Consider the following 144,179-nt stretch of genomic DNA (forward strand, 5'->3'; position numbering starts at 1 on the left):
CATCTATATGCTAAGTTTTCAAAGTGCGAGTTTTGGTTGGACGCAATCGCTTTCTAGGGGCACGTCTTATCGGCAGAGGGCATTCAGGTATCCTAAGAAGATTAAGGCAGTTCAGAACTGGCCTAGACCCACTTCAGCCACAGAGATCCGGAGTTTCTTGGGTTTAGCCGGTTACTACCATCGGTTTGTAGAGAGGTTCTCATCTATAGCAGCCCCATTGACTAGGTTGACCCAAAAGGGTACCCATTCAGATGGTCAGACGAGTACAAGGCGAGCTTTCAGAAGCTCAAGACTGACTTGACTATGGTGTCGGTGTTGGTATTGCCCACAGTTTCAGGATTTTATACGGTGTATTATGATGCATCTCGTGTTGAGCTCAGAGCAGTATTGATGCAGGATGGCAGGGTGATCGCATATGTGTTGCGGCAGTTGAAGGTCCATGAGAAAAACTACCCTATTCACGATCTAGAGTTGGCAGCCATTATTCATACGCTGAAGATCTGGAGGCATTATCTTTACGGCGTGTCATGCGAGGTCTTCACGGATCATAGGATTCTTCAGTATTTGTTCAAACAAAAGGATCTCAATTTGAGGCAGAGGAGGTGGTTGGAGTTGTTGAAACATTATGATATCACCATCTTTCATCATCCCGCGAAGGCCAATGTGGTGGTTGATGCCTTGAGTAGAAAGTCAGCGAGTATTGCTAGCCTTGCGTACATTCCTGTCGGTGAGAGACCGCTTGCAACAGATGTTCAAGCTTTGGCCAATCAGTTCGTGGGGTTGGATTTTTCATAGCCCAGTCGTGTTCTAGCTTGTACAATCGCTCGGTCTTCTTTGTTTGAGTGCATCAAGGAGCAGCAGTATGATGACTCTCATTTGTTTGTCCTTAGAGACAAAGAACGACACGGTGGTGCCAAACAGATTACTGTTGGAGATGATGGGGTTTTGAGGATGTAGGGTCGTGTTTATGTGCCCAATATGGATGGACTTCGTGAGTTGATTCTTGGGGAGTTCCACAGTTCCTGGTATTCTACTTATCTGGGTGCCGCCAAGATGTATCAGGACTTGCGACACCATTACTGATGGAGAAGTATAAAGAAGGATATAGTTGCATATGTGGCTCGATGTCTAATTTGTTAACAAGTAAAGTGTGAGTATCAGAGACCTGGTGGTTTGCTTTAGAAGTTAGAGATTCCTGAGTGGAAGTGAGAGCGTATCACTATGGATTTTAATGTTAGACTCCCACAGACTCAGAGGAAGTTCGATGCGGTTTGGGTAATTGTGGACAGGCTGACCAAGTTAGTGCATTTCATTCCTGTGGGTGTTACCTATTATTCAGAGCGATTAGCTGAGATATACATCCGCGAGGTCATCCGTCTTCACGGTGTACTCGTGTATATCATTTTTGATCGAGCTACGCAGTTTACCTTGCACTTTTGGAGAGCAGTACAACGTGAGTTAGGCACGCAGGTTAAGTTGAGCACAACATTTCATCCTCAGACTAACGGTTAGTTCGAGCGTACGATTCAGATATTAGAGGATATGCTCTGTGCTTTTGTTATAGATTTCGGAGGTTCGTGGGATTTGTGAGCACGTGATTTTTGCTTCACGAAAACTACTCCTAAATAAATCGAAAAATAAAACAAATTGCCTTTGGGTACAATTTTGAGAATTTTGGCGTGACATTTTGGATAATTATTTTTGTCTGTGAATGTTTACCTTGTTTTAATTAATTGAAAAATACCAAAATACATGTTGCATGCATATTTAGAATTTAATTATGCATTTTGGAATTAACTAAACCATGTCCTATTTTAAAGAATGAAAATCACAAAATATGAATTTTGGTAGCTTTGTCATTTTTATTGTTTAATTGTGTGATTTTTATTTTAATCAATATTTGATCTTGTGTGTTAATTATTGTTAAGGGTTAATTAATATCTTTTTTAAATAATCTTGGTTTTACTATTTAATTTAGGAATTTTGGTTTTTAGGAATTAAAAAGAAAATAGAAGAAAAAGAAGAAAACAAGAGAAGAAAATCGGAATGGGCAAATTTTAAAAGAAAGTTTAGGCCCAGTCCAAATACCCTTTTACCCGGTCCAATCCAACCAGTCTTGGAGACAGGTGGAACGACGCCGTTCGTGCATGAAGAATCTGGGTCGTTGATACGACTTGATCCAACGGTCCAGATCACCCCATCCTTACCCATCCCCTGGCCCGACCCGTTACCCGGTTCAAACCGACCCCTACTTAAACCAAACGACGTCGTATGGGTTAATCTCTTTGATCCTGGCCGTTGATCGTAATTGATCTAACGGTCGGGATTAAATTCCCCACATGGTATATATTCCTAATCCTACCCCGCCCCCTAAACCAACCCCCCTCACCTCTTCGTCTCTGAGCTTCAGAGATCAAACAAACCCTCCGCCTTCAACCACCGTACTCCGCCCACCGGAAATCGCCTCACGGCGGTTCCGGTGGTCCAAACGACCCCATCTTTTCACCACTGATTGACCTCCCTATTTCGAATCCCTAACTCTTATCCCTCGAATCCCGGCTGTGTGCTTCGAATGTTAGATCGAAAATCAGGCCGGAACCCTATCTCGTCCAATAGCCTCCAAATTCACACCACAGCTTCACCAAGACTTCCTCGTTCCAGTCCCACGCTCAGTTTTCTTCGAATCACCCCCGAGCTCCTCGAATCTTAGATCAAAGGAATCGACCCAAACCCTAATCCGTTCAAATGCCACCAAACTCACACCATGTGATCTCCTGGACCCCCTCACCATGAATCCCCGATCGACTATTTTCAAATCATCGTGGGGTAGCTAGGATTCCAGATCGAAGTTAGGCAGGCCAGGTTCCATGAATTTTGAGCCAGAGACTGACTTTAGCCATGCTGTTTTCCTTCGAAAACACATGGTTAAAGTCCGTCTCGGCTTGAAAATGGGAAGAGCCTCGAGTTTTTTTATCGAGTTGTGATTCGGGTAAGTCTTTTACATCCAGTTTGATTGTTCACTCTTGTAGTTCCGTTTGTTTACTTTGTCCCTTCCCCTTCTATAAATTGGCATGAATTTCCCGTTTGAATTATGATCAGTAGTCTAAGGTCCAAACTTGGGCCAGTTTGCGAGTTTGTATCTGTTTAGTTTCATTAGTCTAAGGTCCAAACTGGTTGAATTTGTGTCTGTTTAGTTTGTTCAAGTTTAGGTTACCAATTATGTTGTCATGGTGATCCCTTAATCAACAATGTTAGCCTGTACAATAGACATAATGCTTAGGAAATGGTTCATGATTGTCTGAGCCTAGACTCGTGTTATTAATCAGGTTTCATTTCATGACACTTGCTTTGCCTCATCTCTAATTGCAGTCACATGTTGATAGTAGTTGGGTTTAGCCAAATTGTTGTGAATTAAAACTTATTCTATAGTGTGTGATTCCCTTTGCTTGCATTTCATGCTGTTGATTACTTGTCTAGTTGGTTATCAGGGAGTCTATTGGTTTTTCAAATCTGATGTTTTGTAATCTGTCCAGTTGAGTTAGGAGTCAGTTGTTAGGAATTTGATAGTTTGAATTGGTTATAGCTATTTGGGGTTGTTACCAATTGAAGGGATTGGGTAGGACAGTAATTTCAGGGGCTTTAGGAGGGTAATTTGGGAATTGAAAAGTTTAAAAATGGCTAGTTTAAGTGGGCTGTCAGTAAAACACTTAATTAACATTAAACTAATGCATTTGTTTAGTGCTAATGGGGAACAAAACATGATAGTGTGGAAGGTCTAAAGGAAATGGATTAAGAAATAAGTGCTCATACCTGTTTGAACAATTAAATAAGGAAAAGACAAGGGTAGTGGGGAACAAGTGAATTAAAAAGAGAACAAAACATGTAGTAGTGGTGGAGGAATATCATGGGCAGAAAATCTGATAAGGCAAAGGGGGCAGGTCTGTTTTGGTGATAAATAGGGTCACTTAAGACCAGAAAAGGTGTTGCGTTTTTTTTGGAGCAGAAAATCAGTTCTCTTTGGATTTTTTTTCGAGTCTGGGTTTGGATCTCTCTGGGTCTGGTCTGGCTTTTCTTTTAGGCAGACTTTAGAAGAGAAAGTAATCTGAAAAGGGAGAGAAAGGAGTTCAAAGTTTAAATAGGTTTTGAGATGGTTTAAGATGAGTTTGGGTGTAGTGTTGCAGTAGTGTGTTTTTTCTGATTTCCTTTCTGAGGTCGTTTGAGCTGTTGAAGTTTGAGTGTTCTGGTTTTTACTGGTTTCAAATCCACTTGGGTCTGCTGCATATGCCACTAGCTGTTGGTACCTGCTGTTTGGTATTTGCAGTGGTTGTTTGTTGTTCTGTTGTATTGTATTGGAACTGCTGCTGCTGATCCTCTTCTTCCTCTTCTTGTATTGTCAATACCATGTACACATTTGTATATCCTTGGCTATTGGAATGAAATGAAGCATGATCCGAGTCTCTGTGATGCCTAGTTACTGCCTAGTCGTTATTTCTGATGGTTTTGAGTTGTATTGGATAGGGATTTGTTTAGTTAGAATTATCTTCAGTTAATGTAAACTGTTGCCTGAAAATTGAACTGATAAACCCTACGCCTAGTTTGTTCATGTGCTTGTTAGTTGAGTGTTAGTGTATTTATATTCCTGTGCGTGATGGAAACGGTGAACTAGTAGTTGGATATAAAAGCTGGGCCATTATACGCATATAATTAATTATGACTTTTCTTTATCTTTAGAAAAAAAATAGAAAAATCATAGTCACCTTAGGATCATCCTTTTAAAATAAATGAGATGAGCCTCGCCAAATAAAATGCATAGATTGCGGGGCCCTCGATAATTGTATATATTAAAATGCTCGGATTTCGGGACGGGCCTTTTAGCGAATTGCACAGCCACTTCCCAAAATAACCCCGCGTTAGTCTCCTTAGGCGCGTACTTTAAATAACATTACCTCCTTAAACCCGGGTGCACATTTATGTGACCCAAATCCAAATCCCAACGGAGTCAAAATGTGTCGCTAATCACGGGTACATTGATTGTGACATGGTTCGAGATGCATTTCCATGATGTTGCAATTCTTTTTTTTTTTAAATAATGAATGAGACGAGCCTCGACAAACAAAAATACATAAGTTGCGGGGCCTTCTATAAGTGTTTTTAAAATCCCTTAGACTTCGGGATGGGCCGTTTAGCAAAAGTTCACGGCCCTCCCCAAAATGATAATACGCTAGTCGCTTTAATAATTTACTTTCTTAAACTCGGGTGCACATTTATGTGACCCAAATCCAAATCTCAACGGAGTCGAAATGTGTCGATAACCACGGGTACATTGGTGTGACGTGGTTCGAAATACGTTTTCACAACGTTGCAATTCTCTGTTAAAATAATAATGATAATAATAAAAGCGGTTAAAAGTTAAAATTTGCACATAGGTTCATAATTGTATAAAATCAGATAATTAAGCCGAATATGACAGTTGAGCGACCGTGCTAGAACCACGGAACTCGGGAATGCCTAACACCTTCTCACGGGTTAACAAAATTCCTTATCCGAATTTCTGGTTCGCAGACTGTAATACAGAGTCATTCTTTTCCTCGATTCGGGATTAAATCGGTAACTTGGGACACCACAAATCTCCCAAGTGGCGACTCTGATCCTTTAATAATAAATCCCGTTTCGATTGTCCTTTAATTGGAAAAACTCCTCTGCGCCCCTACGTGTGCAGATGAAAAAGGAGGTGTGACAGCTCGGGCGACTCTGCTGGGGAGATAACCCAGAATCTCTGGTTCAGGGTTCGAGAATTTGAGCTTGGAATAATTGTTATAATTGGCTTTGTTTATTATCTGATTTTTACATGTTTGGGCCTAATGTGCTAAATGCTGCTTTTACCGCTTTGATATTATCTTAACTGTATATAAACTATGCCGAAACCCTTCTCTTCTTACCTCCGGGAATGTGCTTGCTGGGAGAGACTCCCTATTCTGTTAGTGTCATACCTTGGAATAAGAAAGAGGTCGGACAACTTACAAAACCGGACGATCCCGCGGGTCCCCGGTATGTAGCCCCCTCCTCGACTCGAGTTGTCCGCTCGGGTACACAGTCTAGAAAAAATACCCAGGTTACGAACCTAGAATAACTCAGCTTCATGCCGGATCCCTAGTAGGAACGTTCGTTTTGCATCATGTGCATTTGACTTTGGAGGCTCAACACAGGGGTTGGGTCTGTCTAGGACAGATGTACCAAAACGACAAAAGACCATCCTGATGCATCCAACTTGCTACCTGTGCATTTGTTTGCTTCGGACTTGCATGCTGACCGGCTTTTGAATACTTTGAGGAAAGAGAGATAGAGGTAGTTAATCGCCTGTTTTGAAAAAAAACCAATGTCCAAATAGCATCGAAACTCTGTCAAATTTTTGAGAAAATGAAAAAAAAGGGTTTTGTTTATGAAAAATGGTTTTTATTTGCCATTAAAAAGAGTCTTGTTTTCAAAAGAAGTTCGTTTTATCTACCCGAACTACGCCGGTTTGATTCTCACAGGGTGCGGGATACGTAGGCAACCCTCATCGGGTCCAACCTCCCCTTTTACAAAAATAGCCAAAAAATGTCAAATTTTAATTGTCAACATAAATAAGTCGGGTGATGCCATTTTTGGCGCCGAATGTTACCGAAAGGGACGCCGGAAGGCTGACTTTGCATAAACGGCCACCTTTAGTCATTTTTGGATTTTTGACCTGTTGACTCACCCAGCTTTAAAATCTTCGTTCCCGAAGTGCTGAAAAGCCGTATGCAGAGCCGGATTTTTATTTTAGTCTGTGAAAAATTTAAAAATAGCCAATTGGTTGAGTCAAATAAATTTTATTTTTTGCTCAAATCACCTTAATAAATGTGCAGGATGAGCACGATGCAAAATGAACCTTTTTCAATAATGACTAAAATCCCTTTCAAGTTGCGACTATGGTGGGATGATTTAGGTGGTGAATGACAAGATGAGGTCAAGAAATATCTACAAGATCTTACGGGTGTATTGGAAATCCAGCCTCAGGGGGATATCATAAGAGCTTTGGTCACCTGCTGGGATCCGGCACACAATGTCTTCCACTTCTTCGATTTTGAACTCACCCCGACTTTGGAGGAAATAGCCGGGTACATCGGAAATGCTGAAGTTCCGTTGAGGCAAAAATACCAGGTTGCTCCAAGAGCTGTCACTGTGCATCAATTTTTAGATTCGTTAAAGATACCCAGGATGGTCCATAACCCAGATTTGGCCGCAGGGTTTTGTAATTCGCGCTTCATATACGACAGATACGGTCATGTCGGAGGATTCAATAACCTGGGTAACAAGTTATGCAGCAAAAGTAACCATCAGAAATGGGACAAGCATAGACGAGTGGATTTTATGATAACCTTTTTGGGCCTTTTGGTATTTCCAAGGAGAGACGGAAACATTGATCTGAAAATAGTTGGGGTCATCGGTACCTTGCTCATTCAAGATAAAAGCACTCGTGCGCCTATGATAGTATCTGATATCTTCCGAGCTCTCACAGCCTGCAAAGCCAGAGGGAACGTTTTCGAGGGGTGTAACTTGTTGTTACAAATATGGATAACTGAGCATCTCTTCCACCGTTCCCAGCTTTTGAGGTATGGTTCCTCGAAGAAAACTTGCATAGAAGAGTTCTACACAAGAATCAAGGGGGTCAGTCTACCCGAGGGAGTTACGGCGTGGACATCATTCTTTCGGACCCTCATCGCCAACCAAATACAGTGGACAGTAGGATGGTTGCCCGTTGACGAGGTCATCCATATGCCGGCAGCTAGGACCCACTTTCTATTGATGGGGCTCAAGAGCATTCAGCCTTACGCGCCATATCGGGTTTTGAGACAACTCGGAAGATGCCAAACAGTGCCATAGGAGGAAGATCTTATGCTCAAGTAATTGAGATTAGCCCTGACAGACAGTTCCTTGAAGCAAGAGTCCGTCAGATCTGGAGTGAATGCCAATATTTAAAAGCATATACTTGCGTGCAGGATCAGGCCAAAGGCGAAGTGGCGCCAAGATACCTTGCATGGTACTTGAGAGAACTTGAGAACGAAAGGCCGGCTAAAAGACCCCATCTCCAGGAATTCGTCAAGGCATCGTAAGAACAGTGGGATTGGTTAGCTAAAGAGCACGAGTACAGGGTTGCAATAGGCAAGTTGGAGAAGCAAGTTATAGATTTGAAATTTGAGAAAGATTTGCATATCGCTGCAGATGAGGGAGAAAAGAGAAAACTAGCTCAGGAAAACGAGGTCCTCAAAGCTCAAATCCAGGAAATGAAAATAGCTACCAGAAACCCAAAGAGAAGTCGGGCCGATGAAAGGCTCGTAAACGGTCTAAAGAGGAAAGTCCTCGAGTATCAAGAAGATCTAGAAAAATCCAAAGCTGGTCTAGCGGGAATCCAGGTAAAATGGATAAAGAAGGCAGAAGAGCGAGCACGGTCTATGCAACAAATGAAGTGGGACTACGAAAGGAACATCGCTACATTGAGAGAAACAATATCCACTCTCAAAGAGCGGATCTTCAGACAAGCCCGAGATGCCAGAGCAGATAGGAAGCGCTACTATGATCTAATGGCCCGAATGGAGAAACAGATGAATGAGTTTCAGGATCAACTCCTTTACTACGCGCAAATGCTGGGGACGCGGAATCAACAAATAGAGCGATTGCTTATGGAAAGGGACAGAATCAAGGGAAGAATCGACGATATCGGGCACTACATCACCATAAAGTGCCTAGCTTGTGAGGATATGTCCCGTACCACCTTCTTTGCTTCAATAATGATTTATGTCCACCAGATCATGGAAGATTTGAAAGATCTGCAAAGGGGCCTTGCACCAAAACCCGCGGCAAGGCCGAACGATACCCCGCGTGCGCCAAAATTCAAAACTCTGAAACATTCATAGTTTGAGTCTGTATTTTCCTTGTCTTCAGAGTCTGTTGTTCGTCGGAGTTTGTATTTCCCTTTTTGGCATAAAGTCTGTAGTCTGTATCAAGTCTGTCAATTTCCTTTCAAAAATGTTTTGCCTTGTAATAAAACGTTTTGCTAGTAAAGGTTGAAAACTCCAAAAATGGTGTCTTTATTTTCCGCACTTGTGGCAGAACTACGCCCGGTCTGATTCATGCGGGGACATGATACGTAGGCAATCCACATAAGATTCGACCACCACTAAAAAGAAAAAGAGAAAAGGCAAAGTGAATAAAAGAAAGGAAAAGAAAGAAAAAAAGAGAGATAAAGAAAGTTTCGGAAACACTTAAACAAGGCACAAAGAAAGTAAGCCGGAATGATGCATGCGGTCGAAGCAAAGACATGTTAGAAATGGTTAAACTGCCTAGGAACATTGCATCCCCCAACGTGAAATTGCAATATGTGTTAAACTCTAACGCTAACAAGTTTGTTGTTTATCCAGAGATTTCGAACCAGTTAGTTTGTTAGAACGTTCTGGCAGATTACCATTACCAAACAAGATCCAAAGGGCCCGTACTAAAAAGCATGACTAGTTCAGACCAAAGTGTCGAGGATGAAAGGACGGAGAATCAAATGCTGAAGGAGGAAATGGATAAGATGAGACAGGAGATGAAAGAAATGCAGTTGGCCTTAGCTAGGGTACAAAAAGTGCCTGGCCCTCCCGTTATTCCCACTCTCCCACCAGGACACACACCGGAATACCCTCCCCCTGGCCCTTCGACAAGCTTCCCCAGTCACCAATACTATCAGGGAAGAAATGCCTATGATCCCCAAGCTTCACAACCCAATCAGAACCCTCATCCACCAAATGTTCCTATTTTCGTGGCACCCCCACCAGCCACGCTGCAAAGATCATCTAGCGAGCCGTTGTTTCAGGCTCACGATAACCAATATTACCCCCTGAACCAACCTTCAAAGCACCCGAGCCTCATACTTATAATACTCACTTCGAGATCCCGGTAGAGACTGAAAAGCCGGCTAAGAGCCCAGAGCAAGACGAAGTGCTTCGAAAGTTTAAAAGCCTGGAGCAGTCCTTCAGGAATATCCATGGGTTAGGCAACCAAGTTAGTGTGGCCTACAAAGATCTGTGCCCATTCCCAGACATTCAATTGTCGGCAGGGTTCAAGATGCTAAAGTTTGATCTATATGAGGGGCACGGTGATCCAATAGCACATCTGCGAAGGTTTTGCAGTAAGATGAGAGGGGCCAGAGAAAAAGACGAGCTACTGATAGCTTACTTTGGTCAGAGTCTGTGCGGTTCTGCACTGGAATGGTACACAAGACAGGATCCGAGCAGGTGGTACACCTGGGACGATTTAGCACAAGCATTTGCAGGTCACTTTCAGTATAACCTTGAGATCGTCCCTGACCGTCTCACACTGCTGAAACTTGAGAAGAAGCCTGGGGAAAGCTTCCGAGAATTTGGGTTCCGCTGGAGAGAGCAGGCGGCAAGAGTTGATCCTCCGACGAGAGAGGGGGAGATGGTGGACTTCTTTCTACAGACTCTGGAGCCAACTTACTTCGGTCACCTGGTGACGTCAGTTGGCAAATCGTTCAACGAAGTAGTGAAAATGGGTGGTATGATTGAAGAGGGACTTAAGTCCAACAAAATCCTGAGCTATTCGGCGATTAAAGCAACCACTCAGGCCATCCAGAGCGGCACGGGAGGTGCGCTCGGAAAGAAGAAAAGGGAAGATGTCGCAACAGTCGAGACAGGTACTTGGTCCAGATCCGGAGGTCCCTTCCTCACTACCAACTTAGACCCTATCACTCAAATTACCCACACATTCCATACGGCCCTCCACAGCCCTACTACCCACCACAAGAGCCACATTTCTCTGTCCATCATGCCCAAACTTACACCCAGCCTCCGGCTCACCCGCAATGGCGTGCGCTGGCTCCCCAGAATACATATCCACCTCCACAAAATACATATCCACCTCCACAAAACATATATCCACCTCCACAAAACACATATCCACCATCAAGGGCCTACAGGAATCCTTCGGGACCAGGTTTCCGTGGGAATCAGACTTTCAGGAATGAAAGGGTGCAGAGGCAGAGAACATTCACTCCGTTGGGAGAAACCTATACTACTCTGTTCCACAAATTGAGGCAGTTAGGCCTATTGATTCCTGTGGGGCCCAAATTGCCAAATCCCCTTCTCAAAAATCTGGACCACTCGGTAAGCTGTGAATATTGTTCGGGGGCTCCCGGGCATGATACTGAGAAGTTTTGGAAGTTGAAGACTGTTGTACAAGATCTTATTGACACAAATAGGATCGAAGTTCAGGAGCCAGAGGCACCCAACATCAATCAGAACCCGTTGCCGGCACACCATGAAGCCCACATGATCGAACTAGTGCACAAAGGAGGGAAGCTCAAGAAGCCCTCACAAATGGTAATGATGATCCGTGCGAGTCCGAAAGAAAAGTCGATCAATGGAGAAGCGGTAGTACAGTCGGAAAGGGTAGAAGACAAGCCAGTGGTGGCGATGGGGAAGAGTTCGTCTGATGTTGCCAAGAATCAAGAGCCGGTCAAAGTAATGGTGCAAGGGATATCAAGCAAGCCAGTAGCCGTGAAGGGGGCATGCATAGGACCAGTTGTTATCAGGCCAGTAATGCAGTTGCCGATAATCAGCGAGAAAGCTGTGCCGTGGAGCTACAGTTAAGTAATGGTAATGCATAAGGGGAAGGAGGTTGTGGTAGAAATATGTGAGGCATATGGGTTAACTCGTTCCGGAAGATGTTTTGCTCCCGCAGAGTTAAGAAGGTCCAATCCAGTAGCAACAAAGAATCCAGTTACCGAGGAAGAGGCGGAAGAATTTTTAAAGAAAATGAAGGCGTAAGATTACTCCATTCTGGAGCAGTTGAGGAAGACCCGGCACAGATCTCATTGTTATCGTTGTTGATTCATTCAGATGAGCATCGCCAGGTATTGATGAAAATTTTGAACGAAGCCCATATTCCGGATAAGATCTCTGTGAACCATCTGGAGAAAATAGCAAACAAGATTTTCGAGGTCAACAGGGTCACTTTTTCAGACGACGAGTTGCCCGTGGAGGGTACAGAACATAATAGAGCCCTTTATTTGACCGTGAAGTGCGAAGACTCGGTAGTCACTCGAGTACTGATTGATAATGGGTCCATTGTCAATATCTGTCCTTTGGCCACATTGAACAAACTGAAGGTCGATGGTGATAGGATTCACAAGAATAGCATCTATGTTCGAGGGTTTGATGGTGGTGGTACAGACACGGTGGGTGATATCATACTGGGATTGACCATTGGTCCAGTCGAGTTCACCATGGAGTTTCAAGTGTTAGACGTGGCAGTGTCATATAATCTTCTGTTGGGGCGACCCTGGATCCACGCCGCCAAAGCAGTGACTTCTACATTACATCAGATGGTCAAATTCGAGTGGGATAGGCAAGAGATCGTAGTACATGGGGAAGACAATGCAAGCACAGTAAGTGATGCCATCGTACTCTTCATAGAGACTGATGATGATAAGGGACCGTGGGTTTACCAAGTTTTCGATACGGTTTCAGTGGACAAAGTTCCCAAAGGTGAAAGCATCCTACTTCCCAAAATAGCGACTGCAACTGTCATGGTAGCTTCGGAGATGTTGAAGAATGTGTTTGTGCCAGGCAAAGGTTTAGGGGCTGATCTTCAGGGTATTGTTCAGCCGGTTTCTTTGCCCAAAAATCTGGATACCTTTGGGTTGGGGTTCAAGCCTACAATGGCAGATGTAAGACGGGCCCGCAAGTTGAAAAAAAGAGTCTGGGTCTTTTCCAAGCCAATCTCGCGCCTATCCAGATCATTTGTCAGAGCAGGTATCAGAAAGTTGTCGGTCCCGAAAGTTCTCGGACCACTGATTGGGCCAGATGGAGATTTGAATGAGGTCTTTGAAAGGTTGTTCACCGATGTCAACATGATAGAAGCTGGAGAAGGGTCCAGAAGATTAGATGTACAGTTTGTGGGGCCTAGGGCAAATATCAACAATTGGATGGCTACTCCCCTTCCTACCCGGAGGGAGTCTTGGTAGTGGGCTCTGATTTTTCTTTCTTGTCTTTTTGGATTATTCCAGGGTTGTAATCCAGTTTTGTTTTGTATTCGGCAAAGTGTGAAGAGAAATCCAAGCCCAACTTAAATGACACAGAAGCCATCAACTTAGGGGATGTAGTTGATATCAGGGAAACTAAAATAAGCATCCACATTGCACCGAATATCAGGGAAGAACTAATCAAAGCACTTATTGAGTTCAAAGACGTTTTTGCATGGTCGTATGATGACATGCCGGGGTTAAGCACGGATTTAGTGGTTCACAAATTGCCCATTAACCCGGCATGCCCTCCCGTCAAGCAGAAATTGAGGAAGTTCAAAACAGACATGAGTGTGAAGATTAAAGAGGAAGTAACCAAGCAGCTGCAAGCAAAGGTTATTCGGGTCACTCGATATCCTGATTGGTTGGCTAATATGGTGCCAGTGCCGAAGAAATATGGGAAGATCAGGGTGTTTGTCGATTACCGCAAACTAAACAGGGCAAACCCAAAGGATAACTTTCCATTACCCAACATCCATATCTTGATCGATAATTGTACCGGACGTGAGATCGGGTCTTTTGTGGATTGCTATGCTGGGTATCATCAGATTCTGATGGATGAAGAAGATGCGGAAAAGACGGCTTTCATTACGCCGTGGGGGACTTATTGCTACCGGGTAATGCCATTTGGTTTGAAGAATGTTGGGGAAACGTACATGAGAGCAATGACTATTGTGTTTCATGACATGATACACAAATAGATTGAGGTATACGTGGACGATGTGATCATAAAATCCAAGCATTAGGAAGACCACGTAGCAGACCTAAGGAAGTTTTTCCAGAGACTTCGAAGGTACGATATTAAGCTCAACCCGGCCAAATGTGCATTTGGTGTTCCATCTGGAAAGCTGTTGGGATTCATCGTCAGTCGGTGAGGTATTGAGTTGGACTCGTCAAAGATCAAATCCATCCAAGATTTGCCACCGCCGAAGAACAAGACAGAAGTAATGAGTCTGTTAGGAAGGTTGAATTATATCAGCAAGTTTATTGCTCAATTCACAGCAACTTGTGAACCCATTTTTCGGCTACTGAAGAAAGATGTTGCGGTAGAATGGACGGCAGAATGTCAGGAAGAATTTGACCAAATCAAAGGATATTTATCAAATCCACCTTTGTTGGTTCCACCTGAGCCGGGAAGGCCATTAATTCTTTATCTAACGGTCATGGAGAATTCGTTTGGCTGCGTACTGGGGCAGCACGACATTACGGGAAGGAAGGAGCAAGCCATCTATTATCTCAGCAAGAAGTTTACAGGCTGTGAGGTTAAGTACACTCAACTCGAGAAGACATGTTGCGCCCTAACATGGGTGGCCCAGAAATTGAAGCATTATCTGTCATCATATACTACTTATCTCATTTCACGCTTGGATCCACTGAAGTATATTTTCCAGAAGCCTATGCCCACAGGGAGATTGGTGAAATGGCAGATATTACTCACAGTATTCGACATCGTCTATGTGACAAGGCCATGAAGGCCCAAGCATTGGCTGATCTCTTGGCCGAGAATCCTGTTGATGAAGAATACGAGCCCTTGAGGACGTATTTTCCTGATGAAGAAGTGATGCATATAGATGAGTTGGAAATGACCAAGGAACCAGGATGGAAGCTTTTTTCGATGGAGCCGCAAATGCGAAGGGAGTTGGAATAGGAGCGGTACTTATTTCTAATACAGGACATCATTATCCTGTTATGGCACAGCTACGTTTCTATTGTACCAATAACATGGCTGAATATAAGGCATGCATTTTGGGCTTACGGTTAGCTGCAGACATGGATGTCCAGGACGTCTTGGTATTGGGAGACTCGGACCTCCTGGTGCATCAGATTCAGGGTGAATGGGAAATGAGGGATTTGAAGCTCATACCATATAGACAATGTTTGCACGATCTGAGCAAGAGATTTCGATCAGTGGAGTTCAGACACATCCCAAGAGTTCATAATGAGATTGCCGATGCTTTGGCCACCTTAGCATCAATATTGCACCACCCAGATAAAATTCATGTTGACCCATTGCATATCTAGGTTCGTGATCAGCATGCTTATTGCAACATGATAGAGGAAGAAATGGATGGCGAGCCATGGTTTTATGATGTCAAGAAATACCTCAGAATGGGGATATACCCGGAGCAGGCCACCAAAGATCAAAAGAGAGCCATTCGGCGATGTCAAATGGATTTTTCCTCAGTGGAGGAGTGTTGTACAAAAGAACACCAGATTTGGGATTGTTGAGATGTATAGATGCTGGTCAAGCTGCGACAGTTATGACAGAGGTATATGCTGGAGTTTGTGGGCCACATATGAGTGGATATGTATTGGCAAAAAAGATTCTTCGAGTAAGGTACTATTGGCTCACTATGGAGCGTGATTGTATCAGTTTCGTGCGGAAATGTCATCAGTGTCAGATACACGGAGATCTGATTCATTCTCCACCGACAGAATTGCATACAATGTCAGCACCATGGCCATTTGTCGCCTGAGGCATGGATGTCATTGGACCTATTGAGCCGGCAGCCACCAACGGTCATAGGTTCATTCTGGTGACCATCGATTATTTCACTAAGTGGGTTGAAGCTAAAACTTTCAAGTCGGTAACCAAGAAGGCAGTGGTAGATTTTGTTCATTCCCATATCATCTGTAGATTTGGGATCCCAAAAGTGATCATCACAGACAATGGTGCTAATCTTAACAGCGGTTTGATGAAAGAAGTATGTCAACAGTTCAAGATTACACACCGCAATTCCACCCCATATCGTCCCAAGGCGAATGGAGCGGTTGAGGCAGCCAACAAGAACATAAAGAAGATATTGAGGAAGATGGTAGAAGGGTCCAGGCAATGGCACGAAAAGTTGCCATTTGCATTGTTGGGATATCGCACTACTGTCCGCACATCAGTAGGTGCAACTCCTTATTTATTGGTATACAGAACTGAAGTAGTAATACCGGCGGAAGTTGAAATTCCATCCCTTCGGATTGTCGCTGAAGCTGAGATTGATGATGACGAGTGGGTCAAAGCCCGATTGGAGCAGTTGAACTTGATTGATGAAAAGAGATTGACAGCAGTATGCCATGGCCAATTGTATCAAAGGAGAATGGCACGAGCCAATAAGAAGGTGCACCCCAGAAAGTTTGAAGTGGGGCAGCAGGTGTTGAAACGAATCCTGCCACATCAGGCCGAAGCAAAAGGCAAGTTCGCCCCAAATTGGCAAGGGTCATTCATTGTAACCAGAGTGTTGTCCAATAGCGCTCTGTGTTTAACAGATATCGAAGGGAAATGCGTCGACATGGCTATCAATTCTGACGCAGTTAAGAGATATTATGTATGATTTCTTTTGATTGTAATTGTTGTTTGTTTGCACTTGGCATGGTTTCAGAGAATGAAATGACGGAGGCGATTTGTTCTTCCATCCAAACACTTCAACCTTTGCTTCCCCTTTTGAGCCTTATTTATTTTTTCATACCCCTCTTTTAGGTTAGTAATGAAAATGAGAGGAAAAGAGAGGAGAAAAATAATGATAATAAAGACAAAAGAAAGTCACAAGAATAACAAAGAAATTGGGAACTACGTTTGACCTGATTCCTCAAAGAAGGATACGTAGGCGCCTCACGGCTCAGTCATAGTGTAACAAAAAATAAAAATCCCCAAGCAAGAAAAACTGGGGCAGAAGTTTGTGTTTGTAATATTGGGAAGAAAGTTCGATTCCAAGCGTTGTAATGTTTTACCCATCAAAATGATTTTGAACCCTTTTGATACACCTTTTCTTTTAGCCATACACAAAAACCCATATTGATGTCCAAAAAAGACCTCCCGATCAGTATTCAAACGGAAGTCGGGAATAACACTCTGATCCCCAGTAGAGAAGAGGATCATAAGCTGGAAATGAATTGATAGCCGAAAGAATCCCCAGCAGAGAGAGTCATATCGGTAACACTCCAATCCCCAGATGGAAAAAATAAAATAAAATGAGAGAGTCTTATCGGTGAAAACCTCCACAGGCACCACAAGGCGACATAAGTTGAGAGAAATAAAACGAGAGAGTCTTATCGGTGAAAACCTTCACAGGCACCATAAGGCAATGAGAGTTGAGAGAAATGAGAGAGTCTTATTAGTGAAAACCCCTCGGAGGGCACAAGGAGGTGACAAGACAAGATTGGCGGAAAGGATCCGCATTTGGCAAAAAGTGGAGTGCCTGTTTATCCCCGGCAGGATAAGGCCGCCCGAAAGATTGATTGATACAAATAGACTGTGTTGATTAATCCGGAATGCACGACATGATCGTTGGGATCGGTTATATCATTCAGATAAGATCTTTTCTTTCTTTTTCCCCAGCATTTGTTCAGAAAGACTTCTTCTTTTTCTATCTTTTAAAATCATCATTTTTTTTCATTTCTTGGTCTAAAGATTTTATCTCCCCAACAGTTTGTTTTTGAAAAGGATTTTCAAAGCTTATTACCAGTTGCCAAGATGGGGCAAAAACATAATATGGATAGGACGGGCCAAAGATAAGGCGACAAAGCTAAAAGAAGTTTGTCGCAAGACCAAATGATGAATGGGTCTAGATTCCAAGAGGACCGAATTTCCAGGGGAAGTTGGAGAAAAATAGAAAAAACAACAGTTGAAAAGTTATGGATCAAATTCCAAGAGGATCCCCAGCAGATTTGCGAGATGCAGGAACAACTCCAACAGATTATCGACCAAGTTCCGCGATGGTCGGACAACACAGAGCGGGGAAGGAAGAGAAAAGAAAACCATCCCCAGCAAGAATATCATCCCCAACAAATAATATCATCCCCTGCAAGTTTTGTAATAAAACGCAAAGCCGGGAAAGGAGAAAGAGAAAACCATCCCCAGCAGGAGTGGCACGACCATTCGCCACATTTTAAACTAACAAAATTTTTCTTTGATTTGAATCAGGGACAGGAAATGTTATAGATGATGAAAAGACATCATGATACAAGAAAGATTGTCAAACTGGGGCAGAAAATTTTCTTTCATTTAAATTTTCCGGAAGTCCGATAGCTACTTGGGGAAGAAGCAAGATAACACGAGTTTGGGGAAAAATGGTATCCCCAGTAGTGTTCGGAAGAAGGCCAAACAAGTTTTAAGGGAAGTAGTTCCAGTGGAAGGAAAGCACCAGCTTTAAGGGAAGTAGTCTTTGAAGGAGGAAAATAACATATTTTTGAATAAAACATCGGTGTTATCCCCAGCAGTTTTAAGAGGAATGAAACACCAGTTTTGAGGGAAGCATTTCTGAAAGAAGATAATTTCAAGTTAGAAGGAAAATGGTCCAGGAGGCAGGAAGGAGCAACAACAATAGAACGCATTTTTTTTAAGAAGTTGTTGAAGTCAGGAGCCCGCCTGGAGAATGGAGGTATTATCTTTGAGTTGTTTACTAAAGTCAGGAGCCCGCCCAGAAAAATGGAGGTGTTATATTATTGAGGAAGTTGAAGTCTGGAGCCCGCCTGGAGAATGGAAGTATTCTATTTTTAAGAAGAAGTCGAAGTTAGGATCCCGCCTGGCGAATGGAGGTACTATATTATTAAAGAAGTTGTTGAAGTCAGGAGCCCGCCTGGAGAACGGGGGTATTATATTTTTAAGAAATAGTTGAAATCAGGAGCCCGCCTGGAGAATGGAGGTATTACATTGTAAAAAGTAGTTGAAATCAGGATCCCCCTTGAAAAATAGAGGTATTATATTTTTAAGAAGTTGTTGAAGTCAGGAGCCCGCCTGGAGAATGGAGGTATTCTATTTTTAAGAAAAAGTCGAAGTCAGGAGCCCGCCTGGAGAATGGAGGTATTCTATTTTTAAGAAGTAGTTGAAGTCAGGAGCCCGCCTGGAGAATGGAGGTATTACATTATAAAAAGTTGTTGAAATCAGTAGCCCGCTTGAAAAATAGAGGTGTTATATGTTTAAGAAGCTGTTGAAGTCAGGATCCCGCCTGAAAAATAGAGGTGTTATATTTTAAGAAGTTATTGCAGTCAGGAGCCCGCCTGTAGAACGAAGTTTGTTATTTTAAGTTGAAGAAGTCAGGAGCCCGCCTGTAGAACGGAGTTTGTTATTTTAAGTTGAAGAAATCAGGAGCCCGCCTGTAGAACGGAGGTTGTTATATTTTAAGTTGAAGAAGTCAGGAGCCCGCCTGATAGAACGGAGGTTGTTATATTTGAAGTTGATGAAGTCAGGAGCCCGCCTGGAGAATGGAGGTGTTATATTCTAAGGTTTATTGAAGTCAGGAGTCCGCCTGGAGAATGGAGGTATTATATTTTACGAAATAGTTGAAGTCAGGAGCCCGCCTGGAGAATGGAGGTTGTTGTCATTTCACGTTGAAGTTGAAGTCAGGAACCCGCCTGGAGAATGGAGGTATTACATTTTGAGTTGTAGTTGAAGTCAGGAGCCCGCCTGGAGAATGAAGGTTGTTATATTTAAAGTTGATGAAGTCAGGAGCCCGCCTGCAGAACAGAGGAATACATTTCAAGATGAAGTCAGAAGTCAGTAATGCGGAGGGTCACAACAAAAATACCCCCCAGCATGAATCCTATCACAGAAATCAGAAGGAAGACTACAAGAGCAAGTTGAAAATAGATAAGATGTTGTAATCCCCAGTTTAGTCTAGCTTCTTGTTTTCTTTTGGCCCGGTGTAATAAGGAGGTCGGAAAGCAGTAGTAACAGCATGCAACAGCAGTAACAACAACATTGCAGTCTCATGGTAGTCCCAGCTACAAAAACTTTCCGAACTACATTAACATGATTCCCTTCTAGCCAGGGATATGTAGAAAACCTTTGAATCAAAGGTTCGGTTAAATCTTTTCAAAAATGCTTCACACGGAGTATTCCAACGGGCAAAAATCGCTCGTATCCACTCACTTTATCTTTGCACGAAAACTCTTTGTGTTTTCGGACAAAGAGGGGCAGCTGTGAGCACGTGATTTTTGCTTCACGAAAACTACTCTAAAAGAAATCGAAAAATAAAACAAATTGCCTTAGGGTACAATTTTGAGAATTTTGGCGTGACATTTTGGATAATTATTTTTGTCTGTGAATGTTTACCTTATTTTAATTAAGTGAAAAATACCAAAATACATGTTGCATGCATATTAAGAATTTAATTATGCATTTTGGAATTAATTAAACTATGTCCTATTTTAAAGAATGAAGATCACAAAATATGAATTTTGGTAGCTTTGTCATTTTTATTGTTTAATTGTGTGGTTTTTATTTTAATCAATATTTGATCTTGTGTGTTAATTATTGTTAAGGGTTAGTTAATATCTTTTTAAAATAATCTTGGTTTTACCATTTAATTTAGGAATTTTGGTTTTTAGGAATTAAAAAGAAAATAGAAGAAAAAGAAGAAAACAAGAGAAGAAAATCGGACTGGGCCAATTTTAAAAGAAAGTTCAGGCCCAGTCCAAATACCCTTTTACCCGATCCAATCCAACCAGTCTTAGAGACAGGTGGAACGACGCCATTCGGGCATGAAGAATCTGGGCCGTTGATACGACTTGATCCAACGGTCCAGATCACCCCATCCTTACCCATCCCCTGGCCCGACCCGTTACCCGGTTCAAACCGACCCCCTACTTAAACCAAACGATGTTGTATGGGTTAATCTCCTTGATCCTGGCCGTTAATCTTAATTGATCTAACGGCCGGGATTAAATTCCCCACATGGTATATATTCCTAAATCCTACCCCGCCCCCCTAAACCAAACCCCCCCTCACCTCTTCGTCTCTGAGCTTCAGAGATCAAACAAACCCTCCGCCTTCAACCACCATGCTCCGCCTACCGGAAATCGCCTCACGGCGGTTCCGGTGGTCCAAACGACCCCATCTTTTCACCACTGATTCCCCTCGACCTCCCTATTCCGAATCACTAACTCTTATCCCTCGAATTCCGGCTGTGTGCTTCGAATGTTAGATCGAAAATCAGGCCGGAACCCTATATCATCCAATAGCCTCCAAATTCACACCACAGCTTCGCCAAGACTTCCTCGTTCCAGTCCCACGCTCAGTTTTCTTCGAATCACCCCCGAGCTCCTTGAATCTTAGATCAAAGGAATCGACCCAAATCCTAATCCGTTCAAATGCCACCAAACTCACACCCTGTGATCTCCTGGACCCCCTCACCATGAATCCCTAATCGACTCTTTTCAAATCATCGTGGGTAGCTCGGATTCCAGATCGAAGTTAGGCAGGCCAGGTTCCATGAATTTTGAGCCAGAGACTGACTTTAGCCATGTTGTTTTCCTTCGAAAACACATGGTTAAAGTCCGTCTCGGCTTGAAAATGGGAAGAGCCTCGAGTTTTTTTTATCGAGTTGTGATTCGGGTAAGTCTTTTACATCCAGTTTGATTGTTCACTCTTGCAGTTCCGTTTGTTTACTTTGTCCCTTCCCCTTCTATAAATTGGCATGAATTTCCCGTTTGAATTATGATCAGTAGTCTGAGGTCCAAACTTGGGCCAGTTTGCGAGTTTGTGTCTGTTTAGTTTCATTAGTCTAAGGTCCAAACTGGTTGAATTTGTGTCTGTTTAGTTTGTTCAAGTTTAGGTTACCAATTATGTTGTCATGGTGATCCCTTAATCAACAATGTTAGCCTGTACAATAGACCTAATGCTTAGGAAATGGTTCATGATTGTCTGAGCCTAAACTCGTGTTATTAATCAGGTTTCATTTCATGACACTTGCTTTGCCTCATCTCTAATTGCAGTCACATGTTGATAGTAGTTGGGTTTAGCCAAATTGTTGTGAATTAAAACTTATTCTATAGTGTGTGATTACCTTTGCTTGCAATTCATGTTGTTGATTACTTGTCTAGTTGGTTATCAGGGAGTCTATTGGTTTTTCAAATCTGAAGTTTTGTAATCTGTCCAGTTGAGTTAGGAGTCATTTGTTAGGAATTTGATAGTTTGAATTGGTTATAGCTGTTTAGGGTTATTACTAATTGAAGGGATTGGGTAGGACAGTAATTTTAGGGGCTTTAGGAGGGTAATTTGGGAATTGAAAAGTTTAAAAATGGCAAGTTTAAGTGGGCTGTCAGTAAAACACTTAATTAACATTAAACTAATACGTTTGTTTAGTGCTAATGGGGAACAAAACATGATGGTGTGGAAGGTCTAAAGGAAATGGATTAAGAAATAGGTTCCCATACCTGTTTGAACAATTAAATAAGGAAAAGACAAGGGTAGTGGGGAACAAGTGAATTAAAAAGAAAACAAAACATGTAGTAGTGGTGGAGGAATATCATGGGCAGAAAATCTGATAAGGCAGAGGGGGCAGGTCTGTTTTGGTGATAAATAGGGTCACTCAAGACCAGAAAAGGGACTATTTTTTTTTGGAGCAGAAAATAAGTTCTCTTTGGATTTATTTTCGAGTCTGGGCTTGGATCTCTCTGGGTCTGGTCTGGCTTTTCTTTTAGGCAGACTTTAGAAGAGAAAGTAATCTGAAAAGGGAGAGAAAGGAGTTCAAAGTTTAAATAGGTTTTGAGATGGTTTAAGATGAGTTTGGGTGTAGTGTTGCAATAGTGTGTTTTTCTGATTTCCTTTCTGAGGTCATTTGAGCTGTTGAAGTTTGAGTGTTCTGGTTTTAACTGGTTTCAAATCCACTTGGGTCTGCTGCATATGACACTAGCTGTTGGTACCTGTTGTTTGGTATTTCCAGTGGCTGTTTGCTGTTCTGCTGTATTGTATTGCTACTGCTGCTGCTGATCCTCTTCTTCCTCTTCTTGTATTGTCAGTACCAGGTACATATTTGTATATCCTTGGCTATTGGAATGAAATGAAGCATGATCTGAGTCTCTGTGCTGCTTAGTTACTGCCTAGTCATTATTTCTGATGGTTTTGAGTTGTATTGGATAGGGATTTGTTTAGTTAGAATTATCTTCAGTTAATGTAAACTGTTGCCTGAAAATTGAATTGATAAACCTTATGCCTAGTTTGTTCATGTGCTTATTAGTTGGATATTTGCCCTTTAGCCAGGCTATAGTATAATCTCAATTGACATAGTTTATTTTTTGAAAAACAGAATTGAAGTAGAATATGGAAGTAGATTTAGAGTACTGGAAATATCTGATAAATGTTAGAGCCTGAGCTGTTAGTTGTCAACTTAATTTCTCATGTATATCAATCCGAATCAACTTCAATTTATTGCAGTTTACTTCAGTCTACCATACACGCCTAAGTTTGCATTTAGTAGAATTGAACAACTTGAATGGAATTCAATTGAACAGTATCTTCTCGTTTGGTATAGCCGCGGAAATTGCTAAGTTGTTGGAGCAAATAATAAAAGCTGGGCCGTTATACGCATATAATTAATTATGACTTTTCTTTATCTTTAGAAAAAAAAATAGAAAAATCTTAGTCACCTTAGGATCGTCCTTTTAAAATAAACGAGATGAGCCTCGCCAAATAAAACGCACAGATTACGGGGCCCTCGATAATTGTATATATTAAAATGCTCGGATTTCGGGACGGACCTTCTGGCGAATTGCACAGCCACTTTCCAAAATAACCCCGCGTTAGTCTCTTTAGGCGCGTACTTTAAATAACATTACCTCCTTAAACCCGGGTGCACATTTATGTGACCCAAATTCAAATCCCAACGGAGTCGAAATGTGTCGCTAATCACGGGTACATTGATTGTGACGTGGTTCGAGATGCATTTCCATGATGTAGCAATTCTTCTTTCTTTTTAAATAATGAATGAGACGAGCCTCGACAAACAAAAATACATAAGCTGTGGGGCCTTCTATAAGTGTTTGTAAAATCCCTTAGACTTCGGGATGGGCCGTTTAGCAAAAGTTCACGGCCTTCCCCAAAATGATAATATGCTAGTCGCTTTAGGCGCGTCATTAATAATTTACTTTGTTAAACTCGGGTGCACATTTATGTGACCCAAATCCAAATCTCAACGGAGTCGAAATGTGTCGATAACCACGGGTACATTGATATCACGTGATTCGAGATACGTTTTCACAACGTTGCAATTCTCTGTTAAAATAATAATGATAATAATAAAAGCGGTTAAAAGTTAAAATTTGCACATAGGTTCATAATTGAATAAAATTAGATAATTAAGCCGAATATGACAGTTGATCGACCGTGCTAGAACCACGGAACTCGGGAATGCCTAACACCTTCTCACGGGTTAACAAAATTCCTTATCCGGATTTCTGGTTCGCAGACTGTAATACAGAGTCATTCTTTTCCTCGATCGGGATTAAATCGGTGACTTGGGACACCACAAATCTCCCAAGTGGCGACTCTGATCCTTTAATAATAAATCCCGTTTCGATTGTCATTTAATTGGAAAAACTCCTCTGCGCCCCTACGTGTGCAGATGAAAAAGGAGGTGTGACAGCTCGGGCGACTCTGCTGGGGAGATAACCCAGAATCTCTGGTTCAGGGTTCGAGAATTTGAGCTTGGAATAATTGTTATAATTGGCTTTGTTTATTATCTGATTTTTACATGTTTGGGCCTAATGTGCTAAATGCTGCTTTTACCGCTTTGATATTATCTGAACTGTATATAAACTATGCCGAAACCCTTCTCTTCTTACCTCCGGGGATGTGCTTGCTGGGCGAGACTCCCTATTCTGTTAGTGTCATACCTTGGAATAAGAAAAAGGCCGGACAAGTTACAAAGCCGGATGATCCCGCGGGTCCCCGGTACGTAGCCCCCTCCTCGACTCGAGTTGTCCGCTCGGCTACACAGTCTAGAAAAAATACCCAGGTTACGAACCTAGAATAACTCAGCTTCATGCCGAATCCCTAGTAGGAACGTTTGTTTTGCATCATGTGCATTTGACTTTGGAGGCTCAACACAAGGGTTGGGTCTGTCTAGGACAGGTGTACTAAAATGACAAAAGAACATCCTGATGCATCCAACTTGCTACCTGTGCATTTGTTTGCTTCGGACTTGCATGCTGACCGACTTTTGAATACTTTGAGGAAAGAGAGATAGAGGTAGTTAATCGCCTGTTTTGAAAAAAAATCAATGTCCAAATAGTATCGAAACTCTGTCAAATTTTTGAGAAAATGAAAAAAAAGGGTTTTGTTTATGAAAAATGATTTTTATTTGCCATTGAAAAGAGTCTTGTTTTCAAAAGAAATTCGTTTTATCTACCTGAACTACGCCGGTTTGATTCTCACAGGGTGCGGGATACGTAGGCAACCCTCATCGGGTCCAACCTCCCCTTTTACAAAAATAGCCAAAAAATGTCAAATTTTAATTGACAACATAAATAAGTCAGGTGATGCCATTTTTGGCAAGAATAGCCGAATGTTTCCGAAAGGGATGCCGGAAGGCTGACTTTGCATAAACGACCACTTTTAATCATTTTTGGATTTTTGACCGGTTGACTCACCCAACTTTAAAATCTTCGTTCCCGAAGTGATGAAAAGTCGTGTGCAGAGCCGGATCTTTCTTTTAATCTGTGAAAAATTACAAAATAGGCAATTGGTTGAGTCAAATAAATTTTATTTTTTGCTCAAATCACCTTAATAAATGTGCAGGATGAGCACGATGCAAAATGAACCTTTTTCAATAATGACTAAAATCCCTTTCAAGTTGCGACTATGGTGGGATGATTTAGGTAGTGAATGGCAAGATGAGGTCAAGAAATATCTAAAAGATCTTACGAGTTTATTGGAAATCCAGCCTCGGGGGGATATCATAAGAGCTTTGGTCACCTGCTGGGACCCGACACACAATGTCTTCCACTTCTCTGATTTTGAACTCACCCCGACTTTGGAGGAAATAGCCGGGCACATCGGAAATGCTGAAGTTCCGTTGAGGCAAATAAACCTGGTTGCTCCAAGAGTTGTCACTGTGCATCGGTTTTTAGATTCGTTAAAGATACCCAGGACGGACCATAACCCATATCTGACCGCAGGGTTTTGTAATTCGCTCTTCATATACGATAGATACGGTCATTTTGGAGGATTCAATAACCCGGGTAACAAGTTATGCAACAAAAGTAACCGTCAGAAATGGGACGAGTATAGACGAGTGGATTTTATGATAACCTTTTTGGGCCTTTTGGTATTTCCAAGGAGAGACAGAAACATTGATCTGAAAAATAGTCGGGGTCGTCAGTACCTTGCTCATTCAAGATAAAAGCACTCTTGCACCTATGATAGTATCTGATATCTTCCGAGCTCTCACATCCTGCAAAGCCAGAGGGAACTTTTTCGAGGGGTGTAACTTGTTGTTACAAATATGGATGACTGAGCATCTCTGCCACCGTTCCCAGCTCTTGAGGTATGGTTCCTCGAAGAAAACTTGTATAGAAGAGTTCTACACAAGAATCAAGGGGGTCAGTCTACCCGATGGAGTTACGGTGTGGACATCATTCTTTCGGACCCTCACAGCCAGCCAAATACAATGGACCCTAGGATGGTTGCCCGTTGACGAAGTCATCCATATGCCGGCAGCTAGGACCCACTTTCTATTGATGGGGCTCAAGAGCATTCAGCCTTACGCGCCATATCGGGTTTTGAGACAACTCGGGAGATGCCAAACAGTGCCACATGAGGAAGATCTTAGTGCTCAAGTAATTGAGATTAGCCCTGACGGACAGTTCCCTGAAGCAAGAGTCCGTCAGATCTGGAGTGAATACCAATATTTAAAAGCAGATACTTGCGTGCAGGATCAGGCCAAAGGCGAAGTGGCGCCAAGATACCTTGCATGGTACATGAGAGAACTTGAACACGAAAGGCCGGCTAAAAGACCCCATCTCGAGGAATTCGTCAAGGCGTCGCAAGAACAGTGGGATTGGTTAGCTAAAGAGCACGAGTACAAGGTTGCAATAGGCAAGTTGGAGAAGCAAGTTATAGATTTGAAATTTGAGAAAGATTTGCATATCGCTGCAGATGAGGGAGAAAAGAGAAAACTAGCTCAGGAAAACGAGGTCCTCAAAGCTCAAATCCAAGAAATGAAAATAGCTACCAGAAACCCGAAGAGAAGTCGGGCCGATGAAAGGCTCGTAAACGGTCTAAAGAGGAAAGTCCTCGAGTATCAAGAAGATCTGGAAAAATCCAAAGCTGGTCTAGCGAGAATCCAGGTGAAATGGATAAAGAAGTCAGAAGAGCGAGCACGGTCTATGCAACAAATGAAGGGGGACTACGAAAGGAACATCGCTACATTGAGAGAAACAATATCCACTCTCAAAGAGCGGATCTTCAGACAAGCCCGAGATGCCAGAGCAGATAGGAAGCGCTACTATGATCTAATGGCTCGAATGGAGAAACAGATGAATGAGTTCCAGGATAAACTCCTTTACAACGCTCAAATGCTGGGGACGCGGAATCAACAAATAGAGCGATTGCTTATGGAAAGGGACAGAATCAAGGGAAGAATCGACGATATCGGGCACTACATCACCATAAAGTGCCTAGCTTGTGAGGATATGTCCCGTACCACCTTCTTTGCTTCAATAATGATTTATGTCCACCAGATCATGGAAGATTTGAAAGATCTGCAAAGGGGCCTTGCACCAAAACCTGCGACGAGGTCGAACAAACGACGCCCCGCGGGCGCCAAAATTCAAAACTCTGAAACATTCATAGTTTGAGTCTGTATTTTCATTGTCTTCAGAGTCTGTTGTCCGTCAGAGTTTGTATTTCCCTTTTTGGCATAAAGTCTGTAGTCTGTATCAAGTCTGGCAATTTCCTTTCAAAAATGTTTTGCCTTGTAATAAAACGTTTTGGTAGTAAAGGTTGAAAACTCCAAAAATGGTGTCTTTATTTTCCGCACTTGTGGCAGAACTACGCCCGGTCTGATTCATGTGGGGACATGATACGTAGGCAATCCACATAAGATTCGACCACCACTAAAAGAAAAAGAGAAAAGGCAAAGTGAATAAAAGAAAGGAAAAGAAAGAAAAAAAAATAGATAAAGAAAGTTTCGGAAATACTTAAACAAGGCACAAACAAAGTAAGCCGGAATGACGCATGCGGTCGAAGCAAAGACATGTTAGAAATGGTTAAACTGCCTAGGAACATTGCATCCCCCAACGTGAAATTGCAATATGTGTTAAACTCTAATGCTAACAAGTTTGTTGTATTACCAGAGATTTCGAACTAGTTAGTTTGTGAGAACGTTCTGGCAGATTACCATTACCAAACAAGATCCAAAGGGCCCGTACTAAAAAGCATGACTAGTTCAGACCAAAGTGTCGAGGATGAAAGGACGGAGAATCAAATGCTGAAGGAGGAAATGGATAAGATGAGACAGGAGATGAAAGAAATGCAGTTGGCCTTAGCTAGGGTACAAAAAGTGCCTGGCCCTCCCGTTATTCCCACTCTCCCACCAGGACACACACCGGAATACCCTCCCCCTGGCCCTTCGACAAGCTTCCCCAGTCACCAATACTATCAGGGAAGAAATGCCTATGATCCCCAAGCTTCACAACCCAATCAGAACCCTCCTCCACCAAATGTTCCTGTTTTCGTGGCACCCCCACCAGCCATGCTGCAAAGATCATCCAGCGAGATGTTGTTTCAGGCTCACGATAACCAATATTACCCCCTGAACCAACCTTCAAAGCACCCGAGCCTCATACTTATAATACTCACTTCGAGATCCCGGTAGAGACTGAAAAGCCGGCTAAGAGCCCAGAGCAAGACGAAGTGCTTTGAAAGTTTAAAAGCCTGGAGCAGTCCTTCAGGAATATCCATGGGTTAGGCAACCAAGTTAGTGTGGCCTACAAAGATCTGTGCCCATTCCCAGACATTTAATTGTCGGCAGGGTTCAAGATGATAAAGTTTGATCTATATGGGGGCACGGTGATCCAATGGCACATCTGCGAGGGTTTTGCAGTAAGATGAGAGGGGTCGGGGGAAAAGACGAGCTGCTGATAGCTTACTTTGGTCAGAGTCTGAGCGATTCTACACTGGAATGGTACACAAGACAGGATCCGATAGGTGGTACACCTGGGACGATTTAGCACAAGCATTTGCAGGTCACTTTCAGTACAACCTTGAGATCGTCCCTGACCGTCTCACATTGCTAAAACTTGAGAAGAAGCCTGGGGAAAGCTTCCGAGAATTTGGGTTCCGCTGGAGAGAACAGGCGGCAAAAGTTGATCCTCCGATGAGAGAGTAGGAGATAGTGGACTACTTTCTGCAGACTCTAGAGCCAACTTACTTTGGTCACCTGGTGACGTCAGTTGGCAAATCTTTCAACGAAGTAGTGAAAATGGGCGGTATGATTGAAGAGGGACTTAATTCCAACAAAATCCTGAGCTATTCGGCGATTCAGGCCATCTAGAGTGGCACGGGAGGTGCGCTCAGAAAGAAGAAAGGGGAAGATGTCGCAATAGTCGAGACAGGTACTTGGTCCAGATCTAGAGGTCCCCTACACTACCAACCTAGACCCCATCACTCAAATTACCCACACATTCCATACGACCCTCCACAGCCCTACTACCCACCACAAGAGCCACATTTATCTGTCCATCACACCCAAACTTACACCCAGCCTCCGGCTCACCCGCAATGGCGTGTGCTGGCTCCCCATAATACATATCCACCTCCACAAAATACATATCCACCTCCACAAAATACATATCCACCACCAAGGGCCTACAGGAATCCTTCGGGACCAGGTTTCCGTGGGAATCAAACTTTCAGGAATAAAAGGGTGCAGAGGCAGAGAACATTCACTCCGCTAGGAGAAACCTATACTACTCTGTTCCACAAATTGAGGCAGTTAGGCCTATTGAGTCCTGTGGAGCCCAAATTGCCAAATCCCCTTCCCAAAAATCTGGACCACTCGGTAAGCTGTGAATATTGTTCAGGGGCTCCCGGGCATGATACTGAGAAGTGTTGGAAGTTGAAGACTATCGTACAAGATCTTATTGACAAAAATAGGATCGAGGTCTAGGAGCCAGAGGCACCCAACATCAATCAGAACCCGTTGTCGGCACACCATGAAGCCCCATGATCGAACTAGTGCACGAAGGAGGGAAGCTTAAGAAGCCCTCACAAACGATAATGATGATCCGTGCCAGTCCGAAAGAAAAGTCGATTAGTGGAGAAGCGGTAATACAGTCGGAAAGGGTAGAAGACAAGCCAATGGTGGCGATGGGGAAGAGTTCGTCTGATGTTGCCAAGAATCCAGAGCCGGTCAAAGTAACGGTGCAAGGGATATCAAGCAAGCCAGTAGCCGTGAAGGGGGCATGCATAGGACCAGTTGTTATCAGGCCAGTAATGCAGTTGCCGATAATCAGCGAGAAAGTCGTGTCGTGGAGCTACAGTCAAGTAATGGTAATGCATAAGGGGAAGGAGGTTGTGGAAGAAATATGTGAGGCACAGGGGTTAACTCATTCCGGAAGGTGTTTTGCTCCCGCAGAGTTAAGAAGGGCCAATCCAGTAGCGACAAAGAATCCAGTTACCAAGGAAGAGGCGGAAGAATTTTTAAAGAAAATGAAGGCGCAAGATTACTCCATTATGGAGCAGCTGAGGAAGACCCCAACACAGATCTCATTGTTATCGTTGTTGATTCATTCAGATGATCATCGCCAGGTATTGATGAAAATTCTGAACGAAGCCCATGTTTCGGATAAGATCTCTGTGAACCATCTGGAGAAAATAGCAAACAAGATTTTCGAGGTCAATAGGGTCACTTTTTCAGACGACGAGTTGCCCATGGAGGGTACAGAACATAATAGAGCCCTTTATTTGACCGTGAAGTGCGAAGACTCGGTAGTCACTCGAGTACTGATTGATAATGGGTCCAGTGCCAATATCTGTCCTTTGACCACATTGAACAAACTGAAGGTTGATGGTGATAGGATTCACAAGAACAACATCTATGTTCGAGGGTTTGACGGCGGTGGTACAGACACGGTGGGTGATATCATACTGGGATTGACCATTGGTCCAGTCGAGTTCACCATGGAGTTTCAAGTGTTAGACGTGGCAGTGTCATATAATCTTCTGTTGGGGAGACCCTGGATCCACGCCGCCAAAGCAGTGCCTTCTACACTACATCAGATGGTCAAATTCAAGTGGGATAGGCAAGAGATCGTAGTACATGGGGAAGACAATGCAAGCGCCGTAAGTAATGCCATCATACCCTTCATAAAGACTGATGATGATAAGGGGCCGTGGGTTTACCAGGTTTTTGATACGGTTTCAGTGGACAAAGTTCCCGAAGGTGAAAGCATCCCACTTCTTAAAATAGCGACTGCAACTGTCATGGTAGCTTCGGAGATGTTGAAGAACGGGTTTGTGCCAGGCAAAGGTTTAGGGGCTGATCTTCAGGGTATTGTTCATCCGGTTTCTTTGCCCAAAAATCTGGATACCTTTGGGTTGGGTTTCAAGCCTACAACGGCGGATGTGAGACGGGCCCGCAAGTTGAAGAAAAGAGTCTGGGTCCTTCCCAAGCCAATCCCGCGCCTATCCATATCATTTGTCAGAGCAGGTATCAGAAAGTTGCCTGTCCCGAAAGTTCTCGGACCACTGATTGGGCCAGATGGAGATTTGAATGAGGGCTTTGAAAGGTTGTTCGCCGATGTCAACATGATAGAAGCTGGAGAGGGGTCCAGTAGATTAGATGTACAGTTTGTGGGTCCTAGGGCAAATATCAACAATTGAATGGCTACTCCCCTTCCTACCCGGAGGGGGTCTTGGTAGTGGGCTTTGATTTTTCTTTCTTGTCTTTTTGGATTATTCCAGGTTTGTAATCCGGTTTTGTTTTGATTTCGGCAAAGTGTGAAACTCTGTTATCCCGTATTTTAATAAAGTGAAAGCTTTTGTTCTTCTTATTTTGTTTTAACTTTGTTTTCTTCTTTTCTCTTTCTGAACAGTTCTCTTTATATTGGTTCTAATGACATGGCATGCACAACGGATCTTCAACCCGGTCTAAAAAATCAATCTGATTCCGAACTAATTATACAAGAGGTCGATTATGATGATGAATCAGAATACGATGAGGATGAAGCTTTAGAAAAGATAAACAGAGAGTTAAGCTAGTTTGAAGAGAAATCCAAGCCCAACTTAAATGACACAGAAGCCATCAACTTAGGGGATGTAGTTGATATCAGGGAAACTAAAATAAGCATCCACATTGCACCGAATATCAGGGAAGAACTAATCAAAGCATTTATTGAGTTCAAAGACGTTTTTGCATGGTCGTATGATGACATGCCGGGGTTAAGCACGGATTTAGTGGTTCACAAATTGCCCATTAACCCGGCATGCCCTCCCGTCAAGCAGAAATTGAGGAAGTTCAAAATAGACATGAGTGTGAAGATTAAAGAGGAAGTAACCAAGTAGCTGCAAGCAAAGGTTATTCGGGTCACTCGATATCCTGATTGGTTGGCTAATGTGGTGCCAGTGCCGAAGAAAGATGGGAAGATCAGGGTATGTGTCGATTACCGCAAACTAAACAGGGCAAACCCAAAGGATAACTTTCCATTACCCAACATCCATATCTTGATCGATAATTGTACCGGACGTGAGATCGGGTCTTTTGTGGATTGCTATGCTGGGTATCATCAGATTCTGATGGATGAAGAAGATGCGGAAAAGACGGCTTTCATTACGCCGTGGGGGACTTATTGCTACCGGGTAATGCCATTTGGTTTGAAGAATGCTGGGGCAACGTACATGAGAGCAATGACTACTGTGTTTCATGACATGATACACAAAGAGATTGAGGTATACGTGGACGATGTGATCATAAAATCCAAGCATTAGGAAGACCACGTAGCAGACCTAAGGAAGTTTTTCCAGAGACTTCGAAGGTACGATATTAAGCTCAACCCGGCCAAATGTGCATTTGGTGTTCCATCTGGAAAGCTGTTGGGATTCATCGTCAGTCGGTGAGGTATTGAGTTGGACTCGTCAAAGATCAAATCCATCCAAGATTTGCCACCGCCGAAGAACAAGACAGAAGTAATGAGTCTGTTAGGAAGGTTGAATTATATCAGCAAGTTTATTGCTCAATTCACAGCAACTTGTGAACCCATTTTTCGGCTACTGAAGAAAGATGTTGCGGTAGAATGGACGGCAGAATGTCAGGAAGAATTTGACCAAATCAAAGGATATTTATCAAATCCACCTTTGTTGGTTCCACCTGAGCCGGGAAGGCCATTAATTCTTTATCTAACGGTCATGGAGAATTCGTTTGGCTGCGTACTGGGGCAGCACGACATTACGGGAAGGAAGGAGCAAGCCATCTATTATCTCAGCAAGAAGTTTACAGGCTGTGAGGTTAAGTACACTCAACTCGAGAAGACATGTTGCGCCCTAACATGGGTGGCCCAGAAATTGAAGCATTATCTGTCATCATATACTACTTATCTCATTTCACGCTTGGATCCACTGAAGTATATTTTCCAGAAGCCTATGCCCACAGGGAGATTGGCGAGATGGCAGATATTACTCACAGTATTCGACATCGTCTATGTGACAAGGCCATAAAGGCCCAAGCATTGGCTGATCTCTTGGCCGAGAATCCTGTTGATGAAGAATACGAGCCCTTGAGGACGTATTTTCCTGATGAAGAAGTGATGCATATAGATGAGTTGGAAATGACCAAGGAACCAGGATGGAAGCTTTTTTTCGATAGAGCCGCAAATGCGAAGGGAGTTGGAATAGGAGCGGTACTTATTTCTGAAACAGGATATCATAATCCTGTTACGACACAGATACATTTCTATTGTACCAATAATATGGCTAAATATGAGGCATGCATTTTGGGCTTACGGTTAGCTGCAGACATGGATGTCCAGGACGTCTTGGTCTTGGGAGACTCGGACCTCCTGGTGCATCAGATTTAGGGTGAATGGGAAACGAGGGATTTGAAGCTCATACCATATCGACAATGTTTGCACGATCTGAGCAAGCGATTTCGATCAGTGGAGTTCAGACACATCCCAAGAGTTCATAATGAGATTGCCGATGCTTTGGCCACCTTAGCATCAATGTTGCACCACCTAGATAAAATTCATGTTGACCCATTGCATATCCAGGTTCGTGATCAGCATGCTTATTGCAACATGATAGAGGAAGAAATGGATGGTGAGCCATGGTTTTATGATGTCAAGGAATACCTCATAATAGGGATATACCCGGAGCAGGCCACCGGAGATCAAAAGAGAGCCATTCGACGATTGGCAAATGGATTTTTCCTCAGTGGAGGAGTGTTGTACAATCGAACACCAGATTTGGGATTGCTGAGATGTATAGATGATGGTCAAGCCGTGATAGTTATGACAGAGGTACATGCTGGAGTTTGTGGGCCACATATGAGCGGATATGTATTGGCGAAAAAGATTCTTCGAGCAGGGTACTATTGGCTCACTATGGAGCATGATTGTATCAGTTTCGTGCGGAAATGCCATCAGTGTCAGATACACGGAGATCTGATTCATTCTCCACCGACAGAATTGCATACAATATCAGCACCATGGCCATTTGTCGCCTGGGGCATGGATGTCATTGGACCTATTGAGCTGGCAGCTACCAAACACTTCAACCTTTACTTCCCCTTTTGAGCCTTATTTATTCTTTCATACCCCTCTTTTGGAATCGGTAATAAAAATGAAAGGAAAAAAGAGGAGAAAAATATTGATAATAAAGACAAAAGAAAGTCACAAGAAAAACAAAGAAATTGGGAACTACGTTTGACCTGATTCCTCAAAGAAGGATACGTAGGCGCCTCACGGCTCGGTCATAGTGTAACAAAAAATAAAAATCCCCAAGCAAGAAAAACTGGGGCAGAAGTTTGTGTTTGTAATATTGGAAAGAAAGTTCGATTCCAAGAGTTGTAATGTTTTACCCATCAAAATGATTTTGAACCCTTTTGATACCCCTTTTATTTTAGCCATACACAAAAACCCATATTGATGTCCAAAAAAGACCTCCCGATCAGTATCCAAACGGAAGTCGGGAATAACATTCTGATCCCCAACAGAGAAGAGAATCATAAGCTGGAAATGAATTGATAGCCGAAAGAATCCCCAGCAGAGAGAGTCATATCGGTAACACTCCAATCCCTAGCTGAAAAAAATAAAATAAAATGAGAGAGTCTTATCGGTGAAAACCTCCACAGGCACCATAAGGCGACGTAAGTTGAGAGAAATAAAACGAGAGAGTCTTATCGGTGAAAACCTTCACAGGCACCATAAGGCGATGGGAGTTGAAAGAAATGAGAGAGTCTTATTAGTGAAAACCCCTCGGAGGGCACTAGGAGGTGACAAGACAAGATTGGCGGAAAGGATCCGCATTTGGCAAAAAGTGGAGTGCTTGTTTATCCCCGGCAGAATGAGGCCGCCCGAAAGATTGATTGATACAAATAGACTGGGTTGATTAATCCGGAATGCACGACATGATCGTTGGGATCGGCTATATCATTCAGATAAGTTCTTTTCTTTCTTTTTCCCCAGCATTTGTTCAGAAAGACTTCTTCTTTTTCTATCTTTTGAAATCATCATTTTTTTCATTTCTTGGTCTAAAGACTTTATCTCCCCAGCAGTTTGTTTTTGAAAAGGATTTTCAGAGCTTATTACCAGTTGCCAAGATGGTGCAAAAAAGACAATGTGGATAGGACGGGCCAAAGATAAGGCGACAAAGCGAAAAGAAGTTTGTCGCAAGACCAAATGATGAATGGGTCTAGATTCCAAGAGGTCCGAATTTCCAGGGGAAGTTGGAGAAAAACAGAAAAAACAACAGTTGAAAAGTTATGGATCAAATTCCAAGAGGATCCCCAGCAGATTTGCGAGATGCAGGAATAACTCCAACAGATTATTGACCAAGTTCCGCGATGGTCGGACAACACAGAGCGGGGAAGGAAGAGAAAAGAAAACCATCCCCAGCAGGAATATCATCCCCAGCAAATAATATCATCCCCGACAAGTTTTGTAATAAAACGCAAAGCCGGGAAAAGAGAAAGAGAAAACCATCCCCAGTAGGAGTGGCACGACCATTCGCCACGTTTTAAACTAACAAAATGTTTCTTTGATTTGAATCAGGGACAGGAAATGTTATAGATGATGAAAAGACATCATGATACAAGAAAGATTGTCAAACTGGGGCAGAAAATTTTCTTTCATTTTGAAAATTTTCCAGAAGTCCAATACCTACTTGGGGATGAAGCAAGATAACACAAGTTTGGGGAAAAATGGTATCCCCAGCAGTGTTCGGAAGAAGTCCAAACAAGTCTTAAGGGAAGTAGTTCCAGTGGAAGGAAAGCACCAGCTTTAAGGGAAGTAGTCTTTGAAGGAGGAAAATAACATATTTTTGAATAAAACATCGATGTTATCCCTAGCAATTTTTAGAGGAATGAAACACCAGTAAAGAAGATAATTTCAAGTTAGAAGGAAAATGGTCCAAGAGGCAAGAAGGAGCAACAGCAATAAAACGCATTTTTTTAAGAAGTTGTTGAAGTCAGGAGCCCGCCTGGAGAATGGAGGTATTATCTTTGAGTTGTTTACTGAAGTCAGGATCCCGCCCGGAAAAATGGAGGTGTTATATTCTTGAGGAAGTTGAAGTCAGGAGCCCGCCTGGAGAATGGAGGTATTCTATTTTTAAGAAGAAGTCGAAGTTAAGAGCATGCCTAGAGAATGGAAGTACTATATTATTAAGAAGTTGTTGAAGTCAGGAGCCCGCGTGGAGAATGGGGGTATTCTATTTTTAAGAAGTAGTTAAAATCAGGAGCCCGCCTGGAGAATGGAGGTATTACATTGTAAAAAGTAGTTAAAATCAGGAGCCCGCCTGAAAAATAGAGGTATTATATTTTTAAGAAGTTGTTGAAGTCAGGAGCCCACCTGGAGAATGGAGGTATTCTATTTTTAAGAAGAAGTCGAAGTCAGGAGCCCGCCTGGAGAATGGAGGTACTATATTATTAAGAAGTTGTTGAAGTCAGGAGCCCGCCTAGAGAATGGAGGTATTCTATTTTTAAGAAGTAGTTGAAATCAGGAGCCCGCCTAGAGAATGGAGGTATTACATTGTAAAAAGTAGTTGAAATCAGGAGCCCGCCTGAAAAATAGAGGTGTTATATGTTTAAGAAGCTGTTGAAGTCTGGAGCCCGCCTGAAAAATAGAGGTGTTATATTTTAAGAAGTTATTGCAGTTAGGAGCCCTCCTGTAGAACGGAGTTTGTTATTTTAAGTTGAAGAAGTCAGGAGCCCGCCTGTAGAACGGAATTTGTTATATTTTAAGTTGAAGAAGTCAGGAGCCCGCCTGATCGAACGGAGGTTGTTATATTTGAAGTTGATGAAGTCAGGAGCCCGCCTAGAGAATGGAGGTGTTATATTCTAAGGCTTATTGAAGTCAGGAGCCCGCCTGGAGAATGGAGGTATTATATTTTACGAAATAGTTGAAGTCAGGAGCCTGCCTGGAGAATGGAGGTTGTTGTCATATCACGTTGAAGGTGAAGTCAGGAACCCGCCTGGAGAATGGAGGTATTACATTTTGAGTTGTAGTTGAAGTCAGGAGCCCGCCTGGAGAATGAAGGTTGTTATATTTGAAGTTGATGAAGTCAGGAACCCGCCTGCAGAACAAAGGAATACATTTCAAGATGAAGTCAGAAGTCAGTAATGCGGAGGGTCACAACAAAAATACCCCCAACATGAATCCCATCACAAAAATCAGAAGGAAGACTACAAGAGCAAGTTAAAAATAGATAAGATGTTGTAATCCCCAGTTTAGTCTAGCTTCTTGTTTTCTTTTGGCCCGGTGTAATAAGGAGGTCGGAAAGCAGTAGTAACAGCATGCAACAGCATTTACAGCAACATTGCAGTCTCATGGTAGTCCCAACTACCAAAACTTCCCGAACTACATTAACCTGATTCCCTTCTAGCCAAGGATATGTAGGAAACCTTTGAAGCAAAGGTTTGGTTAAATCTTTTCAAAAATGCTTCACACGGAGTATTCCAACGGGCAAAAATAGCTCGTATCCGCTCACTTTATCTTTGCACGAAAACTCTTTGTGTTTTCAGACAAAGAGGGGCAGCTGTGAGCACGTGATTTTTGCTTCACGAAAACTACTCCAAAAGAAATCGAAAAATAAAACAAATTGCCTTTGGGTACAATTTTGAGAATTTTGGCGTGACATTTTGGATAATTATTTTTGTCTGTGAATGTTTACCTTGTTTTAATTAATTGAAAAATACCAAAATACATGTTGCATGCATATTTAGAATTTAATTATGCATTTTGGAATTAATTAAACTATGTCCTATTTTAAAGAATGAAGATCACAAAATATGAATTTTGGTAGCTTTGTCATTTTTATTGTTTAATTGTGTGATTTTTATTTTAATCAATATTTGATCTTGTGTGTTAATTATTGTTAAGGGTTAATTAATATCTTTTTAAAATAATCTTGGTTTTACCATTTAATTTAGGAATTTTGGTTTTTAGGAATTAAAAAGAAAATAGAAGAAAAAGAAGAAAACAAGAGAAGAAAATCGGACTGGGCCAATTTTAAAAGAAAGTTCAGGCCCAGTCCAAATACCCTTTTACCCGGTCCAATCCAACCAGTCTTGGAGACGGGTGGAACGACGTCGTTCGGGTATGAAGAATATGGGCCGTTGATACGACTTGATCCAACGGTCCACCATCCTTACCCATCCCCTGTCCTGACCCGTTACCCGGTTCAAAACGACCCTCTACTTAAACCAAACGAAGCCGTATGGGTTAATCTCCTTGATCCTGGCCGTTGATCTTAATTGATCTAACGACCGGGATTAAATTCCCCACATGGTATATATTCCTAAATCCTACCCCGCCCCCCTAAACCAACCCCCCCCCTCACCTCTTCGTCTCTGAGCTTCAGAGATCAAACAAACCCTCCGCCTTCAACCACCGTGCTCCGCCCACCGGAAATCGCCTCACGGCGGTTTCGGTGGTCCAAACGACCCCATCTTTTCACCACTGATTCCCCTCGACCTCCCTATTCCGAATCCCTAACTCTTATCCCTCGAATCTCGGCTGTGTGCTTCGAATGTCAGATCGAAAATCAGGTCGGAACCCTATCTCGTCCAATAGCCTCCAAATTCACACCACAACTTCGCCAAGACTTCTTCGTTCCAGTCCCACGCTCAGTTTTCTTCGAATCACCCCCGAGCTCCTTGAATCTTAAATCAAAGGAATCGACCCAAACCCTAATCCGTTCAAATGCCACCAAACTCACACCCTATGATCTCCTGGACCCCCTCACCATAAATCCCTGATCGACTCTTTTCAAATCATCGTGGGGTAGCTCGGATTCCAGATCGAAGTTAGGCAGGCCAGGTTCCATGAATTTTGAGCCAGAGACTGACTTTAGCTATGTTGTTTTCCTTCGAAAACACATGGTTAAAGTCCGTCTCGGCTTGAAAATGGGAAGAGCCTCGAGTTTTTTTATCGAGTTGTGATTCGGGTAAGTCTTTTACATCCAGTTTGATTGTTCACTCTTGCAGTTCCGTTTGTTTACTTTGTCCCTTCCCCTTCTATAAATTGGCATGAATTTCCGGTTTGAATTATGATCAGTAGCCTAAGGTCCAAACTTGGGCCAGTTTGCGAGTTTGTGTCTGTTTAGTTTCATTAGTCTAAGGTCCAAACTGGTTGAATTTGTGTCTGTTTAGTTTGTTCAAGTTCAGGTTACCAATTATGTTGTCATGGTGATCCCTTAATCAGCAATGTTAGCCTGTACAATAGACCTAATGCTTAGGAAATGGTTCATGATTGTCTGAGCCTAGACTCGTGTTATTAATCAGGTTTCATTTCATGACACTTTCTTTGCCTCATCTCTAATTGCAGTCACATGTTGATAGTAGTTGGGTTTAGCCAAATTGTTGTGAATTAAAACTTATTCTATAGTGTGTGATTCCCTTTACTTGCAATTCATGTTGTTGACTACTTGTCTAGTTGGTTATCATGGAGTCTATTGGTTTTTCAAATCTGAAGTTTTGTAATCTATCCAGTTGAGTTAGGAGTCAGTTGTTAGGAATTTGATAGTTTGAATTGGTTATAGCTGTTTGGGGTTGTTACCAATTGAAGGGATTGGGTAGGACAGTAATTTCAGGGGCTTTAGGAGGGTAATTTCGGAATTGAAAAGTTTAAAAATGGCTAGTTTAAGTGGGCTGTCAGTAAAACACTTAATTAACATTAAACTAATGCATTTGTTTAGTGCTAATGGGGAACAAAACATGATGGTGTGGAAGGTGAAAGGAAATGGATTAAGAAATAGGTGTCCATACCTGTTTGAACAATTAAATAAGGAAAAGACAAGGGTAGTGGGGAACAAGTGAATTAAAAAGAGAACAAAACATGTAGTAGTAGTGGAGGAATATCATGGGCAGAAAATATGATAAGGCAGAGGGGGCAGGTCTGTTTTGGTGATAAATAGGGTCACTCAAGACCAGAAAAGGGGCTGGTTTTTTTTTTGGAGCAGAAAATCAATTCTCTTTGGATTTTTTTTCGAGTCTGGGTTTGGATCTCTCTGGGTCTGGTCTGGCTTTTCTTTTAGGCAGACTTTAGAAGAGAAAGTAATCTGAAAAGGGAGAGAAAGGAGTTCAAAGTTTAAATAGGTTTTGAGATGGTTTAAGATGAGTTTGGGTGTAGTGTTGCAGTAGTGTGTTTTTTCTGATTTCCTTTCTGAGGTCGTTTGAGCTGTTGAAGTTTGAGTGTTCTGGTTTTTACTGGTTTCAAATCCACTTGGGTCTGCTGCATATGCCACTAGCTGTTGGTACCTGCTGTTTGGTATTTGCAGTGGTTGTTTGTTGTTCTGTTGTATTGTATTGGAACTGCTGCTGCTGATCCTCTTCTTCCTCTTCTTGTATTGTCAATACCAGGTACACATTTGTATATCCTTGGCTATTGGAATGAAATGAAGCATGATCTGAGTCTCTGTGCTGCCTAGTTACTGCCTAGTCGTTATTTCTGATGGTTTTGAGTTGTATTGGATAGGGATTTGTTTAGTTAGAATTATCTTCAGTTAATGTAAATTGTTGCCTGAAAATTGAACTGATAAACCCTACGCCTAGTTTGTTCATGTGCTTGTTAGTTGAGTGTTGGTGTATTTATATTCCTGTGCGTGATGGAAACGGTAAACTATTAGTTGGATATTTGCCCTTTAGCCAGGCTATAGTATAATCTCAATTGACATAGTTTATTTTTTGAAAAATAGAATTGAAGTAGAATAGGAAAGTAGATTTAGAGTACTGGAAATGTCTGATAAATGTTAGAGCTTGAGTTGTTAGTTGTCAACTTAATTTCTCATGTATATCAATCCGAATCAACTTCAATTTACTGCAGTTTACTTCAGTCTACCATACACGCCTAAGTTTGCATTTAGTAGAATTGAACAACTTGAATGTAATTCAATTGAACAGTATCTTCTCATTTGGTATAACCGCGGAAATTGCTAAGTTGTTGGAGCAAATAATAAAAGCTGGGCCATTATACGCATATAATTAATTATGACTTTTCTTTATCTTTAGAAAAAAAATAGAAAAATCTTAGTCACCTTAGGATCGTCCTTTTAAAATAAACGAGATGAGCCTCGCCAAATAAAACGCACAGATTGCGGGGCCCTGGATAATTGTATATATTAAAATGCTCGGATTTCGGGACGGGCCTTTTAGCGAATTGCACAGCCACTTCCCAAAATAACCCCGCGTTAGTTTCTTTAGGCGCGTACTTTAAATAACATTACCTCCTTAAACCCGGGTGCACATTTATGTGACCCAAATCCAAATCCCAACGGAGTCGAAATGTGTCGCTAATCACGGGTACATTGATTGTGACGTGGCTCGAGATGCATTTCCATGATGTTACAATTTTTATTTTTTTTAAATAATGAATGAGACGAGCCTCGACAAACAAAAATACATAAGCTGCTGGGCCTTCTATAAGTGTTTGTAAAATCCCTTAGACTTCGGGATGGGCCGTTTAGCAAAAGTTCACGGCCTTCCCCAAAATGATAATACGCTAGTCGCTTTAGGCGCGCCATTAATAATTTACTTTCTTAAACTCGGGTGCACATTTATGTGACCCAAATCCAAATCTCAACGGAGTCGAAATGTGTCGATAACCACAGGTACATTGATGTCACGTGGTTCGAGATACGTCTTCACAACGTTGCAATTCTCTGTTAAAATAATAATGATAATAATAAAAGCGGTTAAAAGTTAAAATTTGCACATAGGTTCATAATTGTATAAAATCAGATAATTAAGCCGAATATGACAGTTGAGCGACCGTGCTAGAACCACGGAACTCGGGAATGCCTAACACCTTCTCCCGGGTTAACAGAATTCCTTATCCGGATTTCTGGTTCGCAGACTGTAATACAGAGTCATTCTTTTCCTCGATTCGGGATTAAATCGGTCACTTGGGACACCACAAATCTCCCAAGTGGCGACTCTGATCCTTTAATAATAAATCCTGTTTCGATTGTCCTTTAATTGGAAAAACTCCTCTGCGCCCCTGCGTGCGCGGATGAAAAAGGAGGTGCGGCGGGATCAATTCTTGCCACTTGCGGAGTTTGCCTATAATAACAACTACTAGTCGAGCATTCAGATGGCCACCTATGAGGCATTATACGAGAGGCAGCGTTGTTCGCCAGTTGGATGGTTCGAGTCGGGGGAGGCTCGGTTATTGGGTACAGATTTAGTACAAGATGCCTTGGATAAGGTCAAGATTATTCAGGACCGACTTCGCACAGCTCAGTCCATGCAGAAGAGTTATGCCGACCATAGAGTTCGTGATGTTGCATTCATGATCGTAGAGAGGGTGTTGCTCCGGGTTTCACCCATGAAGAGCGTGATGAGGTTCAGAAAGACGGGCAAGTTGAGTCCTAGGTACATCGAACCTTTTGAGATTCGTTAGAAAGTGGGTAAGGTGGCTTAGAAGTTCGCATTGCCACCTAGTTTATCAGCAGTTCATCCGGTGTTCCATGTTTCCATGCTCCGACAGTATCACGGTGATACGTCCCATGTGTTAGATTTCAACTCCATCCAATTACACAAGGATTTCTCTTATGATGAGGAGCTGGTGGCTATTTTAGCCCTGCAGGTTCGACAGTTAAGGTCTAAGATTTATCTTTCAACTCGAGTGGAGTGGAAAGGTCAGCCTGTCGAGGTAGCTACTTGGGAGTCCAAGTCGAACATGCGAAGTAGATATCCACACCTTTTCACCAGTCCAAGTACTTTTCTATGTTCGTTCAAGGACGAACGGTTGTTTTAGAGGTGGAGAATGTGATGAACCGATAGGTCATCTAGATTTTTAAACCCTAATTTTGTGTTTTGAAATCTCAAATACCTCATTTTAGCCTTCTTCAATTTGTGTGCGCAGTTGACTTCGTTCAACGTTTTGAGCAAACAGATCCGAATTCGTATTTTGACGGTCCCAGTGGATTCGTATCGTTATTTGGGACTTGGGCGTATGCCCGAAATCGACATCAGAGGTCCCTAGCTCGAGTTTTCGTATTTTGTTGAAAAATTGAAGTTTGAAGGCTTAATGAATCCAAAAGTTTAACCAATGTTTTACTTTATTGATATCGGATCCTTATTTTGATTCCAAAACCTGGTATAGGTCCATTACTATATTTATGACTTGTCTTTCAAATTTGGTGAGAAACGGAGTTGGTTTCACGTGATTCGGACGTTTAAAATAGCAATTTTATTTTCTTGAAAATTCATTTGATTTTGGTGTCCGATTCATAGTGTAGGTATTATTTTGGCAACTTGATCACTCGAGCAGCTTTGTATAACATTTTTAGACTTGTGTGCATATTTGGTTTAGAGCCCCGAGGGCTCAGGTGAGTTTCGGATTGGCTATGGAGTGGATTGGACTTAGAATTCATAATTGCTTCTGGTGTCTGTTGCAGATCTCGCATCGCATTTGTGTGTTTCGCATTTGTGAAGAAACCACCGCATTTGCGTGCATGGGCATGGCTGGGGATCCTCGCATTTGCGAGGTAAAAGTTCGTAATTGCGAACTTGGCATTTTGGCTTTTGCGAAGGTAGAGTCACATTTGCGACTCAACCCCTTTTGTGATGATCTTCGCATTTGCAAAGATGGGTCCGCATTTGCAAGGGAATCATGGTTCGCATTTGTGAATTGCGACATCCGCAACTGTGTAAAAGTTGAGTTAGACGGGATTTCTCTCATTTCTTCAAATTTTTAAACCTAGAGAACCCTAGAGGCGATTTTCCCAAGAGCACTTCTTTCTCATTGGTAAGTGATTCTAACCTATTTTCTTTCAATCTTTCATTATATTTCAACATATTTTAACCTAAAATTTAGGATTTTCATGGTGGAAATTTGGGGTTTGGGATAAATTAGAGATTTTTGTAAAATTGGAATTTAGACCTCAAATTGAGGTCAGATTTCGAAACAAATTACATAACCGGTCTCTAGGGTGAATGGGTAATCGGGTTTTGGCCAAATTTCGGGTTTGGACCAAGCGTACCTAGGAGTTTACTTTTGTTGACTTTCTCAATAATGACCTAAATTGAATCTTTTTCATTCGTGGGTAGTTCCTAAGGGTTATTTTGAATAGTTTGGTTGATAATTTGCTAGATTTGGTTGGTTCGGAGGCTTGTTCGAAAGGCAAAACCGTGGTTGAGCCTTGAATTGGTCTTTAGAGTGAGGTAAGTATCGGGGTTAACCTTAACTTAAGGGATTAGGACATATTTGTCTATTTGCTACATGTCTAGTTGTTGCGTACAACGTATATGTGAGGTGACGAGTACTTATGCGTTATTATTGGGTCAAAGCATGCGGGTGGAACTTGTTTCTTGTAGTTTATTTCTTTCTTTGATCATGATATCCATGCTTAGATTAGTTAATTACTAACTTGATCATTCTTTTCGCTTTATGAACTATCTGTGATAATTGATATTGTTTCTGAAGTTGAGGTTGGTATTGTGGAATAATTGTTTGCGTAGGGCCTATTCTTGCTTATTATATCTTCCTTTTTGTTATATGTTCATTGTTACATGGTAAGGAAGAGTGTTAATGCATGAAGGGTGATGTCGTGCCATATGTGATTGCTAATGCATGAAGGGTGATGATGTGCCATATGCGAGTGTTAATGCACGTTGGGTGATGTCGTGCCATATTTGTAAGTTAATGTACGAGGGGTGATGGCGTGTCATATCTATTGATTCGTGATGAAAGTGAGAGTAAAAACACGAAAGGTGATGTCGTGCCATTGTTATTGTTTCATATTAAGGTTGAAAGTAAAAGCATGAAGGATGATGCCGTGCAGTTTTGTTCATTATGATCTGTTCATCTTGTTGGTTAAAGGTTTATTGATTGTCTCTTATTATCATTTACTGATGTTGCTACCGTATCTTGCACCCCTTATCGCATGTCCCCTCCCAATAGTACTTGTTAATTCTTTATTTGTTGTTATGTTGCTCGTATATATACCTATTCGTACAAGTTTATTTACGTGGGTGTCCTGTCATAGCCTCGTCACCAGCTCGACGAGGTTAGTCTCGACGCTTACGGAGTACATTGGGTCGGTTGTACTCATACTACACTCTACACTTCTTGTGCAGTTTTTTGTACTATTCCCAGCTGTCTGTGAGGCGTATTACCTCGGATTAGCATTCGGAGACTCGAGGTAGATCTGCCGGCGTTCGCAAACCTTGAAGTCCCCTTCCATTTCCCCTATTTTACTGTTCTTTTCGTTCAAGACAGTTGTATTTATTTCAAACCATGTTTGTAGAGATTCTAGAAGCTCGTGAATAGTGACTCCGGATCCTGGTTGTACTTAGATATTACTGGTTTTTATGTTACTTCGCACTCAGTTTTAGTTTCATTTCAGCTTAATTGATTTTACTTATTGAAATTGATTAAAAATTGGCTTAAAGATCCTCTAACGTTGGTTTGTCTAGTAAATAAAATGTTAGGCGCTATCACGATTGTGAAGGTGAAAATTCCGGATCGTGACAATTTTTTGCATAAATACTACTCTTTAGTTTTGTAAATATTTTTCCTCTTATTTTTTTACAGGATCACTTCTTGTATTCTTCTTGTTTTCTGTCCAGTGTCCATTCAAATTTAGGCTAAGTTTACAAATGATATCGAACGGAGCTGATTTGAACTTTTGAGGAAAAAACATAACTAGGCAATAATTTAAAATTTTTTACACAGCCTTGGCAGATTATTTAATTTATAATTTTGGCTATCATGTATTTGCATTTCAGTCACTCTATCTATTAAACCGGCATCTCATCACCCCAATCCCCGCAAATATCATGTTGCCCTTAGCTAATTTCATGCTAGATAGACTTTTATCTTTTAGGAGTATTTCTCTTTATTTTATTAGTACTTGGTAATGATGATTTTAATATTTCTCTCAATTCCGATTATGGTGGCTGTAATTAATTATTTGCTATTATACGTGAGATCTTTTTTGCTCATGTTTCAAGTCGTGCTTCTTATGTTTTAGTCCATCATACTTCTCTCCTTTTTCTTTTTAATTATTCGGAGTAGAACTAATATTTTTTTAGAAATAATAAATTTGTGCAATGAGTTGAAAAATTCTTGTATTTTTTGGGTTTGTCAAAAGAATTGTAACTAGTAATAAGTAATAAACCGCTCAATTTTTGGTATTATATGTATATAAACCATATATTTTATATATGTAAAAAAATTATTTACGTGTATTTTTAAATATATACAAAAAATATTATACTTATATAAGCAGTATATTTAATATATATACAGAAAATGCATATGATATATCCTGTATATATTTTATTACATATATACACATCGTATATTTGAAAACTATACATCTCATATATGTTGTATATGCACCTTTTATGAATTAGTACCATTATATATCTTGTATATATTATATGCACAGTGGCAATAAATTATCAAAAAAATCACTAGGACTCCTACTTTCACCTCTAATAAGACGAGAGAGAGATTTGAATGCTAAATGAAATTTAGAAAAGAGGAGAAAGAGTATGAAAAAATAAAATAAGGATAAGATCCAATCCCATGATTTGTGCATTATGTTTACTCATTAATTGTGTGCTTAATCTATAAAAAAAATTGCTATTTATGGAATAAACAAAGAATGATGTCATTTTTTAAAATAATTCTGAAGAAATGCTTAACCGTGTAAAAATCTCTTGAACTTTTGCATTTGGGATAGTTTCCTTGATTACTGGGGAAAACTTCAAATTTAATAAGTTTTTACTCATGGCCAGAAATTGGTCAAACTTAAAGGTTTGCCTATTAATTAGATAACCTACTCCAAACGCCAAAAGCTAAAGATTACCCATTATGGTGTACTATTTCTGTCAAGTTCTATTTTAACCAAATTTAACAAGTACTATTTCTGTTCAAATTTCGGAGAACTACATATATAATCTGGCCCAATATATAATCTGTAAATCGGGCCAAGATAAAGGCAAGGGACACAAAAGCCCATGAGAAAGTTTTCATGTGGAAATAACATCAGGTAGCCACTTTTGATCATGTTGTTTACAAATATTCATACTTTACAATGTATTTAAAATTATTCAATTTACTCAAATTTTAGGACACAACGCCATAAAGTTTAAACCTAAAGTTTCAAACTTTTGGACATCATGTCCTAATGTTTGAAAATTGCGTCCAAATTCGAGTCTTAAGTCCTGAATTTTAAATTAGCATTTCAAAAATTCAAGACTAACATAGTTAGTCCTGAATTCAAATTAGCAGTTCAGAAGTTTAGGGTATCTATTCCTAAATTTTAAATTAACAGCTCAAAAATTAAGGATACTAACGAAATTCCAAATTAGCAGCTCAAAAATTTAGGATACAAAAGTTCATGATACTTAGTCTTGAAGTTTGGACAAATTGGTTAATCTTTAAATATATTATAAATTGTGAATATATTTAACTTATTGAAGCTTTAAAGGGAAAAATTCAAAAATAGCCAGATTTATAACTGGTCGTTTAAAAATAGCCCAGTTTCAAAAGTAATCGAAATTTAACCACTTTTTATGTAAAGATAAATCTGAGCGAAAACAATGTTCAAAACCCGAAAAATACGCCAGTATATTATGCTGGAGTTCCGCATAAGTATACTTGAACTCCAGCATATTATTCTGGAGTTCCAGGATAAGTATGCTGGAACTCCAGCATAATATGATGGAGTTCCAGCATAAGTACACTAGAACTCCAGCATAATATATTGGAGTTCCAGCAAGTATACCGGTCCAGCATAATATACTTGAGTTTGGAGCACCGGTGCTCCGGTGCACTGGAGCGAGCAAAGTATATCGGTCCAGCATAATATGCTGGAGTTCATACACAAGTGCACCGAACTCCAGTATATTATGCTGGATCGGTCTCTGTTGCAGCAAAATAGTGGCTATTTTTCATTGACTTGGTAAACGCTGGCTATTTTTGAATGACTAGTCCGAAAACTTGCTATAACGTGCTATTTTTACAACTTTAAAATGGCTACCTTTTCATTTTTTTAATCCTCTTTAAATAGGGCCCAAGCACAAAATGAAGATTGCCAGTGATGCGAATGGTACTTCACTTTTATATGTTAAACACTTAAAAGTATATAGAAAAGAAACGGCTACAATTAAACATTTATATCGCATGAATCAATTTAGTTTGAAGTATCATTTCATATAAATCATTAATGTAACACTAGTACAATAGATTCAACTTGTTAAAATGTAGATCTCACACCAAATAGCCACGTTTGTGGCATGTATTTCAAATTTACCACCTCTTTACACGGGTTGCAAACCTGCCAGTATGGTAGCCACACACTGCTTCTTCTCGCTTCTTCTTCTTCTACTCCGTTGCCGCCGCTACTTTCTTCTTCTTGCAAAGGCGTCATTAGCTTTGTTGTCTTCATTGTGTAATGTTAACTAATGTTTTAAAATGAGTGGGCATAAGACGATGCGTTTTACATATGCCTTAACGAGGCGTAAGTCCCGAAGTACAGGGCGTAAGCCCCATGAGTATTTAATTTTTAATATTTCATAAAATAATATAATTACATTAAATATTTATAAATAGGTAAACTTGCACAAAAATTTAGGAAAATAAATTTACGCCGAGAAAATAAAATCAAGACCGAAAGAATATTGCAACAATCGTAGTATTTTATTTCAAACAATATGAGTGTTACAATCTTTACGAATCCTCTGATTCTTCTTTCCAATAGTAAATAATAGAGCATTCGAGCTTAATCTTGAATTTTATTTCATTTTAATCCAAGTGCTTGAGGCCTGATCTTGATCTTGACGTATTTTTAATCCAATGGCTTGGTGCTTGTTCTTGAATCTTCATCTTGATCTTATAATCTTTAGAACACTTGAATGCTTGTAGCTTTTAGAGAAATCTTAGCGTTTGATTCACGAGCTCCCTCTTGATTCTTGTTATAACTTCTGGTGTCTTCTTTGAGTTATGCAGACCCCTATTATAGTTGTGGAAGGGAAGAGTTGTGATGAGAACAAATTCTTTCCGACAAATCAGATTAAAGCGTGACAAGGCCGCATTTGATTGGCCATGATATGTCACTTGTACATATGGCGTGATTTCACTGGCCTTTTAATTTGACTTGGCATGCCTTGTCATTTTGGCATGTGGCACGATCCTATTGGCTTTTCCGTTTGACTTGACGCGCCACGTCATTTGACACGTGGTGCCAAACTGGACCTCTAAGAAGATGTCATCTTGGGCTTAATGAAGTGGACTTATCACTTTAGCCCAATTAAATGGGCTAACCCAATGGATTAAAACTTATTTATTTAGTCTATATATATTGGACTTGTATAATTAATTCAATTATATTAGCCCACAATATTTATTTGGACAAATATATTTAACATATAGTCCAAATTATTTTATTGGATTTAATTCCGATAAAGTTTATATGCCTACAATTTGCTCTAAAACTTAAAGTGTGGCTATGTATTATAATTATTTTAAAGTATATTTATCATAATAAATATAGTGTATAAGTTAGTTATGGGAGTGTAAATTTCCCTTTAATTAATGATCCAGATAAGCTAATTTGGGTCCAGCTTGATTTGGAGTATTAAAGCAATTTATAATTATGTAAGATAGTGATTATTTACTCATTTATTACGATGATAACATTTTGGAGAAATACTTTATTATTAGTACTAATAATGATAATGATTTTGATTTTGTATATTGATTGACTAATCACTTATCACGCTTGAGTTAATTCAATTGAAAGTTTTGATTAAATAAGCCAGAAAGACATGCAAGTGGACATTAGACGGTAAACGGTGTATTAGTAATTGGCAACTGTTGCACTTTTGGTACAATAATAAAATAAATTAATTGGGATGTTGAAAATCATTTTAATAAAGTATAATTAATTTCGAGTAAGATAAAGTAGTGACAATTGAGGGATTAATTAATACCACTTCATTTACTCACTCATAAATGGTTAGCATATGAGCATGCTATTTCGTTTTTCACAAACTTATAAGAAGTAGTACTAGTATTTTCCTAACCATTTTAACTTAAATTTTAAAAAGAAAAAGAAATTTCTCAAGTTTCCTTTATCTTTTTTGGTGAGAGAAATTTCTCAAATTTCAACATCACGCTAAAAGTCAAAAGGTTAAGAAACCAAAGATGGATACTTTCTATACTTTCTGATAAACTTAAATTATATATATTAATAAATAATAACTTTTGTAATATTATTTGTATAATTTAACTTGCCATATTACGTTAGTTTTTAAATAATGTTAAATTTATTTTATTCAATTTTATTTTAAATGATTTTATTATATAAATAAATTTTTTACGTCGTCTCAATATATACATTTTTACAATTTTTTAACTTTTAATCGCTCAATCAAAATTATTTATAATCCCTATATATATTGTACATCTTCGGATTATATTTTGGATGAGTGACAATGTAAGTTAATTTCTCATTATGAAATAATATCAAACTAATGGGTTTTCTTAAAAGAAAAAAAAAAAGGAAAGAAAAATCATTACTACAGTAAATTACATAAAATATATTGTGAGATCGTGCAAAAGCCACCATTTCCTTGGTTCGAATTGTCAGACAGAGAAAGAGAGAGGTGACAGCGAAGACTATGAGAGCAGAGCCTTCAAACAACACAACAGCTGCGAAGAACCGATCGATTAGATTTTTTATCTTTTCAGGTTTTAGCCTTTTCTACTACTACTTATTTTCTCAAGTTATGAGTTAAAAGTTTGACAAAAATTGCTAAAGCTTTATTCGTTGAATTTTTGCATTTATATTTATTTTCCTAGAATTTTGGTAAATCAGACACCCTTTCGGAATCTAGTATCTGGGTCTATCTTAGTTTTTGATTTGGTTTTTGAAATTTTGGGTTGCAGCTGACTAAATTTGATTCATTTTTGAAGAGTTTGAAACAAATTTGCTGGCATTAGAATCTCAATAACACTGGCGATATGATGTGGGGTTGGGGACAATGAGTTGAAGACTTACTATAATGATGGTTTAGGATGGAGGATTACAAATTTTGGAGCAGACTGAGTTTATTTGTTTGACTGGAGCTCTTTTTGTTTGGTTAGAGATTGTATGAGAGAGTAGGGATAGTTGTGAGATTTAGTGAAGCCCTTGTTTTTATGTTTTGTTTTGATGATGGTAGAGATTGAGCCAGTCTGCGCGTACCTCGACTATTTCACTCGATACTTACTACCTCCCGCCAGAACACGTACGAATAACTTTGCCCGTCCAGGCTTAGGCAGATGTGAAGATGAATTTTGAACTTGAGACTTCAAGGTTCTCCTCCCACTTCATGAACACTAGGCCACACCCTTGGGTGTTGTGAAGCCCTTGTTTTAGAGAACCTCCTTGGACAAATTATTGAGTAGTGGGATGAAGCTGGTGAAATGCAATTGAATGGATATAGAGGATAAATATAGCCGATCCAAACTATTATGTGGTTAAGGTGTAATGAAGAATCTGAAACTGAGTTGCTGCTTTTGAATTCAATAGTAGTGGTTAGTTGATGTGAGGTTGGGGTCGATGAGATTAGGACTTGGAAGCTTGTTGCATATAACTATAATTAGATAGCCAATGAGGGGATTTCATTGGAAACTAGAAAGAGCAAGGAGAAGATGCAATGGTAGACTTGACTTATTGAAAACAGAAGAATAAGAAGCTTCGGCACACTTAATTGTTTAAGATTTACTGTTAGAATTGACGCTTTGAGGTTTTTGCGAGGTTAAATTAGAATTGATTTCTCTGATTAATATAACTGATTCGTAGTGAACATACTGCTGAAGTTTTCCAAAGGCTTATATCATATGTGTTAAAAAGCTTACCGAAGCTTCAAGTGGCTTTAGCTTATTTCCCTAGATCCAATTATAAAGCCACTATAGACGTACATGCTATCCTCTAAGATTGACTATCAGTCATCTCAAGTCCATTTTTCCTAAAACAATCTTTCAATAGGTATCAAAATCGAGGCCCCCAAGGGTTAGCTCAATTGGAGAAGCACAAATTCGAGCCACTAACTCTAGTATTTGAGGAGAAAGGTAGAGGGGCGGGCTCATCATCCCCAAGTTTCGGAGGCTGGTGTTGGCCAAAAGGTTGGCTCCAGACGGATTTCTCGGTCACAAAAAAAGTATCAAATTCCGATTGAAAAATAATGTGAAAATTGAAAACGAATGGGAAAGATATTAATAAACAACAACAACAATAACTATGACTCAATCCCAAACAAGTTGGGATCGGCCGTATGAATCCTCACTTTCCACGTTACTCTATTTAAGCTCATCTCATGCCAATTATGTAAATACAGATGAAAAGTATTAGAAGTTTTCTATATTTTCTAAATGTATGAATCTCTAGAAAGCATAAGACCTACAATAAAATTGCTTTGTAACTATTAGGTATTGCCCGTATAAATCTTTTTCTTCTATTGTGCCCTATCTTTGGCTGGAAATTTTAGGTCCTCCGAGACAACTTCCTTCCGTGTAATAGGTCTACCCCGTCCGCTTTAACATCTTCACTCTCCATGGTTTCACACCTACATACCGGTGTAAGGAAAGAACTTAATCATTGTCCAATAAATTTACAGAAAAGAAGATTGCTGCTTGGATATTAAACAAACTTATGAACCATGCAAGTACCTCTGCGACAATAAGAGCAATATTAGGAGACATGAACATATAGATAAATTTTTTCCTGATTGTTTAGTGGTTGCATTATTTACTCCAACTTCAAAGTAACAGTCTCTTAACAGATATGAAACTTTTTGTCTCCATTTACTGGTTGATGGACATATGATATTAGTTCCATACGCATCTTGACCACAGATTATCATAAACGATGAAATCAGGAAAGAAATGAAAAAATAAAAGAAGACTAAATAATTATACTGGAACTCCAGATATCTCTAAAAATATATTGCAGAATTGAAATACTTTAACACAATTAATATGACATTTCACATTCAAGCATTGGGCATCGGGCTCTTGGGGTTTGAATCAAACTCTATCAGTGTTATAAATGGCACTCGCTACAGCGCTAAAAGCGTGTAGCGACGCGAGGCGAGACAGTGTTGCCATTTCTGGGCTATTGCGTTGCGAAGAAGAAAAGCGAGCGCCTCTGCCTTTGTAGCGAGAGGCGCTGCGATGCGAGAAGCGATTTGAGGCGTCGCTATTTGATAATAACGAAAGAAAAGGCATCGGTTTATGCTAAAACAACAAAATTAGGGCTTGGGTGAAATCACTTCTTACGAGCAGCGACCCCTTCTTCTCCAGTTCTCCTTCAGCGCCAAAATTAGGGCTTGGGTTCACATCTTCTTCTTCTTCCATCGTCAGCCATCAGCGACCCCTTCTTCACCGGGTATGTTTCTTTCTTTTCTTCTTCTTCTCCTTTCTTCTTCTACTTTCTTCTTCTTCTGGTCGACCACCATTGCTGTTCTTCTTTTTTCTTTTTCTTCTTCTTTCTTCAGTGATCGCTGTTTTTCTTCTTCTTTCAGCTCTGTTTTTCTTTCTTCCATCATCTCTTTCAGCTCTGTTTTTCTTCTTCTTTCTTTGCTCTGTTTTTGGGTTCTTTGCTCTGTTTTTTCCATCATCTCTTTCAGCTCTGTTTTTTCAATTTGTTGCTCTGTTTTTCAAAATCGAGCAGAGGCAGTAGCTTTATTTTTTTTTTGTTGCTCTGTTTTTCAAAATCGAGCAGAGGCAGTAGTCTATGACTATCTATTGAGTCTTTAATTTTTGAATGATATATTTATTAATATATTATTGTTATTGAGTTTTTAGTTATATGTATATAATATTTTATGTTTTTGTATAAATTGTCGCTTCACATCAAAAAGGCGAGCGCTTCGCTGCGCGCCTCTCACCTCAGTGAAGCGGCCCTCGTCGCTATTTGTCCGCACGCTATCCAAAACACTGACTCTACCTGGCAATCCCTCTGAGAGCCCTCTTTATGGTGAAATCGTCTCAGTCCAGCTGGATTGATGAATGAGCATCTGTTGCAATAAACCTGTTCAGGTGAAACTTGCCTTTGTTGCCAATCCCAATGATAATGAATTTGTTTGTATATCTGCAGGCTATCTATGGTAATCATTTATTTGTCTGTCTTTCATACCTGGAAGTTTTATTTTCATATTGGGTGATGGTGCAAATTGCTTTGGTATTTATTGATTTCCTCATTTTCAATCAGTAAGCAGAAGATTTCATTACTATAACTTGCCAAGCACTAAGATAGTGCTAGGCATTAGGAAAAGCAACTGATTCCAAGATTATAATGCCTCATTGCCTGTAAGCTACTGATGAACTCTTATCATTTTCCCCACATCATAAATATTAGACAGATTACATCAGAATGTTATTAGTTTATATAAGCATCTATGTTAAGGCATGCATCGGTGATGCTTTCCCCTCAGACATCTGGTTCCACTCTTTTCAAATTGTCCAAATACACATGCTATAATTGTTCTCCACATTTTCTTCAAGAGTTCAAGATTGATTGTTTGATAATCCTGGATTCATTATTGCATTCATTCGAATAGAGAGACCTGTCAGTTCTTGATGCTGCTCCTAAATCATCACTTTTTACCCATGAACATGTGCGGAAACAGGTCTGCCTCAAGGTTATGAAAAAGTAGTGCCTTGGATTAGGCTTGAAGTTATTTGCAATTGGTGCCATGTTGATGTGTCACAGAAGGCTAGATGAGAATGCGGCGGCATAATGTTCATTATGGGGTGATCTAGGCTTTGTGCTCCTTAATCGCAATGCATGAGTTTGTATTGGGTAGTCGTGAACATTTCTCTGTGCTTATATTTTTTGATCAGTATACTCTTAGATCTCATTCCACATTCATGTCATAAAATAAGTCAGCATTAGATTAGGAAAAGATGGGGCTTTATTGGATTAAGCTTATTTGCAGTTATAGCCATTTTGTTGTGTCCATAAAGGATAGAAGAGAAAGTAGGAAGGGCGGTGTTCATTGTGGGTCTTTTGTACTTTGCGGTCGTTAAATGAAGCCACTGGACTTGCACTGTGATATTTGGTACTATTACCTTCCAATTTGAATTCCCATTAGGACCTTGTCTGTACTAACTGGTAAAGCATCTGGCATCTGCTATCATCTAATTAGTTCTAACTTTTATGGGCAATTTTTTTTGATATGTAATGTTATGTGTTATTGATATATGTCAATATAAAGAAAATGCTGAGGGTAGTACGCCCAAAACGGGATCATTACGGAATCTTCAGCCTCTAACAAATTTTCATGGGCACTTTTGAACATATTATCGTGTTCTTTCATGAATTCGTTGCTTCCAAGTCCCAATACTTCAATGGCTATCGTTTCTTTTTGGCATTTGCTTAATTTTTTTGTTATCCCTTAGGACTGGCATGGATTTTGCCAATGGTGGCGAAGATCCTGCAATACTGCAGCTGCAGAAATGGGGGTCCTCGCAAGTCCAAGTCAACCTGTCAGACTTCTGTGAAGGTTTTATTTCTCCAAGACGGGAGTTATTAGCTCTGCTTTCATATCATTGTGAAGCTTTACTGCTTCCATTGGGTAAAGGTGAATATTTTTAATTCACCTGTCAGTTCAGCAATAAATATTTTATATTTACCTCTAAAAGGTTCCTGTTTGCTGCAGGTAAAAGTATTAATGATCCACAAATCTCTAAGAATTTTCGGAATGCGGATACTTTGTCTTCCTGCTCAGTGGAGTGCATGGTACTCGGTAAAACAGAGTTAGGGAATGACTGTGAGAGCACTTCTCAGTCAATTGAGACGAAGCCGTGCAACATAAATACAACGACAGTGGATTTTGAAAGATCAAACTCTTTCCCTTCTATTTCTGATGTAAAAACTGTGGCTTGGGGTATATGCGAAGATTTATGTAGTCAGCATGACAGTGTTCCTTTCAAAGAACTGCTTTTCGTGTTAGGCCATGAGGGGGTAACTGTCCATGCCTTTTGTCATTCTTATATGACGAGTGAGTCAATAACACCCACAGAACAAGATGATGTAGGTCAAGGGCTATGGGTGGATTGGGGGCCGTCAACAGCCTCAGCTCAACCAGCTGGAGCTCTGTATGACTCTACCGCCCAGTCCAATGAGTCCCTGGAGGTCAGTGACATGAACGGGTCTAGTCCAACTGGGGAAAGAGCTAATAGCTGTTCTATGGAGGGTAAAAAGGAGGTGTCATCTGAGAGTGCTGGAGTAAAAAGATGGCTGCGTACTTTTTTGACTGAAGTTAAAACAATGAATTCTGATGGAAAAGTGTATACAAAGTTCCCAGATAAATCATCAGTTCCTTCATCTGCTTCAGTTGTCTCATTTAGTAATTTTCTCAGCTGTCCACAGCTTTTGGAATTTTTATTTGATGGTTGTCCTATATCACATGACAAACAGAATGGTAATATCTCAGCCGAAGATCCTACTGCGCCTCTAGGCATTTAGACTAAGTAGGACTGTTCCACCTGATCAGATGAGCACTTCTTACAAATGTTTCAGTGTGTTTTCTAATGATGCACAATGCGTGATTGGGTTTGCCTTAAATACAAATAAAGATGTTCAAATTAACACAACAAATATAGATGATGGAGCAGGCTGTAAAGTTTTAGTTGCAGTGGCCAGGTTAATTGATTGGGGAATGCAGTGGGTTTGCTCGGTGACAGTGGGCAAATGTCCCGAGGGAAGGTCAGCAATTGAGTGGCCAGAGTTTAGGTTTTCTCATGCTTTTCTTATTTGTCTTAATGTTACTGGCTTAGTCTCCTTTTACGTTGCATTAACCGGTGAACATATAGCATGTATAGATCTGTTAAATGTGTGTGGAGTTTCTCCTTCCTTAGTATCTCAAGAACAAAAGAATTCATCTCTGAAGATTAGAGAAAGTCGTATTGAAGAGAAGAAATGTGGTCAGTTCATCAATCAGGAGGGAGATTATGTTGGTAGAAGAAGGTTCAAAAGGATTTTTGTCATTTCCCATTCCTTGACTTTTTGTGTGATCGATGAATATGGTTTAACATATGTAATAAATGTGGATGACCATATCCCAAAGAAGTACTGTTCACTTGAGAAATTACACCCTCAGTATCAACAGTTGGGTAATGAAATGTTGGCTGCTTGGGAGGTAGGTTCCGCTGAAATTGGCTATCAAAGGGTCTTTTCTGATTTTTTCGGTGGGAAGGAACAAAGTAACTCATCCATTATTAGAGAGTCTTCTTTTACTGCTAATACACACGGGGAAAGGAAGTATGGCTCATATGGGAGTAGCCTATCTGATGCTACCGATGTAAATAAGAATAGGATTTTTGGTAGTAGATCACATTCATGCCATAGCAGAAAAGTTTTCATTGGTATAGATGGATCCAAAGAAGATGCTGTTGTTTGTTTTTCTCCTTTTGGGCTCACTCGGCTAGTGAAGAAAAAATATTCTGAGGGAAATGTCAAGTGTCAACTTGTTCATTCCAGTTTACATGTAAACTTGACTGTAAATGATGACAGCTGCTATAACATTCAAGTTTGGGATGCTATAGTTGACGAAGCTATAGGTTGTAGTTTTCATGGTTCTTTATATTTGGTCACAAAGGACGGTATTGCTGTAGTTCTGCCTCGTCTTTCACTTCCTTCGAATTTCTATCCTGTCGAAGCAATTGGATACCAACAATCTTGTTATAGTGCTGGCTCAAATTATGGGATGCATAAGCTTCATGAATTTGAAAGCACAAAAAGACGTTTTTCTCCATGGAAAGTGGAGGTCTTGGATAAGGCTCTCTTGTATGATGGGCCTGAAGTGGCAGATCAATTATGCTTGGAAAATGGTAATTTGTTGAGCTGAAATACACCCTTTTACCTTCACATTTTTCTCCCCATGAAGTTAAATAATTCCAGATTAAATTATAAATATGTTCTGTTAGAGTTTGTTTGGCCTAATTGTCTGTGTCCTACTTTGTTACTTTGTGCTGCACTGCTGCTTGAGTTTTACAGTTTTTGCACATGCTTTCGTTGTAAATATATGAAGATTATCTTGCTCTTGTTAGCATCTTTCTTTCAGGCACTGGGTTTTTTGTGCTTTGTGACTTCTTGACGGAAGTTTCTTGTTTAAAATTCCTCTAGGAGAAATAATTTAAATGATCTTACTCTTGTTAGATTATTCCTTTTAGTGATGGGCTTTAAAGTTGCTCTAGTAGAAATAATTAAAATTATTTTACTCTTGTTAGATTTTGACAGAAGTTTCTTGTCTAAAATTGCTCTTGTAGTCTAGCTTTCTGTCAGTGGTACTCTTTCTGAAACAACCTTTGGGAGTTGGCAGTTGAGTTATTGCAGAATATGAGATTGTGTTAGTATGATCTAAGCAGTGTTGTTAAAGGCTCACTTGAGTCGTACTTAAACCCTGAAGTTTGGTGCTGCGCGGACTGGCGTTTTGTCTTTGCTTAAACGGTGCTAAAACACAGGCATCAAAGAACTAAGGCATGTGCAACATCTCTCTTGGGCTCCATCATGAAAAGAGCAACACTAAACAACAAAGGCAGTTCATTTATATTGCTTAGCTGTTAAGAAAACCGGGTGAATAAATATTTTAGTGACTAGGCATAGGAAATTAAAAATTTAGTGTTAGAGAAGTCATAACTAAATTCTAATTTCTTTGGTTTAGTTATCTTACTCATCAATTTAATAACTACTGATGTTTCTTTTACTTTAGTTAGCTTTACTGTTTTTACTGTCATTACATTTCTGTTCTATGGTATTTTCATCATAGCTTTTTTACTCTTGTATTTTTCAAACCTGTTTTGAAAAAAACGTTTTTCTTGAGCGTGGGTCTATCGGAAACAAGCTCTCTACTCCACAAAGGTAGGGGTAACGTCTGCGTACACCCGCCCCTCCCCAGACTCCACCCGTGGGATCACACTGGGTGTGTTGTTGAAAATAGTTTTCTAGCACTGATATGTAATAACTTTTTCTCTAAAATGAATGTTGCCTAGTTTTATTGAATTTTAGAAGTTGTTAATCTTGGGAGAGCCTCTCTAAACCTGCCTCAAGACTTCAGGGTGCGGTAGCTGCATTAGAGAAAGCAGGCTTATTGCACTAATTTGTGTGACTTCTCTTGACTAAAAAATCTGAGATATTGAAAGAAAAGATCTAATTTTCAAGATTCCTTCTGGTGCTTCACCTGTGGAAACATTTCATTATTTCAAAAATCTAAGATAGTGAAATTTTTAGAGTACTTGTCTCTACTTCAAGGCAGTAATGCTTTGTGTCAAGGTTTTCTTTCCAGTTTTCGTATTCTTTTCCAAGTTGAAACTACTAGGATATTTTGTGGAGTGTGACTATCGTATTGCAATAATCACTGGATAGCATAGGTCTAGCTCTTTCATCTGCACTTTATGGTGCTAGTGTTTGTTGTCGAATCGAGTTCTTTAATTACCAGAGAATATATTTGTGCATAAGTATTCTAGGAACAATATGTTCTTGTACTGCACAGACTAACTCATGCCCCAACAAAAACCAGCTGATTTTGGCTAAGAACCTTTTTCTTTTCCTGGAAAAGAAGAAAAAGTTGATATGCAGGAAGTGTGATGTTCTTTCGCAAATTTTGCAGGATGGGACTTGAGTGTTACGCGGATTCGGCACTTGCAGCTGGCATTGGAATACCTAAAATTCGAGGAGATTGAAAAGTAAGTTTGAGTAGCTTATTGTGAACCTAATTATTACAATGGCTTTAAAAATGATAGACTTAAAAGGGGGTTTTCATTGGCTGGGAGGAATCAAATAATGTTAAAAAGAAAGGAAAAAAAAAATCAAAATTTGACATTTGTCATCTAAATAAGGATTGTAAACGCGCTTATACTTTTTGTTAAGCACGCGCTTGCCACGTTGCAAAAGAAGTGTGTCTTAGACACATTTTAGAAAGGTTGAGTGTGTAAAGTGATTTTCGTCCGCAAAAAGTGTGTAACAAGTATTTGGTTCATAGTTCAGGTGGTACCTAAGGAAAGAGATAAAAGAGATTCCTACAAACCTGCTATCTATATATGGATTATGTACACTATTAAGAAAGAGTCTACGTTCATTATGTAAAGCGTCTAGGTTCATTCAGTAACAGAGATCTTTGTGGAGGTTTTGTTGATGTAATATGTAGTTTGCATGACTTGATGGGAGTCAGAATTATAGTGAGTAAGGGAGAAGGTTTCCTGTTTCAATGGTAGTGAATGATGGGGATATGGAGTTTCATTAGTGGATGTTTCCAGAATTTCGCCGCCTGGAGAATGCTGGGGAAGGATGATCTTGGGGGGGGGGGGGAGGATAGAATTATTACAATGGCTTTAAAAATGATAGACTTAAAAGGGGGTTTTCATTGGCTGGGATTAATGGATGAATAGCCGCTAACGGCTAAAGTGGATATGGTCGACGGGGGCTCTGAATTGGTGAAGGGAAGAAGGTTTAAAGGGGGATGGGGTGGATGGACGTAAATACCCATGGATCTTGGTTTAGACTCGTACTCTGAAACATAGCTGTATCTCTCTTTTTTGGCATTTTGGTGTAGACTAGAAGATGTCAGCGATGTTGCGCGGACTCTCCAAAATGTTGCCGCACCCGTGTCGGATACTCCAAAAATACACTACTTTTGCAGTATCCGACACGCACCCGGCAATATTTTCGGAGAGTCCGAGCAACATAGGATGTCAGCACACTGGATAGAATGTTAGACTTCCACAGCTTCCCACAGTAATGTAAAGGAACTGAGTTTGTATATAATATTTGGCACTATCTTCCTAATTCTTGTTTAGAGGTTTGCTCTGCTGCCTTTTGGTTTGGCTTCCTCTTTATTTTAATTTTCTTCTGGTTAACTATGATGTGTTTTGCTAATCGGAGAAAACCAGTTACAAGTTGATTGAGTGACAAAGGGGCATCACAAAATTAATTTTACTAATCAATAGAATAGCACTTTAAGAAGGGGAGCCTTGACGTAACTGGTAAAGTTGTTGCGATGTGACCAGGAGGTCACGGGTTCGAGTCGTGGAAACAGCCTCTTGCAGAAATGCAGGATAAGACTGCGTACAATAGACCCTTTTTTGGTCCGGCCTGCACCTCGTACCCCGCGCATAGCGGGAGCTTGGTGCACCGGACTGCCCTAATAGAATAGTACTTTAAATATAAAAAACGTGGGTCTTCGACTATCCTGCTTTATATGCACCTGTTGCTTTACCTGACTTTTCTTTATGATATGTAAGCCAAGAAAAATGGTAATAACAAAAAGGACATATTACTGACTAGGGCACCAAGACCAATAGGTAACGAGAATATTAACTTGGGCACCACTCGTTTGGACCAGCTATACAAGAGAGACAGAGACTGAAAGACACTTAAAGAAAAGCTTAGCTATACTACCTCAAAGTCTAAAGTATTAAGGAACACCAATAATACTGCTTTGTCTCAGATTCGGCTCACAAAATTATTGGATAAACGAAACTGGATGTGAATTGGTTTTTGGTTTAGTAGTTTACTGTCATTTCATCTCTAAAACATCAGTTCCAGGTTTGTGCCTCCGGAGGATTTTTAGAGACATGGCATGTTATAACATCTTATGTTTGTCTATCAGGTCTTTAGAAATGCTTACTCATGTCAATTTGGCTGAAGAAGGCATCTTGAGGATGCTCCTTGCTGTTGTTTATCTGATGTCCTGCAAAGTTGGTAATGATAACGAGGTCTCCGCTGCATCAAGGTATGCAGTCTTCTAGGTGTGTTATTTTATGTAATGTTCTGAAATTCTTCTCCTTGAGTGTTTTTCTATGTTTACTTAATTTGTCATCTGTGATTCTTAAATTCGATAATTATCCTTTCTTTTAAGCTTTGCTAGATGGGCTCTCTGGCCATGTTGTCAAACAGGAAAGCGTTGAAAAGCGTCAAAGTTTGTTTGGGCTTTAAATTCAAATTGCAATTAAACCATGTGCTTTATGAAAAAAGGCTCAAATGGAAAAAATAAATACGTAAAATAACTATAACACAACAGCAATTTATAAACAAAATAATTAGAAAAAAACCTACAATAGACGAAAAGCAAAGAGGTATAAATTATGTCTATCAAAATTAAAGAAGACCTTTTATATTTCTAATTCAGCCCAACTAGCTAGGGGTTGAGGCCTAGTAGTAGTATATTTGCCGCAGTTTTTAATTTGTCATAAATTGTGTGCTTCACTTCAGGGGTGCACTTCTCTTCTCGCTTTTCGTTTCAAGTCCCATGGACCTATTCGCTTTTTTGCACTTTTCGCTTTTCAAACACTAGGCTACTCATGTCATAAATGCACTTTTTTGGTTTTGAAAGTTATTGATTAACTAACGGATACATACACCCATTAAGGAATCCCAAAGTTAGCAAGTGACGTACTATTGAATTTTACCATATCAATCTAGGATTGCATGGACGACCCCATATATGAATTTAAATTGTTCTATTAGTAAGAGGGGAAAAAGGACTAAACAGGCACGTGCTTGATCTCTGGCCAAGTACGCAGATATATTTCTGTTGACTGTTGCATTGTGATTGTTGCCAATACCTTTGCTTGCTCTGATATCAAGTTAAATTGTGTGAAAGGCTCATCTGGAACTAGCTTAAGCTGTTACTGAGGGAATACAACAGTCACTTCATCATTTCTAATGGTGGTATAGTCATTAGTTGTTATAAAGCTTGGTTGAACTATATTATGGTACTACTGAGATAATATTCTTAGTTATGTATATGTGGTTTGTTTATAATGGTTGAGTAAGATAACTCATTGCTTATTTTTGTGACATCTTTGTTATTTTCTGAGTTCACTTAGAGTTCTCTTTCTTATGCTTAGATCTTGATACAGGCTTCTTGCTTTAGGAACTGGCTTTGCCACCAAGATGATACGGGAATATGGTTTATTGCAGCAAAATTCTTTTCTTTCTTCAGAGTTGATAGATAGTAGACCTGATGAAACAGGAGATCTAGAAAGGCTTCAGAAGATGGCTCACTTTCTGGAGATCATACGGAATCTGCAGTGGCGACTCACGTACAAATGCAAAAGGCTAGGCCAAGAATTGGTATTTTGTCCGGTCCTCCAAAGTTCATTGTAATCAGCTGCTTGATATTGATACGTATTACATCTCCTTTTATTTCATGGTCTAGGTGGATCAAGGTGACGCCGTAGGTGAGACAGATTTGTTGCAGGACGAGTCCAGGATTCTAGATGTTTCTGCTGATGTCTTATCTCTGGAGGCATCAAACCAAAAAGGTCTGATTCCTGCTTCTGAGATGGAGAGAAACAATGGTGAAGCCCTTGCTTTGATGCCCGTGGATGCATTTGATTCCAAAAACATTTCTGCTTTGGGCACGTTTGAGGAACCATCTTTAATATCTGAAAGAAATTCTGTGAAGAGAGTTTTTTCCGTAGAAAATCCAAAGGATATGATTGCACGGTGGGAGATTGATAATTTGGATGTGAAAACAGTTGTCAAAGACGCTATACTTTCTGGTCGTCTTCCTCTGGCTGTTCTTAAGCTGCATCTTCATCGTTCAAGAGATTTAATGTCAGATCAGGAAAATCAGGATACATTCAACGAAGTTCGCGAAGTTGGAAGAGCTATTGCTTATGACTTGTTCCTGAAGGTAGGTCTTTTCCTAATGTTCATTTAAAAAAATATTGTATGTCTAATGAGTTAGCTACCGTTCATGATCAGGGTGAGACTGGACTTGCTGTAGCAACACTTCAAAGGCTGGGGGAAGACATTGAAACCAGCCTTAAACAGTTGGTTTTCGGTACTGTTCGGAGATCTCTACGGATGCGAATTGTTGAAGTCATGAAAGGACTCGGGTATCTTGGACCACATGAGTGGCAAATTTTAGAGAAGATCTCACTTATCGAGGTAGGGGGAATTATTGTTACTAAAGTTCCTGTAATTGTCTCTATGAGTCTAGATTGTAGTAGAATTTTGAGCTGACGGTTTGTTTTTGCACAAAGAGGGTTTATCCTTGCAGCAGTTTCTGGAGTACCTTCTCTTGCCGGCACAAAGAGTTCAAAGGAGTATCAAATGGAAATGCAACAAAAGAAATAAAACTGCACTTATTGGCTCCATTGGGTAGAGACCTAGTTATTGCCTGTGGTGAACTTGATGGAGTTGTGTTGGGTTCATGGATAAATGTCAACGAACAACCAAATGCTCCTGAAGCTGACGATGATAGTACTCATTCTAGCTACTGGAGTGCTGCTGCTGTGTGGTTTGATGCCTGGGATCAGAGAGTTGTTGATTGTGTAAGTAACTTTAATTGTTGCTTCCAGAAAATTGCTGTTTATTGAAAGGGGTGTCAAATGGGCGGGTTGGGTCAAAATTTGGACCACTGAAAGTGGGTTGAGTCATTCATCCTGTCCAAACTATGCTTGAGTGAAGATGGGTTGGGTCAACTTGGGCTAAATAATTGGTCATAACCTTAGCTGCCCAACTCAAAACCATCTTCTTTGCTTGTTTATTCGTCTTTTAATTTGTTTAATTACCAAATCAAACTAAAGCATCTTTTCTTTATTGACAGAAAAAGTGGATTAAATTGTAGAGACACTTCTTTTCTACTTTCTACTGAAGCTTTGTTTTGGGTAAATTTGGGCTACCAAGTTGCAAGTTGACCCAAATTTTTAAAGGGATTAATTTGGGTTGTCCCCGAATTGAGTTTCATGAATTCCTGACTCAACCCACCCATGTTTCAGTGGATTGGGCGGGTGTATATTATATAGGTCAAATTTAACACCCCTATTTATGGGACAATAAGTGGGCGTTTGGACATAAGAATTGTAAAATTCCAAAAAAGGGTGAATTTTTTTTTTCAAGTGAATATAATATTTGAAATTTAGAGTTGTGTTTGGACATGAATATAATTTTGGGTTGTTTTTGAAGTTTTGTGAGTGAAAATTTTGAAAAATAGGTTTTTTCCAAACGGGCTCTAATTTTAAATTATCTGCCATAACTCTTCCTCTCTGTGATTGTTATGTTATGATTCACCTCATGTGACAGTATAAATTTAAGCTGTTAAGAAAAGAATGGAAATATCTAATCTATTAGGTCCTAGAAACTGCCCTTAATGTTAAGGCTAGATTGTTTTGGATGTACCTTGTGCTTAGAATGTGGTAACAATTGGTAATGGTGGGACTTGTATTCAGCACCTTGGCTAGCCCTGTTATCTTGTTAAATTATGTGGCTACACTTTTATTTAAAACCTTAAGTTATTAGTTAATTAGGGAAGAGGGTTTTCATTAATTAGGTTTTCTACGAAATTCTTGAGTATGTGTATATTGCATGTTTTTGTGTGTGTGTGTATATTATATCTTCTTTTTTCTATTTTGAATTTTGGAGAGTGGAAAAAGTTGAGACTTGAGAGGACTTAGGCTACTGGACATGCAATTCTTAAGTTGGATGTTTCCCTTAACTGGTACTTGAATCCGAGCATTTATGCTGAGATTGAAGACCCTTAATTATAGACAATCACTTCTACAGGTTTTCTCGCTGTCCCTGGTGATACTACTCAAAAGTCAGAGCCACAAGCTTGTTTTTCATTGTTATTTATGATCTTTTAGCTATACTCCTTTTCCTCTAAGTCTCTCATTTGCACTTCTCTTTGACTTGATGACAGATCAATGATGTGGATGCCTTTCAATGCTCGCCTTTTACCAGATCATTGCTTGATATATAATCATTTAAGTGACTTGTTTTTACATTCCTCGAAATGTGCACTTGTTAGCAATTTAGTTCACTGGCCAATCTAGGTAGCAGTTCTCCACATTCCAAGTGCTTTCTGCACCTAGCAAAGTCTTGTAATTTAAGTTAATGTACTCCTACTTGTCAAACTAATTAATTAACATGATGATTCATTTATGAGAAAGAAGCTAGATTTGCTACACATAAATATGAAATAGAAAACTTTGGAACAAAGATTGTACTCATACCACGGTCATAGAATTTAAATATTCAGTTTAAGTTTTTGTATAGTTTTAAAAATCTAATACTGCTACCTTGAAACAGAACTCTAATTTGCTCTTTGTGTTTTCCATTTAGCATGTTATTTTCTTTGAAAACACATCTTGATTCAAATGAATTGTCATAATCACGAGTTAGCTACTCTTTACTGGCAGAATTTTGACATTTACTAATTGGATCCTTTCATTCGAAGGACACTGCACCTTTGTCTGTTCGATTAACAGTTTGTCAACTTCTTATTGTTATTTTTAAAGAACGACGAGCATTAAAAAGATGAATCAACTAATCTCAGTCATCCCAAGCACTCTTTGCTGGCCAGGAACCAGAGCCAAAGGGTCCCAACGCAGGAAGCTACTCCTCTTCCGCAGCTCTATCCTTAACGGCTCGGAAAATGAAGCTTGAATATTATAGAATCAGATTGTTTTTCTTTTATTTTGATCATTTCTTTGATCCTGTTGATTGTATCATATCCGTTTTCTATTTTCATTATTCCATCTTGAGTTTAGGTGATCTTAGTGTTCAGTAAAACCTCTTTGCTGGCAATAAACATAATCTTATTTGCTGACAGATAGTGCTGGATCAACCTTTCCTTATGGGGGTCAATGTTTTATGGGAGTCACAACTTGATTACCACATTCGCCATAGTGACTGGTTGGATGTTTCAAGACTTTTAGAGGTAATTCCATCATATGCATTAACCAGTGGAAGCCTCAGTGTCAGTTTGGATGGTGTACGCTCTTCACCAGTTGACGAATATCTTCAGAAACCTCATGACTGTGGCAGTTACATATATTCTCTTGAAGAGGTGGATGCTGTTTGCATGAATGTACCGAGTGTCCAAATTTTCAGGTTTTCTGCGTACAGCATGTGCTCCACGTGGTTGCTAATGTTTATGGAGCGAGAACTTGCTAAGAAATTTATTTTTCTGAAGGATTACTGGGGAGCTACTGCTGATATTGTAGCTCTTCTGGCACAGTCAGGTTTTATTCGTGATGTGCATAAGTCTTTACCGATGGATGAGCTGGCTGAGAGCTGGTCAGACTCTGTACTAGATATTAGTGATGCTAGAACTCATCCACATTCAATCGAAGCATTTCATAAGGTTATTGTTCACTACTGTTCACAGCACAACTTGCTGAATTTTCTGGATCTTTACCTTGAGCACCACAAATTGGCTTTAAATCATGAATCAGTTTCCTGGATGCAGGATGCAACAGTGAGTAAACTTATCATTGTGTAATAATATTTTGCTTTTGTTTCGGTATCATGTGTGAATTTTCTTTTATGTGAAAACCATGGAGTTTCGATCTTATTATTGGTTGTTACTTAGCCATAATGGAGACCCATGTTCATTGATGGTTTCTGCTTTTGAAAAGCTGAAGTGTCAAAACTGACTGTTGGAACCATGTAATAGGTGATGGTCGCTTCTGTATTTGTATATTTTTATGATAACTGTTGTTAATAGTATTTAGGTTTAGTGCAATTTTAGTTGGAATAATGTCAAAACATAATGTTAATCAAGGCTTTCCTTTATTCGTGGCTGTCAAAAGACTTAATTTTCATCAAGTTACAACAATTGATTAGCCTCCTCATTAATATGATCAAATTCAGGGACTTAGACAGTAAGATAACTGGGAACAAAAAGCTGCTTGTTTTTTATATAAATTGTCATTTCAAAATGTCCACCGAAAACCTGGAAGGGAAAATGCTACTGGTAGATTCTGTAGATTGCTACTGGTATAATTGTCTTCTTTTTGCAAGCAAAGCCAAAATTATTCTTTATTAATCTTGTTTCATTCATGATCATTTTGTCTGAGAAAATGTTTCTTGATACTCCTTCCTTTTAGGTACTTATAATTGATATACTAGCTTGTTAATAGCATGTGTACTTGCTTTCTTCATTTTTAAGATTACAGTCCTTATACAGGTTTTTCGGTGGACATATTGAAATGACAATTTATATATAAGTGTTTACTCCAACCAATTTATATAGTCTCTAAACACTTTATATAAATTGTCATTTCAAAATTGTTCTCTCCAAATCAATAGCTCAAGTGCAGCAGCCACAGTAGGGAAAACTTCAAGGGCACACCCTTAGTGAATTACTCCAGTAAGGGACTCCTGTGGGAGGTGCATGCATCAGAATGTGTCAAATGACAAGCCTTTCTCTTTTATTTTTCCTACCCTGGGAAGCTGGAAGTTTTTGAAAGAAATTTGGGCCTTCAACTTCCCAGCAATCCAGACGGCCTTAGATTCTTCTTTTGTGTAGATCTCATTTTTCATTTCATTAGAGCTCTCGTTTTTGTTTACTTTTTCCTTTGACCTGTTTGTGGATAAGGGAAATCTGCAGTGGTTAGCCTTTCTCTTTTCTTTTGTTTTTGGTTGACATCTAAGTCTTGATTTTGTCACACACAGTATATCTGAAAATCATTTTGTAGTTCTCCAGCTCTCACAGAAAAACTTGGTTCATTACTCCCAGGTGGCTTTTATTAGGTTAGCTGTATGCTAGTATAAGCCTCCATGGACCTTAGTACAGTCCTTCAGGGTGCAACTGATCAGAGAACTTCATTATTCCCCACTATGTTGTATATAAATTATGTCTATATGAAAATACTAGTGGGAGATCAAACAAGAAATTGGTCTGAAGTTCATTTGACTAGCAGACGCCTAGTTACGTTTCGATGCAACTTGCCTTTGCATCTTGCTCCCCTGAGGCCTTTTATGCCCTTTCATCCCGGAAAGCTTTTTATTATGCATCGTCTCTAGTTGCTGATTTCCTTTAAAAAGATCTATTGGTTTATAGTGCTATATATTTTCCTTGTGAACTATCTTTTTGTGCGTTTTGACAGCCCAATTCACTATCCTTTTGGTTTTCCTTCTATATGATCACCAGGGAGATAACCAATGGGCAAAATGGTTGCTCTTACAAAGGGTCAAGGGAAAAGAGTATGAAGCGTCATTCTCTAATGCCCGCGCTGTTGTATCCCATAATTTGGTTGCTGGTAACAGTTTCAGCACTATGGAGATAGAAGACATAATACATACTGTTGATGACATTGCGGAAGGAGCAGGAGAAATGACAGCTTTAGCCACATTGATGTATGCTCCAATTCCGATTCAAGATTGCTTGAGCAGTGGTAGTGTTAACAGGCTCTATAGTTCTGCACAGTGTACATTGGAGAATCTTAGGCCATTCCTCCAGCGCTTCCCTACTTTGTGGCGTGCTCTAACTGCGGCATGTTTTGGACAAGATCCAACTTGCAGCATTATAAGTCCTAAACCGAAATGTGAGTAGCTACTTCACTCCTAAATCTGCTGGCTGCCTGGAAGGACCTCAAACAGTTCTCCAATGATGGCAGTTTAAGTGTTATCACATAGGCCTAACCAAAGTTGCGCCTTTTTCTGATTATGACCTTTTCCTTGTTAACTATGTGTCTTCTGCAGTATTTGGGTATTCTGATTTATTAGACTATTTGAATTGGCGCGAGAGTGTGTTCTTCTCTTCGGCACATGATACTTCACTCTCACAGATGCTTCCGTGCTGGTTCCCTAAGACTGTCCGGAGATTAATTCAGCTTTATGTACAGGTTGCCTATGATCATTCAATCGTGGTTTAACTTAATTCCTTGCTCTTTCTTAAGATTTCATGGGATGGAAATTGCACTGTAGGATCTCCAACGACTTTACACTATGGAGATACTAGTCTATCTTTGGCAGTTACTAAGTTAACTATAACCAACTCTAACGATCAAATTCTTAATGTGTGTCCATTCATGCGTGGTTGTGATCATGTTCTTTCTGTATTGGCAGGGCCCACTTGGTTGGCAATCAATTGCAGATTTGCCGGTGGGTGATCCCTCTCTTCTGAGGGACATTGTTCCTTCGGACATCAGCCCCTTGTCCTGGGAAGTTGCCATCCAGAAACACATTGAGGAGGAGCTGTATGATTCTTCATTAAAGGTAAGCAATGATTCTGTGATCATTTACTAATGTCAAGCTTTGAGATACTGTCTTTTCACGTCTCGTTTCCTTATCTAAAATTGCGGTTGTTGAAGACATAATTAAGTAAATAAAAGTGTGCTTTCTCTAATAGCTTAAGCTTTTAGTTGAGATGATCCCATTCTTCAACATGATACTAGATCAGGTAGAATTCATGGATTTAAGTCTCGCAGCCACCTATATTCAAAAAGAATTTTCACGTGCTTGGTCCGTAAAAAAAAAGCAGGCCTGCATGCAAGGAGATGCGTGGAAGAGATAATTAAGTAAATATAAGTATGCTTGCTCTAACAGCTTAAGCTTTCAGATGAAATGGTCACACTCAAAGGCCTGTTTGAGGCATGCTTAATCCTTGATGCAACTCAAGCTAGTTGTTGTGTGTCGCTTAACTGGCCATTTAGTGCGGGCACTACGCTCACCTCAATGTCTACGGGCTCTATCTTAAAGGGAGACAACGCTAAACAATAAAGATAGAAAACAAATCGATTTATTAATTTATGAGGAAACTTTATGGATGAATTTAGTAGTAATTATGGTGTGAAATTTGAATTTTGTAAAAATTAATCACTAATCTGAGTTAGAAATTTAAAATAGTTTTTTCTTTATCAAGAAATTTAAAATGGGTTTTGAACTTGCCGATATGGTTATTATTTATGTTGTAATTAATTTCGATGTTTTAAAGCTTTGTCCATGTGAGAAACTCGGAAAATTATATTATTGATATTAATTGTAATACAATGAACCGTATTTATAAGTACACATAATATATAACCTACTCCTATTACATACGGGACTTGGTATATTCACAAAGCTATTCTAACACTCCCCTCAAGCTGGTGCATTCAAATCATATGTACCGAGCTTGTTACATATATAACTAATACGAGGACTGGTGAGGGATTTGGTGAAAATATCTGCAAGCTGATCATTCGACTTCACAAACTTTGTAGTAATATCTCCTGAGAGTATCTTTTCTCTGACGAAGTGATAGTCAATCTCAATATGTTTAGTTCTCTCATGTAACACCGGATTCAATGCAATATGAAGAGCAGCTTGATTATCACATACAAGTTTCATTTGGCTGATCTCACCAAATTTCAACTCTTTGAGCAACTGTTTGATCCAAACTAGCTCACATGTTGCTATAGCCATTGCTCGATATTCTGCTTCTGCACTAGACCGAGCAACGACATTCTGTTTCTTGCTCTTCCAAGGCACCAAGTTACCTTCTACTAAAACACAATATCCAGACGTAGAACGTCTATCAGAAGGTGATCCTGCCCAATCAACATCTGAGTATCCACGATCTGCTCATGGCCTCGATCCTCAAATAATAGTCCTTTGTCTGGAGCTGATTTTATATACCGAAGAATGCGAACAACTGTATCCCAATGACTATCACAGGGAGAATCCATAAACTGACTTACAACACTCACAGGAAAGGAAATGTAAGGTCTAGTCACTGTGAGGTAATTTTATTTACCAACCAGCTACCTATATCTTGCAGGATCGCTAAGCGGCTCCCCCTGCGCTGGCAGAAGTTCAGAATTCGGATCCATAGGAGTGTCAACAGGTCTACAGCCTATCATTCCTGTCTCTTCAAGAATGTCTAAGGCATACTTCCGTTGTGAGATCACAATACCTGAGCTAGGCTGAGCGACCTCAATACCTAAAAAATACTTTAATTTGCCCAGATCCTTAGTCTGAAAGTGCTGAAAGAGATGTTGCTTCAACTTAGTAATATCATCCTGATCATTGTCGGTGATAACAATATCATCAACATAAACCACCAGATAAATACAGAGATTTGAAGCAGAATGCAGATAAAACATAGAGTGATCAACTTCACTACGAGTCATGCTAACCTTCTGAATAACTGTGCTGAACTTACCAAAGCAAGCTCGAGGAGATTGCTTTAGACCATAGAGGGACTGGCACAACCAACACACAAGGCCACTGGACTCCCCCTGAGCAACAAAACCAGGTGGTTGCTCCATATAAACCTCTTCCTCAAGGTCACCGTAAAGAAAAGCATTCTTAATGTCCAACTGATAGAGAGGCCAATGGCGAACAACAGCCATAGATAGAAAAAGGCAGACTGATGCTATTTTAGCCACAGGAGAGAAAGTATCACTGTAATCAAGCCCAAATATCTGAGTATACCCTTTGGCAACAAGACGAGCCTTAAGTCGATCAACCTGGCCATTTGGACCAACTTTGACTGCATACACTCAGCGACAACTAACAGTCGATTTACCTGAAGGAAGAGGAACAAGCTCCCAAGTACCACTCGTATGTAAAGCAGACATCTCGTCAATCATAGCTTGTCGCCATCCTAGATGAGACAGTGCTTCACCTGTAGACTTAGGGATGGAAATAGAGGACAAAGATGATACAAATGCACAATGGGGTAATGATAGACGATGATATTTTAAACCGACATAATGGGGATTAGGATTAAGTGTAGACCGTATTCCTTTCCGTTGTGCAATCGGTTGACTAAGAGAAGACAAGTCCGCAGTATTAGCAGGGTCAGGTGCAGGACGTGAATCAGATAGGCCTGATGCTGGGCGTGAACGACGATGATAAGTCAGAAGTGGTGGAGCTGCAGAAGGTTGCACTGGGCTAGGTGGTGGAGCTGCAGAAGGTTGAACTGGACTAGGTGGTGGAACTGGAGCTATAGGTGGTGGAGCTGCAACTGGAGCTGTAGGTGGTGGAGCTGGAGTTGTAGAGGAAGATGAATGGGAGATAGTGACTGAATCTCCAAAAGATGGAATTGGTAGCACCTCAGAAACATCTAAGTGATTACCTGGACCTGTGAAGTATGATTGAGTTTCAAAGAAGGTAACATCAGCGGACATAAGGTACCGTTAGAGGTCAGGAGAATAGCATCGATACCCTTTTTGCGTTCTCGAGTAACCCCAGAAATACGCATTTAAGAGCACAAGGAGCTAACTTATCTTTTCCTGGAGTAAGGTTATGAACAAAACACGTGCTCCCAAAGACACGGGGTGGAAGAGAGAACAAAGGTAAGTGGGGAAACATGACAAAGAATGGAACTTGATTCTGGATAGCTGAAGATGGCATACGATTAATAAGATAGCAAGATGTAAGAACTGCATCCCCCCAAAAACGCAACGGAACATGAGACTATATGAGTATGGTACGAGCAGCTTCAATAAGATGTCTATTCTTTCTTTCAGCTACCCCATTTTATTGAGGTGTGTACGGACAAGATGTTTGATGAATAATTCCATGAGAGTTCATAAACTGCTGAAATGAAGAAGACAAATACTCTAGGGCATTATCACTACGAAATGTGCGGATAGAAACCCCAAATTGATTTTGAATCTCAGCGTGGAAGGTCTGGAAAATAGAAAACAACTCAGATCGATTTTTCATCAAAAATATCCAAGTGCACATGGAATAAGCATCAATGAAACTGACAAAGTAGCGGAATCCCAAAGTAGAACTGACCCGACTAGGACCCCAAACATCTGAATGGACAAGTGAGATAAACCAGGTACCATTTTCTGAAGTTTTGACGAACTGGGATGTCCCAACCGTTTATGTAATAAATTCGGTGAATCAGTAACAAGACAAGTTGTTGAAGGAAGACAAGATGTGAGTCCATGTGATTTTGCAAGGATAAGGTAATAAAGTTCATCTGATTCAAGCCTGGTACCAATAATCCGCCTTGTACTACGTTCCTGTATAAAAACAAGGTCATCAAGACATAAAACACAGCATTTAAGTGATTTAGCTAAGCGACTAACAACTATGAGATTAAAGGGACTACCGGGAACATAAAGAACCGAATCTAAAGGTAAGGAAGGTAGTGGACTTGCTTGACCTATTCCAGCTGCCCTGGTTTGAGACCCGTTGGAGAGATTGAGAACATGAAATAGTAGAAAGAGATTTGTTACCAGAAATATGATCAGATGCACTTGAATCAATGACCCAAGACTCAGAGGTGGAAGATTGGGAGACACAAGTCACGCTACTATCTGTTTGAACAACGGAAGCTATCCCTGAAGATGTCTGTTTACTTGCTTTGTATTGAAGGAGCTCAATATAATCCGGTAAAGAAACCATCTGGATTGCATTGGATCCAACAGATTGTGAGTCAAAGGCTTCTGATACGAATGCCATTATAATGTTTACGCCGGAAAAGCAATTTTTTTGGGAATTACTGATCACGCCGGAAAAATATAAAAGTGGTCGGAATTTGATTTGAATTAGATGGGTAGGCTCGAAATTGTGAGGAGAGCAGACTGTCCTGAAGAAGTTTTGCGAAAGTGGCCGGAATCTGCAAATAGTCGCTGGAAAATACAAAAAGTTGTCGGAATTTGGTGTAACTTGGACTAATAGGCGCGGAATCACCTCGCGAGCCAACTGTCCAAAAGGAGTTTCGCCAAAAACTGGCCGGAAAAGGGTTCATGCGCCGGCGCGTGTGACTGACGCGTCGCCGGCGCCGGAGGTTCTAGTCGCGCATGACGGCACGTTATAGGTCTTCTGCCGGTTTGGTTTCTTGGGCTTTGGTCGCCGGAGCCTTCCGAGTATGTTAGTGGTGTTGGTTTTAGCACAATACACACCAACGAGGAGGTGACACGATCAGATCTGGAAAAAAGTCGTCGGAAGTTGATGCACGACTACTGTCCGACCTTTCCGGAATTTTTCACGGGTGCTCTGATACCATGTGAGAATTAATAACTCGGAAAATTATATTATTGATATTAATTGTAATACAATGAACCCTATTTATAATTACACATTATATATAACCTAATCCTATTACATACAGAACTTGAACTAATTACATATATTCACAAGGCTATTCTAACAGTCCATATAATTATTGTTAGTTTTGGGAATATTATGTATGTATATTGTTTAGAATCAACAACGGAGATATTGTTGTATAAGAACAAAGATGATATCCAGAATTGTAACAACTATAGGAGTATCAAGTTGCTTAGCCATACTATGAAAGTGTGGGAGAGAGTGGTGGAAGTGAGGGTGTGGAAGTTAGTGTCTATATCTGAGAACTAATTCGGATTCATGCTAGGTCGTTATCCATCTTATTAGGAGGTTGGTGGAAGAGTACAAGGATATGAGGAAGGATTTGTACATGGTGTTTATTAACCTAGAGAAAGCGTATGACAAGGTCCCTAGGGAGATTTTTTTGGAGATGCTTGGAGGTAAAATGTGTTCTGGTAGTATACATTAGGGTGATTAAAGACATGTAAGATGGAGCTAAGACTCGGGTTAGGACAATGGGAGAAGACTCATAGCATTTTTCGGTGGTTCTGGGGTTACACCAAGGATCTGCGCCCAGCCTGTTCTTATTTGCATTGACCATAGACGCACTGACACACCATATTCAAGGGGAGGTATCGTGGTGTATGTTATTTGCTGATGATATAGTTCTGATTGATGAGATGTGAGGCGGTGTTGATGAGAGGTTGGAGGTTTGGAGACAGACCCTTGAGAAGATTTCAAGTTGAGTAGGACAAAGACATAATACTTAGGGTGCAAGTTCAGCGATGCAACGGGGGGAGTGGACATGGACGTAAGGCATGATTCACGAGTTATCCCCAACATAGGAAGTTTCAAGTATCTTGGTTCAGTTATCCAGAGGAATGGGGGGATCGACGAGGATGTCACACATCGTTTATGGCAGAGTGGATAAAGTGGAGGTTAGCATCTGGCGTCTTGTGTGACAAGAAGGTGTCACCGGAACTTAAAGGTAAGTTTTATAGAGTTATGGTTAGACCAGCCATGTTGTATGGGGCAGAGTGGTAGCCAGTCAAGAATCCCATATACAGAAGATGAAGTAGCAGAAATGAGGATGTTGAGATGGATGTGCGGGCACACTAGGTTGGATAAGATTAAGAATGAAGATATTTGGGCGAAGGTGGGCATAGCTCCCTTGAAAGACAAAATGCGGGAAGTGAGGCTTAAATGGTTCGGGCACGTGCAAAGAAGAAGCCTAGATGCCCCGGTTAGGAGGTGCGATCAGTTGGCCTTGGTGAGTATGAGGAGAGGTAGAGGGCGGCCTAAGAAGTATTGGAGAGAGGTGATCAGGCGGGACATGACGCGACTCCAACTACTAAGGACATGTCCCTTGATAGGACCCTGTGGAGGTCGAGCATTAGGGTTGTAGGTTAGGAGGTAGTTGAGCGTTTTTCTTCTCCGTACGGGGTATAAGACTAGTTTGTTAGTGTCTTGTTTTCGTATGCTAGTGATACGTGTTGTGTTCTTACTATTTTTTCGCTCCAGTTTTCTAGTACTTTTCCATTTATTTTTCTGATTCTATTGTCTCTTTTCATCTTCTTGTTCTGAGGGTCTATCAGAAACAACCTTTATACCCCACAGGGTAGGAGTAAGGTCTGCATGCACACTACCTTTCCCAGACCCCACTTATGGAATTATATTGGGTTGTTATTTGTTGTTTGTTGTTGTTGGTCTTTATTTACCCATGAGAAAAAAGAAAATTATGCAGTCTTGATTTCTTTACTAGTTTAGAATAGGTTTATGTACTATTTAAACAACCCATATATAGCTTAGGGAGAATCATTGTGAAACTTCTCATTTGTTTCTCTCGTGTATTTATTTCTCTCATGGTACCAGAGCATATCATGAGAAAATAGTCATTGTGTAGACCAGCGACATAACAGGAGAGAACTCCCGTTACCGAGCCCTTTCCAGCAACTACATATACTGCTCTGAGGTGTTGTTGCTTTCCGGAGGCACTACACATATAACAGTGCCACCGGTAAGGTCGAAACCTCGTGCGATCCTAGCGTAGAAATTTCTGCTGCCGTAGGGTCATCCACATACCTCCACTCGCTACCAGCAATTCTATTTTTCCAGCGTCACCCACTGATGCGTGCGGGCATTTTTAGCCATTTTTCGGCCATTGTTTTAGTTGCTTGCCTCTTGATTCCGATTTTACCCATCCATCAAGTTTTGCAAACTATACCCTTTTCCGACAAAGATTTGATAAGACTCCAGGAAAGGTGTCGCTGGCCAGGCCATTTTCCATCTCTGAAGGTCGACCAGCTTTCTGGCGAATTGACAATTCCAACATATCAAAGGACAACTTTATTCCTAGTTTAGTCTAGTGACTATCATATTATCTTCGCTATAAGATATTCTTGACACATTCTGAAATTATTATTTTTGAGAACATATGTTCATTTATGTTGACAAGAATTGAAAACCGTGGCCGCATAAGTATAAAGTCTCGTGATTTGAACTGTTAGAAGGTTCCTTCATCTTAATCAGGTAATATAGTGAGTTTTTTAAGTACAAGGAGGTACGTAAGTAGGCATTTTTACAAAAAGTATATGTTTTCCAAGTTGGTAATCGTGTATCTTAACTTTCCTTTCTTAGGCCTCATTTGTTTGCACTTAATAGAGGTCTGAATCTTAATCATTTAGATTTCAGATATTAATTCCGTTTGTTTTTTAAGTATGAATCTTAATTATTCAGATCTTAATCATTAAATGTATTTGTTTTTTTATTTCGCAACCACTTAACGGGTTTGAATAGGTCTGAGTGATTAAAATCTATAAGAAAGACATAATTTCATCAAGATGCTATCATTCATATTCACTACTAACCTCCGCCATCACCCACCATTATTACCTGCCACCGTGCACTACACCACCACCATCGACCACCACCATACTCATACGCCACCACCATCCTTAACCATAGCCGTCACCACTATCATTATTGACTACCATCACCCACCAACCCCACCATTATCGACTACCACCACCCGCCACCCCACTATTACCCACTACCCCCACCACTATCATCCTCAACCACAACCACCCATCCACCCACCTTAACACCATCATGACACATAGCCGCTAATGTCCACTATTATAAATTACCACCAACTTCCTCAACCACAACTACCACTACCAATCACCATGAGCTACTACCCAAAACCACCACTATTAACCAAAATCGCCACCAACCACCGCCTCCCGTTGGCATCCATAAGCGCCACCGTTAGCCATCACCACCACCACTAATTACCATGTTATTTTAAAAAAATATTTGTTAATAGAATATTAAATTAATTAGTATTTTATTGGAATTTTCTATTTATTAAATTTTAACTAAGAATTAATTTATTCATTCAGATGTTAAAAAAATACACAGTCTTAATCATTTAGTATTCAGATATTAATACACATCTTAAATATTCAAATCTGTATTCAGATTCAGACGTTTTAATTTTAATACACATCTTAATATCCAGATGTGCATACTGACTCAGACGTGTTAATCTTTTAAAAAAAACAAATGAGGCCTTAATCTTCCATTATTAGACCTTGGATCATTGACTCAGAAGCCTTATATCATATTTCTGGCAACTATTATTTTTCCTTTTTTAGTTCTTATTCTTAGTCTACTGTTTCATCAACCATTAATGAATCCGATACCATGGCAACCGATGTAGGTCAAGCTAGATTCCTTCTTTTGACTTTAAACTCAGATCTTTATGTTCTTGGTTTTACCTTTTAATCTAATATCCATTAGTCGTTTGTCGCAGTCTCTTAATTTTTCAATTATCTTTCTCAATAACTTTGTTGGAATACAATATCACACTACGACATGGATCATTGGTACTAAACGTGAGTCATATGGTCTTCACTGGTACTACCTTAATCTTCCAAGATCACTCCAGTTACAGACTCTCCTGACTTACTTCATAGACAATTCAGACATTCCAGTTTGTCTAAACTTAAAAAATGGTTCCTATTTGTCTCACGTATCTACCTTAAAATATGAGTTATGTTAATTTGGTATGCATACTCGTTCTTCCTCCCTTCGTCATTCTATTCTTTCTCGTGTCTCCGGGAGCACATGTTATGTTCATAACCTAATTATTGGTAAAGGTAAATTAGCCCCTCCTGCTTTCCAATGTGTGCTCCTTGGTAAATTCGAGTTCAGAAGAGATATCTGTGAACAAAATAGAAAGAATAACCTGTGTTTTCATTCCAAGAGGTGAGCAATATAAATACATGTACATCAGATGCTAACTAAGGAAAGAAATAAAAGACATTCCTACAAATCTGCTATTTATGTACAAGAAAGAATCTACATTCATTCTATAATAAGTGTCTAGATTCATTCTATAACACTCCCCCTCAAGATGGAGCATATATGTTGATCATGCCCAACTTGTTACAAAGGTAACCAATTCGAGTACCATTCAATGCTTTAGTGAACAAATCAGCTAGTTGCTCTCCTGTCTTCACGTAGGCAGTGGAAATCAAGTTCTCTTGAATTTTCTCACGAATAAAATGACAATCAACTTCAATATGCTTGGTTCTTTCATGATACACTGGATTTGAGGCAATATGGAGCGCAACTTGATTGTCACGCTAGAGCTTTGATGGAATAGGATGCTTCAACCCTATTTCAATTAAAAGATGGTGTATCCACATTATCTCACATGTTGATTGTGCCATAGCTCTATACTCTGATTGTGCACTGGATCGAGATACAATATTCTGTTTCTTACTTCTCCATGATATCAAGTTTCCACCAACAAATACACAGTAGCCAGTAGTAGATCTTCTGTCAATCTTGGATCCAGCCCAATCTGCATCTGCAAAACAATCAATGCAGGAATGCCCGTGGTTGCTATATAATATGCCAAGTCCAGGAGCTCTTTTTAAGTAACATAGGATCTGCTCCAAAGCCTCCCAATGTTTGATTGTGGGCGCGGACATGAATTGGCTAACCATACTTACTGCAAAAGCAATATCTGGACGAGTCACAGTGAGATAGTTTAATCTCCCAACTAACCTCCTGTATCTATCCGGATCATTAAATGGCTCGCCATCATCTTTCATAAGATGCAAATTAGGAACCACTGGAGTACTGCAAGGCTTGGCAGCCAACTTACCAGTTTCTGCCAGTAAGTCAAGAATATACTTTCGTTGAGATAGAAAAATTCCCTTCTTGCTTCTAGTTACTTCTACTCCCAAGAAATATTTCAATTGTCCCAAGTCTTTTGTATGAAACTTAGTGTGCAAGAAAGACTTGAGAGAAAAATTCATGCAGTCACTTCCTGTAATCACAATGTCATCAACATATACAACAAGGAAAATAGATCCAGCTGTTGATTGCCCGTAGAAGACTGAATGATCACATTTGCTCTTTTTTAGCCCAAATTCTTGAACTACCTCACTAAATTTACCAAACCAAGCCCGGGGACTCTGCTTCAAGCCATATAAGGACTTCTTTAAATGACAGACCTTTCCATACTCCCCCTGAGCAACAAAACCAGGTGGTTGCTCCATATACACCTCTTCATGAAGATCACCATGAAGAAATGTGTTCTTAATATCCAATTGATGCAAAGGCCAATTCTCAGAAGCTGCTAGAGAAATGAACAAGCGGACAGAAGTAAGTTTGGCAACCGGAGAGAATGTGTCTGAATAATCCACTCCATAAGTCTGAGCATACCCTTTGGCCACAAGTCTGGCCTTAAGTCTTGCCACAGAAGCCATCTGGATTAACTTTGACCGTGAAGACCCATTTGCATCCCACTGCTTTCTTTCCACTAGGTAAATTCGCTAAATCCCAAGTATGGTTTTCCTCTAAGGCATGTATTTCCTCAAGCATTGCTTCAGACCATCCAGGATGATTCAAAGCCTCTTTCACCGTTTTGGGTATAGATATAGAGTTCAGAGACGCAATCAAAGATCTAGACGCGGGGGATAAGTGGTTGTAGGAAACAAAATTAGCAATAGAATGTGTGGATTTGCAAGTACGTGTACCTTTGCGTAAAGCAATGGGAAGGTTAAGGTCTTCTGGAGGATCAGGCGGAAGAGGAACAGATGACAAAGGAACTGGTGCAGGTGACGTATCATTTGTCTCTCGCCTGCGCGAGTAAACTTGAACAATTGGTGGTCTTGCTAACACGATTGGAGCAGGTGTTGAAAGCACAATAGTCGGTTGGTGCTCGATAGAAGAGCTAGGAGATGAAGGAACATCATCTGATTGCTCTGTCAAAGTACGGGTAACCTGATATACTAGCCACTCATCTTCCCCCCGACTTGTAGAGATGGGAGGTGCATAGAAGAATGGTATAGTCTCTGAAAACACCACATCAATTGACACCATATATTTGCCAAGTTCAGTAGAATAACATCGATACCCCTTCTGAAGGCGAGAATAACCAAGAAAAACACACTTCAATGCCTTGGGATCCAACTTGGTAACAGATGGTCGAACATCTCGAACATAACATGTGCTTCCAAACACCTTAGGTTCCACAGGAAATGACTTATTTGGAAAAAGAATACTGTAAGGCATATTACCTCCAAGCACAATAGATGGCATGCGATTAATCAAAAAACAAGTCGTGGAGACCGCATCAGCCCAGAACTGTTTAGGAACTTTCATTTGGAACAGAAGTGCCCGAGCTGTCTCAAGTAGATGCCTATTCTTCCTTTCAGCAACTCCGTTTTGAGAGGGTGTATCAACACATGAAGACTGATGTAGTACACCATGTTGTCTCATGTAGGACTGAAATAACTCTGACATGTATTCTTTAGCATTATCACTCCTTAGAATACGGACCGAAGCATTGAATTGAGTTTTGACTTCAGCACAAAAGGCAGAAAAGTGAGTAAACACTTCAGAGCGACTCTTCATAAAGTAAATCCAAGTCATTCGGGAAAAATCATCTACAAAAGTGACAAAATACTTATGTTCAGTTTTAGAAACAACAGGACATGGTCCCCAAACATCAGAATGAACTAACTCAAAAGATGACTCAGCTCGCTTGTTAACCCTTGGACCTAACGAGATGCGATGATGTTTTGCAAATCGACATGACTCACAATCCAATGAAGAAATATTCTGAAACTGAAGACAGAGCTTCTTCAACAAAGGCAAAGAAGGATGCCCCAATCGACAATGTGCTTCAAAAGGAGACACGATACTAGAGCATGCAATAGACTGTGGCTCTCATTCATCAAGGATATAGAGATCACCAAATAAATACCCTTTACCAATAATTTGCTTCGTCGTAAGATCAAGAAACAAACAATGATTGGGAAAGAACGCTACACAGCAATTAAGGTCTCTGGTGATTTTACTAACAGAAATCAAATTAAAGGCCAAGTTTGGTAGACTTAATACAGATGGCAGGGTAATAGAGGAAGTCGGTTTAACAGTTCCAGATCCAACACTGCTACATGTTGTTCCATCAGCTACAGTATTTGAAGAGGGTGCTTTGTGTGATTGAAAGCTAGAAAAAATATTTGGATTACCTGTCATGTGTTTTGTGGCACCTGAATCAATCACCCATTTATTTGAAGAGGTGATAAGACATGTCTTATCTGGCCCGGCAAAAGCAGTAACTGGAGAAGATTCCTTAATTGATTTATGATATTGAAGGAACTCAAGAAACTCATTCGAAACTAGGATTGTTGGACTAGAAGTTGTATCACTATTTCCTCCTTGCTTAATATTTATGGTCATCTTTCCAAAAATCCCCAAAGTATCAATATAAATGTCAGAAAAGCCAATAAAGTTCAAAAGTTCTCCACTAGAATAACACTATCCAACGAAACAGCGAAGGAAAGACACCCAATGAAACAAAGAAACAGAACTCCAATAGAGCCAATCTAACCAATCAAAAGTCCGGCCAATAGTGCAAGAATCAGTAACCAAGAATCACTAACCAACAGATTAATCTCAAAGCTTTAAAAAAGAGGGCCAAAGTTTTGCACACAAAGTTGGTTCACTACTAAGGATCAGGCAATCACAGAAGGAAACAAAATTTGAACACAACAGAGAAAAGGTGACAAAACCTTGACACGATGAACCGAACCTGGGACGGTCAGAGATTTTCCCAGCCGAGGTTTCCTGGATAAACAAACACCATAAGCTGGACGAAAATGTAAAGTCGATGTCGGAGAGATGGTTAAACTTCAAATTCCAAACCCTTCAAAAGTATTCTGACCCTAACTGACAGTTCCGGTAAGTTCTCTATCTAACTCCGGTAAAGCCGGAGAACCCGCTCTGATACCATGTGAACAAAATAGAAAGAATAACTTGTGTTTTCATTCCAAGAGGTGAGCAATATAAATACATGTACATCAGATGCTAACTAAGGAAAGAAATACAAGAGATTCCTACAAATCTGCTATTTATGTACAAGAAAGAGTCTACATTCATTTTATAATAAGTGTCTAGATTCATTCTATAATAATATCGTTGTTACTCACCTGACCTAGGTCATTACTTTATGTCAGCTAATGTCACTTTCTTTGAAGGTCAACCTTCTTTTACATCTTCTCGTTCTGACTATCTTGACATTTTTTAAGCTTTACCAGAACCATCTCTTAGAGATTCTATCTAAATCTCTCATGCTCCCACTAATAGCCTTACCCATATCACCTTTTGGTTTTCTTATTAGTACCCCACCTTTGTTAGCAAACAGATGTTGTATTTTTCTTCGTACCAGAGTTGTATTCTTATTCTTAGTCGCTCATGACTTGTACTACCCGTCATTGGGATAGTTGTATTAATTTTCACATTCTTATATTGATATTTATTTGATGATTTCCGTTTAGATTGTGTATTTGTTAGTTGGCTTACTTAGTAGGTTAGGTTAGGTGTCATTACGACTTGGTGGGATTTGGGTCGTGACAAGTACCTTTGAGTACCTCTGTTTCATATCCTCTACCAGCTTCTCCACCTCAACTAGCTCTTCCAACCCCATCTCTCCTGACTTATCATCGTAGCAAGCCCTCTACATCAAATCTAGATGATACACAACTTGCATCAAATTCCTTGCCTATTGCGGACGTGTCTCTTCCTAGTTCTCCAATTGCTCTCTGAATAAGTATTTGTTCCTCTATCCTAATCCCAATTATGTATCTTTGAATTATCATCGTTTTTCGTCACTCCATTATGCCTTTATGTCATCCTTGTCCTTTATTAGTATTCATAAATGTATAGGTGAAACTCTCTCTTATTCAAGGTAGCGATAGGTTACGATTGATCATATGTCTGCTTTATACTTTAGTGGTACTGCCGTACTGGAGAACTTGTTCTCTACTCCAGGTAAACCTCTTGTTGGTTGCGGCGGATTGATGCAATCAAAGTTAGTTTGGAAGGTTAAAAAATTAATCTACTAAAGGCACGTCTCGTCACCAAAGACTGTGCTCAAATTTTTGGGCTTGATTATGGTAATACGTTTTCTTCCGTAGCTAAAATTACATGTGTCCGTCTTTTCCTATCTATGGTTATTATTCGTCATTAGCCTCTTTATCAATTAGATATCAAGAATGCTTCTCTCCATGGCGATATTGAAGATGAAAAATATATGGAGCAACCACTTGGTTTTGTTGCAGAGGGGGAGTTAAGGTCTTGTATGCCGGTTATATCCCTATATTATTAGTCTCGAGCAATTTCCTCTTCATCCTCCCCCAGATACCTCAACGCGCTACGCACCGCGTCTATTGCACAATGCCTAGCAAATGAAAGACTTCTACAGCGGCGACAAAGTCAAAGCGATATGCATTGGAAAAGTCAGATCCAGTTGTGGAAGTGGCTTCGTAGAAGATGGAGAGGTTGAGAAAACTGTTTGCAATAGCTCGAAGGAATTACATTCTGCTCAAAAGAAGGTGAGAAGAGCTGCATAGGTGAATGGCAAGAGTGTTTTCTAGTGATACTATTCCGGATGCGGAATCTGGATAACAGTGGCCTTAGCGTTATATTGGCAAGGAGCTAATGGTGGGCCTATGAGCTTAAATGGTCAAGGTGATTCCATCACTTAATCTAGGTTAAGTGCTTTTTTTACCCAGCCAGTGATTCACAAATAGATATATAATCTTAGGGATGATGATATGTAAAGGTTGGAGATGGTGAAGATCATTATATATACAAGATTGTTGAATTTTTTTAAGTTGTCGGTTGCATACAGTATTTTACTGCTCAATGTTTTACAATTCCAAGGATACTATACTTAAAGCTTATGACCAGCTTGTCGACAAAAAGCGTGTGTTCTTCTTGGAAATTGAAGATTACAATCTTCTTGATTGCCATGTAAAGAAAATCAAGATTGTTCTTATACCCGCACCACACTCGTTGTTGAAAGTAAGAGACGGGGATGATGACTATGACAATGATGGTGGAGATGAGAATGAGAGATCTAGTGATGACGAAGAAGGTGAAAATTTTGAGGTGGAAGAGCTATTAGAAGTTCGCTATGGAGACCGAAAGGAAATAAAGAAGCTTAGCCTTTACTTTAAGGTACGTTTGAAGGGTTATGGCCTAGATGAAAACACTTGGGAGCTTATAGATTGCTTAGAATGGATGCAAAAAGAAAATAAAGTACTTTGTGACCAAGGGCTTCAAAGCAAGTATTTTGCCATTTCTTGGGGATGTAGACGTTATTTGTGGGGCCTTCCTTGCCAAGGCATACTTGGATCTAATCGTTTTAAGAATAAAGAGAATCCATTACAAGATTTGAAAAATAAACAACTTGAAATATTCATAGATATCGTGGAGTTCTTAAAACCAAGGTTTGTGTTAATGGAGGTCAAGTTTGCACACAGTTTCCTAAGAAAATCTGCATTGAGCTGACTTGTTAGGATGAAAGACAAAGCACGAATGGGATTGATGGTGGCTGGGGCTTATGGACTTCCACAATTTTGTATGCGCGTGTCTTCATGTAGGGTGCTCTTCCTTCAGAGAAATTGTCACAATATCCATTGCCCACGCAGTTGTGAGGGGTGGTATTCCTACAAATTTGAGTTAAATGTAGTAGCATATGAGAGGGCCTGAAATCAAGTTAAAGAGAACTTTTTAAGGATGCATTTTCAAATCTTTCTCCCGAGGAAAATGATGAGCCAAGGGATGAAATGCTTTATACCGATGAGCGCAAATCTACTTTCCAATGCTTCATAACATTAAGGAGGGATGGGACATTGGGTACTGTTTTGTATGATCATCAGCCGCTTTAGATAAATGAAGATGACTATCGACTTGTATATCAAATTCCCAAACGAAAAGGTGCGAACTTCAGGAACTTGCTCGGCGTTCGTGCTCGTGCTGACAATACTGTTGAATCGTATCCAAATGCTAAAAACAATCTCAAATGTGATCAGTTTCGGTATGTAAATCAAATAATATAATACAAGCAAAATTTATGCTTTTGAAAAGCCTTTGGTCCATGAAAATGTGATGAGTTTTCTTCGTGGTACTTCCCCAAATCCATTTGATCGTGTATGGTGGGATGTAATTGTTCCAATAGTTGTTACAAGAGCAGAACCCACAATCAGGTCATATTATATCCGGAACAGGACATAATGCTTGCTATCCGTGACAATGCACAACTGTAAAGTTTCTCTAATTACTACAAATTGACAAGACCAATAAAAGAAAGGTACATATAAGTAGGAAATGCAGTTGCAGTACTAGTGGCTAGGGCTTTAGGGTGTTCTTTGGCGGTGGCATTGAAAAGATTGTCGAGAGAAAAACTCTTACTGTCATTGCCCCCTAATTTTTTATGTCTAGAGGAATTGGGTTCTGATGAGAATCTCTAAGTTAAAAGTAATCATCTGACCATCACACAAGCTATTCACTTCTTGGAGGAATTTGAGATTGATCATTCCAATTGCAATCTTTCATTAGTTTACTCAAGCAGTATTTGCAACGCAAGTTTTGTGTCAAATTATGTTTTTGTTACTTGTAAAATTAGGCTAATGGAGACGGTGGAAAAGACATCGAGTTTTTGTATGTTTCATTTAGTGTCATATTAAGATTGACAGCTTAGCTGCTTTGGCATGAATGAATATAAACTGTATGTAGCGGTTAATCATTTTGATTAATTTCTTATTAAAAGAAAAGGTCTCCTCGAGCATGGTTTGGTAAGTTCAACACGATATTTAGGAGTTTGATACGACTTGTAGTAATGCTAATCATTCTATATTCAGTCTACATGCTGCTCCAAATCTGTTTATTTGTTAGTAGTTTATACCAATGGTATATTCATAACGGCAACGATCAGGATGGTATTCTCGAGTTGAAGCCGCATCTCTTTCCGCACTTCTTGACTAAGGGTCTAGGCAGATTGTAGTATCTCCTAAGCACTGCAGTTGCTCAGCCAAATTAGGAATTGTCGCCACATAACATAAATACACTTTAGACATTCTTAAAGAGACAAAATGATATATTGTAGACCCATTAATACTCTCATGGATTCGAATGTTAAGCTTTTGTAAGGACACAGGAGCCCCTTAATAATCTTGGAAGGTATATGTGGTCGGTTGGTATGTTATCACTTTGACTTGACTGGACATCGCCTTTTGGGTATGTGTCGTGAGTACGCTCTCTATGTGATAATCACCGGGATGCAGTTGTTCGTTTCCTTAAATATATATAAATCAGCCTCGGGGGAAGGATTACTCTTCGAGGATTGAAGCCATGAGCAAATTTTTGTATACACTGATGCAGATTGGGCAAGGGCATCTTCTGATAGACTGCTTCTGAATATTGTATTCTCGTTGCAGGTAATTTAGTATCTTGGAAAAGTAAGAAACAAAGTGTGGCTTCTCGATCTAGTGTAGAAGCAGAATATCGTACAATGGTTGTGGCAACTTGCAAACTAGTTTGGACCAAAAAGTTGCTCAAAGAGATGAAGTTTAGACAAATTTCAGTGAGAATTTGTATGTGATAATCAAGCCGCTCTTAGGGTTTCATGTGAGAACTAAACACTTACATATCAACGATTACTTTGTCAAAGAGAAGATGCCCTTGGGTGATATTGTCACAAATTTCATGAAGTCAAATGATCAACTTACCCTTGAACTTGTTATATTTTTAACAAGCTTGGTACACGCGACTTGTATGCACCAGCCTGAGGGGGGAGGGGGGTAAGGGGGGTGTTGAGAATGGTGTATATTATGTGTAGAATCAGTTAGGGAGATGTTGTTTATTTGTAATTACGTAGTCTTGATTTTTTCCCTTGTTTATAATAGGTAGATATGCTATTTAAACACCCAATAGCTTAGGAGAATCATATGAGATACACTTCTCGCTCTTTCTCCCATGTTATTTTCATTTCTCACCGTTAGTAAACATAGTTATTTTTCTTAAATTACATGCTTGTTATTATTTTTTTCCTCATCTGGGCCTTTCTTCACTGAAACCCCCACTTTATTTCAGATTCGTGCTTAAAGCTCAACAGACATTTGGCTTTTTTTGAAGCCTTTCAGCTTTGGTGGAACTTTCTAATGTTCACTTTGGTAGTTTATTTTATAGTGACGAGTTTTATGACATGTTGCATGCTGACCACCTTGCACATTCATAGGACAAATGTCACATGCAATACAAATGAAATAGTCATCATACTATTCCTGATAGACATGGCAATGATATCTATGACCCAAATACTTGCTAATGTATGTTTGGATAATATTAATTAATCAGAGACAACATAGGTTCACTTGAGAAGATTCACACACAACTTTTATTATGGACATGTTTATTAGGTATTATTATTGATCATTAGTGGCATGCGAAAAGGGCCAGAACAAAATGTTTAAACTTCTCCTCATCTGAAGTTTTTCTATTCTTTAGAAATGTATATCAATATATTGTGTCATCTTCCAACATTTTTATTCATCTAAGTGTCCAGTCTTTATAATTGCTTTTTCTGTAAAAGCAAAGTGAGATTTCCAAAGGAAAGACATGGATCCTCCATCTAATTAGTATATGCGGATGCTCTTTGTTAGAAGCAAAAGTAAACTATGCATAGAAGATGAAGAAAAAAGATGTATTCAGAGAAAAGTTCAATCTTTTATCTACTAAATGATACATAGTAATTCTCATTGCATAGAACATGTATTTCCAAAGGAAAGACATGGATCCTCCATCTAATTAGTATATGCGGATGCTCTTTGTTAGAAGCAAAAGTAAACTATGCATAGAAGATGAAGAAAAAAGATGTATTCAGAGAAAAGTTCAATCTTTTATCTACTAAATGATACATAGTAATTCTCATTGCATAGAACATACTATATTCTGTGGTGAGAGCAAACTGAGAATTGTTTTCTCTTTTCCTGTGATGTCAAACTCAAAATAGGTTTATCATGCGATGTGTTTTTGTTTCTTGGTGACTCCGTATGTCATTCATTGTTGTTTCCTGAGTGGGGGCAAGTGGACAAACACTTGAAGAATCTGCATATAACTAGGTTTTATTGCTCTTGTATTTTAATGTCACCCAAATGGGTATATTCAGAATTCATTGGTTGGGAATATATTTGATGCAATTTGAAAGTTACTTAAGGTGCTCACAATTTGCCTTTCATGTAGCCTGGTTCCATTTTTAATTTTAACTGTTTTCGTCCCTAATCCATGTTACTTTCTGGCTCTAGGAATCTAGAGTTGGAATTGAGCACCATTTACATCGTGGACGTGCATTGGCAGCTTTTAATCAGCTGCTTTCAAATAGAGTTCAAAAGTTGAAGTCAGAAAGTTCACGTAGAGGGCAGCACGGTACTTCAGTGCAAGGACAAACAAACATCCAGTCAGACGTGCAGATGCTTCTTTCACCTATAACACAGAGCGAACAGTTGTTTCTTTCATCCGTAAGGATCACTTTCTTTTGAATCCATTACCAAACTGGCATTCATCTTTTTCTAATTTCAGTTGTATCAACCCTATATGTCATCTTTTGTCCCTTTATAGTCATCTATGTGGAAATATCAGTTTTTAAAAAGGCGGGGCATGAGACGAGGCATTTCGCTTAATGCAGAGAAAGACGTAAGCCCAGAGACATGGGGCGTAAGCCCCATGGATCTTTAAATTTTTTAGTTTATAAATTAAATAAAATAGCTTAATAACATTAAAAAATATGAAAAATAAATTAAATGTTCAAGAAAAAATTAAAAGGATTAGAGAAGCCCATTGAAAACAAAAAGTCTAGTACACGTATTTGAGTATAAATAATGCAGTGGTGTTAAAGTTATTATGAGACGAAAATAAACTACAATATCTTAACTTTCAAACAATTAAAAATCACAATTTCTTAAAAATGCTATAATACTACACATTTTACCTCCCTAAAGGTAAATAATCAATAAATTTTATCACTACTATAACTTAAATTAATACTCCTTCACGAATAAATACAAATTGATTTTAAATAGCATAGTAATACAAATTTGATCATTTTGAGAGACAAAGAATTAAGACATGAATACAGATGGCGAAGTAATAAACTCAGGCTGTCTATTTATAGGAAATGTTCAAATGATGTTCACCTTTACTATGTTCTCAATCATAGAATATTCAATACTATGACTCATTATTTGAGTTACTCTAAATTAATCCTCATATATCTTTAGGTTCATAGATCAGTCATATATGAAAGAATTTGATGGTCAACGATGTAGGTATTTGACAACGGTGTATGGATTTTTGAGACATGATTTGTGTTGGGATTGCTGGGCGAGCTCTGAGCCCTGAGCGTTAGGCGTGCTTAGGGCGTACAGTCGGGCGCTTGGGGCGTAAGCCTTACAGAACTAAGTTCCACTCGTGTGCCTCAAAGCGTTTTGCAAGTGCCCCGCCCAGGGGCGAGCCCCGGGAGTATGCCAAAAAGGCCTTTTAAAACACTGTTAGTATACAAGCAAAATTTCTCTTTTAACTACAGCTCTTGAAGTGTCCTTTTGCTCTTTCAGCATCACAACTGATTGTAAAGCTTTAAGGAACCAATTGTCAAATGGAACGAATTTTGAGAAAAGCTCATGCGAATGACATCAAGATGCTTTACCTACTGCACCTCTGTCACATAGCATGTTAGTCAAACTACCTGATATTAACAGTTGGTGGTTTTATTTGAATTAAATCACAGAGTCAAATAGTTCCAGTCTGTGTATCTTCTGTCTTAGGTCTTAATTTTATTAGAGCTTCTTATAAAGTGTTCTATTTATGCTTGAAGTTTGTAAAAAAGGAACAAAAATTTACTTTATGAGAGCTATCCTAAATATATCATCTGAGAGATAAATGTACGTTGAAAGAATATAAACATTTAAAAGATGCACCTTCTCTATACCATGCTCTTTGGTTGGAGTGCAGTTGAAGACCACTCTCTCTTGTGATGGAGTATGACTCACTGAAAGTAAAAGAGTGCTGTGATGAAATAGTCCATTTATGTGTCAGATACTTCTATAAAACAAGCTGAAGTGTACATGCACGAAATCTCAGAGCTTCACATTCTGATGATAGCATATTGATATATTGTCCTCTTAGCATTTGTTGTTTTTATATTTAGGTCGTGCCCCTTGCTATTGTGCATTTTGCTGATTCAGTGTTGGTGGCATCTTGTGCTTTTCTGTTGGAGTTGTGCGGTTTATCTCCCGGTACCCTCCAAATTGATGTTGCGGCTTTGAGAAGAATAGCATCCTTTAATAAATCCGGCCCTTGTTCCAATCACTTTAAGCAACCTTCCCCCAGGAGTTCTTCATTTCATTCAAATACTTATGACAATAATATTACTGAATCTTTAGCACGAGGATTGGCAGATGATTATTGCCAGAATGATTGGTTCAATCAAGCTAATCAAAAAAGTGATCAGTTCACAACCTGTGGTAGACAGCCATCTCGAGCTCTCATGCTTGTCCTGCAACACTTGGAAACAGCAAGTCTTCCGTCATCAGCTGATGGAGTTACGTGTGGCTCTTGGTTGTTAACTGGTAATGGTGATGGAGTTGAATTGAGGTCTCAGCAAAAAGCTGCAAGCGAACACTGGAATTTGGTGACAACATTTTGTCAGGCGCATCAAATTCCTGTGAGCACGAGATATCTTGCTATATTAGCAAGAGACAATGACTGGGTATGAGCTAATTAAACATCATTGCTGAACTTAATGGTTTTCTTGGTATGAAAATTGTGTTCTTTTTTTTTTTGCCAGGTTGGCTTTCTCTCAGAAGCTCAAATTGGAGGCTACCCCTTGGAGACAGTGATGCAAGTTGTAAGCTATCTATTCTCATCACATCTTCCCTTGATGAATCTTTGCTGCTACATATATCTCCTTTTAGTTTTATCATAGAAAAAGGAGAAGACTTGCTAACTCATGATTTTGTCTCACTTGCTTTATCTGCTATGTGTCAGGCATCAAAGGAGTTTGGTGATGCACGTCTGAAAACCCACATACTAACACTTCTGAAGAGTATGCAATCAAGGAAGAAATTTAGCTCTTCTTCAAGTTCAGATACAGGAGAAAAGAAGAATGGGACATCATTTCCAGATGAAAATATGTATACACCGGCCGAACTATTTGGAATAATCGCTGAGTGCGAGAGGCAACCAAGGCCTGGACAAGCTCTTCTCCTGCAAGCAAAGAATTTATGCTGGTCACTTTTGGCTGCAATTGCGTCCTGTTTTCCAGATGTCTCTCCGTTATCTTGCCTGACAGTTTGGCTAGAAATAACTGCAGCAAGGTTGCCATCATAATCCCTGTTTTTTCCCCCATTAATTAATAAAATTCTACCTTCTTCCAGTTACATGGACTGTTTTTCAAAGTAATTTCCTATTTTATCCTTTTCAGGGAAACATCAGCCATCAAAGTTAATAATGCTGCTTCCCAGATTGCAAACAATGTCGTGGCAGCTGTGGAAGCAACTAATTCCCTACCTGCATCTGCCAAAGCACATACAGTGCATTATAATCGCAAAATCCCAAAGCGTAGACGGCTCATGGAGCCTGTGTCAGTGCATTCCTTAGCTTTCACAATGCCTGATGCACAAAAGGCAGATGGAAATGTGAGAATTCAAGACATGACTGCTGAAGAGGAATGTGAAAAGCAAGTTGATCAGGACGAGAAACTTTCAAATGACTCCGATGAAGTGGCTGGTTCTCTGTCTAGAATGGTTGCTGTGCTTTGTGAACAGCATTTATTCCTTCCTTTGCTCAGAGCTTTTGAAATGTTTCTTCCTTCTTGTTCCCTCTTACCTTTTATCCGAGCTCTTCAGGTATGTTAAATCGTTGCTATCAATTATATGTTACATTTTTTAAATGAAGAGGCATTACTCAGAAACTTCTCAGTGCTGAAAATTCTCTTAGCTTCAGACTGACTGGCTGTTAAACGTTTCATCGCTGTTCTTGCTGTCTTTCATTGTTTATTCACAGCTTTTCAAACTGCTATCCAGCTGATTGGTCACATGACATAATCATCTCTCTATTTCAATGTTATGTCTTTAGTAGTCTACTCTTGTCCCCTCATGGTCTATCATTTTACATGGTGCAACATTCACTTGCCTCATTATGACAAAGTTCTGGCCTCTGGGGAAGAGGCTCAAGTTAGTTCTTTGAATTGCAACTCTTCAGCTAATACTCATCAATAATAGTGTTGCTAGATGTATATGCAGGATCGCTTTCACTGTTTGGACAAAAAAATTATGTAACCAATACTTATAAGCTAATGACCTATATATTCAGTAGCATATTTTCTTTGGGTTTTGGGGTTGGGTTGACTTGATATGTATTATTTGTCAATTCATGTTATACTTTTTGTTTGCTTGTGCCTGCAACAAAGTTTGCCATATTGGTCAAGTTATCCCTGATTGTTGTAGATATGGTTAATCAACTCCCTGCCTTCTCTTAGTTCCCCTTAATTTTTGCAATTTGGTGCTATAACACTGTGTAGTGAGATTCTCTCGTAGTCTCCCATTTCCTTTTTCTTTAAGGCTTATAATGCTTCCTTGAAAGTTGACACTGTATCCTTATTATTTCTCCATGCTGATCTGCTAACTGGCATGGACTTGGAAGGAGAGAGATTTTTGGAGGACATGGCATGAATAGTTCATTGGATAGTTTCTCATGTATTGTATATGTAGTCTTAACTGACAAAAAACACTAATAACTGCAAGAAATAGGACATACTAAACCCAAAGAACCTCTTCTTCTCCTTGGCCAGTAACTAGCAGCGAGTAACACTCTTTTGTTTCTTTGAAGTTGCGAAACAAGCGAAACCTTCTCTGACTAACCTGAAAGCTGTTAAGTCCTCATCTTCTTTTTTCAATTTCTACCTTTTTATGCAAAGAGAAATCTGTATGCTATGTCAAGCAGGGGTCAAGGGCTTTGTTTTTTTAGTATTATATAAAGGATTCCCTTTATTCTTTAAAGTTATTATCTCTTGTAACTCCAGATGATCCCTTTTGGAAAAAGACGAAAACTAAATATTGGGATACAATCTCATTGGCGTCTGGCAGGCATCTAAATAATTAACAGTATTAAATCAGAGTGAAAGTGATGCTGTTTCCTTGAGTGTATAACATTCTGATTGGTTTCTGGCAGACATCTAAATAAACAATAATACTATATCAGAATGAAATGAGGTTGTTCCTAGCTTGTGTAACATTACGTGTGACTGAGTGTTCTCGTTTTATAGGACACATGTCGTGAATATAACAACAGTTGTCTAATTCCATATATCACAAATTTTGCTGTTTCGTTTCCAGGCATTTTCTCAAATGCGCCTTTCTGAAGCTTCAGCTCATCTCGGATCCTTTTCTGCTAGAATTAAGGAAGAACCTCACGTACCCACACAAGTTGGAAAAGAAGGGAAAATTGGTAGTTTATGGATAAGTTCTACTGCTGTGAAAGCTGCTGATGCTATGCTCTCAAGATGTCCTTCACCTTATGAAAAAAGATCCTTATTACAACTCCTTGCTGCCACTGATTTTGGTGATGGAGGTTCTGCTGCAACATATTATCAACGGCTCTACTGGAAAGTAAATTTAGCGGAACCTTCTCTTCGCAAAAATGATGGCCTACATCTTGGGAACGAGCCACTAGATGATGCTTCACTTTTGACAGCATTAGAGGAACATGGACATTGGGAACAGGCACGCAATTGGGCTAAGCATTTAGAGGCCAGTGGTGGATCTTGGAAATCTGCAACGCACCATGTTACTGAAACACAGGTATTCCTTTTACTATTTAGGACTCTTCTTCCTCATGCCAGTTTTTATCATTCAGACATCATTTTTTTAGAGCTGTTGCTTATATATTAAGTGTGAATTAGGAATTTCTTTATGGTTGAGCTTTCTTTTTTAAGAGTCATTTTTACTTTCGCAATACAAAATTAGCTAGGCGTCTTGCTGGAAATCTTTATTCTGTTTATTTCCAGATCAGATAGCAGCTTTGGGTGTCATTTTCTCTAATTTTCTCTTCTGAGTTACTTAGGTGAACTATATAGGCTTTCAATTCATAGATTGTACCAATAAAATAAGGTCATATTCGAGTTATCACTTACCTTTCAGGATTAGTAACTCAACATGTCGATTTATTCTCATATTTCTTGCCAAATAGTGTTCTAGAGAAGATCAATTCTTAGCGCTTTGCTATTTCAAGTAACAAAGAACAGTTACGTGAATCAAATGTACATTGGTCATACTTCTGATTCTTCCCTCTAGAATCAACCGATTACTGAACTTTTTATGAAACAGGTATTGTAACTTCTTGTAGCATTGCTTTCTTGATGTAGTTTGACCAGTCGTTTTGTCCCTCGTTATCCATCTGAAAACATCCAGGGTTTACGGAAGCATTGGTCCCACTGTTAAAGTGAGGACTGTAAAGCTGGACTGCACCATCTAACTTAAAGATCCTCAATAACATAACTCCTCTAGCTTGTTATAACAATAGAAGAGATCAAGATTGCTTGTATTTGCCAACGTAGTTAGTAAATTGCATTGCGCCTTCTCTTAAATAATATTATGCCGTTTTATCTACAAATCACTTGAAGAGTGGAAAGGGACTTAATTCACTATGAACAATGAGAAAAGGGAAATGAAAGCCTGATATGCTGGTATAGATTTAAGAAGTTGACACTTGCTGAAAAGATTAGTTTTATGTAGTACTTGATTATTTATTTTACTGGCTGGAGTTCATTCAGGTGTTATTTGGTTTCTGTATAAGGATAAAATAATCTCAGCATAAAATTCTGCAAAACTAATATGATATTCAGTTTTTAGCATAAATTCTACATTACTAATGCAAACTTTGCATACGTTAAACGACTTTGGGTTTCAGGTGTAAACTCTACATATATTTCCAACCCTCTTTTCAATTTTGTGGTATTCAATTTCTACACAACTTTCACTTCTTTCAAGAATAACATATATTAGCTATTCAGCTTTTAAACTTTGTGTTGTCTTTGTCAACTCGCTTTTCAACCATTACTTTAGCATTATTCTTTCACCATCACTGATATAATATATAAGTCAAACTCATATCTTAAAACTCTGACCTAATCAACTACCAAAATATAAATGAAATTGAGGGAGTGAAAATTTATTTTCTGATATAAAACTCTGTATTACTAATATCAGCATAACATATGCAACAATCTATTTATTATTTTATGCAGGACATAATGTGGATTAAGAATGTGTGTACTAATAATACCTGGATAACCTCTACCATATGATTGTGGCCTGTGGAGTATTATGAATGAGAAGACTTTAGCCGTTGTATTATAGGGTGGAAGGCATGGGATGTTGCCCCGTTAGCTCTTACGTGGGTTTATGGAAGGAGGATAATAGGAGAGCGTCTGAAGAGATAGAAAATGATTTTGTAAATTTAAGGAATAGCCTTCTATGTTTAGTCACTTTTTGGTATATACCCCTGAGGTATAGATGGTTGGGTGTCTTTTGCAGAGAATCATATTTTTGTGTAGATTATCTTCTTTTGTAAATACGACTTGTATAAATTTCCACTGATTAATAAATTATTTATCTTACCCAAGGAAAAAACACCTGGATAAGAGCATGCGAAGATAAAAATACCTCAAAGGCAGGCCATCCTCGCAACAATCCTTGTAGTATTATTTACCATTCTTGTATTATTGTTCACCTAATAACAATCTCTCTATTGTAATCCCCTCATATTTAGTCCATGGTCCAAACTACCCCTTGGTGTCCTATAGCATAGGAACTGATTCTTCCCTTCTCTAATACGGTGTGGGGGGCCAGGTGTTGGTTTGGCTGAAACATAAGGGATAAGTCACCTCACACTTTGTGCAATCCATGAATGACATAGGAATTCATTTTTCAAGTGTTTTCGCTATTGAGTCAGAAATGGTTTACAAGTACTGATGCTGAATAGTCTTAAATAGTGTCATTTATCAAATAAAATGTGTCACATAGTATCAGAAGCAGATTTTTCTGTGGTAAATTGATTCAAGATGAAAGGAGCAATTTCCAGCTAAGAAGGATATTGCCAATCCTATGCTTGCTTCTCTTGACTGGGCAGGAATATAGTAAAGCCTACTGATTTGATTTCTCAATTAACTGATAAAGAAGAGATGGATGCATTCAGGTGTGTGGAATTTTTGAAAAATTTAACCTAGTGAAATGTGTTATAAATAAGCTTTTGACGCTTTTAATTGTGGGGAAAATAAGAGAAGGGACATGACTACTCACAGGAATCATTCCTAAAATGCCTTGGCCTTTACAGAGAGGGGTGCATCTCCCTAATAGCCATTTCCTTGTTAATTTAAGCATAACAAATTGTTGTTTCTAGACTTCAAAGGTCTCCTATACGAACTAGGAAGAAGCATCAAACTCTATGTTCCAAAGTCTTAGTTGACGTAGAAAGTCGAATGAGACTTTTGTTAAAGATATTCATAATGGCATTAACATATGGAAGAACTGCCAACAGAAAAATATGACTTTATGAAAACTTAAAATACTTGTATCAAATGCTTCTAAAAAAACACTTGTATCAAATATTTGTTTGATCATAGTTCAGTATGCTTCTCAAAGCCAGGCTAAGTCAACATCTTTGGGGTGGAGGGCAATTAGAAAAGCACTTTCTCGACTGTGAAGATCACTTATTTGTTTTAAGCTGAATTGTTTTTTAGTTCTGGTGTAAAGAGAACTACATAGATGACGCAGAATGACTTGTAGATTTTTTTGATTCCTTGTAAGATACAAGGTCCCTGTAATCTGTACATATTTTGATTGCCAGTACCAACTTGGTGCTGATGAATACAATGTTACCCGACCCCAAAAAAATCACTTATTTCTTATTTTAACAAACTTGATTAAGCCCTAATGTTAAATGCAACATTTTCTTACCACATGTGGAATTTGGAAGTTAAAATTGATGCTGATACCAAATAAATGCAATTGTAATACTAGAATGCTGGATCGACCACTTAAACAGGAAAGGAGACTCGTAAAGCAATAATCAGTCAAATTCTTGGAGAAGTATATTGAACCTGTGTATGAGATCATATATGTTCCAGAATTCCTACTTTCCAAATATCTCTTTTGCCCATTGTTCTTAATTTCCATGGCCTTCAACGTTGATATTAAGATATTTGAACTATAATCTATTTGGAGATAGTGTTGATCTCCATCTAGACAGTTGTCATGTGATCTATGCTGTCTTGGACGTAATTGTTTGTCCCTTTGGTGTGTCCTTTTTTTGTTTGTGATTTATGTTATGTTATGCATTTACCCATCTTGCAATCTGTTGTTCTCCTCATCTAAGGATTTAACCATCTTGCTATTCTCCTTTATTTTTTTGCATACTTCTTTTCATTGTTATTGACTCATGACTGCAGATTTTTGATCAATCTGATCCTCTTAATCTCTCCTCTCTTTGTGTTTTTCATTCATGTATGAAGGCTGAGTCCATGGTTGCAGAGTGGAAGGAATTCCTTTGGGATGTTCCAGAAGAAAGGGTTGCTTTATGGGGTCACTGCCAGACTCTCTTTCTTAGATATTCCTTCCCACCATTACAGGTACTTTAGTTACATTATGAAATAGATGTGATGTCAGCCTACACTGCTGCTCATTTTACTTTCAAACATGGAAATTTTGTTCTTTATTTCTCTTGCTGTTAGTTGAGGATGGGTTGGGAGGAGGGGAAGTTTAATGCAGAACTGGACTGTCTGGACGCCTTTTCATCTGATGATTGTTTTTATGACTTATTTTATTTACTTATCTCGGTTGCTAACCTTTTCTATAGGCAGGATTATTTTTCCTCAAGCATGCAGAGGCAGCGGAAAAAGATCTCCCGGCTAGAGAGCTTCATGAACTATTGTTGCTTTCTCTGCAGTGGTTGAGTGGGACGATTACTCAATGCAACCCGTAAGTGTTTTACTGAGGTCTCCTATTTAACATATTCACTTCTAATACCTCTTGATATGACTCTTGGATAAATGTATCAGAGTTTGTCCTTTGAATCTTTTGAGAGAAATTGAAACTAGAGCATGGCTACTGGCGGTTGAATCAGAGACTCAAGTGAAAAGCGAAGGAGAGTTTACCCTCTCTGGTCGTGAACCTGCAAGTGGCAAGGGCTCAAGCATTATTGACCGAACTGCAAGCATTATTACTAAAATGGATAACCACATTAATTCAGTGAGAATCAAGTCTGGGGAGAGGAATGATACAAAGGAAAGTAACCAGTCACATCTCAAGACCACTCAGATGTCAGATTCTAGCTCTTCAGTTGCCATATTGGGCGGTGCAAAAGTGAAAAGGAGAGCCAAAGGTTTTGTACCCTCAAGAAAGTCTTTAGCTGATCCAGTGGACAGAAGTAACGGGCCTGAAACTAGCTCCATTAATTTTAATTTAAAGGAGGATTCACAGATACCAGATGAAAACCTTAAAATAGAAGCAAATTTTTCGAAGTGGGAGGAAAGAGTTGGACCCGCGGAGCTAGAACGAGCTGTTCTTTCACTGCTGGAATTTGGACAAATTGCGGCTTCCCGACAGCTTCAACATAAATTATCTCCAGGCTGCATACCATTTGAATTCAAACTTGTGGATGCTGCCCTAAAGCTTGCTGCAATTGCCACCCCAAACAACAAAGTATCGATATTGGTGCTCGATGGAGAACTTCGTTCTATTATGCAGTCATACCATCTTTTCCCTAATCAACACGTGATTGATGCTCTCCAGGTAGTCAGCTGGTTTTATCTCCTATTTTTCTTTTGGTCTAGCCCTCTTTAGGTTGACACAAAAATGTTTGACTGTCCTTCATATCCCTCTTTCCTGAATCATTTCTGCATTTACCGTTCTGACTATTATCCGGCACTTCGGCATTTAGTTTCCTGCGTTAGCTTTTGGACAAATTGCTCTGAAGTTCCAGAGCTGGAAGTGCATTTATTTCCAATGAGAGAACTGCGGGCTCAGTGGATGGAAGCATAAGGAGGTGGGTGGAATGAGAAAAGGGAAAAGAGGAGGATAGAGGAAGATCATGTGGTCGTCAACATTATATCTTCTTACAATTAGTAACGTTATATAAGACATTCTGTCAACTGGTGCTCTACCAACATGAAAGATGTCTAGACTTGGCTTGTGTTGCTATTTATGATCAAGACTCTTCCACTTTTGACACTTCCAATTTAGCTTTCATCATTTGATTTGTCACTTGTACCCATGATTCTTTGCAAGAAAAGAATGAAAAGAATTAATATCTTGTTTAACTTCAGGTACTGGAGAGTTTAGCAATTCTCCTAACTGAAGGTAGGGGACGCGGCCTTTGCATGCGAATAATATCAGTTGTGAAGACTGCAAATGTTTTGGGTATTCCATTTTCAGAAGCATTTGAAAAGCATCCTATTGAACTCTTACAATTGCTATCTCTAAAAGCGCAAGACTCTTTTGAAGAAGCAAAGCTCTTAGTTCAATCACATTATATGCCTGCAGCTAGTATCGCTCAAATTCTTGCTGAGTCGTTTTTGAAGGTACTTTTTCTTTTGAACTTGATTCCTCTGGGAGTATGGGCACTAACTCAAAATAAAAATGCCAGAATATTATTATGACATCAAATTTGAGCTTTTGTAGAAATTTGCTTAGTTTTTTTACGACTTGATCTAGTAACAAAACACAAAGTACCAAAGTTGTCTATGTAAAAAGTATGCAGTTCAGTCTGTCTATAATGTTCTCTTTATTTATAAATGTTATCTCATCACAGGGTTTGCTAGCAGCACATCGTGGAGGTTACATGGAATCTCAAAAAGAGGAGGGGCCTGCTCCTTTATTGTGGAGATTTTCTGATTTCTTGAAGTGGGCTGAGCTTTGCCCCTCTGAACCAGAAATTGGCCATGCTTTACTGCGTTTAGTTGCCACTTGTCAAGGAATACCACATGCCTGTGAAGTAAGTGTATTGTCCTTTAGGTCTTCACCCATTTGTCAACATCATGAAAGCCCTGTTCTGTAAATCATGGACTTACTGAGTTAGTGTGCATGTTCAATAAAAAAGGTGGTAACGCTATGTGAGAGCTTTTGCTCTTTGGTTTTTAATTATTACGGCCTAATTGAAGTCACGTGCTCTCTTTGCAAAATTTGTTCTTCAGGTTGAGCTTCTCATTTTGTCCCACCACTTCTACAAGTCCTCAGCATGCCTTGATGGAGTTGATGTTCTTGTAGATCTTGCATTCAAAAAGGTGGAGGCTTATGTATCTGAGGGTGATTTTCCATGTTTAGCTCGCCTGATAACCGGAGTGGGGAACTTCCATGCACTTAATTTCATTCTTGGTATCCTTATTGAGAATGGTCAGCTCGATCTTCTTCTTCAGAAGTTTTCAGCTGCTATCGATGCCAACGCTGGCACTGCCGAGGCAGTAAGAGGATTCAGAATGGCTGTTCTCACATTACTCAAGCAATTTAATCCCAATGATCTTGATGCTTTTGCCATGGTTAGTACTTTTTCATTTTCATGTCAAATAGATGCTTCATCCTCCCACTTTAACCCATTCTGCTTTCTCTCCCAAAAACTGTTTTCATTTCCTCAAAGCAGAAATATATGCCTCTTTTAGAGAGTAAATAATGTGCATCTCTCTATTTCCCATAGGTTTATAGCCATTTTGATATGAAGCATGAGACGGCTTCTCTTTTGGAGTCACGAGCAGAGCAATCAAGTAAGGAGTGCTCCCTCCGATCTGACAAGGATCAGACTGATGAGCTCTTGGCTTCCATGCGGTACTTCATTGAAGCTGCTGAAGTTTACTCATCAATTGATGCTGGCAACAAAACACGCCAAGCTTGTGCACAGGCATCACTTCTCTCTCTGCAGATTCGGATGCCAGACTTACACTTTCTCAATCTGTCTGAAACTAATGCAAGGCGGGCACTGGTCGAACAATCCCGTTTCCAAGAAGCACTAATTGTTGCTGAAGCTTATGGCCTTAACCAGCCAGGTGAATGGGCCCTGGTACTTTGGAATCAAATGCTCAGACCAGAGCTCGTTGAACAGTTTGTGGCTGAATTTGTTGCTGTGCTCCCCCTTCAACCGTCGATGCTTCTCGAACTTGCTAGATTTTATAGGGCTGAAGTCGCTGCAAGAGGAGATCAATCCCAGTTTTCCGTGTGGTTGACAGGGGGAGGGCTCCCAGCTGAATGGGCAAAGTATCTCGGGAGATCATTTAGATGTTTGTTGAGAAGAACTAGGGACTTGAGGTTGCGATACCAACTGGCTACCATCGCAACTGGTTTTGTCGATGTGGTTGATGCATGCAATAGAGCATTCGATAAAATCCCTGAAAATGCTGGACCTCTTGTCCTGAGGAAAGGTCATGGTGGAGGTTACCTTCCACTGATGTAAGCTTCGAACATGAAACCTCCTACAGATACAGTTGTATGCTATATCAGTTTTGAATTTTTGTGCCCCAAATTTAGCTTTAGTAGGAAGCAGCGTAAATTCTTGAAGACACAGTATAGATGGTTAGGTCTGATGAGTTGATGATCTGCAATTTTTGGCATCATTTTATTTGTTCATTTACCCATATTCTTTCCAACTGAACCGAGGACGGGTGAACAGAGTGCAGTTTTGTTGTTTAAGGAATGTATATTAGAGTACATGTATATTGTTGTACGATATTCTTTTGTGGATATGCAATGTAAGTGGGTGGAATTTCTTTATTTTGTGCTCTATATTTGTGAGTTGGAAAGAGTTCATACTAATACCTCCTGAATCTTATATCAGGAATTGTTAAATCTTTTTGGGGTTTTATTTGCTGGTTGCCTTTTTCATCACGTGACCAATTAGTTTATGGCTAGGTTCATATGTATATTTGATTAGTTGAAGTGCTCTCCTTCTAGTTTACTTGACCTAGAAGAATTTATAACCACTTTTACTAAACCGTTCAGGGAGAAAAAATATATTTGTATGTACACTCGCACATGCATATATAAACGTATGAGAAGAAATTATTTTTGTATGTGACTTTTCTTTTTGGGTTCTAAATGGAGGATTAAGGTAAAAATAGCACGGTATAGCCAGTTTTCGGACTGGTCATTCAAAAATAACTAGCGTTTACGAAGTCAATGAAAAATAGCCACTATTTTGCTGCAACAGAGACCGGTCCAGCATAATATACTGGAGTTCGGTGCACTTGTGTATGAACTCCAGCATATTATGCTGGACCGGTATACTTTGCTGACTCTAGTATAATATACTGAAGACTGGATACTTGTTGGAACTCCAATATATTATGCTGGAGTTCTAGTGTACTTATGCTGAAACTCCATCATATTATGCTGGAGTTCCAGCATACTTGTGCTGGAACTCCAGTATAATATGCTGGTGTATTTTTCGGATTTTGAACAATGTTTTCGCTCAGATTTATCTTTACATGAAAAGTGGCTAAATTTCAATTACTTTTGAAACTGGACTATTTTTGAACGACCAGTTGTAAATCTAGCTATTTTTTAATTTCTCCCGGGATTAAGAGGATCCACAGTATTGAGTTACAGCAGAAAAGGCTTTAAAGCTAGTTTGAATCTTACATCAATAAGTGCTTTGTGGTATTGGGGAAAAAGGAAAAAGAAGAAAAAAAGATGAGCAATAATAGAATAATGCGAAAGAAGCAAATATGTCAATTAGACATTAATTTTAACCAACAAAAAAAAAAATGAGCAGCCAATATTGTGTTTAAAAAAACACAACAGAAATTCTCACCCAAATAACATAAAAGAATAATTGGCTTGTTTCACTGATTTGCATGATTTTAACACATTAAGACCTGAAGATAATAATTAAAAATCTTCCGAGTAACAAAATCTCACTTGGGCACATTCTGACAAAAGATGCTACTTCTTGTTGCTAATTTGTATAGTAATTCCATGGACAGCTTAGCTCTTTACCTCTATGAATATTTTCTAGCAGAGTCAACATTCTGCAGACCGCCATTAGTGAGTAGTAACTAAATTCTATATATCCATAACATGCAGCTAGTTGCAAGAAAGTATAGAAGCTAATCCTGCTTTGAGGCTGCATTATCAGGACGATTTTGTGCAAGGTATCGCTTTGTCCTCTCAAGAACACCAAAGAATATTGATCCGCCAATGCCTATCCACAGCACTCTTGGCCCGATGCCCTATAATAAAATTGAATTCCAAACAAACAGAGGTCAACAATTATGTGTCAGATATCAACTAATGAGTTTTAGATCAAAACGTACACATTCATATTTATTGCACGTCACAAAACAAAGAAACTCAATACACTTGGGAGAAATGTGGGAAGTTCCTTGTGTCGGTCCTTAGCAGCTTCTATTTGATGGAATATTTAGGATGATGCATCTAAAATATAATGTTAAGAGAAGATGGACAAAAGTACATAATTTTTATTTATATGCAGGGAACAATGAGGAAAATGTGTGGTATCAGCTTACGACTATATTAAGGTCCCATCAAAATTAAGACTGGTTATGCAGCATGGAGCAATCAAACCAACTAGTAATCAGGAAAGTAAAGGACAAGAAGTCAGTGATCTCTTTTAAGTTTTTATACCCCTCGTAGTCCCGAGAAAGAAAATGGGGAAAAGGGGCGGCAGGGATGCTAAGCTCTTTCATCATCCATTTGATTTTTCCATAAAGGAGACAAATCAACAAACCAAGAAAATAAGCAGTCTCCAGGATAAAAGAACCCAGATTTGGGTCCTAGTACTGCAGTCTAAAAGGAATTGTGGGATCCCTCTACCTTTAGAAGTGCTGGAGCTCCTTCTTCTGCAACAATAGTCCTCACACAATCAACGATGCCTTTGTATTGGTTGGCAGAACCCTGCACAGGAACAAGACTAGAGTTTTCACATTACCTATATTAAATGGAAAGTAATCTTGCAATTCATGGAAGTCTCATTTTATTATAGCCATGCATGCATGGGATGAAGAAATTAGGAGACACAGATTGTTTGACTACCACGTGAAGAAAGTACCTGAACCATTAATCTCGTCTTAATGACATCAAGAGGGGTAGTTATAGCTCCAGTTAGAGCACCTGCAAAAAGTAGAGGTAACATGAGAAGTTATAATCGTAGACGGGCTAAACCTAAACATTAGGAATTTCAGTTATTCACATTCCTTAAACAACAGTAACTTAGTCATATAATCATGCCAAATTATCGCTCAGTACTGCATATTCATTCACTGAAATGGCGATTTTACAATATTTTCTTCATGACTTAAAAAACACTTTGCTGCATAAGTTTTAAGAGGTTTCATAAATGGCAATTATTTTTTATAAGTAATGAGAAGATTTCATTGATGTGTTCCAGCAATATTGCTGGTAGGGCAATGTATTATTGCAAGATCTTTTGAGGAGATTTGAGATTGGCCCAAAAGATTTTCAAATTGCTGGTTCATTCTACCGACTCTTCAAGAGTAAGATTGAGAACCCTGCAATTCAGTTTTCTACTTTTCACAATTCATAGGACCTGAATTTACAGAACTTCAAGCCAAAGGCAAAAGCACCAATTTATTAACCCAAATTAGGAATAGTCAAAATCATAGGGATCATTTTGTGGTCCAGTCAGTTATGGGTGAACTTTGACTCACACAAAAACCAATGCAATTGTGCAATGTAAAAATTTGTCTGCCTAAGCCTACATTTCTTGATACTGCAGGCTTACAGGAAAGAGCCAGTGACACTCTCTACACAGCAGCTGAATCCTCAACTTAAATATTATAAATGAAAGCCAACATGCCATAATCAGAGAACTACAAATGAATGGACATGTAATAGGGCTTTGAAGGTGGATTACCAGCAAAGGCACCAATAACAGCATTCTCTGGATCATTCAAGTCCCTTTTTGCCTGGTACGAAGCACATAAAGCAGCTTTGATATTAGTAGTAATTTCAGAGACTAGTGCTGTATCTTTCTCCATCAAACAGAAAATACTTAATCGTCTCCATCTTTGATGGCAAGTCGAAAAGCAAAATCAGCAATGTAACGTTCCTCATGTTTCTTAGTTCAAGAAACATTGCCCTACCAGCAATATTAATGGCCCAAAACATTGCCCATTTGAGCCAACAGCGAAATGGGTAAGTTTTCTATGATATTAATGAGAAGTTGCACTCAACATCTTGGAAAGCAGGATACTTACTGCCAGCTTATAACCTATCCGCAGCTGCTCATAGATACAAAACTGGATGGCGTCAAATGGCAAATCTCGAAGTAGAAATGACCCATATCCCTACAAAAGTCCCCACATTACGATGAAATAAACCAAAATTATATCTATCACGTTGCTGGACCCAACTATCATTTGCAAAAAAAAAAAAAAAAAACTGAACCAGTTCTACCCGAAAACTGTTTTGAAATACAATGGACAAATAGTGCTGAAATTATGGACAAGATATGTGACATTTAAAGAACTAGCGTACCGCATAAAGACCTTTAAAACCTTCCTTAGAAACAATTAGGCGAACAGCATCAGGAGCCGAAGCAAATTGCCTAGTCTGCATCCGCTGTTTAATGACCTGTAGTCTCAAGAAACCAAATGCAATCAATAGATTTACAAAGGGGGTATCCTAAACGAGCAAAATCAAAAAAAAAAAGATAAGAAAAGGAGAATCCTGATATTCAGGAAAGTGAGAATCTCAAAACTATTCATTCACCTCAGTTGGAACACGAACGAAAGAAGCAGCAATGCCTCCTAAAGCACCAGCAGTCTGCATGAAGTTTGGCAGATTTTATTAAGAAACAGAAACCACATGTTGCAAGAGTAAAATGCATGCTTCAGATGTCAACCACTGAGATATAAAAGCAACTCTGTTTTTTTCCTTTTTGTGAAAACTTATATTCAAAATACTAAGAGAATGTATAGGCATAACTTGAAGAATAGTGACCTGAGAAAAATAACTTCGTGAGGATTCCAGATAGAGTTATCATATTTTATGAGGTGAGCATGTAATCAGTAACCAGGACTAGTGTGTGCTTGACAGACTGCAAGATTTGCATTGAGTTAATTTTTCTTATTTCAATGTTCTACGTTTCTGCTAGCCAGTTACCTGAGTGTCATAATGTATCATCTCGTCTAATATACCGATATTTTGTTCCTTTTAAGTCATCAAAATCTTCTCCATGTGGCACCTCTTTCCTTTTCCGTGGGGAACAAATGACCAGGGAATAGCATATGCCATCAAACACTCTCTAGAAAAGTTTTAAAAATGACTTCTAGTCACAGAAGTTCTATTAATGAATTTGGTGTATGTCATGTCACAAACTAGAAAACAAGACCAAATGCAATCATGACAGTTGGAGGATAAATATTCTCACAAGATGGGCCACAGCACTAAGATTTTCGGGAAGCATCTTCAATAACTTTTGCTTTGCCGGTTCATATACACCAACAAAAATGGCAGAAGCCCTGCATAAGAGAACAGGATCAATAGAGATCACTACTAAATGTCCTCAGGTAAGAAACCATACAAGAAAATAGGACTGTTCACCTCAGGAAATGAAAGCAAGTTAGGTTTGGAAAAAGGAATTTCATTTGCATCAGGCTGACAGCAGTTCAGGTGTAAACAGTTCTATGCTATTACACGGTATTTCTTTAGTAAACTTACGGTAGGACTCCAGCAAGATTTCCAGCAAGCCCAGAATACAACCCTTTCAAGGCTATTTGTCCTCCACCACGAGCTGCCTGCACAGGGAGACAGCTTAATAACAGTTTTAGTCAAATCCGAGACACCCTATCTAGTAAACATATCACTTGTTTCCTTGAGCTGGATATCTAAAATACCTGCTGTTCTAGATGACATGCAAATGCTAGAACTGAAGAAAGAATTCAAGATGAACCAGAGATAATGTAAATTAAAATGAAAAAAAGGCCTGCATAGTGACTATTTTAATAGCAGAAAACCTGAATACGAGTAAGAACAAACCATGAAAAGCAGTGCTCAGCTGTATAAAAATGCTACGTCAGGGAGACCATGCAACAGAACATGACTATGAATACTTCAAAAGTTTATTCTGTCAAAATTATCTATCTACTTCTCTTTTATCCAGCCTGTCAACATAAGGAGCTAATAGTCTCGACAATCTTAAAGCTAATTATGAAGCTACTAAGGACACCATTCTAGCATAGTAGCATTGCATACATAATTGACATTGACTTGTGATTATAAACAGGGATATTTAATAGTTGACTTTCCTGCAGTCGTGTTTTAATTGTATCAATGGGATATAAAGTTGTTTCAACGACAACGCCTGCTGTCCCTCCTGCTATGACACCCTCTGCACGAATATGACAAGATTAGAAGCACCAAACCCTCAACCAAAAAACAAAACAAAAAAGATTTTTGTCCTATAATAGTTTTGATTACTAGAAAATAGAAATTTCTTCTTGTTAGAAGTTAGGGACTCTATTTCTTTACTTTTCATACCCACACCCCAGGAAGAGTATTACTAGTCTGAAATAATGATGATGCATCATAAGTTTGTGAGCACCAAGTTGCTCCAGAGACTTATTCTGTATTTTGATAGGTTTATAACTTGAACCTTTCTTGATTGGTGGGTTTATCACTTGAATTTTCAGATGAAATCAAGAACATCTCTTTCGAGTGATTAAACAATTACATTTCAAATAACTTTTAAGGTGTGACTGTTCAATTCCCTGAACCTCAAGTATTGAAGCAACTTTTGGTAAAGAAGAATCAAAGCACAAATGAAGGGACAGTTGAGAAAGCAGGATGATGTAATTCCTATGTTGTACCGTGAAAGAAATGGTCTTTATGTGTCTTCCTTCATTCCTTCTCTTTTTCCCTCGTTGTTAGGGTGTGTTTTGTTGGGTTTGGAAGTTGTTTGTGGCAATTTGGGTGTAGTCGTTAATTTGGTAACGTTTAAAAGAATATACTCAGCTTTAGAACATGTAACAACATATATCCTTTAAGCATTTGTACTTGATAAATTTTTACTGCTTGAGTGTCCTAAACGCTTTTTGGTTATTCTTTTGAAAATACAATCTTTCATCTTTCATTTGTAACACAGAACAAAGGCAAGATTCCAGAACTCCATCATACATATACTTTTAACACTTCCTCATAAATATCGAATGTCACTATTGCTTTACTAGTTCACATTCAATTGGGGGAAAAAAGACAGAGAGAGTGATATTATATGACAAGCGTGCAACAATTTCGTCATGTTATTACTATAATTTCAGCAGACATGCCAAATAGTATACGTAAGAAATCAAATGGTTTCTCTTCTCCGCTGTTGACTGATGCGAAGAAATTTTTTGGTACCATCTGAAGGTTATCCATTTTTCTACCAGATGCATCTGCAAAATCAGACCACCTCATCAAGAAAGAACAGGGAAACATACAAGATAAATAATCAATATAAATCTACATCCTAATATGACGTAATGCATGGGTAATCTTTTCTCTCTTTTTGAATAACAATCTTCATATCACTAAGATAAACCATATTTGATTGAGAAACCTTTAGCTTCTTCTTAAGTATATCATGTCGAAGAGACAAGAACATTCTAATAACTGAATAGGTGACATGCCAAACCATCTTGCTACCTCTCCATTTCATGCTTGTTTTGTGCAGATTGGTATCCAAGACATCAGCTAAAGAATAGTTAGCTAATCTCATTCGACAATTATAGTTGAATGTACTCGATATTGATGAAAAGAAACATTTGTTATTTCAAAAAGGAACACTGCTAAATCTATTGAGCGTTAATGCTTTGAGCCAAAAAGCTAAACCTATCATTACGCTAAAAGAATTGCTTAATTAAATGTATTTCCTGAAGGAAAAAGTTTTCCTTGATGTAACTAACAGAAATATTTCACAATTATCACTAGTAGCCTTTTTCAGTTCGGAACCAACACGTAGTAGCACATATTGGTGATCAGATATGTATGTTGAAATACTTGCACTTATTAAAATTGTCAAATTAAAATATCAACAGTTTTTTCATCAAAAAAAAATATCAACAGTTATCCAACTTCAAGTCATATTAGTACGAAAATCACCAACTCCAGTAAATATTAAATCCAGTAATTGAGAGTGTTTAGTAACCTTAGTCTAAGTATCCAGATCTCCTATATTCAAGAACTAGAATCCCCTAAAAACATATGAACTTCATTCATCACTCTTTGCCACAAAGGGTACCAGCGTAAACCCTACACCCCCATATCTTCGGGCGGATATGTTGATTCGCTTATATTAGTTCTTTTATTTTATTTAATGATGGTAGTGTCTGGGCATCTTGTGCGCACTTCGATTATTTCACTGGATACCCGGTACCTCCCACCAACATAGGTACCAGATATCTCTGCTTACACCAAGGCTTAGGCAAAGGATAAGAACAAGGATTTGAAACTGATACCTCATGGGTCTCCTTCCACTTTGTTGACCACTAGGCCAATTAACTTATATCAGTTACTATTTCGATTTCCAAACATGAGTATACCTGCACCCACACTAATACCAATGCATCCTCTTCTCCAGAAGTAAAATCTGCTTCCATCATCACTCAAAGTCTCAAACCAAAAATATATCATCACATTAATCCAAGCATTAAATTGGAATTCATTATAACCCCACCCCCCCCCCACCCCCACCCCCACACACACACAGAGACACACCCAACACCAAATTAACATATATATCATAAAATGCCAGTTTATAAAGGATTCAACACCATTTCCATTAGTAAACACAATTAGACTGCCATTACTACTACATTGAATCACAGTCCACTGTGTTAAGTTCCATACATAATAACAGCCCAAGAAAAATGGGCAAAATCAGAAAGAGTGAAAGATGCAAATTTTACAACTTTCAGTAAAAACTGGAGAGTTGTGAATTACCTGAGGCTGCAAAAGAATTCTTTGTATCCAAAGCTAATGCAAAAGGTCCCATTTTGAAGCTTTAATTCTTCCCTCTTCTCCCATACACATAAACAACAGAAATTTGAGAACTTTTATCATACAATTTTTCAAAATTTGGGGGGGGGGGGGGGGGGGGAGACCACAAAAAGAAAAATAGTCGAGAAATTCAAAAATATTAATGGGGTTGGGTTAAAATTACCAGTTCTTGGGAAGTTGGAAGTGAGAGGCAGCAGAGAGTTAGCTTCTGCTTCTTGAAAACCGTTGCTATCTATATTACATGTCAGAACTCACCGAAGTACAGACGTTTCTGCATGTGGGTACAATATCTACGAAGCAATATCGTTAATTCTCTTTAAGAAAAATGCTGTTTGGTTTTCACAAGCAAACTTTGTATGTGTTACCATTTAAGACTAACGTTACGTATTGCAATAAATAAATAGGAGTGTAACTATGTATTAATTTCTTTTTTCATAAAAAAAAAAAGAATAAAAAAGGGTGAAATTTTTGGCCATGTGCTTCGTTTAATAGTTTTCTCTAACTTACAAAGTTGTGGTAGAACGGATAGGATTCTTTCCTCCTTAATCAGGTTAGATTGAAAAAAATTATTTTAATGGATCTTACGTCGCGCGAATTCGGATTAATCAAGCCTCTCAGATACGTGGTGAAAACAAAAAATAAAGATAATTTTTGGACGAATTTTCAAAAATTTGGAGAAAGAAAAATAAAGCTTTTAAAAAACATGAAAACAGCTTGTAGATAAAATATTTGTCTTGCAAATAAGTTGAAGGTCTTTTTTCACATCAGATAATAAAATACATGAAAATAAGTATTTTTAGCCTTCATTTTCCTTTTTATCCCTTAAAAAATAAATGCATAAAAAAAGCAACAATTTTTGTCTTGCTAAAAAAGAAATACAATACAGAGAAATTAAATTCTAACGAACAAAATCATAAACTCCTCTCTTCCATAATTTCAAAAGTTGTAGGAAACCAAAGAAAAAGAAAAGAAATAAAAAGTAATGCTTGTCCGCTTTACTCTCTCCTTGATATTAGCTCATGCATCCATATTTTCTCTTATCTTCAAAGCTTTGAATAAAACTATCTCAACTTTATTCATTCTCATTTCTCCCTTCAAACCATCTCCTTCCCATTTCATCATTTTCTTAACATCCCCTATACTTTAATTATTTTTTTATATAACTATTTGGTGCATAATTATATCAGAATTATAAGCACTGAATATAATCTACCTATAGCGGCTAGTCAGCACTAGCAATGGCTCATATTAAGATGTTGATATGGGTATGTTGCTTGGCGCTATCGACTAGTTTTGCCAATGGTCTTGGTGTCAATTGGGGTACACAAGCTGCACAAACTTTGCACCCTACAACAATTGTACAAATGCTCAAGGATAATAAGATTGATAAGATCAAATTATTTGATTCTGATCATTGGACTGTTAAGTACTTTGCTGGTACTGGTATTGAGGTTATGCTTGGAATTCCAAATAATCAGTTGGGAAAATTTGCGGATGATTATGACTTTGCCAAGGATTGGGTGAAAAATAATGTCAGCATACATTTGTATGATGGAGGTGTTAATATTAAGTAAGAACCCTTTTTCTATCTTTTCATTCTTCTTTTATCTCATTATTCACGAAAAATATTAAAATAACTCTATGCTCCTTGTTATTTGTTGTTTAAAATTCAATACCAACATTAATTATAAGGGTTATTTGACTAAATTACTTATTATCTCTTCTCAAATAGTTTTTGCTGAACATTACTAAGACGCTTTACTAAATTATATAGATCATTTACTCGAGCAAGGGTCTTTATTTCCTAAAGCGACAATTATATTTTGGACCAAATTTGTTTAGCTAAGACAGAAAATATTAAGGTTTCCATTATCGGAAATGAACTATTTTATTGTAGAGTTTAACTTCTAGATGCTGGTAAAAGAATTTTTACCCGATCAAATCTCTTAAAAGATAACTACATGTAATTAATTGTTCATAATAAGTTGGATTAGTAACAAAAAAAATGGGTTAGGTAACCTAACAACAAATTAAAATACGCTGATAAAGTAGAGAAAGATTTTTGCATTATTAATGTGTGTAAGTTAAATCCTTTATTGTACTGTTATTTTATAGCAATTACTTTGAATAATGAATATTATTTATATGGATTGACTATAACTTGTTAATGTTTCAAAGGTACGTTGCTGTTGGAAATGAACCATTCTTGAAATCATACAATAGTTCATTCATGAAATCAACATTTCCAGCGTTACAAAATGTTCAAAAAGCTCTCAATTCTGCTGGACTTGGAGACAAAATCAAAGCTACAATCCCACAAAATGCCGATGTTTATGAATCTGGTAATTCAGGTCCATCACAGGGCGATTTTCGATCAGATATTAGAGACTTAATGCAGAAAATCTGTCGATTTTTCAAGGACAACAATGCTCCGTTCCTCGTAAATATATACCCTTTTCTTAGTCTTCACGAGAACAAAAATTTCCCTATAGAATTTGCATTTTTCGATGATAAAGCCAAGCTTGTACGTGACAATGGAATATCGTACACTAACATGTTTGATGCCAATTTAGATACTTTAGTTGTATCATTAAAAAAAGCTGGTTCTCCGGGTGTAAAGGTGATTATTGGAGAAATTGGTTGGCCAACAGATGGAGATTTATATGCAAATGTTACATTGGCCAAAAAATTCTATAGTGGATTTTTCAAGAAAATGGCTTCAAAGAAAGGAACTCCACTTTACCCTGGATATATTGAGTATTATCTCTTTAGTTTAACAGATGAGAACCAAAAGAGTATTGCACCTGGAAGTTTTGAACGACATTGGGGTGTTTTTAAATATGATGGACAACCTAAGTTTCCAATGGATTTCACAGGACAAGGACATGAGTCAATGCCTGTTGGTGCAAAGAACATCAAATATTTGGAGAACAAATGGTGTGTTTTGAACAAATATGCTGAAGATATAGGTAAACTTTGAACTTCTAGTACTTTCTTTTTTGCTTAAATTTTATTTTATATGATATTCGATTAAGATGAGCTTAAATGAAGCGACATGAGCAATGCTTATAATTAATATAACTAGGCAAAAATGGGCTAGATTGGTCGAGTAACGATATTAGAGCATGATGAACTTAAACGAAGCAACATGAGTAGTGATGAATGGGGAATCTTAGCAGCTCAGTTGGTTGTCTACCTGAACTTTCACCTTGTTGGTTAGGGTTCGATTCCCCATCTTATAATCCCCTACCCCATTATAAAAAATACAAAAAGATTAGAGATGGCAAATGAACAGGTTGAGTCAAACTTAGACAGCCCAACTCACTTGATCAAGATGTGTCAAATAACATATCATAACATAACATGTCCAACATAACTCAACCTTCCTTCCTTTTCTATTTTTCTTTTGCACCAAGAAAAATGAAAGCTAGTATTTTTCTTAAAATATTAGCTAAGTTCTTTCCAAATTTACATAATTTTCAACCTCCAAATTTGTTTTGGTATGTTTGGTGTATGAATTGTATTTTGATACATCAGGTTATACTATTGACACTTTTGATCCAATAATTTGATGGATCATTTTAGGTTCAATCTGTTGGATCGAGTCAACAAACGGATAATAATTCAGTTTGTTAAATTTGGCGGGTTAGGAAGGGTACCAAGAAATAGATTAACTTTGTCACTTTTAAGTATAACCGACTCTTATATATTGAGGCGTCGTTGTTATTATTGATCAGGTAAACTACCTTCGAGCGTACAATATGCTTGCTCTAGGTCTGATTGCACGGCATTGTCTTATGGAGGATCATGCAACAAGTTGGATGCAGATGGAAATGTTTCTTATGCATTCAACATGTATTATCAAATGAACAACCAAGATGTGGAATCTTGTGTATTTGATGGATTGGCACAGATTGTAGAGAAAAATGCTTCAACTGGTTCATGCCTATTCCCAATTGGTTTAGAGAGTGCTGGAGTTAGAATTGGTTTGGATGCAATGCTTCACATTCTTGCTGGTTTCTTCATCTTTTTGGCAATTCTAGTCTAGGCTAGAAAATTAATTGACAAGTTAATTTGCTTTTGAATTTCATGTATATATCAGCCACACATGTTTGGTTGAATAAATAACAGAAGTACTAATTAATATTTACTCTGTTGAAACTTAGATGTCTCATTTTGTATGGATACAAATTGTTATAAGATAATGAAGTTTTGCTGTACAGAATGAAAAAAGAAGTTTTGCAGTATTTTAGATGAGGAGTTCAACTTTTACTCTGTTAATATTGCTAAAAGTTTGCATATTACTAAATTACCTAAAATATAATTGTTGATCCGTAAAAAGAGTGACTAATAACTTGAAAACAAAGCAAATTATATAATATGTAATAACTAGAGATGTACATTGATCGAGTTGGTTCAATTTTTATTAAAACCAAACCAAATCAACTATATCGATTTTGGATTGGTTCGATTTTATCGGGTTTTTCAGGGTTTTTTCGTTACATGAATATTATTTCATTATTACTTTGTTAAAGTTATAGATAAAGTATTGATAAGTGAATATATGTTTAGTAAAAATTTAAAAACTAACAAACACGTGATCTATTAAAATATTCTTATGGGGATTTTTTTTGTAACACATGATAGTTATTTTCTTAGTCATCTAACAATAATTTTTCATTGATGTACGCTTTCAAAGTTAAACGAATTTAATAATTAAACACAAAAACGATATGATACCTAAATAATGAGATGTTCTATTTAATTATAAATCATCGAAATATCATTTTAAATTCAAAAAAGATATAAAAATTTAATAAATCTTGACATATGAATATGGAAGAATAAAGAGATTGATGCATTTTAATAACACTTGATAAGAAAGTGATGGTACAATCCATTATTTAAAATAAATAAAAATGAATATACTACATAGTTCTATTAAATATTACATCCCATTAGAGGATTCCAAATAGTTCTAGATATTTTTTAAAGAAAATTCTATATAAAATCTTAAAGTATATTTAAAAATTATATATTTATATATTTGTTTACCTCTAAAATCTGAGTAACAATTAAATTTATATTGGGGTCTTAAAGATATGTGATTTAGTTCAATACTAACTGATAATCAAGAAATCAAACGTATAAATCAAAGAAGTAAGTTTAATCAAACCAGTGTGCAAGCAAGTCTTGACTTCAAGCTAAGGTGGCCTCGAGGTAGGTCAGTAAGAACAGTAAAGTTAAAGGACAATTCTGATGAGTAATGAGCAAGAGAGTAAAAAAAATGCATATTCGTTTTCTAATGATTGATGGTCTTACAAATGAATGGCTCTCCTTTATATAATAAGGGAGTCCTTTATAAGGTACATTTCCATTTTTAGTAAGGAATCTTATAGGGACAACTATCTAACCGCCTAGTACAAATTCGTACAAACTCGTACAAACCTATTCCAGAATTTACATCGTGATCTTAGGGACGTTGCGGGAATCTTGCTCTATTTGTTACAAACCCATAATAACATCATCTCGGGGTTGGTCATACTCGGCCTCGGTGCTTATCTTGTACTTCGATCTTCGAGTCTTGTACTCTGTCATCGGGCTCGAAGGGACTCTTCGAGCCCATGAAATCGGGCATACCTGATTTCGACCGTATACAGATAGTCCCCGTGTTTCTTAAAGTAAGATGATAAGAAACGATTTGATCCTCGATCCTTCGATGCCTCAATCATGATGTCAATCTCGTGGCGTCAGCGACTGAAGTGATTGAAAGGTCGCGTCTGTATAGTTTCCAAGGCCATTAATTGAGGGCGACTGATAGTCGGCCATTGGCTTCCCCAAACCGTTAAAGCGACCACTATAAATAGGTCAATTTCACAACTTTTACAATCTTTACTTCTCAAAACCTCACTAGCTTCTTCATCTTCTCTAAGTTCATCCTTTCTTCAACTTGTTCTCGCTACAACATCAACTTCCTCTCTTCTTTTAAATTTCTCAACAGCAATGGCTAAAACATCTAAAACCGTTCCTCGGAAAGAAAAAGCCTCCTAGTCATCGCGGTCGGCCGGTGGTAGAACGACGGCGCCACCTCGTATCGAGGAATGCATTCCTGGGCCATGCGAGCTATCTTCCAATTTCAAAATCGATAAGCCTCCATCAGTTCTAGGTTGATGTAAGCCTATGTCCCGATACATCTTCTCGATATCTAAAGTCGATCTCAAGAGGTGAAAGAGGACTGCAATTTGGATAACAAGGAAGTGGTGATTCCTTCCCCAGAGGAGGACATCACTACCCTTGTGAAAGGATACCTAAGTGTGTATACTTATCCTTTTACACTAGGTCCCGTAGATCTGGCACTAGGTCCTGTAGATCCAATCATTCTCGATTTTTGTCACCAGTATCGAGTGACCCTTGGCCAGATCTACCCTTCTTTCTAGCGCATCGTCAATTTGCTTAGGTACTTCTCGGGCAAGGTCAAGGGGATGTCTTTTACACTCGACCACCTGATCAGGCTATACAGCCCTCGCCTCTATCGAGGTGATTTGATAAATCTCCAGCATCGATCCTCGAAGGCGCTATTCTCTAGTATCGATGAGGACAAGGACTGGGGATGGATGAGCCGGTTTGTCCGAATCAAGACCTCCGACTTAATTTCTGCCGAAAGGATGCCATTCCCCTAGGGATGGAACATGAAACGTATGTACAACCCTATCGATGATGTTTTTTACTCTGCCTTCCCTGTTCTTCTTCGATCTAATTCCTTTTCAATGGTGCAACTTCCCCTTGGTTTCCCGGTCCGATTTTGGACCTCGCAGTTTGGGTTCGACAACTGGCCTCCACTTCTTCACACACAGAATGTTGTTGGCGTGATTTGGCCAAGGGTCAGTAGGAAGCTAAAAATCATGGTGAGTTCCCTTGTTCATATATTGACGTTTCTCTGTAAAATACTTATTTTCCCTTTACACAAGCCTCGGAGACACTATTATGAGGTCGCCTCCTCCCGGTGAAGAGGAAATCCCGAAGCCAACCAAGGAGAAGAAAAGGAAAAGGGCTTCGCCAGCAAGTTCTCCGAAGCCCAAGAAAAATAAGGCTCGAAAGCCTAGGGCTGATCCTGCAGCCCTATCTGCAAAAGCATTCCAACACCTTCGGGATGACGACGAAGAGGGAGAAGATGTCGACTGCTTGTTGGTAGCTTGGAAGAGAGGGAGCACTGAGGCTTCGAAGGTTGACGAACCAACAGTGGCTGGTGCGGTTCAATCTCGAATCGAAGAAATCTTGGAGGGGAGCTCAAGCAGAGTCCCCGAGCTATTGGGTGGTAAAAGCGCTCCTCGCCTTGGAGGACATCTGACAGGCGAGCCCGAGAAACCTAATTTTGAGGCCCCCCAAAGAGAAGAGAATCTCCCAAGTGAATCACTTGGGATAATTAACATAGATGAATCCCCGCCTGGCCCTGTGTTTTCTAAAGGACAGTTCCGAGATGTTCGGGCCATGAAGACTCCCGACGTGGGGACGACCCATGAAGGGAATGATATTTTTCGGGAATGCTTTGCGTCGAAGATGGTCCCGACCCATATGCTTCGTTTATCTTTGACGAGGCCAAGCGGCTTCTAAAACAAGTAAGTTTCTGCCCTCAAAATTATGCTTGAGTTTTATTCTTGTTGTTCCAAGTCTAACTTTTTCCTTTTGTGTGAAAGGATGTAACGCGCTATCGAGAAGCATTTTCCAAATATCGAGCCAAGCTTACTCGATGTGAGGCCGAACTCAAGAAGCTCGTGGAAGAGAGGGACAACCTTAAGATCCTCTATGTTCAAAAAGAGGGGGAGATCAGGGATTTTCGAGCTGAACTGGAGAGGGCTCATCAGGAACAGACTGAGCTCATTAAGCAGGTAATGCAACTTTTGGGAGTTTGTTACGTGTTCATTTGATTTAGTGATTAACACTTTCGACTTTGCAGGCCCAGTAGAAGGGCGAGCTGGTGGAGCAGCTTCGAGAAGAGGTCAAGACAAAAAAGGTCGATACCCTGGGGTGGAAGTAGCATATGGGTCGTCTTGCCTTGGAGAAAGACACGCTTCGGGCCCAGTTGGCTTCGATCAAATGCTAGCTTCAAAATGCAAAGGGGAAAATTTGGCCCGGAGCCGAAAGATTGAGGAGCTCGAAGTTAAATCGGTCGCCGAGCTTGCGAAGGCCAAATCTGAGGCGTAGGCATTTGTGGCCTCTTATCAAGTTGATGCCGAGGCTGCTAACATTCGAGCATAGGAGATCTCCATCGTTGCTGAAGTCAAGGTGATAATCCCAGAGAGAAACTCTTGAGGAAGTGCACGTTCGTGGCTTTGACCACTCAGCTGATATTGAAAAGGCAAAAAACTTTGGAGGATGAGGCTATCGCTTTACTCTCTGATGATGAAGACTCTGCTAGTGGTTCCGAGAGTGGAGGAGATGAGGATGAAGTCCCTGAGGAGGAGGTTCCCGAAGATGCGGTTTCCGGGGATGCGGTTCCCCAAGTAGAATGGCTCTTAGGATTTTGTTTTTTGTTTTTTGTGTAAGGCCCCTTGGGGGCACTGTAAATACCTTTTATGAATATAAGGAATTACCTTTCTTTTCGTTCCATCTCTGATTTATTTCGAAGTCTGCTTCATTTTTATTTTGTGAAAATTTTTGATGTTATAACTTCAACAATCGAGTGGGCACTAGCTCGAACTCAGAGTAGAACAAACCCTTAGTTTTTTTTAGTAATCAGTGGGCAATCTTTGAACTTATAATAGAATACTTCTTAATGGTTTTTGATGAATCCTCGAGCTATGCTCAAGTCGATTTGATGCGAGCTTGGGATGATGGGACCCTTAGGTCCGAGTTGAGTGAGAACAAGGTCTCGAACTCTACATGTTTTAGCCCTTAGGTTCTTTTAGGTTGGGCTGATATGGCCTTTGAAAGATGGATATTATTAAAGACTTAGTAAAAATTTCTTTATGCCTTGGCATGCATTTTTTACCCATTGGGTTTTTTGAGGGTTTAGTCTCGATCGGAACCCTTTTGTTTTTTATGCCTTAGTACAAGTTTGTATTTGAATAATTCGATACCCCGTAAGGTTTTTCAAGTGCTGATTTTATCGAAGCCCTTTGATCATTTTGCTGAGGGTAGCCTTTATTAACCGTTTTTCATAGAATTCGAAGGCCTATTTTTATTGCAGGATTCGGACATCTCCGAGCCGCGTTATTTCGGCCGTAGCCTTTAATATGGTCGTAGCCTTCGGGGTGTGTCACTTGGACTTGTTTCCCGATAGCATTTCGAACTTGTTCGAAATATTAGTCCCCGAGTATGATGGCCTTGGCCTGTATGTCGAGGGATGCCTCTTTGAGGTCTTATGAATTCGAGTTTAGACAACACGAATGTGTTGACTATCGATGACAATCCCCGAGTATTCGAGTTGTATTTGTGTTTTGGCCCTTGAGCCGTTTCTCGCTGAATACATAGTAGTAAACTTCTTTGAAACACAAAGTGTTTGATATAGAAAGAATGCTTCTTTGAATAATTCATACATGCGTACATGTTTTTCCATCGGGGCTCGACTATTCTATATGGACACAGACAGTTTAGCCCATTACAAAGTTTTCCTATCGAGGCCCTCTTTGGCATGAAGTATTTTTCTCAAAAATATAGCCTCCGAGGGTGATGCCTTCCAGTATTCGAGGTTGATTGAAAAGAAGCCTTGGATACTGTTGAATTTTTCGTAGGTAGCACATAGTTGTTGCCTCGTTAAAAACCTCGTCGTAAAAACCCATTAGGGATAAAAATCGGACTAAGGGAAAAAAATAGTGAAACGCGTGCTTTAAAACCAAATATCTTCATGTTAAATAGTTTCCTCGACGCCTCGATCGAACACCTGTAATAAGTTAGTATCGAACACAAATGGAAAAGGGAAAAAAATCATACCTCGGCAATAATATCATTTGAGTAGTGACACGTTCCAATTGTTAGGCAATTGTTATCCTTTCATCATGCCGAGTTTGTAAGATCCCTTTCCGATAATACTAATGACTCGATACGGTCCTTCCCAATTCGGGCCTAGTTTTTCTTCATTTGGGTCTCGAGTATTTAGGGTGACTTTCCTTAGAACTAAGTCCCCGATTCTGAAATGGCAAAGGTTGGCCCTTCTATTGTAATATCTCTCGATTCTTTGCTTCTGTTCGGCCATTCGGACAAGCGCAACTTCTCATTTTTCATCCAATAGCTCGAGGCTAGTGCTCATAGCCTCGTGATTTGATTCCTCTGTTGAATGTCGAAATATGGTGCTAGGTTTGCCGACCTCGACCGATATTAAGGCTTCGGAGCCATATACCAAGGAGAACGGGGTTGCCCCCGTGCTGGACTTTGATGTCGTTCGGTATGCCCAAATGACCTCAGGTAGAACCTCTCTCCATTTCCCCCACATCACTCAACCTTTTCTTTTAGTTTTGGATAATAGTCTTGTTCATAGATTCGGCCTGTCCGTTTGCGCTCGGGTAATATGGCGTTGATAAGACCTTTTTATTTTGTGTTCTTCAAGGAACTTTGTTACCTTGTTGCCGATGAATTGCTTCCCATTGTCGCATACAATTTCAGCAAGTATCTCGAATTGACATGATGTGATCCCATATGAAATCTATGACTTCTTTTTCTCTGACCTTATCGAAGGCCTGTTCTTCCATCCATTTAGAAAAGTAGTCAGTCATAAACAAAATGAATTTAGTTTTAACTGGTGCCATTGGCAAAGGGCCGACGATGTCCATCCCCCATTTTATGAATGGCCACGAGGATAGGACTGAGTGAAGTTGTTCTCCGGGTTGATGGATCATCGGTGCAAACCTTTGACATTTATCACATTTTCGAATAAACTCTTTAGAGTCTTTTTCCATGCTATCCCAGTAGTACCCTACTCTAATGATTTTGTGAATCAAAGAATTAGCGCCGGAGTGGTTCCTACAAGTGCCTTCGTGGACCTCTCATAAAACACAATCGGTGTCCTCGGGCCCTAAGCATACCGCCAATGGTCCATCAAAGGTCCTCCTATATGACGTTCCATCGTCATCTAATGTGAATCAGGCTACTTTAGCTCGTAGGGCTCTTGACTCTTTAGGGTCCCATGGGAGCTTTCCGTGTTTCAAATATTCAACATATTTATTTCTCCAATCCCAAGTCAAGCTTGTAGAGTTTATCTCGGCGTGACCTTCCTCGACCACAGATCTCGGCAATTTGACGACAGTCCCTGGGACAATATCATCTTCTTCAACCGATGACCCCAAATTTGCAATTGCATCGGCCTCACTATTTTGTTCTCGTGGTACGTGGTCTAGAGTCCACTCCTTGAAGTGGTGCAGTGTCACCAGTAACTTGTCCAAATACCTTTACATTCTATCCTCTCGTACTTTGAAACTTTTATTTACTTGGTTCACCCCCAACAAAGAGTCGCACTTGGCTTCAATAATTTCTGCCCCCAAACTTTTAGCTAGCTCGAGACCAGCAATCATGGCCTCATACTCTGCCTCATTGTTAGTTCACCTAGAAGTTTTGATAGATTGCCTGATAGTGCTTCCGGTGGGTGGCTTCAAAACAATGCCGAGCCCAGACCCTTTCACATTCGAGGCACCGTCCGTGAAAAGGGTCCATACCCCCGATGTTGTACTTGATTTCAGTAGAAGTTTCTTTTCTACTTCGGGTACGAGGGTTGGCGTAAAATCAGCCACGAAGTCTGCTAAAATTTGAGACTTAATAGTCGTTTGGGGTTGATATTCAATATCGTACCCACCAAGTTCGATGGACCATTTGTCCAATCGGACTGACAACTAGGGCTTGTGCAAAACATTTCGGAGTGGATAAGTGGTTAACACACATATGGGGTGACACTGGAAATATGGCTTTAATTTTCTAGATGCACTTAGTAATGCAAGTGTCAATTTCTCTAAGTGTGGATATCTAGTTTCAGCATCTCCTAGGGTCCGACTTACTTAATAAATAGGGAACTTCATACCTTGCTCTTCTCGAACTAGTACACCACTTACCGCTACTTCGGACACTGCCAAGTATAAGTACAGCTTCTCATTTGCCTTCAGAGTATGGAGAAGAGGTGGGATCGATAAGTATCACTTCAATTCCTCCAATGCTTGCTAGCATTCTGGGGTCCATGCGAAATCATTTTTCTTTTTAAGTAAGGAAAAGAACTTGTGGCTTCGATCTGACGACCTCGTAACAAATCGACCCAAGGCAACTATCCGTCCGGTTAGCCTTTGCACGACTTTTACACTGTCCACTACGGTGATATCTTCGATGGACTTGATTTTGTCGGGATTGATCTCGATCCCTATATTTGAAACCATGAAGCCCAAGAACTTGCCCGAGCTGACTCCGAAAGCACATTTCTCGAGGTTGAGTTTCATGTTGTATTTCCTTAAAATCTCGAACGTTGCCTGCAAATGAGCCAAATGGTCCTTTGCGCGTAGGGACTTAACTAGCATGTCATCAATGTAAACTTTCATTGACTTACCTATTTGTTCTTCGAACATCTTATTTACTAGGCGTTGGTAAGTAGGTTCGAATGGCATTACATTGTAACAATATGTTCCATACTTGGTGATAAATGAGGTCTTTTCCTGGTCTTCTGGGTTCATCTGAATTTGATTATACCCAGAATAAGCATCGAGAAAGGTAAGGATCTCGTGGTCGGTGGCGGCATCGATCATACGATCGATGTTAGGCAGTGGAAAAGAGTCTTTAGGGCATGCATTGTTCAAATCCTTGTAATTCACACACATTCTAAGTTTGTTCCCCTTTTAGGGACTATGACTACATTGGCTAACCATTCGGTATATTTTACCTCCCTAATGGACCCTATTTTGAGAAGTTTAGTTACCTTGTCCTTTATGCATGTTTTACCTCGGACTGGAGCCTTCTCTTTTGTTTCACTGGTTTGAACCTAGGGTCGAAGCTTAGCCGATGTGTTTTTATCTCCGGCGGGATCCCTGTCATGTCTAAATAGGACCAAGCAAAACAATCTATATTATCGATAAGAAATTGAATGAGTTTTTTCCTGAGTTCGGGGGTTAATCCCGTTCCCAGGTATACCTTTCACTCGGGCAGATGCTCGATCAGTATCACCTGTTCCAGCTCCTCGACTGTTGACTTGGTTGCATCTGATTCCTCGGGAATAATGAAAGTTCGAGAAGTAAGGAAATCCTCTTCTTCTTCATCTTCTTCTTCGATTACCTGTTCCTCTGACTCGATCGAGGCTGGGGATGGTGATTGTTATTTGGCCATCTGCTTGTCTTTGATGTTTAATTTTTCTAAGGTCGAAGGTGCTGGTATCGGTGCCACCTCGTTGACTGCAAACATTTATCATGTTGTGGATCCATGGCCTTCCGAGCAGTGCATTATATCTCATGTCACCTTTGATGACATGGAATTTTGTATCTTGGATGGTCCCGGCCACGTTTACTGGTAGGATTATCTCCCCCTTCGTTGTTTGCTTGCCATGTTGAATCCGTTTAGGACCCGAGATGTAGGCACAATTCGCTCCTGCAGGCCGAGCTGCTCTACGACCCTCAATCTGATTATGTTTGCTGAGCTACCTGGATCCACTAGAACACGTTTAACTTGAATTTTATTTAACAAAATAGAAATTACCAGGGCGTCATTGTGCGGCTGAGAAATATCCTCCGTTTCTTCATCGTTGAATGATAGGATGCCTTCGGGCACATAACTCCGAGTCCGCTTTTCTCTGGTGATCGACACCTTGGTACGTTTGAATATAGGCCCTTGTGGAACATCGACCCCGCCAACGATCATGTGAATTACATGATGTGGTTCTTCCTGCTCATTCTTTCTATTGGTGTCTCTTTCTCTGAAGTGATTCTTAGCTCGAATCACTAAGAAACTCCCGAACATGGCCCTCGTTGAACAATCGAGCCACCTCCTCCCTCAGCTGTCTGCAGTCTTCGGTTCTATGTCCATGTGTACCATGATATTTACACATCAAGTTTGGGTTTATCTGAGAAGGATCAATTTGTATAGGCCTAGGCCACCTGTGTCTTTGATCCTCCCGATAGCTGATACAATCCCCGATGCATCGACACTAGAATTGTACTCCGATAATCGAGGTGCTTCTGCGGGATCAGTATGTTTATCAAAACCATTCTTACTCACAAGTCCCCGAGAGTTTCTATCCTTGATCGTTTCTTTGATCATTCCGAGAAGGATTGCGCCCCGAACTATTATTTCTTCAATCTGTGACATATGGCTAATACCGCACTCTGTTTGACCTCTGTTCCCTATCAGTATCCCTCGAGGCTTTAACTGCCAATCTATTTGGATGAACTGAACCCTATGGGGCTCCCAACTGGTCGTCCTCGACTCTGATCTTCAATTGATAATGATTATGCACATCTGCCCCAAGTTACAACTGGATACTCAATCAGATTTTGCTTCAACTATCGTGACGCTATCGAACTCCGCTTGTTTAACCCTTGGGTGAAAGCTTGAACGGCCCAATCATCGGAGACCGGTGGTAAATCCATACGTTCCATTTGAAATTGGGACACGAATCTCTCAACATTTTGTTATCCCTTTGTCTTATCTTGAAAACGTCCGATCTCCTCGTTACCTTTATGGCCCCGGCGTGTGCCTTCACAAAAGAATCTGCTAACATGACAAATGAATCAATGGAATTCAGTGGCAAGTTGTGATACCAAATCATTGCTCCCTTCAACAGGGTTTCTCCAAATGTTTTCTACAAAACGGACTCGATCTCATCATCTTCTAAGTCGTTTCCCTTTATCTCGCAAGTGTACGTAGTGATATGCTCATTAGGATCGGTGGTCCCGTTGTATTTAGGTATATCCGGCATACATATTTTTTTTGGAATGGGCTTCGGGGCCGCACTCTGAGGAAAAGATTTCTGCACAAACTTTTTTGAATCCAAACCTTTTAAGACCGGGGGTGCCCCCGATATTTGATCAACTCGGGAGTTATATGTCTCCACTTTCTTGTCATTATCTTCAATCTTTTTCTCTCCCGATTCAATTCTTTTTGTGAGCTCCTCGAGCCTCTTCATAATCGTGGGATCAGTCCCCAATCCATTACCGTTTGATATTTCTGGCACTAGCTTAGTTCGGCAAGTAATTTCTGGTTTGACCACACTTGGAGTTTTATGTTGACTTTGAAGCTGAGCGATAGCAACCTGTTGAGCCTGTAGCATCTCGAATATTACCTGGAGACTAACTCCCCCGTCTTTTGCGCCCTGAGTTCCTTGGCCACCAGTTCGACCTTCCTTGCACACACTTCCTCCGTGGTTTGCACCTAAGTCCGCTTTCAGAACAAAGTGCAAATTGAAATCGACGGGGTCACCAGCATGCACTTCCTCGATGTTAATCGGTGGCACACCGACTACTGGAGCAATTACGTTGTCGTTTTCCCTATGAAATCCAAGATCGTCATCACCATGTACGGGCGCGTTCTGTGAGTTTCATGTTCTAACATGAGAACAAAGAATCTTTGACAAGAACAAGTGTAAAAATAACATGCGTTATCAAAATCAGCACTGAAACAATCACTATTTTCTTTAGCTCCACGGTGGACGCAAAACAGTTTACCCTAAAATTTGAGTAACAATTAAATTTGTATTGAGGTCTTAAAGATATGTGATTTAGTTCAATATTAACTGATAATAAAAAAATCAAACGTATTAAATTAAAGAAGTAAGTTTAATCAAACCAGTGTGCGAGCAAGTCTTGACCTCGAGCTAGGTCAGTAAGAACAATAAAGTTAAAGGACAATTGATGAGTAATGAGCAAGAAAGTAAAGAATGTATATTCCTTTTCCAATGATTGATGGTCTTACAAATGAATGAGCCCCCCTTTATATAATAGGAGAGTCCTTTACAAGGTATATTTCCATTTTTAGTAGGAAATCTTATTGGGACAGCCTAGTACAAATCCGTACATGCTCGTACAAATCTATTCCAGAATTTACGTCGTGATCTTAGGGACGTTGCGGGAATCTTGCTCTTTCTGTTACAAACCCATAACGACATCATCTCGGGGTTGGTCATACTCGGCCTCGGTGCTCATCGCGTACTTTGATCTTCGAGCCTTGTACTTTGTCATTGGGCTTGAGCTCGGTCCATCAGGCTCGAACTCGGTCCATTCTGAACTCGGGCTCGAAGGGACTCTTCGAGCCCATGAAATCGGGCATACCTGATTTCGACTGTATACAATATCAATTTGGTTTGTTTCTTTTTAAACTCAGTACCAAACCAAATCAGACCTAACATAATCGGGTTTTTAATCGGTTTTGTCTGACTGTTCGGTTTGATGCTATTTTCCGGTTCAGTTTGAACACCCCTAGCTATAACACATTGATGGTGTTAAAGTTCTTTAAGGAGAGCTTGGCTAGCTTTCCTACTCTAGCAGCATCTCTGAAAGGCAGATAACCCACAACTGTCATAATAAAGAAATAAATCTATTAAGCGGGAAAAAGCCCTCGAAGGAAGCCTATAGGCAAATGTATGCCTTTTTTTTATGTCTAAAATTATGCCTTTTTTTTTTACAAATAAAAATACAATTCTCCTCACATATGAATCAAATAGTTTCGAAGGAGACTTCATATCCGAAACACAGGAACAAAGGAATGTCAATCTGGCGAACAACTTAAAACATAAGGCATGCTACATTATATAATAAGTTAAAAAAATATTCATAAGATAAAATTCTTCACATTAGTGTCAAATGCATAAATCCTTAAGTGAAAGTGGGTCCAAAGTCCAAACATGTATAAATTTCAATTTTTTTTTTGGTTGAAAATTTTGAACCCTTTTATAGTATAATATGGGTCTATATTTAATCAAGAGAAAATCTCACTTTATACCCATTAAATTCAAATTATTTACCCTTAAATATTCATACCTAAACTATTTATTACTCCTACCTATGGGGCCCAAATTATTTACCCGCCTCCTCCCGCTGAATATGGAACTTTTCAAGCACTTACCAGTTACCCACTACATCAACCTGTGATTGGTTTTCCTCAGCCAGTTCCTCTACCTGGCGTCACCGCATCATCACCTAATATTATGCTCATGGTTATCAGGTTGTTCCAAGTTATTCTACTACCCTCTGCTCCTATACTATGTTCATGATTTTAATAGTTACTGCAATTAATTATTCAGATGCCGAAAAAAATCACCTGATATTCATGATTTTCGTGAATTGTTGTTGCGTTTTTCAGTGATTATGGGTGGGTTGACTTTATTGTATAAAAATTCAAATCCACCATTGAAGGACCTTGAAGCTTGAAACTCATAACTTGGTTTGTTTGAGTTTTTAATTATTTTGATCCGATCCTATATGAGTTTATTTGGAAAGTTGATTAGAGGTTGTATCTAAAGTTTTAGTCAATTTGGTGGAGATTTTGTAGTAAATTTTAGAAGTTTGGGTTGAAATATAGTTGAACAAGAGAAGAAGACGAATTTGTATTGTATACTCAAATAGTATACAAATATACCATTTTGGTATATAATTTATTCCAACTATATACCCTATTAGTATAACTATATACTATATTGGTATCATATGCTAGTTGAATCATTTTTTGGTTGTATTAGATGCATTTATTAGTACAATATTTGGTTTTCTTTTAATAATAGTAATATAGTTCAATATCTTGAAATACTTTATTACATTAATATGTGGTACATTATTTTTTTATTTTTCTCTTTACGCATGTGTGTTATGTAATAGTAGTATAGTCATATAGTTGTCAGGAATTAACCAGTAAAACTGTATACCATGTTGGTATAGTTATATGCCATATTGGTATCTTATGGTAGTTTGAACATTTTTTTTGGGTTGTTTTGGCTGTATTTTTGAGTGAATTCTATTCTAAAATTATTTATATGAACGTGATTTGCAGTGCTGGAAATTTTTTGTGCTGATTGCAATGCGAGCATGTAATTTTCTCATACTTTTATTGTATCCTTTAATGTTTTGGTACAATAGTATAGTCACAGATAGTTGTAGCAATATTCTAGAGCAATCATATACTCTGTTGGTATACATATACCATATTGGTATCATGTGGTACTAGAGGTCTTTTTTTCTACTTATATTTTTATTGTATTTTCCAATATTTTATTATCATTTCTATTCTAACTAGTATATATGGAGATTTAGTGGCCGCAGATTATATTGTCTTGCTCCATCACTGGTTGGTGTTACTGCTGATGGTAAAGTATGTATTAATATATGTAGGGAAGCAGATCAAGGTTTGCATGGCAATCACGTGGAATTAAAAAAGGAACAAGAAATAAAGAAAAAAATAAAAATAAAAAAATAAAGAAGGAGTCAAATTAGAGTGTGAAATAAGTTATGGTAAAAATAACAATAATACGGTTTGGGTAAAAATAAATGAATAAAAGAGAAAAAATAAAAAAAAATAGGAAGAAAATGAGAAAAAAGAAAAGGATAAAAGAAAAGAAAAAAGGAAAAAAGAAAAGAAACATAGAAATAAAAAAGAATTGGAGAATAAAGAAAAAATTCCGCTGCTATAGGTAGGAAATATAATTAGTTTATGAATAAAAAATAAATGGGTAAACAAGGGTAAATAATTTTATTTGCGTGAGTAACTGTGTCAAAACCCCATATAAATACACCAAAAGGAATAAAACATGAATATGGCTTTGAGATTATTTTCAAACTAGCAGGTTAAATTATATCCTCTTTATATACAGTAGCATATATTATTTTAATAAATGCCCGTGTTTAACAAATCATTTTAAAAGTTAAAATCCCAATAATTTAGGATTAAATCCCCCTTTCGCTCCCCCCTCAACCTACGCGCCCAAAGCCTTCTCTTCCTCTTCCTCTTCCTCTTCCTCTTCCTCTTTCCATTGCCCTTGGCACCACCCATTCACCCCTGTAGTGCATAAATCAACTACTTAAAGTTATCAACCGCCATCCGCCGTCCGCCGTCCGCCGGCGAAGTAGTGTCAGGTTCTGGCAGTATTTCTTTTTAATTTTTATATCTAAATTCAAATGTAATACAGGTTCAATTTTTTCTCTTTTTTTCCTGGGTATTGGTTCCCAGAGACTATGTTTACTTTTTGTTGTATTTGGTATATTAAAAACATCAGCTAAAGTGTGTGTGTGTGTTAAAGTTTTCATCTTTGAGAAGTACTTTTTGCTGTAGTATCTCTGGAAGTAATTAATTTGCACTCAGATGCTAATGTTTATTTCATTACTTCATTGCTTAATGTAATTTTGTTGTTTACTTACAATGCCAAAGAAAAACCTTGATATCTATGTGTGCCTCTGATGGTTATGACCTTAGTTCGCTAACTGCTATTCATTTTTTACTGCTCTATGGGCAATTTGATTGTTTTGCATAAAAGAATTCATGTGTATCTACCTTGTTTTGAAAATTGTAGACTGATAACTTTGGTTTTGAATGGCTTTGTAGAATTTTCAGTGGCCTTTGTGTGGGTGATAGAAGAGGGCATGGTTTTCCAAGAGAATGATAGATAAATTTCTATGTGATTGTGAATGATTACTTTTTTTGAACAGTGATTGATTAGTCTACTTTATTTGTTTTCTTGGTGGAGAGCATTTTGACTGTTGACCTCCAAATGCAAATCGTCGCCTATTTATGCTTTCCAGAATTCTCTATAACTTGGTGTGATTTTAAAGGACTTGTTAATATAGTTTTAAATTTGAAATAGCTCTTGGACTCGAGCTTGTCAAACTCAATAGACAATGTGTTAACTTTTAAAAAACAGAGGTCACTGAATGGGTTGATAGGTTCTGGCAAACTAGGTTCGCCACATAGGTTTGTTGAAATTCAAATGAGAAAAACTAAGTTTTCTGTGACATTTATAACTTAAAATAAATCTTATTCTTTCAATCCAATTGTAGCGGCATCTGGGAATGGCGAACAGCAAGTATGAATACGTAAAGTGTTTTGAGGCAGGAGATGAAGTAATGTACCCAAATATCATTGTTGTTCAAATTGATGGCCGCGATTTTGGCAGGTAATATAATATTTGTGGTGTGCAAGTGCCTTGTTATGTTCTCTTCTTCTTGATATATGAAGCCTTAACTTAGTGATTAAGGCAAAGGTGTTGAAATCAAGAGATCTACAGTTAAAATTCTATTGAAGTATTGGTCGGTGTTCAAGTTAAATGCTGATGCGGAATTAGAGTGGTGGTTCTTGTGAATTGGTCTTGTAGATATTGTGAATAAACTCTTACTGATAGAGAAAAAGTATTCCTTTTTGGGTTTCGGGGGTTGTTTGATTTGCTAATTTGCATTGTATACGGCTAGTTTCTCGGAGAAGCAGGGATTTGAGAAGCCGAATGATGAAAAAGCCTTGAACTTGATGAATGCTTGTGCTATTAAGGTATTAGAGAACTTCTCTGATGTTATATTTGCATATGGATTTAGTGATGAGTACAGGTATGATGTGTTTATTACTATTAGACAATTATGCGAATTTTCTTTTGCCGTTGAAAAGCATGACAATGTGGTACAATAATTTATGCAGTTTCGTGTTGAAGAAGGAAACCACCTTTTACGAGAGGCGAGCAAGGTATGTAACCTATTTCATTGCCCAAGAATTTGTGTTATCTGTGTTTATCAAATTTTTTTTTTTTTTTTTGTAACTATTGTAAATATTATAAATATCAGTACATAGGTTGCACTGAAAACCAAATTTACATTGAGAGAATTTGTAGATGTTCTAATTTGGGACCTTGCAAGATCCTAGTATGTCTATGATTGTCAATGTATCTTCTGTGTACATCTGTTTGCACCAAAAACAAAAAAGAAGAATACAATTGAGTTTGATCTTCTGCACAGGATTGCTTCTGTCTTCAAAACATCTAGTGTTCCTTTCCCTCCAGACTGTCCACCAAATACAAGCCGGAACAGTCCTCCATCTATCTCTGCTAGTTGCTTCAGCTCCAGCTTCTTCCCAGCTATAAAGGACATCTTTAATCCTGTATGACATTGACCATGAAATACCCCTAAGACTAATAAAGATTTTCCATAGTTGGTCTGTAATCTTGCAATGAAGAAACAAATGGTTGACAGTTTCTGCATTTTCCCCACACAAAAAACATCTTGAACTTAGAGAAATTCCCCTTTTTATGAGATTATCCTGGGTTAAGACCTCCTCCTTCGCTAGTAGCCATGTGAAGCAAGCTACCTTGTATGGAATCTTTGTTTTCCATATATGTTTCCAAGGCCATGTGTCTACCTGTTGATTATTATGATTCAAAATCTTGTATGCATCCTTCACTCGGAAAACCCCTATGTTGTGCCTCTTCCACCATATTGAATCCAACCCTTCCTGTAATCCTGTAAATGCCTCCAGCTCTTTGTAAAGGTCAGCTAATCTTGTTATCTCCCAGTCATTCAGCTGTCTTCTTATAGCTATTTCCCATCCTTGACGACTCCTCATATCAGCTACTGTCCTATGCTGGTTTTGTGCTAAACCGAACATATCTGGGTATCTTTCCTTTAAGCTTCCAATTCCTAACCAATTATCATTCCAAAATGATGTGTTCCTTCCGTTGTTCACTCTTACGGAGGAGTGATTCTCCATTATAGGCCAAAGTTCTCTGATGGATTTCCACACACTTACTCTATATGATGTACTGACTTTTTTTGACACCCAGTTGTTTTCTTCACCATACTTTGCTTTGATCACTTTGCCCCATAAAGATTGGGGTTCTTTAGAGTACTTCCATAACCATTTAATTCTAAGAGCCTTGCTTTGGTTCTTCAAATTCCTTATCCCCAATCCACCTTGTTTTTTATCCATTGTTAGTGTCTTCCATTTGACTAAATGGAAGACCTTTAGAGTGAGTGATTTGAATGATGCACTTTGTCTTGTTTGCGTTCATATATCGCGTGCATAGTACACCGTTGCTCTTGTTTGAGTAGCAATATAGCTGTACTTGTTTACTTTCATATATCGTGTCAGCATGCTCTTTTCTTTTTTTCCCCGAAATATACCAACAACCTGTCATTATCTCAAAATTAGTTGACACATTTGACAGGGCACTGAGGAACTGTTATAGAGTTATTATATAACCAGTCTCTAGAAGTGAAGGTAATTCAATTATGCTTATGGGTTCTGTTGGATAATCCGACCTTTCTTTGACTTGAAAGTACCATGAGGCATTTACGGGTGAATTTTAGAATCTGCTAGCTATCCATTACTGATATTCCTCTTATCTTTTATTGATTTCCTCCATTATGATTTGTCAATACCTCTTGGATAATTTATCCGCTCTCTCTTTTCCCCTTTATCTATCTTTCTCTTAGCCACTCATCATTTCTTTTCATTCCCCTTCTTTAGCATGATTTTAACTGATCTATTTGATATGTCTACCCATCTAATCTTCAGAGTTTATATATATATATATAATTTTATTTTTCCAATTTTACTGGGTTGTTGTTGTTGTTTGTATTTTTCCAATTTTAGACTTTGCTAATGAGAAGGAAAATCATCTCCAACTCGCTAAAGACACTTGTTGTTGCTTACTTGAGGAAATGCATAGTAAACAGTATTGGGGAAAATTAGGGATTGGTCACAAAACTTTCCTTAAGAAGGCTCTAGGAAAATCTTAAGGCATGTTCACCTTTGCTGTCCACTCATTTGTCTTCTGACTAAGATGACAACACTAAAAATATGTTTTTGTTTTTTCAAGAAACTAACTGGATTAAGTAAAGGATTGTAAGATACAAAATGTCCCTCTTGTTTTAATCTGGATGACAAACAAAAGTGAGATGTAAAACAGTCCTAGTTTCCATATTTGAGATGAAGCTGCTCATGGTTTTCCTTAGCTGACCAGAAATTTGACTGTGCAGCAAAATACTCTCCATTATTGTGTCTTTCTTCTCATCTACATTTGTAACCAAATGGAAAGAGTTCTTTTCTCAAAAGGACTTAAGTGTGCCTCCATCATTCCATTCACGAGTTATCAGCTGTGCATCAATGGAGGTTCTTCAGGCATATCTTCTATGGAGACAAACAGAATGTGAGTTCACCTATGGAATATCTCCAATTTATAATTACTGAGTATGTGGGGTGTATAAGATTTGATGCTAAAGAATATTGGTTCTTCTTACAGGTCATACAAGCAATCTATACAATACTTGTTTGTGGAAGCTGGTGTTTTCTGGAAAGTCAGAAAAAGAGGCCAAAGAGATTCTTAAGGTGCTTACTTAAGTTTGGCTGTAAAAACTTGAATTGTTTCCTCAATACAATGACATGCTTAAGATTTACGATTTGTTCCTCAAATATTCTTCTTCTTCATTTTTACATTTTATTAAACATTACATAAATATAATGTTAAAAGCATATAAAGAAGAAAAGTAGAATAAACTCAAAAAAAGAAGCTGCTTGGACTGGCCCCTAACCGGCCCACTAGCGGCTCATATAGTGGTTAGGGATTGTGGGTTGAGGTCAGGCCCTCTCCACAGGCCAGAGACCAAGTGGGCCGGTCTTGGTCCAGGCCGGGTCACTTGCCAGATATAGTAACAGATTGTTATTAAATGCTAGTATCTACGGAAGGAAAGCAATTACAAGCATATAGTGGCTTCATATGCATAAAGCAAGATGCTTATTACAGAAGGTCTTGAAAGGAATAGCTATACGTGAAAAGCAAACGATATGCAAGCTTCCAACAAAGGTTTCTGGAGTGATAGCTCTGATTCAAATCTGCGATCTCTTATTGATTACATATTGTTACCTTGGAAACATGTGTATTGAACTCCTTTCAAAAAATGTCAATACCTGCATATGTTGAAAGTTTTCTTTTACTTCATGAAGCTCATTATTCCATGAAGCTCATTATTCCAAATTTTGCTCTTTATCATATGTCATTTGGATGAACCACGTTACTTGACGCTAACTAATAGTAGACTTGGGGCCATAGTCTTGGATTTTGAGATTCTAAGTTATAGGTCAAGATCACAAGATGCACGAGTCTTTTCCCCTATCTGTACTTAAAAAATGTACAAAAGGATTTCCCAATCTTTAATTCTTTTTCCACTTCCCGGGCAATTTGAGTTTGCATTGTGTGATATGCTTTCAATTAGTCAATTCTCGTATGCAGATATATGATGTGGTCCTTATAACAAAGCAATAGATGAATTATGGCCTCCCTAATCATTTACATATTTTCTTTCCACTTAGGTTTTCTAGTCGGTCTGTTTGTATCATTAGGGTTCTCTAAGGCAAGTCTCCTCCTCTTAGCACACTTAGTGCTTATGAGTTTTATATATAAGTGTCATCTTTCTCAATAAGAAAAAAGGTGCTGTAAGGCAATTTTGCTACCCTCGTACTTTTTGAACTCGAGGCTTGATGGTGTTGTTACTATGTGAATAGGGAACACAAAAGCAGGAGAAAAATGAATTACTCTTTCAGCAGTTTGGTATCAACTACAAGGACCTTCCACAGATTTTTCGTCAAGGGTCTTGTGCCATCAAGATAAAGGTAGCTACCTTCATCCCACTTCTCCTAGAAACGTATATATCTGTATAAGCATGCTGGTGCATGTGCCACTACTCCTTTTTTTGGTTTCTCCTTTTCAGATCTTAAAGATATGGAGAAAAAAATGGCAATTGGATTTTGAAAAACACTTTTCGTTAAATAATAGATGTGTGTGGTTGGTTTTGAAAGATTGGTTTTAGGGGAAAAAAACAAGAGAATGGATTAAGAATTTTAAAAAGTTGAGGCAGAAGAAATGATTTAAAATGGTTTTGATGTTTTCCCGAGGGAGGGATGGGTGGTTTTGCTGGAGTGGGCCTTCCTGACGGTAGGCCCAAGGCTTTCCAAAAACAGAATATAGAAACCAAGTTGGAGACAAATATGTTTTCAAGAGCAGACACTTCTGTTTTTGTCTGAGTTTGCTAACAAACATTCCCTTAGGACCACCAGTTGGTTTAAATTCTTCTTTCTTTCTTGCAAAAAGTCTGTAATTTTAGAGGAATAATCTGTTTTATGGAATTTAAGTTCATTTACTTCAAATTAACATGTTAATCTACGCCCAGTTAAATGTATGCATAAAAAAGAGCAAAGCGAGTAGTAATTGAATTCCACACTCTGAGCGTCGGTGAATCATCTTATTTGTTGTGCTTTTTCTTGTAGCAGTAATGTGTAGCTCTTATATCTTGATATAAAATGACATATGCACTAAAGGACTCTTTTTGTGAATCCTCTCAATCACAAAAAGACTGATGCTTGTTCTATGCTCAACCCATGGAAAATTCCCCCCTTTAGAGGGGTAGGAAAGGAAGAGGGGAAGGTATATGCGTTGCAGTTTGCTCATCACTATAATGGGGGTACTTCATATTATGTGTCTTCCCATCCACATTTCTTTAGTTTATATTTTGTCCATCTTAATGCAGGTGGAAGATATTGTGAAATACCGAGAAAATGGCACTCCTGTTAAAAGACCAAGGAAGAAAGCAGTCATAGTTCACTCCGAAAATATAGCAACAAAAGGCTTTTGGAATAACTACTCATGCCTTACTGAGGAACTTGGTTTGCTTGCAGAAGGCATTAATAAGATTAAACCTGAGTATTTGAGGTCTTTCCAGTTTGAAAGCAAGTTGATGTTATCTACTTGGATTGTAGTCCGGATAGACGGTTGTCATTTCCACAGGTAACTTGTACTTTCTACCCAACGATCTTCACTATTAGTAACTAATTGTTTTGACCTTTTGCTTGACTTGCAAAGAAGTGTTGACATCATTCTTTTTGATTTATTATTGTCCTTGTCTATTTTTTCCTTTTCCACTTGATACACTTGCTCCTCTGCGTTGTGCTTTAGACTGATTTATTCTCTTTGCTTCAAATCCCAAGTTCCATGTCAAAGTGATGTGGCATGACTCTTGCTTATTTTCGTAAAGTATGAAAATTTATAGGTAGTATGTATTTTCTGGATAATGTAATCCATGTTTCAGCGGGAGTTGGGTATTCTTATATGCCTATTTTCTTTATCACGTCTGGGTTTCTAATTCCGGATTAAAGAAGAAACTCCAAGCATATGCTAAGTTAATTTTCTATTATGTCCTGGAAACAACTGCAGTTGTTCAAAACATTCTTGGTTGTTGCCAATAATCCTTAAAATGTATCAGACACAAGACCATGGTTATAATACATGCATATATGTAATTTCACTAATATAAAGTCATGTCCAATACTGAGCATGTCATTTGTGAAATCTAGTTTGAAATTGCTGGTTTCCTGATTGATTGTAGGTTTTGTGAAGATAATGGTTTTCAGAAGCCAAATGATGAGCAGGCACTGAATCTTATGAACTCATGTGCGGTTTCTTTGTTAGAGATGTTTAAGGATATTATCTTTGCATATGGGGTGAGCGATGAATATAGGTATTAGTTCCTTTAACATCTTTGATTCACTTATAACATAACCTTTTTCCTTTTCCTTTTATAGTTTATCTTAAGAGATTAATTTTTTCTTTCAGCTTTGTTTTGAAGAAAGAATCTCTATTATATCAGAGGCGGTCAAGGTAACTATTTCATCACCTTTCATAAGTTCCTTGGAAAGTGTAGCGGTTAGCTAAAACCACATATTTAGAGGGAACCAACTGGAGATTGTCAGAATGTGTCCTAGAAAATGCTTGGCTTATCTGAGTGGTGAAATTGCCCTTCTAGAATATTTTGCATTTGTAGCAAATTCTAACTTACAGCGATTTCTCGAACCTTTGTCATTAAATTGGTTGAAGTTTCAGTGTGAGTCTATTTGGCCACTGCATGAGGGCAATCCTCAATTAATTTGCCTAATGTTGTTGTTTTGACTTTCTTTTTGATCAGTAATATTAAATGGTATATTAACTTGCTCTTCTGATCATCATTCCAGTGAAATCGTCTCTGCCATTGTATCTCTTTTCACTGCCATGTATGCGATGAAGTGGAAAGAGTTTTTCCCTGAGAAAGATTTTAAAGAACCACCTTATTTTGATGGTCGATCTGTTTGCTATCCATCATCTGAGATTCTTCGAGATTATTTGGCTTGGAGACAAGTTGATTGTGAGTACTTCCTATTCTATTTGTTATTTAAAGAATTTCGCAAATTAATCAGGTTTATATGAAGAAATTTTTGTGTTCTTGGTGCCAAGCTAAAGAACAAATCGTACCATATTGACAATCCAACTTTAATACCTTGACTTGTAGGTCACATAAACAATCAGTACAATACTTGTTTCTGGCTGCTTGTTAAGTCTGGAAAGAGTAGAACTGAAGCGCAAAGCTCTCTGAAGGTGTGGAATCTCATTTCTAAATTATAAAGCAGGTCTCTTGTTTAAGATGAAGTAGCATGATCTAATATAATGTGTGATTCTCTGGAAAACATTTTCATTGCTGCTTAAATCTGCTGGATAATCTCTTTTACATCATTTTATGTTAAAGAGAAAAACAATTTCAACATCCAATACAAGCTTCACTTGCATTACTTTAGATCTATCTAGGTTACAAGCCTATAGAAAGTAGTACAAGCTTCTTCTTTTTTCTCAGCATGCACATTATTGATGCTGAAGAAATGATCTTCTAAATTTCTGAGATATAAATTGTTAAAAATGACATATTCTTGCCTATGTCATCTTTCCTTTTTCGTGGACTGATGACTCTGAATCTCTGAATCCCAAATGTTTATTGGAAAAGACCATGTGTTGCCTTTGATACATTCCTTTTTTGACATTAATCAACAAAATAAGCTGTATTGTGCCACTATGGGCTATATCCATTTATTATCAATTTGTTTGCCATATCTCCACCTTGAAGAAAGTAGTTTTGCCGCCTGTGTTAGTGGTGAAGTATTGCTACATTTGTTGGCATCACACTATGTGTTTGATGACTGGAATGCTTTGACTGGAAATACATTCAGCAATAATAAGCCCACTTGGTTTGGTGGTAGATATATTAGGAGTTATAAAAAATGTGATATATAGTTCTTTGAGTGCCCGTTCCTGCTTATAGTACAATCAGAAAGGGAGTGTTCAAAGATGCAAACACTTCTTAAGCCAGGAGAGAGTAGTCGTTGAGAAATTGGGTATCTTATGATCACAAGTAGTAAAGCAGTGGAAATGATAAGGGGGATGCAGAACTTTAGTACCTTGACTTGTAGGTCACATAAACAATCATTACAATACTTGTTTCTGGCTGCTTGTTAAGTCTGGAAAGAGTAGAACTGAAGCGCAAAGCTCTCTGGGGGTGTGGAATCTCGTTTCTAAATTATAAAGCAGGTCTCTTGTTTAAGATGAAGTAGCATCAGTGTTATCAAAGGCGAAAAGCGCAAAAAAACTCTAAGGTCAATTGGGGCTTTAACTGCAAAGCGCAAATAAAGCGTGGGCTTTAATGAAGAAAGATGCAAATAGAGAAAAACTACCAATATGTATGTGTAGTCCAAGAATAATTTCTATAAGCATGAATACCAACTATATGGACAAAGAAATTGAAGAGAATTTACGACAAAGTGAAATATCAACTGTTTAGTGTCGCGTCTTCCGGATTACGCTCGTTAGCAAGGAAAAGTATGCCTTAGAGCCTTGACGACAACAGTGAAGCGCCCGTTAAGAGAGGCGAAGCGCTAAACATGTTTTGAGCCTCGCTTCAGGGCTTAAGCGCGCCTTTGTTTAAGATGAAGTAGCATGATCTAATATAATGTGTGATTCTCTGGAAAACATTTTCATTGCTGCTTAAATCTGCTGGATAATCTCTTTTACATCATTTTATGTTAAAGAGAAAGACAATTTCAACATCCAATACAAGCTTCACTTGCATTACTTTAGATCTATCTAGCTTACGAGCCTATAGGAAGTAGTACAAGCTGCTTCTTTTTTCTCAGCATGCACATTATTGATGCTGAAGAAATGATCTTCTAAATTTCTGAGATATAAATTGTTAAAAATGACATATTCTTGCCTATGTCATCTTTCCTTTTTCGTGGACTGATGACTCTGAATCTCTGAATCCCAAATGTTTATTGGAAAAGATCATGTGTTGCCTTTGATACATTTCTTTTTTGACATTAATCAACAAAAGTAGCTGTATTGTGCCATTGTGGGCTATATCCATTTATTATCGATTTGTTTGCCATATCTCCACCTTGAAGAAATTAGTTTTCCCGCATGTGTTAGTGGTGAAGTATCGCTACATTTGTTGGCATCACACTATGTGTTTGATGACTGGAATGCTTTGACTGGAAATACATTCAGCAATAATAAGCCCACTTGGTTTGGTGGTAGATGTATTAGGAGTTATAAAAAATGTGATATATAGTTCTTTGAGTGCCCGTTCCTGCTTAGTACAATCAGAAAGGGAGTGTTCAAAGATGCAAACACTTCTTAAGCCAGGAGAGAGTAGTCGTTGAGAAATTGGATATCTTATGATCACAAGAAGTAAAGCAGTGGAATGATAAGGGGGATGCAGAACTTTAGTTAGTCTTTCCAATTGGGACGATTAGCGAGGACTAAGCTTTTTGAAAGGTAAAGTAAGAATCTTGTTCAAGCTAGCACTAGCGTTGACTATTGTGGCATATATCTGTTGGAGAAACACACTTAGTTATGGCAATTGAGACTTACACAGAGATGAGATTCTGTTAAACATAGAGGTGGACATACTATGTGAACTCTATTGGCACTGAAACCTCAGTTCCTAAAGGTAATTGTTCTCGTCTAGGAGATTTTGACAAATAACAGTTTACATGAATAATCTTTTGACTTGTCTGATTTTGAGACTATAGAAATTGACCGCGCAGCTCAAATTTATACTCAACTTTGATTTAACCTTTGATAAATCAGTGGATCTGTTACAGCCATATCTCTCATCCTGTTCTGATCAGATATAAGCAGTTATGCATGATATTAATCTTGATAGTCCAATGCCCATAAGAATCTGTTTTGTTCTGCAGGGTACCCAAACTCAGGAAAAGAATGAACTGCTTACGCAGTTTGGCATTGATTACAATGCGCTACCAATCATGTTTCGGATGGGTTCCTCTGTTTTCCAGGACAAAGTAAATCTCTCTCTCTCTCTCTCTCTCTGCTTAAAGTACTTTATCTTATGTTTGATGATATTGCAGACCAAGCTGAACTCTCTCTCTCTCTCTCTCTCTCTCTCTCTGCTTAAAGTACTTTATGTTATGTTTGATGATATTGCAGACCAAGCCTGAATTCCTTTTGTTTTGGCTTCTACTGCCATACGGATAACAAACTGTATGCTCAAAAATATTGTATTGCCAATAAATTAGGTCTGGCATCACTTGTAAACAACTTGAATATTACCTTAAGAAGTGGCTTTTGGTTCTTGTCATTAATGTAATAATTAATCCATCACGAGCATGTTTCAATCCATCAGATGTTCCAATCTCAAATGTGTAAATTTGTTCTTAGTCTCATCTGTATTCTTCATATACAGAAGCTACACTCGGCACACAGGTTCATTCGCAATACGTACCATTACTTTGACTTTTGCTGCGGATCAAGACTGGTGAAATGGGCGTTCACTTGTTCTTATATCTTCTTTTTTGCTTTTTAATGCAGGACGAACTAACTGGAAATGACAAAGTAGTTGTTGAACACTGTAATATAATTGACACGTGCTTTTGGAAAGAACATCCAAGAATACTTAATGAGGAGGAGCCATTGCTGACGATTTTGCGGCCCCATAGCAATAAAATGCTTCGATTGTCTTGAAGTTGAAAGAGGAGCTGCTCCCTAAGTTATTAACCATATTCAGTTTTCATTAGACCAGAAAAATAATTTCAAAAATTTGTCAAATATGTAGATTAGCCATTTGCCTTTGATTATTCCCTTTACTCCTTTTTTTCTTCTTCTAAAGATTTGTATAGCAAAACACTCGGAACATTTAGTCAACAAGATTTTGTGCTGTATCAACTTCAATATTTAGGTCAGCAATGGTTATTGATGAGTTCTTCAAACCTATATTTGTTCTGACCTTCTTAACATACAGTTGGGGACTCCTAAAACAAGCACAAGTAATATGTCATTATTTGGAATATTGGATACACACGGCTAATCAGAATTAGCCTTCATCATCATCATAAGGAAGGAAAAAGGAAACAAGAAGGTAAATTGAAGGAAATCATGTAGACCTCCCCTCAAATTTATGTAAATGGCGCTTAGCCTCCCTTGAGATTAATGAAACTTAAAAACATCCCTTAATTATCTGTAGCCAAAAAAGTCATTTCCTACTATAATTTTGCAAGAACATATATTTCTACTACTTTTTACTTGAATTTCATCTGGTTTAATCCGGATGTAACAACAGCCATTTACCATGTTGACCTATCAATAAACTATACAAGATACAAGTTTAGTTTTAACAAAAAATTGCAGGCTCCTATACTGAAGAATGTGTCCTGCCCTCTTGGACTTCAATCTTAGAATGCAAACTTGACCCCTCTGGAAGCCCCAGTGGTGGACCTTCACATGAACAATTATCAACATTGAATAGCTCCCACTCTTTGATGCCACATCTATCCAATGCAGATATCAACCTATCTTTTTTCCTCTCAGCTGGATATTGGCCATCTGGGCTCACAAGAACCGCCCCGGTATATGACTGCCCCGCCACTCGTGCAGCTCCATGATAGTGAAACAAACCCCAACTTAAATCATCAGAAACATCCACAATTGTCCAGGACTCAATTGAAACAACTCCATTATCCAATACACTGAATTGAAATGTTCCGGGAACTTTTCCTCTTTTCACTCTATACTTTCGCCTTCTCCAGACTAAGTTATCTTCAAGTGTTCTTACCTGGAAAACTGGCTCATACCAGAATGATCCTCTAGCTTTTCCCCGATAGTATAGCTGGTACTGGCATGGAAATTGATCATAAGCTGGATTCTGCCCTGCTACAACGCGCCAACTCCAATTCAATGTCCCTAACCAACCCACAAAAATGTCTTCAGCAATTTCAGAAGACAATATTTCCCCTCGAAACTCGGTCATTGGAGGCACATGAGGTTTTTCAGGGATCTTTGCGTCGAGCTCAAGACAGTTATTCTTCTGTAGTACACAGAGAGAAAACTCTTCCAGGTATTGACTCTCATATGAAGCAATACACCGATAATTGCATACTTGATCTACAGGGCTGCACTGGTTCAAGCACTGAAGTGCCTTCCTACAATTAGGATCCAGTAGGCAATTCAATATCTGAGGTCCACAATTTGTCACCATGCAGTTCAGGGTGGAGAATCCTTTTGCTCTAAGGTTCTGCAGTGTTGAAACCGGCGTTATATAAGCATTAATTATAACTAATAAGCAGAACCGCATGTCATCAGAGTTATGCCTTTCCCAAGCCTCAGACACTGTTCGGGCTATCTCTACAGATTCATTCAGTTTCTTCGATTGAGAGAATGGAAGTAAACTGCTGAATATATCTCCTCTTTTTTCAGTTTCAATCAAAA

At 38.9% G+C, this 144,179-nt stretch overlaps 6 protein-coding genes and 1 pseudogene across 16 annotated transcripts in view; 5 read left to right on the forward strand and 2 right to left on the reverse strand.

The window, feature by feature from the left end:
- Positions 1-51,097: 51,097 nt before the first annotated feature.
- Positions 51,098-56,990, forward strand: LOC142166262 (uncharacterized). Its single transcript, XM_075225006.1, has 3 exons — positions 51,098-51,226; positions 55,922-56,103; positions 56,182-56,990. The coding sequence occupies exons 2-3, from the start codon at positions 55,929-55,931 to the stop codon at positions 56,988-56,990; spliced, it is 984 nt and encodes a 327-aa protein (XP_075081107.1). The 5' UTR covers positions 51,098-51,226; positions 55,922-55,928.
- Positions 56,991-57,018: 28 nt separating this feature from the next.
- Positions 57,019-103,447, forward strand: LOC107825144 (uncharacterized). Of its 3 annotated transcripts, XM_075225003.1 has the most exons (24): positions 57,019-58,354; positions 60,133-60,208; positions 62,131-62,253; positions 63,383-63,596; positions 63,682-64,161; positions 64,233-64,418; positions 64,514-64,804; positions 67,084-67,731; positions 69,409-69,802; positions 69,960-70,102; positions 70,326-70,475; positions 89,945-90,157; positions 91,843-92,403; positions 92,482-92,541; positions 92,682-93,010; positions 93,118-93,541; positions 95,030-95,494; positions 99,205-99,321; positions 99,549-99,670; positions 99,751-100,483; positions 101,017-101,271; positions 101,502-101,684; positions 101,884-102,225; positions 102,381-103,447. In XM_075225003.1, exons 1-24 carry the CDS (start codon positions 57,019-57,021, stop codon positions 103,128-103,130), a joined length of 8,595 nt encoding a protein of 2,864 aa, XP_075081104.1. In that variant the 3' UTR covers positions 103,131-103,447. The 3 variants fall into 3 exon arrangements, with proteins under 3 accessions (XP_075081104.1, XP_075081105.1, XP_075081106.1); XM_075225004.1 differs by lacking the exon at positions 57,019-58,354 and having other exon boundaries at positions 63,397-63,596; XM_075225005.1 differs by lacking the exons at positions 57,019-58,354; positions 60,133-60,208 and having other exon boundaries at positions 63,371-63,596.
- LOC107825146 (DNA (cytosine-5)-methyltransferase CMT3-like) lies at positions 84,651-88,398 on the forward strand (annotated as a pseudogene).
- Positions 103,448-104,453: 1,006 nt separating the features above from the next.
- On the reverse strand, positions 104,454-111,997 carry LOC107825143 (S-adenosylmethionine carrier 1, chloroplastic/mitochondrial). Of its 6 annotated transcripts, none has more exons than XM_075225010.1 (13): positions 111,858-111,997; positions 111,638-111,711; positions 109,996-110,091; positions 108,963-109,046; positions 108,377-108,452; positions 108,087-108,177; positions 107,426-107,479; positions 107,192-107,287; positions 106,912-107,001; positions 106,569-106,620; positions 105,744-105,805; positions 105,509-105,589; positions 104,454-104,904 (listed from the first exon to the last, which is right to left on the reverse strand). In XM_075225010.1, the coding sequence occupies exons 2-13, from the start codon at positions 111,687-111,689 to the stop codon at positions 104,782-104,784; spliced, it is 957 nt and encodes a 318-aa protein (XP_075081111.1). In that variant the 5' UTR covers positions 111,690-111,711; positions 111,858-111,997; the 3' UTR covers positions 104,454-104,781. The 6 variants fall into 6 exon arrangements, with proteins under 6 accessions (XP_075081111.1, XP_075081110.1, XP_075081109.1 ...); XM_075225009.1 differs by having other exon boundaries at positions 108,377-108,449; positions 108,960-109,046; XM_075225008.1 differs by having other exon boundaries at positions 109,984-110,091.
- Positions 111,998-112,769: 772 nt separating this feature from the next.
- Positions 112,770-115,946, forward strand: LOC107825147 (glucan endo-1,3-beta-glucosidase 8-like). Its single transcript, XM_016651978.2, has 3 exons — positions 112,770-113,264; positions 113,873-114,663; positions 115,432-115,946. Exons 1-3 carry the CDS (start codon positions 112,933-112,935, stop codon positions 115,740-115,742), a joined length of 1,434 nt encoding a protein of 477 aa, XP_016507464.1. The 5' UTR covers positions 112,770-112,932; the 3' UTR covers positions 115,743-115,946.
- A 14,596-nt stretch (positions 115,947-130,542) lies between these two features.
- Positions 130,543-142,681, forward strand: LOC107800326 (tRNA(His) guanylyltransferase 1). 4 transcript variants are annotated; one of them, XR_012696508.1, is made up of 14 exons: positions 130,543-130,707; positions 131,626-131,741; positions 132,034-132,165; positions 132,254-132,298; positions 134,587-134,756; positions 134,850-134,935; positions 136,109-136,216; positions 137,131-137,387; positions 137,986-138,117; positions 138,213-138,257; positions 138,608-138,777; positions 138,922-139,039; positions 141,656-141,760; positions 142,287-142,681. XR_012696508.1 is itself a non-coding variant. In XM_075225013.1 (14 exons), exons 2-14 carry the CDS (start codon positions 131,638-131,640, stop codon positions 142,437-142,439), a joined length of 1,593 nt encoding a protein of 530 aa, XP_075081114.1. In that variant the 5' UTR covers positions 130,543-130,707; positions 131,626-131,637; the 3' UTR covers positions 142,440-142,681. The 4 variants fall into 4 exon arrangements, 3 of the variants coding, with proteins under 3 accessions (XP_075081114.1, XP_075081115.1, XP_075081116.1); XM_075225013.1 differs by having other exon boundaries at positions 138,922-139,007; XM_075225015.1 differs by having other exon boundaries at positions 130,550-130,707; positions 132,034-132,109; positions 138,922-139,007.
- Positions 142,682-142,950: 269 nt separating this feature from the next.
- Positions 142,951-144,179, reverse strand: part of LOC107800328 (violaxanthin de-epoxidase, chloroplastic-like) — a 3,352-nt gene continuing 2,123 nt past the window's right edge. The window contains exon 2 of the mRNA XM_016623487.2: positions 142,951-144,179. This exon is cut by the window's right edge and continues 241 nt beyond it. Within this exon, the coding sequence (XP_016478973.2) occupies positions 143,107-144,179 (1,073 nt within the window). The 3' untranslated portion in view covers positions 142,951-143,106.

Source organism: Nicotiana tabacum, chromosome 11 (assembly GCF_000715075.1).
Source record: "Nicotiana tabacum cultivar K326 chromosome 11, ASM71507v2, whole genome shotgun sequence".
Taxonomy (NCBI): Eukaryota; Viridiplantae; Streptophyta; class Magnoliopsida; order Solanales; family Solanaceae; genus Nicotiana; species Nicotiana tabacum.

What these genes read in the sequence shown, in the direction of transcription:
- LOC107825147 (XM_016651978.2), top strand. Translation starts at nt 112,933, where the DNA reads ATGGCTCATATTAAGATGTTGATATGGGTATGTTGCTTGGCGCTATCG. An exon ending in GATGGAGGTGTTAATATTAA is followed by an intron (nt 113,265 to 113,872) that starts GTAAGAACCCTT and finishes AATGTTTCAAAG; the next exon opens with GTACGTTGCTGTTGGAAATG. An exon ending in CAAATATGCTGAAGATATAG is followed by an intron (nt 114,664 to 115,431) that starts GTAAACTTTGAA and finishes ATTATTGATCAG; the next exon opens with GTAAACTACCTTCGAGCGTA.
- LOC107800326 (XM_075225013.1), top strand. Translation starts at nt 131,638, where the DNA reads ATGGCGAACAGCAAGTATGAATACGTAAAGTGTTTTGAGGCAGGAGAT. An exon ending in TTTTACGAGAGGCGAGCAAG is followed by an intron (nt 132,299 to 134,586) that starts GTATGTAACCTA and finishes TTGACTGTGCAG; the next exon opens with CAAAATACTCTCCATTATTG. An exon ending in TTATATCAGAGGCGGTCAAG is followed by an intron (nt 138,258 to 138,607) that starts GTAACTATTTCA and finishes TCATCATTCCAG; the next exon opens with TGAAATCGTCTCTGCCATTG.
- LOC142166262 (XM_075225006.1), top strand. Translation starts at nt 55,929, where the DNA reads ATGGATTTTGCCAATGGTGGCGAAGATCCTGCAATACTGCAGCTGCAG. An exon ending in ACTGCTTCCATTGGGTAAAG is followed by an intron (nt 56,104 to 56,181) that starts GTGAATATTTTT and finishes TGTTTGCTGCAG; the next exon opens with GTAAAAGTATTAATGATCCA.
- LOC107825143 (XM_075225008.1), bottom strand. Translation starts at nt 111,689, where the DNA reads ATGGGACCTTTTGCATTAGCTTTGGATACAAAGAATTCTTTTGCAGCC. An exon ending in GGATAGGTTATAAGCTGGCA is followed by an intron (nt 106,621 to 106,911) that starts GTAAGTATCCTG and finishes GCTTCGTACCAG; the next exon opens with GCAAAAAGGGACTTGAATGA. An exon ending in TGTTATTGGTGCCTTTGCTG is followed by an intron (nt 105,806 to 106,568) that starts GTAATCCACCTT and finishes TACTTTTTGCAG; the next exon opens with GTGCTCTAACTGGAGCTATA.
- LOC107825144 (XM_075225003.1), top strand. Translation starts at nt 57,019, where the DNA reads ATGAGCACTTCTTACAAATGTTTCAGTGTGTTTTCTAATGATGCACAA. An exon ending in TATAAGTCCTAAACCGAAAT is followed by an intron (nt 69,803 to 69,959) that starts GTGAGTAGCTAC and finishes TGTCTTCTGCAG; the next exon opens with TATTTGGGTATTCTGATTTA. An exon ending in GAATACCACATGCCTGTGAA is followed by an intron (nt 101,685 to 101,883) that starts GTAAGTGTATTG and finishes TTTGTTCTTCAG; the next exon opens with GTTGAGCTTCTCATTTTGTC.